General features: G+C 45.2%; 1 protein-coding gene and 1 long non-coding RNA gene across 3 annotated transcripts; one reads left to right on the top strand and one right to left on the bottom strand.

The window, feature by feature from the left end:
- Positions 1-64,748: 64,748 nt before the first annotated feature.
- LOC105921795 (zinc finger protein GLI2) lies at positions 64,749-139,482 on the top strand. Its single transcript, XM_036128270.1, has 14 exons — positions 64,749-65,021; positions 81,009-81,123; positions 105,750-105,858; positions 115,566-115,768; positions 117,354-117,548; positions 123,095-123,296; positions 124,096-124,288; positions 126,428-126,535; positions 128,282-128,422; positions 130,233-130,382; positions 131,660-131,824; positions 133,857-134,129; positions 136,702-137,065; positions 137,198-139,482. The coding sequence occupies exons 2-14, from the start codon at positions 81,024-81,026 to the stop codon at positions 139,009-139,011; spliced, it is 4,017 nt and encodes a 1,338-aa protein (XP_035984163.1). The 5' UTR covers positions 64,749-65,021; positions 81,009-81,023; the 3' UTR covers positions 139,012-139,482.
- LOC118557891 lies at positions 112,766-113,722 on the bottom strand. Of its 2 annotated transcripts, XR_004928085.1 has the most exons (4): positions 113,434-113,722; positions 113,169-113,234; positions 112,955-113,074; positions 112,766-112,858 (listed from the first exon to the last, which is right to left on the bottom strand). It is a non-coding gene; the product is annotated as an uncharacterized LOC118557891 (long non-coding RNA). The 2 variants fall into 2 exon arrangements; XR_004928084.1 differs by lacking the exon at positions 113,434-113,722 and having other exon boundaries at positions 113,169-113,418.
- Positions 139,483-144,179: the final 4,697 nt, after the last annotated feature.

Below are 144,179 nucleotides of genomic sequence, written 5' to 3'. Positions count from 1 at the left end.
GTTTGCTGTTAATATTAATTATTTGGCACCGCTAACGGGAACAATGCTAAATTATTAGCATCAACAACAATATTCAGTTTGCTGTTAATGTTAATTATTTGGCACCGCTAACGGGAACAATGCTAAATTATTAGCATAGACGACAATATTCAGTTTGATATTAATGCTGATGATTAAGCATCGCTAACGGGAACAATGCTAAATTATTACCATCAACGACAATATTCAGTTTGCTGTTAATATTAATTATTTGGCACCGCTAACGGGAACAATGCTAAATTATTAGCATCAACAACAATATTCAGTTTGCTGTTAATGTTAATTATTTGGCACCGCTAGGGAACAATGCTAAATTATTAGCATAGACGACAATATTCAGTTTGATATTAATGCTGATGATTAAGCATCGCTAACGGGAACAATGCTAAATTATTAGCATCAACAACAATATTCAGTTTGATATTAATGCTGATGATTAAGCATCGCTAACGGGAACAATGCTAAATTATTACCATCGACGACAATATTCAGTTTGCTGTTAATGTTAATTATTTGGCACTGCTAACGGGAACAATGCTAAATTATTAGCATCAACAACAATATTCAGTTTGCTGTTAATGCTAATTATTTGGCATCGCTAACGGGAACGATGTTAAATTAGCATTGACGACAATATTCAGTTTGCTGTTAATGCTAATTATTTGGCACCGCTAACGGGAACGATGCTAAATTATTAGCATCAACAGCAATATTCAGTTTGCTGTTAATGCTAATCATTTGGCATCGCTAACGGCAATGATGCTAAATTATTAGCATCAACAACAATATTCAGTTTGCTATTAATGCTAATCATTTGGCATCGCTAACGGGAACAATGCCAAATTATTAGCATTGACGACAATATTCAGTTTGCTGTTAATGCTAATTATTTGGCACCGCTAACGGGAACGATGCTAAATTATTAGCATCAACAACAATATTCAGTTTGCTGTTAATGCTGATCATTAATCGTTAATAATTTGAATGTGAGCATCAGTATTGCTAAATATCCCCCATTTAAACGCATGAGCCAGTGTGTGTCTGGTTTAAATAAAGTATACGGATAAAGAATCCTGGTGGGTGTCATCGCTCACGTTGTAGCGATATGGAGCAAAGAACTACCGCTGGTTCAGAACGAAATTAGCTGCAGATCCTGCAGATTGTAGGGTCAGCAGACTACGACACGATGCTTTCTGTTATTCCTCTGTCTGTGACGTTTATCTGTTTCAGCGCTTTGAATCGTCTTCTTACTGAAAAGTGTTTTATAGATAAACTTACCTTACCGTGAAGAGTGCTGAGAGCCAATAATGGCTCCAAGTTAGAAGATGATAACACATCAGGAACTCTGAACATATTAAAACACTTCATTGATTTTTTTTAATTGACAAAGGGCCAAATAACTGACCTAAAGACAAAAGACAAAAGATAGAAGACAAAGTGAAACGCTTTGTCAAACAAAGACCTAATTTAAAACTTGAATTAACCCGCCATTTCAGTCCTAACTAAATATATTTCAATGGTAAAGCAATAGGGTATGTACAGGTTTGCATTGGTTTGATTAGACTCATCCCAGGTCTCTTTGCCTGCTTAGAAGAACTTTAAGGATGAATCAATAGATTGAAAACGAAAATATCTGCTGACTTGACCAGATTTGACTTGATTCGAAATACAAAACTTTATTTGCAGGAAATCCATCACATAACACGTTGCTAACAGGGACATGTCCAAGCACAATGGAAACGTTTATTTTTTCTATTAAGCAAAACTGGAGACCTGACCTCCACTTATAAACCAATCTCTGGGAGAAAAATGTTTGAGCTATTCTTCAAAAGTTTACACAGGGTACCGGCTTCCTCTCTGCAAACAACCTTTTTCACATGTAGAAAATGCAGCAAATGCAACGGCTGACAGGGAAATTACAGCATTATTGACTTTAAAGAAGCCAGAGATCATGGAGTGCTGTTAACAGAGGTAACATATTAGCGCATTCCTGCTACCTTAACAGATAAATACGCTCAGGTAAACATCAAGGCTTTTTTTATATAATTATATATATATATTTATATATATACAGTGTAAAATTCAGTTTAATTAAAAACTGGAGGACAGCAGCTGTCTGTCTGTAAAGTCTGAGCTTCACCCCGTCGTGTTTTTCCTCAGATATCCGTATCCAGCCACGGACGCTGCCGTGAAAGGCGACGCCGCGTGACGAATCCTCTGTTGGGGTTTGCAGAGGCGGCCTCAGCGCAGACCAGGCTCCCGGATCAAACCGGCACCGCAGAGAAAACAGAGGTGTGAAATGAAAAACCCTGAAAAGATGAAGCCTGGGAGGCCATGGAGTCACACGGTTCATCCTGGGCCCGTCTTCTCCAGAAGCTCCCCAGAGTGTGAGGTTGACGGTTCGATCCCCAGATGGTCTTCTGTGGTTGTTGTTTGCTTCAGCAGCATCACAGAAGATCCTGGATTCATAATCTGACAGGTTTCTCTCATGTTTTGAATTAAGATACAGTTTGAAGAGATAAAACTTTAATTTCTGGTTTTCTTCGTCTCCAGGTTTTCATCCAGGAATTTCAGAGATAACTTTTCTGCCTTTTCTTCTCGTCTGAAACGGCTCATTTTCTGACGTTTCGAAGCGCATTCATGGCGCGAGGTGTTAAAACTGCAAACATTAACGGGTTTTTGTCTCATTTTATGTGACAAACCAACTCAAGATGGCACTGAATGGTGAAGAGGGAGGAAAATCACGGCTTTTATCTTCAAAATGTGAAGTCCTTTTGTGTTCGGCGCCCCCTAATTAAAGGAATGTGCCATTATAGAACCGGAAACAACACATTAAACGTAACTTAAGGTGGAAAACGAGCTCTTCACCCTGAACGGCCCCTGTGGTGAAGCATGGCAGTGGCAGCATCATGCTCTGTGGACAATCTGGAGAATCCTGGTGAAACCTCAGATTTAATGAAGCCGTCTGCAGAATCCATCAGGAGGACCAAACCGTTCTTTCTGGACGTTTTAACCTGCTGATAGTCGCTCACTTCCTTTATTATTACCATCCAGCTCTCGCCCCGTCGTGCTGCTGCGGCGCTGCACCAGCAGCTGCTCGGGTGGAAACAAAGCCAGGAAAACCGGTCGGGTCGCAGAGCTGGACTCTTGTTACAGCGGCGGGAAAAACGAGGCTCACAAAGAGCTTAGTTTAAACAGAATAAGGCTTTTTAACGATTAAAACAATAAAATATGTTTTAACGGTAGGGAAAAGACAAACAAAGACAAGTGGAAAATAAAATAAAAATGACAGAATAGATCATCAGCATAAAAACAGAGAAGAAGAGGCAGTAAAAATAAAAAAGAAGCAGAAAATGGGAGAAATGTATGGAAAGGAGAGAACATAATATCAGCTTATGACAAAACAGCAGCAAACAGGATTAAAAGAATAAAAAGTTGTTGGAGATTTTGTTTCAGGGGTTCAAACATAATTCAAGATTATTCTGTAAAGCGGGAGATAAAAGTACAAGAAATCCGCAGAACCTCATACAATCTGGTTAAACTAAGAGTTTTACATTTGTTCTTAATTAAAGAAAGAAAAAGGAAAAACCAGTGGAAAAGCAGACAAAACAGACGAGGTTAACGTTTAAGAAAACAAGTGAAAAGGAACAAAACAATTTAAAAACCAGGAACACAAACAACTGAAAACTCTTTTAGAAAACACAAAAGTTATTTTACAGAAAAATTAAACAAGTAAACAGAAAATACCTTTAATTGTCCTGAAAAACTGACAAATTTAAACCTATAAGAACAAAAAACAAAACATAAATAAAAAAATTTTTTACTGTAATTTCTTTTAATTCACATGTTCCTCCTTATATTTAGTTGTATACTTATGACATGGTTATTGGCATTTTTAAACTGAGCGTTTAAATATTAAGACACTTAGAAAAATGTGTTAATTTCGTGTGTTTTGGCCACGCTGACGGTTCACTGGGCAGACGGCGCTCTCTGCGGGTTTGCTCTGACTTCCAGCCTCTCCCCGAACAAAGCCTCGGCGTTTCCAGCTGCTTTAAGTCTCTTGATCCTGGGTAAGCACACCTGTCTGTGATGCAGGCATCACCTGGCCGCGTCGCTCCTCGCCGAGGCACCTGGGAGCCGCTGCAGCGCCTGCAGATCAAACCGGCGTATTATCCTGGGTCAGGGTGCAGAGCACTTTGGTTTTCACAGGACTTTTCTCTGCTCCTGTAGCTGTTGAGAGAGGAGGATTATTGATGTATGGGCTTTGAAATATCAAAGCGTTTGATGTGCAGTAAAAATAAAGTGATGCCTGCGTTCTTTTATGCCATCACTCATTAGGGAAGCGGCGCTGAAAGGCAGCTTTGTTCACAGAGTTGTTTTAACTTGGCTTTATAGTGGATCAATCTGAGCGCACAGAGATTTCAGGCCATGCAAATTCACGCATTTAGCTCTCCTTCTGTCTCCGGCTTAAAACCCTGCACTTGTTTCCATCCATTTGTCAGGGACGAATATTTGTCCAGGGACAGAAGAGTCAAAGGCTGCACATCTCACTGGAAACAAAAGCTATAGAGGATCTGACAAGCCGGAGCACGGAAGAGCCCGGCGACGCTTGGAAACCCTCTGCAGAAAGCCAGACAGACGGGGAAGGGAAGACGGCTGTAATCTGGGCTCTTTTTAAAAACCATCTCGGTCCGGCCGGCTCTTCTCACGCTGGAGCCCGGAGCCTTTTCAGACGGCTCGGCTTCTGCCACGGTGGCTGGCCACAACTATCTGATAGCCTTTCTCCGTTTACACGGTGGCCTTTATCGCCTGGCTGAATGGAGACAAAGTGTCTTACCTGACCTCACCTGTCCCCTCTGAACGGGACTGTCCTCAGGTCAACGAGCTCGGACTAAAGACCGGGGACGATCGGGTTGGCAGCAACCTGGAGGTGAGGGAAGAAACCTAAAAACGCCGCATGGAGACGAGAAACGCAAAAACAGAACCTGAAACAGAGCAAAAACCAGAAACATGACTAAAAGAACGACAACAGAAACACGATTAAAACCAGAAACTTGATTAAAGAACCCAGAAACTGACAACAAAACCAGAAACAAAAAACTGAAATCCAGCCACCCCATCCCTAACCCCAATAAACCGAAAACACAGAAACAGAGCAATAAAAATGAAATGAAGAAACAAAAACCACAAACATAGCAAAACCAAAAAACAAAACGACAACAGAAACACAATTAAAACCAGAAACTTGACTAAATAACACAGAAACGAAACAACAAAACCAGAAACACAACATAAAACTGAAATCCAGCAACCCCATCCCTAACCCCGATTAACCGAAAACACAGAAACACAGCAATAAAAAATTAAACACAATAAAAATGAAATGAAGTAACAAAAACCAGAAACAAAACGACAACAGAAACACGATTAAAACCAGAAACTTGACTAAAAAAGAACAAAACCAGAAACACAACAAAAAACTGAAATCCAGCAACCCCATCCCTAACCCCAATAAACCGAAAACCCAGAAACAGAGCAATAAAAAAATGAAACAAAGCAATAATAAATGAAATGAAGAAGCAGAACCTGAAACAGAGCAAAAACCAGAGACTTGACTAAAAAACCCAGAAATAAAACAAAAAACTGAAATCCAGCAACCCCATCCATAAACCCAATTAACCGAAAACACAGAAACACAGCAATAAAAAATTAAACACAATAAAAATGAAATGAAGAAACAAAAAACAGAAACATAGCAAAAAACAAAAAACAAAACGACAACAGAAACACGATTAAAACCAGAAACTTGACTAAAAAACCCAGAAACTGACAACAAAACCAGAAACACAACAAAAAACTGAAACAAAGCAATAAAAAATTTAATGAAAAAACTAAACCTGAAATGCAGCAAATAAACCAAAAACAACAGAAACAAATACCAGAAACAAAACAAAAATAGAGACAAGACTAAAACAGCTGAAACACGGTTAAAACCAGAAACTTGACTAAAAAACCAAGATACGAAACAACAAAACAGAGAAACACAGCAACAAAACAGAAACAAAGCAATAAAACAGTTAAACGAAGAAACGCCTGAAATGCAGCAAATAAACCAAAGACAACAGAAACAAAAACAAAAAAAACAAAAAACACAAAAAAACAGAAACACAATTAAAAACAGAAACATGACTAAAAAGACAGAAAAAAACAACTAAATCAGAATCACAACAAAAAACTGAAATCCAGCAATCATTATAAACCCAAAACTCAGAAACAAAAAGACGACAACAAAACACAGAAACACAGAAACATTTAAAAAGACATGAAGCACATCGATTAAACCCAGAAACAAAACAGAAACAAAGCAATAAAAAGTTAATCGCAGAAACAAAACCTGAAATGCAGCAAATAAACCAAAAACAGCAGCAAAAAAAAGAAAAACGTAAAGCATGTCAACAAACAAAGCAATAAAAGCAAGAACACGACAACAGAATTGTTTAAAAAGTCAGAAACAGCAATAAAACTAGAAAATGATCAACCAGACAACACAACTGAACAAAAAAAACTAAGTAATGAACATTGAACCCAGATGATCTGAGGACAGTAAAAGAAAGAGAAAACCCAACAAACAGGTAATGTTTTAATTCAGCACAACCAAAGAAAGAACAATAGATGACGTTAACTAGAAGAACACAGGAAGCACAGGGTCTCTAAGAAGGCCACCGCCTGGTTCTGGAAAGTACCTGAGAAAATCCAGCAGGGCTCCTGAAAGCAGCTGTGGGCGTCAGAGAGGCTACGGAAAGCCCCTTAAGGGTGCCTTAAAACGGACCCTAACCCGCCAAGGAACGACCACCGGCACCGAGAGCAGCGATCAGCGCCGCGTTGTGGTTGGAAACCAGGTCACTTTCCTTTCTGAAAGCAGCCGTGAACCAGAACCTTTGTGTGTCGACGCGTGGAGCCATTGCTGCGGTCTGCAGAGAAACGTCGCACTGAGAAGACCCGGCTCTCTGCTAGCTCCCCCGGCTCAACCGGAGACCAGCGGCGGCTCCGACCACCTGCGGCGCCACTTATCTGGCCCTGAACCGGCCTAATTGTGGTGTTAGCGCAGCGTACGGACTTATCTGGCCCTGAACCGGCCTAATTGTGGTGTTTGCACAGCGTACGGTGCACCCGGGCCCCCCAGAACAATGAGGCTAATAGCGGGTGCAGGGAGGTTCATGGGAAAATTAGGCCAATTAGGCCGGCGGTGCTGATGAACGCCGCGCGGGCCGCTCACCGCCGTTCCTCCAGCTCTGAAACGTGTGGTTGATGACACTCCTGCGTGAGGGCCACGAGGCGGGGCCCCCCTCCAGAGGCCGGGGGGCGCGGGGGGGGCGCAGTAAACCTCTACAGCCCTCGTTTGTCAAACGTCCCGTAAGGAAGACGGACGAGCCATTCAGCGGCTGCTTTACGGCCTCCTTTCATGTCCTGCCTGCCGTGCGACGCCTCATTACGGCTCCGGGACAGTCAGCAGCTCTCTGGACTTGTTGCCCAACATCTGCTTGTGTAAACACCCAGACCCCTGGGGGTGGGTGCGGGTTTGGGGGGGGGGGGGACGTCTGGAGCTCTGACGAACGTCGGCCTTTGTAGTGGCTTTTAGGGGAATGCTGTTTGTCCCGCTGTTAAAGCGACACCTGCAGCCGGCTAACAGCGCGTTAGGCTGTCTGGGCCGGTCACGGAGCGCTGCTGCTGCTGCTTGTTTATGCCACCGGGTGCAGAGCAGCTGGGCCACGGCCACATGTGCTGGAAACAGCTGGAAACAGCTGGATCCGTGGCTGCTAAATCAGGACAAGGTGCAGCGAACCCTCTGAAGAAGGTCGTCTGGAAAGCGTGCGGCCTTGAAGCCCACCGGGCCGCCGGCTGCAGGTTCTGTCCTTGACGCGCCGTCCCCCCCGGTTTGTAAACTAGCCGCTGTCAGCGGGGCGTTCCTGCGCTGTTATGACTCCCTGAGCTCAGCAGCAGCACCGTTCTCTAACTGAGTCTAAGCTCCTCTTCCTCCAAACACAGCCGTTCTTCCTCAGCTGTTGTCTTCAGATTTGTGTGTTTCTTTCCCTCCGGTTGAGGAGAGCAACCCTGAAACTTTAAAGCTTCAGGCTTTTTCTTGAGACGGTGTTCCGTCAGGTCAGCTTACCCATAGTCAATACGCTACCTTTAGCAGAAATTAGACGAAGTTTACTAGATTACTTTATTTATGCGTGACATGATAACCAAACAGTTGTAGTTACTTGACACCCTGACGTAGCAGCTATCATACAACGGTTAAGCTTATGCCGATCTGAAAAGTGACGCATCTGTGCAACCAAAGTTTATTGTCATATGGTTTAAAATAAATACCCAAATGCCAATGAAACTTATCTGGTTTATTAGAGATAACTCACAGTACAAAACCAACTCTACTGTATAACTATATAAAATGTATTTTGCTGACACTTTTTACATTTAAATATCTTAGAAAAGTGGGGGGCACATTTATTGTGCGTCCACCTTGGACAGAAGTCACACTGTGTCTGGGACGCGTTTTGAGATTTTACTCTTGTTCGCTCACTGCAAAAACAGAACTAAAATAAGTTAAAATCTTCTTGAAATGAGTGTATTTGTCCTTGATTTGAGCAGGTAAATAAGGTTATCTGCCAATGGAATAAGATTTTTGCACTTAAAATAGGAAGAACTCATCTCCATCATCTTATTACCAGTGCATTATATCTAATTATCTTATTTTAGGGGTCAAAATACTCATTCCACTGGCAGATAATCTTATTTACCAGCTCAAATAAAGGACAAATACACTCATTTCAAGAAAATTTTACTTATTTTTAGTTCTGTTTTTGCAGTGCTGCCTTTAATGAACGTTTTTAAACGAGCACACCCCTGTTAGCTCAACTTTAAGGTAGAGAATGTTGGACAGGACAGAATCCTGCCGTTCCTTTCAGACGTTTTTATCCCACGATTTGCTGTAAACGGCTCGTGGTTCTGTTGGGTTCTCAGAAGCTCACGATTCCACGTCTACAGGCTCAATGTCTCCTCTGTAGAAGAAAGACCGCCTGCAGAACATCTGTGGACATCCGCTCTCCACAGCTGGATTCGGGTCTGGACTTTGACTAGGCCGTTCTGACCCAGGGATCTGCTCACGCATGGCTAACGACGCAGGATATGAGAGGCATTCCCAGGCCGGTTACATTTAATCTGAAAGCGTTTAGCCGGGAGAAACAAAAGGCGGCGGTCACGGCCGTTAGCGGCTGATTTATTGGTGAAGCGGGGGAAGAAAGGAGCGCCGCAGCGAGGGCATGGGAGACGAAAAGCTGCACCCAGAAATCACTTCTCCCCCCCCTCCCTCGGAGGCCGGACCCAGCAGACCCAACGGCGCTGGCACGGTGCGCGCCTTTCACCCGCCGCAGCTCGTCTTTGTGCGGAGAAAATGAGCCAATTTCCATAAGCGATTGGCGGGACAAAGAGGGAAACAAGCGTGCACGCAGCGCCACAAAGAGGGAAGAACAAAAGCCGGGATCCATCCCTGACGTGGCATCCTCGCCCGCTAACGTCAGAAAAAGCTGCAGAAATGAAACAAACGTCTCTTTAATGCCACGTCCCAGTGGTCCTGTGCTGGAAAAGTTCCCCGTCGGACGCTTTGAGCACCAGGAGCGTCGTTTCAGACGAACAAAGCAGGAGAACAAACTGAGACGTCTTCAGGGAGGAACATGTTATACGGAAATGTGATATACATGATTCAGTGCAGCGTCAGGGAAATTCAGCAGAAACCAGGCTGAGGAAACCCTTTCATTCACCACCTCTCCAGGAAATGATGCTGCAGGAACTACCGGCTCTGCAATCTGCATACGAATTTACATGATTCCAAATATTCTCAGTGCTCTGCATGTGGATAGATCCGCCGCTTGTTGAGCACAAAGAAGGAACATCTCTAAATTAAAAGCCAATGCGTCATTCCCAAAGGAAAAGCTTCCTGATGAGCACAAAAGGACCTTTTCTGCATGCTTGTCATTACAGAGCGTATAACGCAGCAAACGGGTGTTTTTTCATGTGTGGAACGGATAAACTGGCTTTAGGTGGCGCTTCCCATGACCCTGCCACCTCCATGGTTCCCTGCTGGTTCTAGATTACATAACTCTGGAGACCAGACACTACGGACGCAACGGAAACCTTTAGAGTTTTCTCCCCAAAGGGCAACACGCTCACGCAGAAAGTCCAACTCAGTCGTAAAGCCTCCAACACGTATAGAACTGTGGTTCAGGTCTACCGACTGACGGACCTTAATCTGTTCTTCAGAACAAGAGTTACCGACAACACGGATCACTCCACCTCCTCTACACACCGAGGTCAGGCTTCTGTCTCCTTTCATTCCTTCAGCTGTTGGGTTTGTAATTATTCTGGACGGTCTTCTAAATGTGTTTTTATTGTTCTCTCGTCAGGGTGTTCCAGTGGACGTTGATGGGGTGTGTAGAGGTTCTGGACTCAAATGATTTGCCCCTCAGGGACAATAAAGTGCTTCAATTACAAGTACAAACCAATCCCAAACATAGATAGAGGAAGAAGGACAACAAGAACAGAGTAAAGAGAAAAAAAGTAAAGACAGAGATTTAAAAAAACAAAGGTTCAGAACCCGTCCTGCCGTTCAAAGACGACCATGAACACCTGCAAAGTGAAAAGTTACAATAAAACCCTCAGAAGAAGAACACCAGCAAGAGTACGGAGCACATTGATGCTAACGGAGAGAACTACAGCTGCTACAGCCAGAGGACACCAAGTCCCAAACCCAACAGTCAACCAGGTGGACTTACTCATTCAGACAAAGAGCTCCACAGAACTTCCCTTCACAACAAACAGCCGCCGTCTTCATCGGCCCTGAAGCAGAGGAAGACTCAACAAAGCAGGTTTAGCTCTAGAAACGGACGGAGAGGTCTTCAGTGGACGACCAGAGCCTACGCTTTACTTGGTACAGTGGTACAGTGATCATTGTCTGAGAACAGACTGTCCTCATCTTCACAGGAGCCTTTCTCACTTTCTCCAAACACACTGACATCTGAGAACTCTGGCCTCTCACTGCGGGACGGTGGACACTGGTGGACGGTGTCCATAGACAATGTCAACGGGGGAAGGTGGCTGGCATTGGACGGGAGGCCCTTAAAGACGAGCAACGCACTGGGGAACACAAGATGGTTGATGGACGGTCTTGTTTTACCCAACCTGATTGTTCACCGGTCTTTAGGTTAAAGCCAAAAGACATAACCCCCACCGGAGACCATGTCAGAACACACAAAGGAAAACTTCTTGAACCAGGATCTCTCCAAAGTCTTGAGTCAAAGGTTTTTTTCTTCTTCAAGGAAACTAGATGAACCATCTTAGAAAACCAGCCAGCAACAGAAAGGTAGAGTGACCATTGGAGAGGGAAAGTCCATGGAGAGGTGAGACCAGAGACGAGAAGGGACAGGAAGTGGTTGAGGAATCCACCTGGTGGTCAGTCAGATGGTCTGGACTGGGAACACTAACGTTCCTCGGTATAGCTAACGATGGTGGGCCTCCAGAACTGAGCCTGGACCAGCAACACCGTCTTATTAAGACCTGGATGAAAAAATAAGATAATTGTACCAAAAACTAAGCACCTGTGTTTACAGGAGGTCAAACCTTCCTCTGTCACGTCTTCGCCGCCAACCACCACCTAGATCTCTACTCCACCACCAGGCCTCCATTCAACCCTGAAATCTTAAGCCCAGTCTCATAAAACATACGTTCTGCTCAGAATCCCCTCAGTTCTTCTTAATCTTTGTCATTTTCTTTGTAAAGACGTTTCTGTATGATGTGGAAATCTCTCACGGTTCAACGCTGCGTCGCAGGTACTTTGGACAGATCGGGTAAATGTCTTGGATCTCTTCAGAGGACTTCATAGCAGCAGGTTTCCTGGTGATTTCCTTCAAACGTCTGGGCTCAGGATCATTATTGATGCGATGTAACAGGTTCCTGGTGGAAAGGTGAGGCAGATTTAAAGCCCCCCCGCCATGCTCCTCCTGCGGCACGACAACAGCCATTGTTCGCTGCGGCCCACCTATTCAGAGCAGGCCAACAGCTGTCCGCCACTTCCTGTTCCCAGACTAGTGACATCACCAAGAAGTCTGAGGAAGATCCCGTCCGGAGGCGCGGTTTGATGCGCAGGCGTCACGTAACCATCGCCACACTGAGACACATGTGTGCCAAACTCTGGGCTCCTCGGTCATTCAGAGAGAAACAGGAGGGGGAGGGGGGGGGAGCGGCCCCCCGCTGGGCCTCACACTGCCACTCAGCGACGCTGTGGGACGGGACGTTGCAGGACAACAATGCCTGTGTGTGTGTGTGTGTGTGTGTGTGTGTGTGTGTGTGTGTGTGTGTGTGTGTGTGTGTGTGTGTGTGTGTGTGTGTGTGTGTCTTAATGTACTCATGCCGGCTGGAGTGGCGCCCCGCTGGGCTCCTATCAGCGTCAGGAGTGAAGCGGCGCGCTCAGGCAGCAGCAACGCCTGCAGGACCTCGCCCTGCGGACCGTAGACCCACAATGCAACGCTTCCTAAACGCTGAGCAGCACGGGGTTAGGGCTCAGAGCAGCGTGTTGGCCCGTCTGGTTCCACTTATTCCCGGGGTTCTGCTCCGTTCCTCATTCCCTCTGTAAACAACAACAGCGCCGGGAACCACAGAGACGACACCTTCGTCCGTTTCTGAGCGCTGAGAGGCAGATTTGTTGCAGTCCTTCTGATTAGGAGCCTGTTTCAGTCCGGATGACGGAAAACAGACGAAATCAAACATATTTGGGTTTTATCCACCACAGCCCCGGCGCATTCTTCCACATATTTCAGCGGGATTTATGTGACAGGCCCACAGAAAGCAGGACGTTCCGTGTGAAGCAGGAGGAAAACGATCCATGATTAGTTTTCTTCTTCTATTAAACTAGAAATCAGAAGGAAAGGCGTCCAGCGACCCGTGGAGCGTCTCCTTCTGCACACCCAGAATCCAGCTTTAGGTTCACTGGACCGTCCTGGGCTCGGCTAGCTGAGGAGATTTCCACCTCATCGTCATAATTATAACGCCTGTTCTGAAACGTTAAGGTGTGAATTACACAGAGACGATCGGTGCGAAGCAGCCGGAGGAAAAAGGTCCAGATCACCTGGCAGGACGTGAAGGGAGTCAGAGGAGAAGCTGCCAGCTTATCTGGTGATGAGGCGGACCAGATGGACGGGCCTGCATCTGCATCTGGATCACATCTGCACTCAGACAGCAGCCAGGTGGAGCTGGGTACCGGTACTGGCCTTTTAGAACATGGACACTGGGTCCACTCTGGAACCTTTTTTTTAGGGCTGGATCCGTCTCTTCAGAATTTACTCCTAAAAATGTCATTTTCCACATTATTTCTGACATAAATGCGCCGTCCTCTCCCAGGTTCTGTGGTTGGACGTTCTCCAGCACGCAGCTCATCAACCAGACGGCGCTTTCAGGGGATTGGACTCCCTCAGGCTTAGCGTTCACCTTCAGGACCCGGTTCTATCGCCCGCCGGAGGAGTCACAAACTGGACCGGTTTGCGTCTTTCATCCCGGATGCTTATGAAACGCGATCCAGCGGAGCTCCGTCTGCTGCGGGTGTTTTGTCGTCCCTGACGTCTCTCCACCTGTGGGCTCACCGTGGGCCCTCCTGTCAGCAGCACCTGTCAGCGGGGCCCACGGCCCTTTGAAAGCCCCGCCATGCTCCTCCAGCGGCACGACAACAGCCATTGTTCGCTGCAGCCCACCTATTCAGAGCAGGCCATTAATAACGGCTGGCTGTCAGAGGGAGAGGCCTCCTCTGCTGGGGAGGACGGAGAAGGAGGCCGTATTTACGGACAGGAGGTCTCACTTTGGTTTGAGATACATACACCTGCACCTAGGCTTCAGTCAGGACCCCTGGATGTAGATTAATTCAATTAAAACTGTAATATAACCCTATCCAGCATCATCAGACCATCAGTAGCTGGGAAAAAGTCCAGCATTTTTCTCTTTATACAAGGTACACCTGGTCTGGTGTTCTGTTAGATGTGACATCATCAGGAGAGGCAGATCATCCTCTATTACCATCTAACATAGAAAGTACTCCTGGGTCAATGTGAGCTTCTGAGCTTTCTGTGTCTCTGCTCTGTCTTCTCTACCATAGAAAGTACTCCTGGGTCAATGTGAGCTTCTGTGCTCTCTGTGTCTCTGCTCTGTCTTCTCTACCATAGAAAGTACTCCTGGGTCAATGTGAGCTGCTGTGCTTTCTGTGTCTCTGCTCTGTCTTCTCTAACATAGAAAGTACTCCTGGGTCAACGTGAGCTTCTGAGCTTTCTGTGTCTCTGCTCTGTCTTTTCTACCATAGAAAGTACTCCTGGGTCAATGTGAGCTTCTGTGCTTTCTGTGTCTCTGCTCTGTCTTCTCTAACATAGAAAGTACTCCTGGGTCAATGTGAGCTTCTGTGCTTTCTGTGTCTCTGCTCTGTCTTCTCTAACATAGAAAGTACTCCTGGGTCAATGTGAGCTTCTGAGCTTTCTGTGTCTCTGCTCTGTCTTCTCTAACATAGAAAGTACTCCTGGGTCAATGTGAGCTTCTGAGCTTTCTGTGTCTCTGCTCTGTCTTCTCTAACATAGAAAGTACTCCTGGGTCAATGTGAGCTTCTGTGCTTTCTGTGTCTCTGCTCTGTCTTCTCTAAGCCCCAGTGGGTGGAGGCAGATGAGCGTTCACACTGAGCCTGGTTCTGGTTCTGCTGGAGGTTCTCCTCCCTGTTAAAGGGGAGTTTTCCTCTCCACTGTCGCTTCATGCATGCTCAGTATGAGGGATTGCTGCAAAGCCATCAACAATGCAGACGACTGTCCACTGTGGCTCTACGCTCTTTCAGGAGGAGTGAATGCTGCTTGGAGAGACTTGATGCAACCTGCTGGGGTTCCACCAACACGCCCCCCCCCCCCCCAAGGACCACATATGGGGCCCTCAAGCCTGTTTTAAAATGCTATTTTATTCAGTCGCTCCTCACTTGTATTTATGTAGTTATAAAAGTGAAAAAAAGCATCAAAACATTTATATTCCGTAAAGTTAAGGTCAGTACTGGTATGACATGATGAAGTAGCACTCAGTTCCAAAAAGCCTGGTGCCTCCTGCCTTAGAGAGGAAACCTTCTGACCAATCAGTCCGGAGGATTTGATTAAATCTGACTTTTCAAAGAGCCTTAAGATGACGTGTGCAGTGAGTTGCAGCTATTTAAATAAAAGTAAACTGAATTTAGTGAAACTGGGGTAGAAAGGACCTGGCGTAGACCCGCTGGTTGGAAACCTGCAAGCTTGAGGAGTTTTAGTTTCTCCATCTTGACAGGATCAGCTGGACGTACATGAAGGCATCCGGCCGGCTCTTATTTGCTTACTTTCCACTCTTTTTATAGTTTAAATTCCCCTCGTCCAGAACGGAAACCAACATAAAACAGCAGCGGTACATAAATCACCTTTTCTTCAAGGCTCTCTTTTCTTCATTAAAGCGTAAAATAACGTGTTGTGCAGCTCCTGGGAGCAGAGACCAGAGGGACCTTTGAGGTCTTGGCGACACGCTGCTGGTATATTCTCAGAGCACTGAGTCAGATCAGGTTCTGGGGGGAACAACGTGGAGCATTTTTGGGTTCCGTCGGTCGGGGCGTTCTGTTCCTGGACTCGGTGCTCGGTTTCATCTGGTCTTCTGTTCCTCTTCTAACCACTAACAGCACCATGAGGCCGGCCGGCATTCTTCTGCTCTGATAATTCAATAATTGGCTGCAGGAGGAGGAGGAGGATGAGGAAGAGGAGGGGGGGATTATGGGTAGGGGTGGAGGGGGGGACGCAGCACCCCAGCACGGCGAGTCCATCAGGCTAGAGATAATGGGCTTTGTTGTGGGGAGCCTCGTCAGTAAACACGGATAAAGCCAGCAGGAAACACTCGACCTGGAAACCTTTGCTTCCTGGACGGGCGGCGGGGATAACGCTATCGCCCGGCGCTACTGTCGGCACGCCGCGGCACGGTTCTGCTCCGTGCCGCTCACCGCGTTCCCCAGGAGGAAAGGCCTTCTAGGAATCACAGCCGTCACGTCGGGGATGAAGAGAGGCCTTATCTCCGGCTGCTCCAGCATCCACATCTGGTGGAAACGTGCCCAGTGTTGCAACAATCACATGTGGTTGCAATGTTCACGTCCATATTTCTGGCTATGGACGCATAAAGATTGTTCTGTATATCTCTGTGGTATCTGGCTCTTGTTTTGGGAAACAGATTTTAGTACTTGAGCGGTTTCTTCTGAGAGAAAACTGCACGTTTTTTCCTCCTGGACGGGAATAAACTGTGGATTTTAACACCGTTTGGCCCCTTTAACCTTTATTTGTCACCAATCAGGAGCTTTTGATCAAGACTTCAGATTTAGGTTGATTTCAGGAGGCCTCTCATCAGTTTTCCTGTAAACCGTCCATTAGTCGTGAAGCCGGGCGACTTGAATTGTGGGAAAGTCAAATTCCACCAAGTGGAAGGTTGAATTATCATAATTGGAGGCCCCTCTGGTTGGGGGTGGTGTGTTTGGGGGGGGGAGAGAGTTCAAAATGTGATATTATGAAGCTGGAGTGCACAAACAATAGAGGTGATTATGCATGACTGTCAGGCAGGCGAGGAAGAAGAGGCTGAATCTGCAAACGGCTTCCTCTCCTTTGTTGTCCATTGACTTTTTATTTGAGGAGATGAGGAACGACAGATGAGTCGCCCCACTTTCTCACCAATCCATGGCTTTTACAACTCAGTGACCATCAATCAAACGGGTTTCATCTGAGCCCCGATGTTTCTTTAACACTTCCTGGGCGACGGACTGCGTTATGAACCCAATCCGGTGTAGGTACCAGATCGTCTCGCTACCCGATGACGTCTATATATGGCAAATCAACTCAAACAAACTACATTATGCCCGCGGTCTCCATTTGTTAAAAATCAATTTTATTTTGTTAATTTACGGTTATTTTCCTGTAAATTAGTCGAGGCATGAAAACGTTTATCATCATTTTGGAATACTTGTGTGGTAGTTTGACAATTTAATCGGTAATTTTGCAGGATCAAAGAAGTTACAACCTTAGAGAAATTTAATTCCTCCACATTTTTTTTTAAGTTGTGAAGGGAAACTAAACCATAAACTCATTTCATTTTTAATAAAAGTCAGCAGCCAAATTTAATTTTATCACGGCATTCATCACTTTAAAATCAATAACGTTCATTCCTTCTTTTTGTACTGATGTTGTTCTTTCTGATCACATGTTTTTTTATTATTCCAGATGAAATTCTGATGAATTTGATTTTTTTTTTATTGTGGTATTTGGTACATTTAAGATATATGCTGGATAAATTAATCTGGCTAGCCCTTCCATTTTTGTTAACAATATTCCTCCAAACATTGAGCCAATTGTCAAATATTTGTTGATTTTTATTATTTATTTATTTATTTTTGGTAAAATGGCTTGAATATTTGTTCAAGCTTTTGAGAAAAAAGACACATCTAAATTAACTTAATAAAATTGATTCATTACAAATGCAGACGGCGGGCTCTATGTAGTCTGTTTGAGTGGCGTTGCCATAATGTGACGTCATCAGGAGGCGCAGGGACCATGGAGAATTTATTCGTAAAATTGTCCGTTTACAAACCGCAATCCCGCTCTAGAATAAAACCTACACCCCGCTATAATTACTTTAGTAAGTTGTCCAGACCAATCACAATATTTTGTATAATTGAGCAAACGTTAAACCAACCATGTATAGTGATGTCATCAGAAGGCGCCGGACCCTGAGCAGATCTGGTACCTACACCGGCACGGTCGCACAGAGATGTGGGGGGGGGGGGAACATCTCCTCCTCTGGGTGTTTTTAGGGCAGGATCACATGCGACACATGTTCAAGCCGGGAGGAAAGCGGGGGATTTGAGGAACCATCTGTTAAGCAAAGCTTTTGGGGAAGCACACTAAGATGATCTTAGGATATTGTTCTCCCCAGGTGGGGATGGCGGGGGCTCTGCGGGGCCCTGAGCAGAAACACAGGGAGGGAAATGGGGGGGGGGGGGGGCTTAGTGAGCTATAATCTCATTTTCATTCATAACGCTGGGGCACTTCAGGTTAGAGAGGGGGAGATAACCAAGCAGCCACAAAGAGCAGGCCTCATGACCTGAAACGTGTTCCTTAAAGTTCTTAAGAGACATGATAACATGGGAGGAGGTACGACGAGAAGACTTTGAAGCATTCATCCAGTCTTCTACAGAGCAGGGAGCTCCAGATGTACATGTGGAGGTCCAGACAAATATCTCCAGGTGTTTAGGATGCGTCAGCGTACGCAGGCTGCTACCAATTGTCAAATCTACAAGTTCAAAGGCGAAACAGTCATCTGGAAGTCGACCGTAGGAACGCCATGGACCTTCTCTGGGAGAACAGCCGGTGCATGTTGTGGTTCTGAGGTTTGATGTACTTCAGGCTTCGCACTTGAAAGGAAAAAGTCCCATCGGGACAACAAGCTTTGACTTTTGTGTCATATTTAGTCTGGGACTTTGAGTATAAATGATGAACTTCAGCGTCTCAAACACAAAGCAGGTGGAAAAGCAGGTCGTCAGTTCCCAGAAAACATGGAGCAAACATGAAATACATTCTTTAAAAGTCTTTCTGAGGCTGGACGACTCCCTGGATAGATAAATTAACAAGATAAACGCTAAATACAGGAGCTCTAAAACAAGGTTTTCCCTCCATAAAACAGATATTAAACCCTAAACCAGGGGTGTCAAACATACGGATCACCGAACAATTTAGTCCGGCCCGCTGGCTAAATGCAATATCATTATTCAAAAAAAAATTTATATATTTTTTTTATTTTTATTTTTTTTATTCATTGTCCTGTCTGGCAATGTGGCAATAAGAATTGTCGTCTTAATGCCAGAAAGAGCTCATCAGATTTGACTTTCACAAGTGGAGCAGTACTGCTTTTGCCATAGTGCTCCGTTTGATTTATGAATGTGAATAGTTTTATTATGATTCATGATAAATATCTCAAATTATATGGCACTATTGTGGGAAAGTAGGAGAGAAAAGGAAGAACAAGAAGAAAAAAAAGGAAAAGGTGAAAGAAAGAGGAGATAAAAGGAAGAGAATGATAAAACAATTATTGAATAAAAAACATGTACTTCGTTTAATTGAAAATATGCAGTTCCTATATTGTCCACGAGGGGCGCTGTGTTTTAATCAGCAGATGGTAGCCTTGAGGTACAGATGTGGAAAATTGATTTTAAATCATTTCTTAATTTTTATCTGTTTGATGTATTTTGTCATGCAGGACAGTGTTTTTAAGTACCAAAAAATGTGAATAAATGTTCTTCAACATTGTATAATCACTGTGATCAGTTCTTATGCATAATGCACTTAAGTAAATGTTTAACTGAGTAAAAGTATTGTTGAAATTGCACATACTTTTCTTAAAAACACTGAGGTTATTCATAATATATTGTGTAAATGTGAAATTAATTTAATATAAAAATCAACAACAAGTCCACATTTATTAGTTCTATTTAATCTTGCAATGAGTTTACTCGTGTGGCCCTCTTGAGTTTAGATTAAGCTGAATGCAGCTCCTAAACCAAAATGAGTTTGACACCCCTGACCTAAGCCATCCTTGTAAAGGAGAGAAATGAAACAACAATAAAAACACATCTTCTTACAAAGTCCTGCAACTGTCTAACATTAAGCATCCTACACCCCCACTAAGTTCAGCGCTGATCTCTGGCCTCACATTTTGGAGGTTGGATGTATTGGTGACACCAAAAAATATTCAGATTATATACAAGCTGACTCAGCGATTGTCTGGGACTGAGGTATAAAGCTGAAGGTCATCAGCAAAGCGTCAGTAAAAGGCGTTATGCAGTATTATTCTTAGCCGAGGGAGCTCATAGATATTTATTAAAAGGGGTCCGACAATGGAGCCCTGTGGAACTCCACCCTATGGTTTTGGTCATGAAGGTCTATAAAGTCATTATAATCTGCATGTGGAACCTGCCTGATTCTGGAGGATTCAGCTTTAGTTTGGTTCTGCCAGGAGAACCGTTAGCCTAACGATCCACATTTTATATTTTATAACTATATACTCTGTTTGTTTTTAAGATGCTGGATTTGATTGACAAATTGGAGTTTAGTTCTTCCTTTAAAGCTTAAACAGAGACAAAAGAGGAAACGTTTTAAATCATTCTAACTGGAAATATTTTAGATATTTGATTGAGACTTTGTGCTTGTTAGCAGCAGTTAGCAGAAATATCAAAGCTCAACAACCCCACATGCGTAAAAAAGTGTTAACCGTGGCTTTGTCTTGGAAAACGACTCCTGAATTGGGTCAACTTAGATTACATTTAATCTGGTTTAACTGGAGATTTATGAATTAGTTCTGAATTGCTCGGACAGTTCTACCCATGATGCCTGGATCCGATTGGCTTATATTGATTTAAAATAAAGCTAACCGGGCTGCGTCGGGTTTTAATTGGAGGTTACTGGACTGTATGCATGGATCTGACAGGTAGCAAATTGTGTTTAATTGGATTATAACCAGATTACCTAATGTGCCATCAGATTTAATTAGATGTTTCACCGCGGTGGTCCCTCGGGTCTCTCTCTGTGTTGGGTCAGGTTCTGGACGGGTTCGGTACTACGCGTTGTTTACATTTGAGCGGCATGCTAAGAGGGTTCGTTTTTCCTTCTGTCGCCGGAGTCAAACTCTTAAAGATTAGAGCCCAGCTTTTAAACCGGGCTGTGCTGTGGTGAAAGAGCTCCTAAAAAGCAGCTTGGAGCATTAGGGATTAGCAACAGTCTGTGGGCTGTAATAATTACCACAACAAACATGAGGTCTCCAGGCTGGACGCTTCTCTGCTTCCAGATCTTTCCAACCTGTAATTAGGATTTGAGTCCTCGCCTCCCCGCCTACTTCCACCGCATTTTTCAGCTGAAAACCATCTCCCTCCTTCCTCCTCCTCCTCCTCCTCCTCCTCCTCCTCCTCAGTCAGAGGTAACGAGAGGTTTAAGTGGAAGGAGGGCGAACAGATTGTCGGATGCCTGTTGACCTGTCAAAGCGAGCAGAATTGAGGCGCAGGATTGAAAATCTAAATCTGCATTAGAGGCTTTTGTTGGGCCTGAGGCGGGTGGCTCGGCACGAAGGGGTCTTTATCCGGAGAGGGGGGGACCAAACAAGCCCCCCCTGCTGCAGAGGAGCCGCCATCTTTCCTCTTAGAACCGTGTTTTCACGGGTTCTGAGTCCTCTGAGGAGTCTAAAGGGCTTTAAGCCAGGAACCCGGGGTTCAGATTCAGGAAATTTAGGAAAACAAAAGAAGACGATTTCTAGAAACTCTTCTAAATGAGTATTTGTGGACCACATTCAGAGCTAATATCTGATTTTATTGGTAGAAACCACATAAATCTGACCAGTTCTGACCCTAAAGTTAAAGATTTTCAGCTTTTATTCCCAAAATGCGTGAAGACGGATTTGAATTAAAAGTTAAAGGCGTTAGCTGAGCTCAGAGTTTTAATCTTTCCATTGATGTAAGGTGGTGTTCTGCTTTTATTTCTGAATGGGTCCCTCCTCGGATGCAGGCTTAATCTCGCGTATTTGCGTCGTTTGTTTGTTTGCCTGTGCTGCTTGTATGTGAAAGCATCGGCCTCACCTTATACGGATAATCCTTCCCGCATCTAATGCATCTAATGCATCTAATGCATCTAATGCATCTAATGCGTGGCCCAGATTGCTGCGCGCGTCTCTATACGCCAGATCCGCTCAGTTTCTGCAACTGTTGTTCTCTAAATGGGTTCCTACTGTTCTCACTAAACTAAGAGTCTCATTCCTACATCCATGACAGTTTAGATCCCAATAACTGAGCATCAAAGCTGATTTTATGCCACTTTTCTCCAGATCAATGCCCACACCGTTAGCTTTTGTTGCCCTGAGTTGTTTTAATTGTGTCTCGGGACACTGAGGATCTGGAGGGAGATTATTTAAAGGACCTTCCTGGCCCCTTGGGCCTGATTTGGTCCATATGTGATTAAGAGGATTGAGGTACTTCCAGGTCATTTCACCCAGTTTGGAGCCTTCATAAGCCAGAAAAAAGACTGCTTGACCAAATCCAGAGTCAGCGGTCTCTGGTCCGCTGGTGCAGACCTGCTGTTCATCTGGTCTGAAAACCCTTTGAAAAACTAATCTCTACCGGAGAACCGGGCCCACAACTTCAGCTCAGCTCCTTCTGGACCAACACTGAGGCTCTGATCCGCCTTTCCATCCCACCATTACTCAATCCTTCCCATAAACAGGTCTGGAGATGATGGTCGGTACCGATGGAGTCCAACCGGCACTAAAAACCGCTTAGCCCATGAAAAGGTCAACGAAACGTGAACCCAGAACCGTTTCAGGCGCCGACCCTTAAGCAGCTCCAGCCACAAAGTCTGCATCCGATTGGCTGATCAGCCCCTCGTCATTCAGCCAATCGTGATCAATTACGACGGCCCGATGGAGAAAACAGGAGCGGGAGGAAGTCAGAACCGAGTCCGATCAGCTTTCAGCTTTCAGCTTTGCACTGCAAAAACGGATCTAAAAATAAGTGAAATGTTCTTAAAGTTAGTGTATTTGTCCTTGATTTGAGCAGGTAAATAAGATTATCTGCCAATGGAATGAGTATTCTGACCCCTAAAATAAGATAATTAGACGTCCTGCACTTTAAATAAGATGACAGAGACGAGTTGTTCCTATTTTAAGGGCAAAAATCTTATTCCATTGGCAAATCATATTATTTACCTGCTCAAATCAACGACAAATACACAAACTTTAAGAACATTTTACTTTTTTTAGATCCGTTTTTGCAGTGTGCAACGTTCTGCTGTTTTTATTTGCTTGTTTCTCATAATTAGCAGAAAAAAAGACCTTATAGACTGAGCTAAAATCCTAAAATCCTGACGATTTATGTAGATTTAGATATTGAAGCCGGTGGTCCTTCTAAAGTTGGCAACCAGCACCGACGGTTGAGCCGCTAATCTTGCTTCTAACGTGGATCAGACGGCCGGGCGGACTGCAGATCCCTGGGAGCCGTTTTCACTCGCTTTAAACAGAAAGCTTCAGTAATAAAACCCGTTTCCTTCCAGCTCTGCTTCTCTTCCACGTCTTTAAAGTGTAGAAAAGCACCAACGATGGATGATTAAAGATCAATAGCCTGACGTTGGGCGTCATCATGTGACGCTCTAAACAACAATAAGACGTCACCAGCTGCTGTTTTAGCTCCAGACCTCTTTGTGAGATCTGATTAAGAACATTTAGTTTCTTTTCTTGAAGACAACTGGAACAATAATGATTTATGAGAGACCCACAGATCCCTCTGCAGAGTAAACAACGCCCGGCGTCCATTCTGGACTCGTTCTGGACTCTGACGTATCGTCCCCGCACGAACAACAACGGCCTCGGGGGATTAATTAAAGCGAGGCGTCCCAGAGGCTGGTCAAATCAGCGCAAAGATTACCAGATTAATGGCTGCAACATTAAGCCACTAAAAGCTGACCGCGGAGCAATCATCCAGCAAGGAGCGTCTTCCTTCAGCTAAGTCCTGATTAGCTCCAGCAGGAAGCCCGTCTGGAACATCAGGGATGTTTCAGGGTTAAATGCCGGCTAATATTAATCAATTTCTAGACTTAGTCCGTAAAATTACTAAAACATTGAGAAGTGAAACTAACTCCTGAAAGGTGGAGGACAAGAGATTAAAAGAGATTATTCAATTATTAATAATGTCATTTTAATGTCTTACTGTTGCACTACTATTATACATGTTATCATTTCACGAATGTTGCACTACTTTGGTCTTTGAGAGCCAAAAGTTTATTCAACTATTGTCACCCATTCCAGGTATGCAATAAAAAGTTCTACTACCCTAAGTAGTATGCAGTTCTTCATATATACACACACATCAATTTAAAACAGATGGTATCGGTATCGGCCAATACTGCACAGCCAGGTATCGGTTATCGGTATCGGGGCCAAAAAATGGCATCGGTGCAACACTACTGTTCATTGCTGCCTTAGTTGCCAATTGATTGCGGTTTATTTGGTTCCGCCCTGCATGACGGACCTCACCAAGAGTAGGAGCCATTGGGCTGGGAGAGAGGAAAGTGGTGTAATTTCATTAGCCGGTAAACGTGTCTCAGAGTGCTGGAAGCTGTGAGCTCAACGAGGCTAAAAAAGGGGCTTTATAGGACCAGATGGGACAACCGTAGAGATAAAGTTGGTCCGGATCAAAAGCCCAGGGGAGCCATGGTCAGTCTGATGTCTGGAGACGTGGCTACCATCTTCCATAAGCTAACGCTGCTAACGCCGCTAACGCCGCTAACGTTGATCTAAGCGAATGTTCTCTGAACGGAGAAGAAGAAACGCTGCTTTCCATCGAAGCAATGAGAAGTTTTCACTGAGAGGTAAAAGCTGACAGGACCTCCTTCTGAGGTTAAACATGGTTAAAAGGTGGATCAGACGGACTTAGCATAACGTCTTTGTTGGGGCTAAAAATGCGATGGACCACATGGGTGAAACAAAAAAATTTGATTTTAGTACGTTTTTCAGGAATAAATAACGTTAAACCTTAAACGTTTGTAAACGAAGATGTCCAGGGGCATCTAGTGTCCAGAGGGTTCACTTTGCTTGGCGGGATAAGGAACATTTTCAGGGCTGACGTTGAACAAACACATTAGAGCAGCTTTTACCAGGCAGGGATGGTCTGCCTAGCTTCGGTGCTTCCCCAACGGATAATCGTCCCCTAACGTCTCCACTCTTCAGCGTTGGACCAGAGATGACCTTCATCTACCTCCTTAGAAGATGTACACCTGGCTCTCTGAACAGAGTCTACAACCAGACGTCAAACCTTAGATTCACCAGGCAGTCTACGAGATCTTTAGCCAAGAATAGTTCCTGAATGGCAGTGTTGTAGTACTCGAGTCCGAGACTCGAACTCGAGTCCGAGTCATTAGCTAAATTTAGAGACTCGTGACTTGACTTGGACTCGACTCTGATTTTTTTTTAATGACTTGGACTTGACTCGGACTTGAACACTGATGACTCGAACCTGGACTCGGACTCATACATTCAGATCATTCTGACTCGGAAATTGAGAAAAAGACTCAACTTTTTTTTAATATCATTAGGCTATAATTTTAATATGTCATTAGAATATTATTTGGTGTATGATTTTAATATCAAAATTATTAGTGCAATGGAATGTTACTGCTTCATGTCATACATCACACGTCACGGCATGTTCCTACAACCAACGTTAATTTTCACTGCGGAACTTGGACTCGACTTGATCAATAGTGACTCGACTTGGACTTGACTCGGACTTGAACACTGGAGACTCGAACATAGACTCTGACTCGTACATTCAGATCATTCTGACTCGGAAATTGAGAAAAAGACTTGACTTTTTTTATATATATATCATTAGGCTATAATTTTAATATGTCATTAGAATATTATTTGGTGTATGATTTTAATATCTAAATTATTAGTGCAATGTGGTGGAGTGTGGATTTTTTTTAGTTTAAAAACATGTAGGCTATGCTTACTTTAGTGAGGAACTTGGACTCGACTTGATCAATAGTGACTTGACTCGGATGAGTAGTGGACTCGACTCGGACTCGACTCAGATTTTTTTCTAATGACTCGGACTTGAACCCTGGAGACTCAAACCTGGACTCGGACTCGAGGCATAGTGACTTGACTACAACACTGCTGAATGGGTCATGTTGCCGTCCTCTCCAGGCTACGACGGCGTCCCCAGGGTCAGTTTGGGCGTACTGGCTCCTGAGATTGATCTAATGCCATCTTTGCTCCCTAATCGAACCAAGATGTCTGGCTTGTGTCCGCCACGGATGGGGCCCTTTCACGGCTGCCTTTTGGGATGTTCACAGGAAGCTCTTGATATGTCCTCATGGCCTCGTGGAGATGATCCGTCACCTGGAACGGCCCGGGGGAGGGCGGTGCATCTAGTCAGGATCCCTCACCAACACCTTCGTCTGGAGGGTTTCAGGGAGTTTTTACTGGCAAACGACGCCCAGAGAGTCATGTCACCCCTGGATGGACTGCTTGACCCTCTGACCAGGGGATTCCCTAGGAGGAGGAGGAGGAGGAGGAGGAGGAGGAGGAGGTGGGAATAGCCCCGTTTTCTTCCTTTGACCCAAAGGCGTCTGGATGGAGAAGAAAATCAGCCTCTCTTGAGCATGCTAGTTGTTTTTTAGCATATTTTACCTGCTAACACGCTAACACCCGGTGTAGGTACCAGATCGTCTCAGGCGCTACCCGATGACGTCATCATATGGCAACTTAACTCAAACAAACTACATTACGCCCGCGGTCTCCATTTGTTAAAAATCAATTTTATTTTGTTAATTTACGGTTATTTTCCTGTAAATTAGTCGAGGCATGAAAACTTTTTACATTTTGGAATACTTGTGTGGTAGTCTGACAATTCAATCGGTAATTTTGCAGGATCAAAGTTACAACCTTAGAGAAATTTAATAAGTTGTGAAGGGAAACTAAACCATAAACTCATTTCATTTTTAATAAAAGTCAGCAGCCAAATTTAATTTTATCACGGCATTCATCACTTTAAAATCAATAACGTTCATTCCTCCTTTTTGTACTGATGTTGTTCTTTCTGATCACATGTTTTTTTATTATTCCAGATGAAATTGATTATTTTTTTATTGTGGTATTTGGTACATTTAAGATATATGCTGGATAAATTAGTCTGGCTAGCCATTCCATTTTTGTCAACAATATTCTTCCAAACATTGAGCCAATTGTCAAATATTTGTTGATTTTTTTTTTTTTTTGTAAAATGGCTTGAATATTTGTTCAAGCTTTTGAGAAAAAAGAAACCGCTAAATTAACTTAATAAAATTGATTCGTTACAAATGCAGACCGCGGGCTCTATGTAGTTTGTTTGAGTGGCGTTGCCATAATGTGACGTCATCAGGAGGCGCAGGGAACACGGAGAATTACTTTGTAAAATTGTCCGTTTACAAACCGCAATCCCGCTCCAGAATAAAACCTACACCCCGCTATAATTACTTTAGTATGTTGTCCAGACCAATCAGAATGTTTTGTGTAATTGAGCAAACGTTAAACTAATCATGTATAGTGACATCATCAGACGGCGCAGGACCCGAGTCAATCTGGTACCTACACTGGTGTCACCATAGACATAATATAAGAGTAGACGCGTCGTTGGGCGGGTTCTGCCTATGCTGCGATGCGTCAGAGCGTCCGCCATCTTAAATGTGGCAAATCTGCAGTTACTCAGTCACTTAAACAGTATCAGAGGGACTTTAATCTCTGAATATACTTTTTATTTGTAGTATTTCTTTTTTGTAATATTACAAGTTTATTTTCGTATCCCTTTAGCTTCATTCTCCTGAATTTATTCTCTTAAAGAATAAAAATATTTAAAATAATCTAACCTGGCCCTATTACTCCAGGAGTGAAATAATTCTGCAAACTGTGACTATTCTGGAAATGTTCCCCCTTAATTCTCATAATATGATGTTTTTCTCATAACATTATCACTTTTGTGTTTGTTTGTTTATTTTTACTTTATTGACCTAGGACTTTTTTCCCTCATATTATTAATTTTACCTCTTTATTACTCACCCAAAAAGTCTGTTCCTAAAGGTTCACATGTGACACGCTTTTATGAAATAATGAAGACCACAATGTTTAGATTTAACAAATTGATCCTTATATTCATAACACACACACACACAATTATATGTATATATATATATATATATATATGTATGTATATATATATATATATATATATATATATATATATATATATATATATATATGCGTGTGTGTGTGTATTTATTGCAGCACAGGAATGAGGCATCTTCTCTGATCCACGTTCACAATAACAGAACTTAACTTTTTTCTGCCACATACAATATGGCGGTGACGTTGACGTGCGAACCTCCGCCCTATGACGCGTCTACGTATATGATGTCTATGCCTACCTGCTAACATGCTAACACCGGGCCCTCCTCTTTGGTTCTGGAGCGTTTTCATATTCACGGAGACATTTTGAATCCTGCAGGCGTTACAAAAACAACAAAAGTGACTCAGCCGAAGCTCTTTCCCCTAAAAAAAACAAATATTTACCGGCTGCAGCTGATGTCCTCCTTAACGCCTGGAGAGGTCGGCCATGTCTGACCCATGAAGAACCCTCCAGTGTGTCCCACTTGGGCAGCGGGTAAAGTGGGTGGTGTTGATGTCTGGGGGCTGCCAGCTCCAATAAACACCCATTACCCCCTCCTGCCATTGTGTGTCTTCAGACACAGATAACTTTCTCTTGGAGAATGTGCAACAGCAATATCTGGCGGTGCATCTCCGCCGTCCCCTTCCGCTCCGCGCTCCACTGCGGCGGCCTTTGTCCGCCCCGGCGGGGCCCGCGTGAAACACAATAAAAACGTTGGCCGCGGCTCGGCAGATACGTCGTAACTCAATCTTTAAAGCGTATCTTAGCCGAGGTGGCTTTTGTAAACCGCCGGACAATGGAGGGCCCTGTTGAAGGCACCGAGGTTGATTTTCACCTTTTAAGTGAGGACACCGGATACCCGCCTTTTCTCCCTGTTTGGTTGGTTTGAGGACAAACTTTCTTTCTCGGGGTCTTTTTTTTGAACACGAGCATGCGGAGGAAACATGACACAGGGTCAGGCTGGGTGTTCTCCGGGGCACACAGCGCCGATACATCTGGATCCACCCCGGCCCGTAGTCCTGTTCTCTGGGAACGCCGTGAGGAGGCGGATTAAGGCCCTGTGGACGTAGGCTTCCAGCCGGGAAACCTGACGCCGCTAACACGGAGCAAAGTGTTGGCAGCGGGGTTCTGATGTGGTTAGGGCGCACCGAGGTCGCCTTAAACGATCTCAGATTCTAGTTTAGATAAAACGAGGCGCGTGAATGGAGGCTACATGTGAGGAGAACAATGTGCCGCTCTCTGGGTTCTCGTTTGACCCCCCAGAGACCGCTCCAAAAAAAGTATTAGTAATGCGTTTGGTAAACACCAGAGAAATCTTCAAAGGGCTCTTTTAGGTTCTGTCAGCCGGCGCCTCCTCCTCCTAATCCTTTGTAATAACAGCCGGAGTCCGGAGAACATCAGTCAGCCGGGCCGTTCTGCTCGCTGACGTTTGGAGCTCCACTAACGCCAGAGGAGCTTAAGAAAACACGCCGCTGTTTGTTTTAGCGCTGCTTAATGCTGCTGAGGAACCAGAACGTTCTGAGGAACCAGAACGTTCTGAGGTACCAGAACGTTCTGCTGAGGTATCAGAACGTTCTGCTGAGGTATCAGAACGTGCTGCTGAGGTATCAGAACGTGTTACTGAGGTACCAGAACGTTCTGAGGTACCAGAACGTTCTGCTGAGGTACTAGAACGTTCTACTGAGGTACCAGAACATTCTGCTGAGGTACCAGAACGTTCTGCTGAGGTATCAGAACGTGTTACTGAGGTACCAGAACGTTCTGAGGTACCAGAACGTTCTGCTGAGGTACTAGAACGTTCTACTGAGGTACCAGAACATTCTGCTGAGGTATCAGAACGTGCTGCTGAGGTACCAGAACGTTCTGAGGTATCAGAACGTGTTACTGAGGTACCAGAACGTTCTGAGGTACCAGAACGTTCTGCTGAGGAACCAGAACGCACTGCTGAGGTATCAAAACGTTCTGCTGAGGTACCAGAACGTTCTGCTGAGGTATCAGAACGTGTTACTGAGGTACCAGAACGTTCTGAGGTACCAGAACGTTCTGCTGAGGTATCAGAACGTGTTACTGAGGTACCAGAACGTTCTGCTGAGGTACTAGAACGTTCTACTGAGGTACCAGAACGTGGTGCTGAGGTATCAGAACGTTCTGCTGAGGTACCAGAACGTTCTGCTGAGGTATCAGAACGTGCTGCTGAGGTATCAGAACGTGCTGCTGAGGTATCAGAACGTGCTGCTGAGGTACCAGAACGTGCTGCTGAGGTATCAGAACGTGCTGCTGAGGTACTAGAACGTTCTGCTGAGGTACCAGAACGTTCTGCTGAGGTATCAGAACGTTCTGCTGAGGTATCAGAACGTGCTGCTGAGGTACCAGAACGTGCTGCTGAGGTATCAGAACGTGCTGCTGAGGTACCAGAACGTGCTGCTGAGGTATCAGAACGTGCTGCTGAGGTACTAGAACGTTCTGCTGAGGTACCAGAACGTTCTGCTGAGGTACCAGAACGTTCTGCTGAGGTATCAGAACGTGCTGCTGAGGTATCAGAACGTGCTGCTGAGGTACCAGAACGTGCTGCTGAGGTATCAGAACGTGCTGCTGAGGTATCAGAACGTGCTGCTGAGGTATCAGAACGTGCTGCTGAGGTACCAGAACGTGCTGCTGAGGTATCAGAACGTGCTGCTGAGGTATCAGAACGTGCTGCTGAGGTACCAGAACATGCTGCTGAGGTATCAGAACGTGCTGCTGAGGTACCAGAACGTGCTGCTGAGGTATCAGAACGTGCTGCTGAGGTATCAGAACGTGCTGCTGAGGTACCAGAACGTGCTGCTGAGGTATCAGAACGTGCTGCTGAGGTATCAGAACGTTCTGCTGAGGTACCAGAACGTGCTGCTGAGGTATCAGAACGTGCTGCTGAGGTATCAGAACGTGCTGCTGAGGTATCAGAACGTGCTGCTGAGGTACCAGAACATTCTGCTGAGGTATCAGAACGTTCTGCTGAGGTACTAGAACGTTCATCCATCCGTTCATCCATCTAATCATCTTCATGTTTTACCATCAGCAGTAAGCTTCATCCATCCGTTCATCATCCAACCTTTGAGGAGGCCATGTTAACTTCACACAGAGGCCCTGATCAGGAAATATGATTTGCAGGACCTTCCTGCAGCTCTAGCTGCTGGTTTGAGCTTTTTTCCATGAGATTTTTATTTTATTTTAGTCATTTATTCAAATTTTATTTCTTTCAGTCTGAAGAACGACTAGCTATTCTCAGGTGTTGCTAAGCTCATGTTTTTCTTAGCTCTGCTGTGATATTGGATGGTTTCGGTTTCACAATTGATTTTGTTTGATCTGTTTCCATTCTATTTAAATTTTTGTCCTGTTGTTTCTTTTTGTGTTTGTTGGTTTTTATTTGTATTTGGAAAACGACATTACCAAAAGAACAGTTCCGCTGCAGCTCAGCCCTGTGGGTCTCCATGAAACCCACAGGGCTGATTCCAGGGTAAATGGTAAATATTTGTTTATCTGACGTGTGATGAAGGCAGCGGCGTCTGACAGGTCAGACTTGCTGCTAATCAGCTTTATTTGATGGACTAAAACCCATCAGAGGGGATCAGACATGCCAGCTGTCTGCTCTAGAAGGATGATTATTGCTGGGTTTCATATCTGCTGCTCCGGACGGGCCGTTTCCAGATATTCCTCTCCCAACATTTCCAGCTGGTTCTGCAGGCACAGGAACCACGCCGAGGTTTGGAGGTTCTTCGTGACCCGATATGACGGATAACGGTCCGACCAGAGCTGAGAGAGTCATTAGCTCCATCAATCAGAGGAAATAACGGCGCGGACTGACTGACTGAGGCGGCTGTAATCTGCTGGTGGCTTAAACCATTCATTAGCTGATTAGCTTAAATCGATTAACAGCACAAATGAAAACAAAAGGGGGTCCTTAAGGGGTGGAGAGAAAAAAAACACACAAACAAGTTGAGTGGAGGCTTAACCTACATTATGCATTGTCAGCGAATAATTGAGATTAAAGGTGCAGTCTGACAGCTCTGGTTCTCGTTACAGCACAGCAGCCCACAGAAAAAAACCTGCAGAACCGATACATCTCCTGGTGATAAAGCGTGATCCAAACCGTCTGACACAGACGTCCAGTAAAATCCTTTAACAGACAGAAGCGTCTATCTGGGAAATCACTTCATCGTCTGCAAACGGGCGTACTTTTTTAAGGTATCAGAACGTGTTGCTGAGGTACTAGAACGTGCTGCTGAGGTATCAGAACATGCTGCTGAGGTATCAAAACGTGCTGCTGAGGTATCAGAACGTGCTGCTGAGGTACCAGAACGTTCTACTGAGGTACCAGAACGTTCTGCTGAGGTATCAGAACGTGCTGCTGAGGTACCAGAACGTGCTGTTGAGGTATCAGAACGTACTGCTGAGGTATCAGAACGTGCTGCTGAGGTACCAGAACGTGTTGCTGAGGTATCAGAACGTGCTGCTGAGGTATCAGAACGTGCTGCTGAGGTACCAGAACGTGTTGCTGAGGTATCAGAACGTGTTGCTGAGGTACCAGAACGTGCTGCTGAGGTACCAGAACGTGCTGCTGAGGTATCAGAATGTGCTGCTGAGGTATCAGAACATGCTGCTGAGGTACCAGAACGTGCTAACGTACTGCTGAGGTACCAGAACGTGCTGAGGTACCAGAACGTGCTGCTGAGGTATCAGAATGTGCTGCTGAGGTATCAGAATGTGCTGCTGAGGTATCAGAACGTGCTGCTGAGGTACCAGAACGTGCTAACGTACTGCTGAGGTACCAGAACGTGCTGAGGTACCAGAACGTGCTGCTGAGGTATCAGAATGTGCTGCTGAGGTATCAGAACGTGCTGCTGAGGTATCAGAACGTGTTGCTGAGGTACCAGAACGTGCTGCTGAGGTATCAGAACGTGCTGCTGAGGTATCAGAACGTTCTGAGGTATCAGAATGTGCTGCTGAGGTATCAGAACGTGCTGCTGAGGTACCAGAACGTGCTGCTGATGTACTAGAACATACTGAGGTATCAGAACGTGCTGCTGAGGTACCAGAACGTGCTGCTGAGGTACCAGAACGTGCTGTTGAGGTATCAGAACATGCTGAGGTATCAGAACGTGCTGCTGAGGTACCAGAACATACTGAGGTATCAGAACGTTCTGCTGAGGTATCAGAACGTGCTGCTGAGGTATCAGAACATGCTGAGGTATCAGAACATGCTGAGGTATCAGAACGTGCTGCTGAGGTATCAGAACGTGCTGCTGAGGTATCAGAACGTACTGCTGAGGTATCAGAACGTACTGCTGAGGTATCAGAACGTGCTGCTGAGGTATCAGAACGTGCTGCTGAGGTACCAGAACGTGCTGTTGAGGTATCAGAACATGCTGAGGTATCAGAACGTGCTGCTGAGGTACCAGAACATACTGAGGTATCAGAACGTTCTGCTGAGGTATCAGAACGTGCTGCTGAGGTATCAGAACATGCTGAGGTATCAGAACATGCTGAGGTATCAGAACGTGCTGCTGAGGTATCAGAACGTGCTGCTGAGGTATCAGAACGTACTGCTGAGGTATCAGAACGTACTGCTGAGGTATCAGAACGTGCTGCTGAGGTATCAGAACATGCTGAGGTATCAGAACATGCTGAGGTATCAGAACGTGCTGCTGAGGTATCAGAACGTGCTGCTGAGGTATCAGAACATGCTGAGGTATCAGAACATACTGAGGTATCAGAACGTTCTGCTGAGGTACCAGAACGTGCTGCTGAGGTATCAGAACATGCTGCTGAGGTATCAGAACGTACTGCTGAGGTATCAGAACGTGCTGCTGAGGTATCAGAACGTACTGCTGAGGTATCAGAACGTACTGCTGAGGTATCAGAACGTGCTGCTGAGGTATCAGAACGTGCTGCTGAGGTACTAGAACATACTGAGGTATCAGAACGTTCTGCTGAGGTACCAGAACGTGCTGCTGAGGTATCAGAACATGCTGCTGAGGTATCAGAACGTGCTGCTGAGGTATCAGAACGTACTGCTGAGGTATCAGAACGTACTGCTGAGGTATCAGAACGTACTGCTGAGGTATCAGAACGTGCTGCTGAGGTATCAGAACGTGCTGAGGTATCAGAACGTGCTGCTGAGGTACTAGAACATACTGAGGTATCAGAACGTTCTGCTGAGGTACCAGAACGTGCTGCTGAGGTATCAGAACATGCTGCTGAGGTATCAGAACGTGCTCCTGAGGTATCAGAACGTGCTGCTGAGGTATCAGAACGTGCTGAGGTATCAGAACGTGCTGCTGAGGTATCAGAACGTGCTGCTGAGGTATCAGAACGTGCTGCTGAGGTATCAGAACGTGCTGAGGTATCAGAACGTGCTGCTGAGGTATCACAACGTGCTGAGGTATCAGAACGTGCTGCTGAGGTATCAGAACGTGCTGCTGAGGTACCAGAACATGCTGCTGAGGTATCAGAACGTGCTGCTGAGGTATCAGAACGTGCTGCTGAGGTACTAGAACATACTGAGGTACCAGAACGTGCTGAGGTATTAGAACGTGCTGCTGAGGTACTAGAACATACTGAGGTACCAGAACATGCTGAGGTATCAGAACGTGCTGCTGAGGTACCAGAACGTTCTGCTGAGGTACCAGAACATACTGAGGTACCAGAACGTGCTGAGGTATTAGAACGTGCTGCTGAGGTACTAGAACATACTGAGGTACCAGAACGTGCTGAGGTATCAGAACGTGCTGCTGAGGTACCAGAACGTTCTGCTGAGGTACCAGAACATACTGAGGTATCAGAACGTTCTGCTGAGGTACCAGAACATACTGAGGTATCAGAACGTGCTGCTGAGGTATCAGAACGTGCTGCTGTGGTACCAGAACGTGCTGAGGTATCAGAACGTGCTGCTGAGGTATCAGAACGTGCTGCTGAGGTATCAGAACGTGCTGCTGAGGTACCAGAACATGCTGCTGAGGTACCATAACATGCTGCTGAGGTATCAGAACGTGCTGCTGAGGTACCAGAACGTGCTGCTGAGGTATCAGAACGTGCTGCTGAGGTATCAGAACGTACTGCTGAGGTATCAGAACGTTCTGCTGAGGTACCAGAACATACTGAGGTATCAGAACGTGCTGCTGAGGTATCAGAACGTGCTGCTGAGGTATCAGTACGTGCTGCTGTGGTACCAGAACATACTGAGGTATCAGAACGTGCTGCTGAGGTATCAGAACATGCTGCTGAGGTATCAGAACGTGCTGCTGAGGTATCAGAACGTGTTTAATGGGGATGGCATCAAGAAACCTTCAGGCAGCACCTCTTGGTTATTTATTTTTTTTTTTGGAGGTTTACGGTCCTTTCTGTCATTTAATTTGAAAGCTTCCTGCCTTCCGCCGTGTTTCCTGTCAATCAGCAGGTGCAACAGCTCGTAAAGCTCTGCCACTTCTCTCTGTCAGCTTGCAGAATCAGGCCTGGAGATGCTAACTATCCTCCCTCCACCTGAACGCCTACATCAGGGCACCAGGATCTGTTAGGTGAGCTGCTTCCACTGGGAGCTTCTCCTCTGTCACTCCTGTAAATGCACTGAAGCCTGCGCTACATTTGTGCAGGAAAGCAACGTGCATTTAATCGCCCGCTGCAGTAAGTGGAACCACATTGTCTGCCTAATGTCCACCATACTGTAGCGGCCTCATGCTAACCCTGACAGGACGCTCTGAGCAACCCAACGGCTGCTGAGAGCGTGAACCTGTGATCTTTGCTTTAAAGACGACAGGAATAAAACAAGAGGCCCTTTTTTCTGGATTCCTTAATTCAAAGGGATTCTTTTTTGTTTTGAAGTGGCTGCTACCGCGCGGCGGGGCCCAAGACGACACAACAAAAAAAAGTCACGACGGCTCGGGTGTCTTTGATCCGGCCCAAACCCTCATGTTCTCTCCTCATCCACACAGGACTTCAGTCAACGCGGCGGCTGCAGGAACATAAACACCCGCTCGCCGCCTCTGATCGCCGGCTAATGACTGCCATGCAGAGCCGCGGCGGCGAGGCGGGTTCAGGCCGAGTTCAAGCCGCTGGCCGGGCTCACATGTCTGAGGCATGGGGGCTTCCTGGTCCAAACGTGAACACAGAACTACAAGGACGTCATGTTTGTCACTTTACAGCCTCCATGTTGGTTCCACCTGAGGGTTTTTGGGCTTTGGGAGCTGCAGGATGGAAAATGTGAATAAATGCTCAAACAGCGGCCATGCTTTAAACACCTGGAGGACGGTTATTTGCCATCAGGCACTAACTGGGGCACCAGACTCCTCAGACTGCACTACCAGTACGGGATGGAGGTTAATACGGGTCAGGTGGGACGTTTCATGAAAGCAGCTGGTTGGCATGTGACAGATGTCCCAGCGGTTCAACACTGGAACCAACAGGAACAGGAAGGACCCCAAAAAGGCGCCAACATTAGTCGCCTGTAGCAAAATCAGCTCCCACGGTCGAGAAATCTTATGTTTAAAAAAGCAAAATACACAACTTTTAGGTAATTATGATGCCTCTCTTCTATGTGATTTGCCACAAAGGAGCTTCACAGAAACACAAACAGAGACCAGCACCGGAGCATGATGGGTAATAATTTAGTGCTTTTACAGACGTTAACGCGGTTAGAAACGGACGAATGTTGCAGAAAGGCTCTTTTTTTGACAAAAATTATAACTAGTGGCTCATGTTACTCTCAGCTACCTTTATAGTTTTACTGCTATAGGCTTAGGTTACTGGAGTATATCAGGATCTAATTTTCTCACTATATTGAGTTCTACTGTTCTTCAATTATGCATTATGTGTTGTCATTTCTGCTTTAACTTTCTGTTCTCTCTCTTTTCTCTTCATAGTAGGTACACCTGGTCTGGCGTTCTGTTAACTGTGACATCATCCAGAGAAGACGACTCACCTGCTACTACCATCTAATGTAGAACAGATTACTAGATCAATGTGTGCTTCTGTGCTTTTTTGTTTCTCTTGTTGTGTCTCTGCTCTGTCTTCTGTAACCCCAGTCGGTCGAGGCAGATGACCGTTCATACTGAGCCCGGTTCTGGTTCTGCCGGAGGTTTTTCCTTCCCGTTAATGGGTGGTTTTTCTTCCCACTGTCGCTTCATGCTTGCTCAGTATGAGGGATTGCAGCAAAGCCATGTACAATGCAGATGACTCTCCCTGTGGCTCTACGGTTCCCCAGGAGTGAATGCTGCTTGTCGGGACTTTGATGCAATCAACTGGTTTCCTTATATAGGAAATTTTTGACCAATCTGTATAATCTGACCCAATCTGTATAATATGATTGAACTTGACTTTGTAAAGTGCCTCGAGATGACATGTTTCATGAATTGGCACTATATAAATAAAATTGAATTGAATTGAATTGAATTTACTGAGGCCTCCGATTTGACGCAAAGGCAGGATGATTTCACTGTAAAACAAACATTTCAGAGCGTGGTCGCATCAGAACCAGCCGTGCAGAGACGCCGCACCTTGTGCCACGCCCAGAAGGCTCCTGTCAGAGCGCTTAGGATGCCGCCGTCCTGGGCTCAGCCTCCACACTGCAAAAACGGAACTAAAAATAACTAAAATGTTCTTAAAATGAGTGCATTTATCCTTGATTTGAGCACGTAAATAAGATGCTTTGCCAATGGAATAAGACTTTTCCACTTAATACAGGAGCAACTCGTCTCCATCGTCTTATTTCAAGTGCATTATATCTAATTATTTTATTTTAGGGGTAAAAATACTCATCCTATTGACAGATAATTTGATTTACCTGCTCAAATCAAGGACAAACAGACTTATTTTTAGTTCTGTTCTTGCAGTGCATCTTTAAAGTTCTGACCAAGCTAAGATCCTGCTGCTGACGCCGCCTTCAGCCGTCGAACCTAAATCAGCTCAGCTTTGTCGAGGAATAACGTTTTATAGTGACTTATTTATGGCTGCAGAGACTGAGAGATACTGACCCTAAGGAACCGTTTCTGATTAAGACGTTACAAACAGCGGAGAACCTGTCCCTTCTCCTTCAGAGCTGTGGAGAACTTCCCTGAGGCCGAGCGGCAGCACAGAGCGAGGGACCGGGGCTCCCAGAGTGATCTAGGAGACAAAGGGAGTGAATTTATCTGGATGTGTGTGGATGTGTGTGTGTGAACGGCGCAGCTGGAGCCTGTTAGCGCGGACGGCTCCAGCAGCGCCGCGGTTTTCTGCCCGCCACATGAAAGGCCACGCGTAAAGAGGAGCATGTGCACTCCGCCATCGCTCCTTTCTGCCTGTTTTCTCGCTCCGGCTGCTCTCAAGTGTTTGAAATGCCCCCCCCCCTACTGAACGATGAAAGTGCCGAAACAGCAACAATACACGCAAACAGGAGTAGATGGAGGTAACTGATGCACGGCGTCAGGCTTTCAGCTCAGATAGCTTCATTTATCACCCCCCCCCCCCCCCTAGGGCCTGATTGTGCAGATAAATGGGTCAGGAGTCACTTCCTGCACGCGTCCAACGCGTCCAACGCGTCCGTGGAGCCGGCGAGGTGGAGGGCAACTCTGAGACCAAGCTCCCAGATAAAACGTCCTCAGCTAGAGGCCTGAGCTCTGGTGGCCAGGTCTGAGGACGTCCAGCTGTGACGTCCAGCTGTGACGTCCAGCTGTGACGTCCAGCTGCGACGTCCAGCTGCGACGCCCAGCTGCGACGTCCAGCTGCGACGTCACAGCTGTGACGTCCAGATGTGACGCCAGGGGAAATAAGCGGAGGTGGAGAAGCTCTGCCAACAGGACAACGTCTCCCACACTGCAAAAACTGATCTAAAAATAAGTAAAATGTTCTTAAAGTTAGTGTATTTATCCTTGATTTGAGCAAGTAAATAAGATTATCTGCCAATGGAATGAGTATTTTGACCCCTTAAAATAAGATAATTAGACATCCTTCACTTGAAATAAGATGATTGAGATGAATTGTTCCTATTTTAAGTGCAAAATTCTTATTCCATTGGCAAATCATCTTATTTACCTGCTCAAATCAAGGGCAAATACACAAATTTTAAGAACATTTTACTTATTTCTAGTTCCGTTTTTGCAGTGCAGCGTCCACCGAGCCGCAAAACCTCATAAAACCTCATAAAAAAGGTAAAAAAAAAAAAACACAACAACTGGAGTTTTTTTCTGAAGTGTGAAGACGTTTCGCTTCCCATCCAGAAAGTTTTCTCAATTCAAAAATCTGGAGTAGTTTGGAGCTCCAACCTTTATATTAATGCCCAACAAAGGCCTTGTTCTGGATTAGATAACATGTACACTGCAAAAACAGAACTAAAAATAAGTTAAACTTTTCTTGAAATTACTGTATTTGTCCTTGATTTGAGCAGGTAAATAAGATTATCTGCCAATGGAATGAGTATTTTGACCCCTAAAATAAGATAATTAGATATAATGCACTTGAAATAAGTTGATGGAGATGAATTGTTCCTATTTTAAGTACAAACATCTTATTCCATTGGCAGATTATCTTACTTACCCGCTCAAATAAAGTAAAAATAAACTAATTTCAAGAAAAGTTTAACTTATTTTAGTTCTGTTTTTGCAGTGTAAATTGAACCTACAATGCAAAAAGAGAAGTAAAAATAAGTAAAATTTTCTTGAAATTAATGTATTTACCCTTGATTTGAGCAGGTAAATAATATTATTTGCCAATGTAATGAGTATTTTTACCCCTAAAATAAGATAATTAGATATGCTGCACTTGAAATAAGATGATGGAGATGAATTGTTCCTATTTTAAGTGCAAAAATCTTATTCCATTGGCAAATAGTCCTATTTATCTGCTCAAATCAAAGAAAAATACTTTAATTTCAAGAAAATGTTTCTTATTTTTAGGTCTATTTTTGCAGTGTAAACTGGTCCACCCTTAGTAGTGGGGAGTCGTTAGGGTCGTTAGTGGGCTGGCTTACAGGGAGATGTTGTGATCACCTGCATGGAGGAGAGGATTGAGGTGATAATTGGGAGGAATCAACCCTATTGCTGTGTTGTAAGTTTTTGAAAGTTGAAACCTGAGTCCTTGGTTGGTTTTTCTCTGTTTAACTTCTTTTTTTTTTGTGGAATGACTGAGAATCTTAACCCTAACATCCTGATAGCACGGTGTTCCTGTAGCTGACAACGTTTAGCTGGTCACGTAAACTTTGGCTGCAGCCTGAGAGTAAAACCTCTTTTCCTCCAGCTCCCTCCCTGCATACGGCTCACAGTCCTGGAGCGTCTCCGTTCAGGCTGCCACACTGCAAAAACAAAACTAAAAATTAGTCAAATCTTTATGAAATGAGTGTATTTGTCCTTAACTTAAGCAGTTAAATAAGATGATTTGCCAGTGGAATGAGATTTTTACACTTAGAATAGGAACAACTCATCTCCATCATCTCATTTAGAGTGCATTATATCTAATTATCTTATTTTAGGGGTGAAAATCCTCATTCCTTTGGCAGTTAATCTCATGTATGTGCTCAAACCAAGGACAAATGCACTAATTTCAAGAAAGTTTTACTTATTTTTACTTCTTTTTTTGCAGTGCATGACAGGCGGCTCTCCCAGGCCAGGATGAGCGTCAGAGCTCAGCGGTCTGACGAGCAAAGCTTTGCTCTCCAGAAGGTCCAGAAAATGAGTGAAAATGAGAAAACAAGCAGCCAGAGTCCAAAGGAACTGCTGACGCCTGCAGGCAGGAACGCAGGAGTCGGGTCCACGGTCCTCCTTTGCTTACTGTCGTTAACCTCGTTAGCTTCGTTAGCCTTGATAGCTTCGTTAGCTTCGTTAGCCTCGTTAGCTTCGTTAGCCTCGTTAGCCACGTTAGCTTTTTAGCCTCGTTAGCTTCGTTAGCCTCGTTAGCCACGTTAGCTTCGTTAGCCTCGTTAGCTTGGTTAGCTTCGTTAGCCTCGTTAGCCTCATTAGCCTCGTTAGCCTCGTTAGGACTCCACAGGTCTGGAGCAGCTCCACAAACTGCGATCAGGGGCCTAAAGCCTCTGAGGCTGCTGCGGTTTGTGAAATCCTCCTCTGAGCTCGGAGATCCAGACCAAAGGCACATCTGGGCCGTCTGTCCAAACCATCGCAGCCTCTTCCAGGACCGTGGGAGGAGGGGGGGGGAAATGTGCTCCTTTCTTCTTCCTAGAAACAATAATCCGGGTCTTTGGGTCGGGCAGAAAAAGAGAGATTTAAAGGTGGTTCTGAAGAAGCGGGACCGGTTCCTGGAAGAGATGCTTTCAGCTGAACTCAGACAGACGGAGGTGGAGGGAGGGAGGAGAAAGGAGCTCCTTCCTGCAGGAGGCCTGAGCCCACGCCACAGTTCTCAGCACTTCCTGTCCTGACACCGCCGTCCAGCGCCGCACCGAGGCTCCTGAAGCCTTTTAGCAGCATAAAGCTGGAACAACCAGCTGCAGGTACGCTGCAGACTTCATGATTCATTCAGTCTGAATCCTGAAGGCCGGGTTGTTCTCTGATCAGCCTTATTGCTTTTAACCATAGTGCTCTGTATGATTTATACATGCAAGAAGCTTTATTAGATTTTATTCTGGGACTATCTCATGTTCAATGGACACAGAAACAGGCAGAAGAGGAAAAAAGGAGAAAAAAATGCTAAAAGAGAGAAAAGGGGAAAAAGAAGGAGGAGAAATATAACTTTATACTTTAGTCAGTTCAAACAACTCAGCATGAATGTTTGTTAGAGTAAAGCGACTACTGCAATATGTTTGCAAAACAGCTTTTAGCTTCTGAAATAACAGAGATCAGTTCTACTAAAAATAAACGCCTGGATTAGTTTTTCCAGATCCTGCTGAGACATTAGTCCTTTAATCCTAGAAATGTTCTCCAGGTTCTAGAAGGTCCACTTTGTCTTTAGATGGAGGTTCAGGTCTGAGTCCATCACTACACCCAGGTTTCAGGCCTGATCAGTGGTTTTTAGCTGAAGCAGCTGGAGCTGTGTGCTAACTTTTGATCTCTCCTCTATTGGTCCAAATATTATTACTTCAGTTTTGTTTTTGTTCAATTAAAGAAAATTTTACGTATTTTTAGTACTCTTCTTGCAGTGCAGGAGGTCTGAGGTGGGCTGTGGTTGTGCATCAGTAGTTTGTCTAACTCAGCTCTGATAGCAGCTGGTCTTCAGCAGCTGGACGACAACGACTGCTTCAAAGTGGCCGTCCGGCATCAGGAGGAGAGTAAATCACGAGGAGTCTGCCATCAGCGTCCTCGCTGCGTCCTCGCTGCGTCCTCGCTGCGTCTCCCATAATCCCCTGCTTCAGATCAGTGCTGGCGGTCTGCAGGGCGCTCGTCGTTAAAGTGATCCATGGGGTGAGCGCTGCTACAAAGCGGCCCTCCCTGAGCCCAGGCGTGGCGCTTTCCATCGTCCTGTCTGCTTTTAGGAGGTGGCGGCTGACGGCTGGAGCGGGAGGAATGCTCCCCCCTCACTCCACCTCCTCCTCCTTCAGCAGACACCCGGCTCTTCACTTAATCCCCCTCCTCCTCCTCCTCCTCCTCCTCTTCAGACCCACAGACAAGTGGTCTTGACCTCAGTCTTTCCAGAAGCTTCTCATCACCTCCTGGCAGGAAGAGAAACCTTTGAGACGTCAGCGCTCCTGCTGCTCCGTCTGCGGCCTGCAGCTCCTCCAGGAGCCTAAGTCTCACTCCTCCAGGACCCTAGACCTCACTCCTCCAGGAGCCTAGACCTCACTCCTCCAGGACCCTAGACCTCACTCCTCCAGGAGCATAGACCTCACTCCTCCAGGAGCCTAGACCTCACTCCTCCAGGAGCCTAAACCTCACTCCTCCAGGAGCCTAGACCTCACTCCTCCAGGAGCCTAAGTCTCACTCCTCCAGGAGCCTAGACCTCACTCCTCCAGGAGCCTAAACCTCACTCCTCCAGGAGCCTAGGTCTCACTCCTCCAGGAGCCTAGACCTCACTCCTCCAGGAGCCTAGACTTCACTCCTCCAGGACCCTAGACCTCACTCCTCCAGGAGCCTAGACCTCACTCCTCCAGGAGCCTAGACCTCACTCCTCCAGGAGCCTAGATCTCACTCCTCCAGGAGCCTAAGTCTCACTCCTCCAGGAGCCTAAACCTCACTCCTCCAGGAGCCTAGGTCTCACTCCTCCAGGAGCCTAGACCTCACTCCTCCAGGAGCCTAGACCTCACTCCTCCAGGAGCCTAGACGTCACTCCTCCAGGACCCTAGACCTCACTCCTCCAGGAGCCTAGACCTCACTCCTCCAGGAGCCTAGACCTCACTCCTCCAGGAGCCTAGATCTCACTCCTCCAGGAGCCTAAGTCTCACTCCTCCAGGAGCCTAAGTCTCACTCCTCCAGGAGCCTAGAACTTACTCCTCCAGGAGCCTAGACCTCACTCCTCCAGGAGCCTAGATCTCACTCCTCCAGGAGCCTAGAACTTACTCCTCCAGGAGCCTAAGTCTCACTCCTCCAGGAGCCTAGACCTCACTCCTCCAGGAGCCTAGACCTCACTCCTCCAGGAGCCTAGATCTCACTCCTCCAGGAGCCTAGACCTCACTCCTCCAGGAGCCTAAACCTCACTCCTCCAGGAGCCTAGACCTCACTCCTCCAGGAGCCTAGATCTCACTCCTCCAGGAGCCTAGAACTTACTCCTCCAGGAGCATAGACCTCACTCCTCCAGGAGCCTAGACCTCACTCCTCCAGGAGCCTAGATCTCACTCCTCCAGGAGCCTAGAACTTACTCCTCCAGGAGCCTAAGTCTCACTCCTCCAGGAGCCTAGACCTCACTCCTCCAGGAGCCTAGACCTCACTCCTCCAGGAGCCTAGATCTCACTCCTCCAGGAGCCTAGATCTCACTCCTCCAGGAGCCTAGAACTCACTCCTCCAGGAGCCTAGAACTTACTCCTCCAGAAGCCTAGACCTCACTCCTCCAGGAGCCTAGATCTCACTCCTCCAGGAGCCTAGACCTCACTCCTCCAGGAGCCTAGAACTCACTCCTCCAGGAGCCTAGACCTCACTCCTCCAGGAGCCTAGATCTCACTCCTCCAGGAGCCTAGAACTTACTCCTCCAGGAGCCTAAGTCTCACTCCTCCAGGAGCCTAGACCTCACTCCTCCAGGAGCCTAGACCTCACTCCTCCAGGAGCCTAGATCTCACTCCTCCAGGAGCCTAGAACTCACTCCTCCAGGAGCCTAGAACTTACTCCTCCAGGAGCCTAGACCTCACTCCTCCAGGAGCCTAGATCTCACTCCTCCAGGAGCCTAGATCTCACTCCTCCAGGAGCCTAGATCTCACTCCTCCAGGATCCTAGACCTCACTCCTCCAGGAGCCTAGATCTCACTCCTCCAGGAGCCTAGACCTCACTCCTCCAGGAGCCTAAACCTCACTCCTCCAGGAGCCTAGACCTCACTCCTCCAGGAGCCTAGATCTCACTCCTCCAGGAGCCTAGAACTTACTCCTCCAGGAGCCTAGATCTCACTCCTCCAGGAGCCTAGAACTCACTCCTCCAGGAGCCTAAACCTCACTCCTCCAGGATCATAGATCTCACTCCTCCAGGAGCCTAGATCTCACTCCTCCAGGAGCCTAGAACTTACTCCTCCAGGAGCCTAGATCTCACTCCTCCAGGAGCCTAGAACTCACTCCTCCAGGAGCCTAAACCTCACTCCTCCAGGAGCATAGATCTTACTCCTCCAGGAGCCTAGACCTCACTCCTCCAGGAGCCTAGATCTCACTCCTCCAGGAGCCTAGATCTCACTCCTCCAGGAGCCTAGATCTCACTCCTCCAGGATCCTAGACCTCACTCCTCCAGGAGCCTAGATCTCACTCCTCCAGGAGCCTAGACCTCACTCCTCCAGGAGCCTAAACCTCACTCCTCCAGGAGCATAGATCTCACTCCTCCAGGAGCCTAGATCTCACTCCTCCAGGAGCCTAGAACTTACTCCTCCAGGAGCCTAGATCTCACTCCTCCAGGAGCCTAGAACTCACTCCTCCAGGAGCCTAGATCTCACTCCTCCAGGAGCCTAGAACTCACTCCTCCAGGAGCCTAGAACTCACTCCTCCAGGAGCCTAGAACTTACTCCTCCAGGAGCCTAGACCTCACTCCTCCAGGAGCCTAGATCTCACTCCTCCAGGAGCCTAGATCTCACTCCTCCAGGAGGCTAGACCTCACTCCTCCAGGAGCCTAGATCTCACTCCTCCAGGAGCCTAGACCTCACTCCTCCAGGAGCCTAGATCTCACTCCTCCAGGGGCCTAGACCTCACTCCTCCAGGAGCCTAGACCTCACTCCTCCAGGAGCCTAGATCTCACTCCTCCAGGAGCCTAGACCTCACTCCTCCAGGAGCCTAGATCTCACTCCTCCAGGAGCCTAGAACTTACTCCTCCAGGAGCCTAGATCTCACTCCTCCAGGAGCCTAGAACTCACTCCTCCAGGAGCCTAGACCTCACTCCTCCAGGAGCCTAGACCTCACTCCTCCAGGAGCCTAGATCTCACTCCTCCAGGAGCCTAGATCTCACTCCTCCAGGAGCCTAGACCTCACTCCTCCAGGAGCCTAGATCTCACTCCTCCAGGAGCCTAGACCTCACTCCTCCAGGAGCCTAGATCTCACTCCTCCAGGAGCCTAGACCTCACTCCTCCAGGAGCCTAGACCTCACTCCTCCAGGAGCCTAGACCTCACTCCTCCAGGAGCCTAGATCTCACTCCTCCAGGATCCTAGACCTCTCTCCTTCATCGATCCCAGCAGAGAATCCAGGATTGGAGCAAAAAGTAGAAGATTTAGTTTCTCAGGCTGAATCTTTCCATCAATCCCAGCTTTTTGCTTTCACTGCAAAAACAGAACTAAAAATAAGTAAAATCTTCTTTAAATGAGTGTATTTATCCTAGATTTGAACAGGTAAATAAGATGATTTCTATTTAAAATAGGAGGAATTCATCTCCATCATTTTATTTCAAGTGCAGTTTATCTAATTGTCTTATTTTAGGGGCAGAGATAGACTAACTTTAAGAACCTTTTACTTGTTTTTAGATGCGTTTTTGCAGAGCAGAGCTCCTAAACGGCGTCTGACTGCAGGGTGGAGGCTTGTGAATGAAAACTAACAACATGGAGGTCTAATCTGAGTCGATCATCTGAGCAGCAGCACTTTATCTCTGTTTGTTCTCCCAGCCTCTGCCTAACACAGCAGGACTCACGCACCTCTGACCTCAGAACGGTTTCTCTGGAGCAGAACCTGCTTCCTGGTTCAGGTGATGAACCCTCCCTGGTTTTTAGACAGAAGTACGCTGACATTAACGCCTACTTGTTCATTTTATGGTCCGTCGTGTGTTCTCTGGTGCCTGACTGTATGATTTATACTTTATGTTGTTCATACACACGTCTCTGAATGGATGTTCTGGTTTATAATTTAGCACGCATGTGACGGTGGACCCCAGGAAGAGTAAAGACTGACGAGGATCCACGTTACCAACAAACAGCGTGTTCATTTGAGTAGATAAATAATCTTTTCTGCCAGTGGAATGAGTATTTCTACCCCTAAAATAAGATAATTAGACATAATGCACTTGAAATAAGATGATGGAGATGAGTTTTTCCTATTTTAAGTGCAAAAATCTCATTCCATTGGCAGATTATCCTATTTACCTGCTCAAATCAAGGAAAAATACTTTAATTTCAAGAAAAAATTGTCTTATTTTTAGTTCTGTTTTTGCTCCAGGAGCCCACACTGCAAAAACAGAACTAAAGGGAACTAAAAATAAGTTAAACTTTTCTTGAAATAAGTGTGTTTGTACTTGATTTGAGCAAATAAATAAGATTATCTGCCAATGGAATGAGATTTTTGCACTTAAAATAGGAAAAACTCATCTCCATCATCTTTTATGAAGTGCATTATATGTAAATATCTTATTTTAGAGGTAAAATCACTCCTTCCAGTGGCAGATAATCTGATTTACCGGCTCAGATCAAGGACAAATACGCTCACACTGCAAAAACAGATCTAAAAATGAGTAAAATGTTCTTAAAGTTAGTGTATTTGTCCTAGATTTGAGCAGGTAAATGAGATTATCTGCCAATGGAAGGTGTAATTTTACCCCTAAAATAAGATATTTACATATAATGCACTTCAAAAAAGATGATGGAGATGAGCTATTTTAAGAGCAAAAATCTTATTCCATTGGCAGAGATAGTCATCCGCCGGGCGAGGAGGAGGCGGAAGGGAAAATAAGACGAACACTGTAAAAACAAAAGTAAAAATAAGTCAAATTTTCTTTAAATTAGTGTATTTGTCGTTAATCTGAGCCGGTAAATCAGATTATCTGCCAATTGAATGAGTCATTTTACCACTAAAATAAGATAATTAGATATAATGCACAATTTTAAGAGCAAAAATTATATTCCAGTGGCAGATTATCTTATTTACCCACTCAAATAAAGTTCAAATACACTCGTTTCAAGACAATTTTATTTATTTTTAGTTTAGTTTTTGCAGTGAGAGCTGGAAGCTGTGAGCTGAGCCCAGTTTGTCCAGGAGGAGAGCTTTGGTACCGACCGTTCATGCTGCTTTTTTTTACTAAATTTACATTTCTGATAAAGGATTTTAGTTTTATTCCTCACAGAAAATAACAAAATATTCATGAATTTTATGAATTTTCTGGGGGAAAAACACCAAAAGGAGATTTTCTTCTCCTCCTATTTTGTTAAAATTCCTGAAAAAGTCAAAGTGGCTTATATTGGAGCAGTTATGTCCACCTTAAAATACATAAATTATTACCAAACGCAGAGCAGTGACGCTTTAGGGTTTAAATTAAAGTAAATCTAAGACAAATAGGCGCGGCAGAGCCAGGACGGCTGATTTATCTCAGAAAGCTCTTAGGAGAAGCGGCGTAAATCCAGCGCAGGATAAACATCCCAGACAAACATTTGATGAGCAGAAAAAGATCCGAGCCGCTGGGCTGCAGCTCTGCAAAGAGGAGGCGCGCTCCTCACGCCTCCTCTTTGCAGTGAAGAGGTCAGAGGTCACAGCCAGGTAAAAGGTGCAGAGATCAGCAGCGATACGGCGCCCAGGTCAGCGGGATCGGGTTACTCGCCGTGTCTGAACCCCCCCCAGCACCCAGAACCCCCCCCCCAGCACCCAGCACCCCCCATTACCCCCCGCCCCCCCAAACACAAACACAGACAGCCGTGGACGTGGACTTGGTGAGGGGAGCAGCTGCTGAGGAACCTCCTGCTCTGCTCCTTCCTGCCTGCTGCAGACCTCTGACGTTAATAATCGGTTCTGTTTCAGTCCTGATGTGGAACCAGAACGACCCTCAGAGTCAGCTCAGCATCTCCTCCTCGTCTCCTCGTCTCCTCGTCTCCTTATCTGCTCTGCTGCAGAGGCAGAGCATTGTTCTCCTCTCTGGCAGCTCCTGCAGCCTGCGCCTCCTTCCTCCGGGCAGATAAGCCTCAGGCCTCCCTGGGGCTCCTCACAGAACCTGCCGAGGAGAACCTGCCGAGGAGAACCTGCAGAGGAGCCGAGGAGTCCACCAGAACCCGGCCTGACTGTGTGAGAACGAGCAGAGGAGGCGCACCGAGGGGCTGAGGCGCCCCCACACAGCCACCAGGGGGCAGCGGTGAAGAAGAGCAGAGAGAGGAGAACGCGTCAGACGGAGAACCCAACACCTGATGGGGGTCCGCAGGGATCAGATCTGGGTTCCGTCACGTTCTGATAGGAGCCGGCGGAACGTTTGGGTCAAAAAACCCGAGTCCGGATGTCTGGATGGTGGTAGCTACCGTGCTCCTCCAGGGAGATGGTTCTCCTGCAGGGGAACCAGAACCTGGTTCTGGTTCTGCTGGGTTAGACCCACTCTGTCCTGGACCAGTGAAGAGCTCCAGCTGGTTCTGTGGAGATGAGATGTTCAGAACGTTCACACAACGGACCAGAAAGCCCGATTAGGAACACCCAGGAACCGGGTTCTGGTTCCCCCGGTTCGGCTTAAAGAACCATTAGAAACAGCAGTAAGTGTGAAAACCTCTGAAGGAGCAAGAAAGGAGCAGAAAAGAACCCGGTTAGGAAACTGATCAAGTCTCCTGAAACAGAACAATAACCCCAGAACGGGTCATGGATCCGGTTCTAGAAGGTTCTAGAAAGAATCAACTCATTTTGGATCTGCTCCAGGTGCTTCCTCTAAAGATCAGGAACATTGTTTCCGCTCTTAGAACTTTTTATTAACTTAAATATCATTTGATGCTCTTTAGTTTTAATATTTTATATAAAACGACTTTCAGTTCTACCTGCTGGTTCTACCCGCTGGTTCTACCCGCTGGTTCTACCTGATGGTTCTATCTGCTGGTTCTACCCGCTGGTTCTACCCGCTGGTTCTACCCGCTGGTTCTACACGCTGGTTCTACCTAATGGTTCTACCCGCTGGTTCTACCTGATGGTTCCACCTTCTGGTTCCACCTTCTGGTTCTACCTGTTGGTTCTACCTGCTGGTTCTACACGCTGGTTCTACCTAATGGTTCTACCCGCTGGTTCTACCTGATGGTTCCACCTTCTGGTTCCACCTACTGGTTCTACCTGTTGGTTCTACCTGCTGGTTCCACCTTCTGGTTCTACCTTCTGGTTCTACCTGCTGGTTCTACCTGCTGGTTCTACCTTCTGGTTCTATCTGCTGGGCTGGTTCTACCTGCTGGTTCTACCTTCTGGTTCTATCTGCTGGGCTGGTTCTACCGGCTGGTTCTTCCTGATGGTTCTGGACAGACCAGATGTTTTATTCATCTCTGAGTTCTTCTACCTTTCCTCTCTCCATGGAGACGGAGGAATGGGAACCGTGGAAACCAGACACCAGATAGATAGATAGATAGATAGATAGATAGATAGATAGATAGATAGATAGATAGATAGATAGATAGATAGATAGATAGATAGATAGATAGATAGATAGATAGATAGATAAATGGTGGGACAGAGGAATGGAGGGATGAAAGGATGGAGGGAGACATTCCTGGGGTTCCTGCGTCTGGCAGCAGCTGCAGGTCAAGAGTCTCTGATGAGGATCCACGGCGAGACAAACAGAGAGGATCATGGGAAAGCTGTGTAAATAAAGCCTTTACTCGGAAAGCAGACGGCTTTACGGGAAGCACTTGAAGGAGGGAGAGGTGAGGAATTCATCCTGACCAATCAGCTGGGCCGGAGCCAATCGTCCAATCGGCTTCCTGCGCTCGTTAGGGAGCGTTTGAGGTCAGAGGAGGCCTTTCTCCTCCTCCGTCTCCTCTGAAGTCACTCAAAGTGCTTTTCTGGGGACGTTTCAGTGAAAAGCAGCATTTTTTATTTGCATCAAAGAAAAGCGGGTTGCTGGTTCCTCTGCTGCGTCCCTGAGCAGAGCGCCGTGTTCGCCCCTCAGGGCCTGGACTGGACGTCCCCCTCTCTGGGGGGGGGGGACACGTCGTTCTGAACCGTCTGAAGGCCCAAAACAGAGAAAAGAGCGGCAGAAACTCGTGTGGAGTCACAGGTTCTGGGTTGGAGCAGATGAGGGGGGTTCTGGTTCTGGCTCCGGCCCACCGAACAATTTAGTCCGGCCCGGTGGCTAAATGCATTATCATTACTAGAAAAAAAAAATAATAATAATAATAATTTATTTCCCAGTGTCCTGTCTGGCAATGTGGCAATAATAATTGTTGTCTTAATGCCAAAAAGAGCTCATCAGATTTGACTTTCACAAGTGGAGCAATACTACTATTGCCAAAGTGCTCCTTGATTTATGAATGTGAATAGTTTTATTATGATTCATGCGGGGAATATCTCAAATGATATGGACACTACAATGGGAAAGTAGGAGAGGAAAGGAAGAACAAGAAGAAAAAAGAAAAGGTGAAAGAAAGAGGAGATAAAAGGAAGAGAATGATAAAACAATTATTGAAAAAAACATGTACTTTGTTTAATTGAAAATATGCAGTTCCTATATTGTCCACGAGGGGCGCTGTGTTTTAATTAGCAGATGGTAGTACTGAGCTTCAGATGTGGAAATTTGATTTTAAATAATTTCTTAATTTTTATCTGTTTGATGTATTTTGTCATGCAGGACAGTGTTTTTAAGTACCAAAAAACGTGAATAAATGTTTTTCAGCATTGTATAATCACTGTGATCAGTTCTTATGCATAATGCACAAGTAAATGTTTAACTGAGTAAAAGTATTGTTCAAATACTTTTCTTAAAAATGCTGAGGTTATTCATAATATATTGTATAAAAGTGAAATTAATTTAATATAAAAATCAACAACAAGTCCACTTTTATTAGTTCTATTTAATCTTGCAATGAGTTTACTCGTGTGGCCCTCTTGAGATCAGATTAAGCTGAATGTGGCCCCTCAACCAAAATGAGTTTACACCCCTGCTCTACAGTTTGGTCTGACCCGGGATCAGGTGGGGTTTGATAATGAACGATCAGTCAGAGGTTCTGCTGAGGACAGATCTGCGGAGAACCGAGGAACGTCAATTAATTAATCACCCTCCTGAGGCACAGGCCGAGCTCTGCTCCTCTGCCTCCTGCATCATGGCCGCCGCTCAGCCCCTTCCATCCTGCACCTTACAGTAATATTTACGTGTCGGCGCAGCATCTTCCCCACAAACACAGCAGCAGATTCCTGGGCTCTTAAACTCAGAGGCGGCCCGCTCCATCACTCATGTTCTGCTGTCCGGGTGTCCTCGCCGTCCCCCGTCCAGATTCCCCTGTGTACAGAAAGCGGCGTCCCGGGGGCAGAAGTATGCATCTGTGTACACAAGGCACTGCGCTGCGGCGGGGAATGCACTTACGTTTTATGTCCTCGCTCTCTGCCAAATACCTCAAAGCGAGACGCTCGGCTCAGAACATCAGCACCGATTCATCAAGCCTTTTATTGGGGGCCGGGCAGACGTGGAACCGGGTTCTAGTCGGACAACGTCCCCCACGGGCCGGTCAGGAGGTTCTGGGTCTCCTGGCAGGACCTAGAACTGACTGTTTTACCGTCTGGTCTGAGGAAAACCACTAAACGGCGTTAGAACCGGGCTACGTTCTCTTCTGGTGCGGGTTCTGCTGGTTCAGAAGCTCAGAATGGCCTAGTCAAAGTCCAGGACCAGGTTCCTTAAGCTGCAGCTCAGCCTCTGCGTCAGAAACGTTGGTGGAAACCTGCGTGGAGGTGCACTGCAATAACGGAGCTAAAAATAAGTCAAATTTTCCTTAAATTACTGCATTTATCCTTGATTTGAGCAGGTCAATAAGATTATCTGCCAATGGAGTGAGTATTTTGACCCCTAAACTAAGATAATTAGATATACTGCACTTGAAATAAGATTATAGAGATGAGTTAATCCTATTTTAAGTGCAAAATATCTCATTCTATTGGCAAAGCATCTTATTTACGTGCTCAAATCAAGAACAAATACACTAAATTCAAGAAAAATTGACTTATTTTTAGTTTAGTTTTTGTAGTGTTGAGGCGGCTCCCAGCACATTGGGGCTTCTCCTGCCGTCGTGCTGCTGAGCAATGCTCGGCGTCGGGCTCTCAGGCTTCATGCTTTTCACTGTTAGAGGCATGAAAAACAAGCAGGTGTGAAATATTCTTCTTTAACTGGTTTAAACGTCAGAAAAACCCCTTAAATGTTTTCAGGTTTCTAGGTGCACTGCAAAAACAGAACTAAAAATAAGTAAAATTTTCTTTAAAATTAGTGCATTTGTCCTTGATTTGAGCAGGTAAATAAGACTATTTGCCAATGGAATAAGATTTTTGCACTTAAAATAGGAAAAATTCATCTCCATTATCTTATTTCAAGTGCATTATATCTAAGTATCTTATTTTAGGGGTCAAAATACTCATTCCATTGGCAGATAATCTTATTTACCTGCTCAAATCAAGGATAAATACACTAACTTTGAGAACATTTTACTTATTTTTAGATCGGTTTTTGCAGTGTGTTAGGAGCTTCCAGGAGCAGAACAGCGGTCAGTGGTGTTCCCCTGACTCATCCCCGCAGGTTATAGGTTTGAATCCCTTCTCCACCGAGGGACTTCCTGGATGTGATCAGACCAAAGTCCTCAGGACCAGCAGCTCCCCACTGCCCTCTAGTGGTGAAGCTCCGCCACCATCGCAGGGTTGACCTCGTCTGACTCTGGCCCGGCCTCGCCGCCTCCCAGAGGGCTGAGCTCTGCAGAACCCCCGACCCAGAAGAACCGCAGAACCCCGGACCCAGAAGAGCCGCAGAACCCCGGACCCAGAAGAGCCGCAGAACCAGGAGGAAACGGAGGCTCTGTCAGCTTTAAAGGCACCGTGGTGCAGCTTTGGAGCTCTGTGGAACCAGAACCGGACTGAATCACGGCCCAAAACCTTAGTTTAGCACATCATTTGTTCCCTTTTCACCCCTCAGGGCTGGAGGTTTGATCCTGGTGGGAATCCAACGGACTAGATCAGTGGAAACACGGTCGCCCAAAGATGGTCTGACTACCAGGGTGCAGTAAAACGGCCATGCAGGCTGAAAATTTTTTAAAATAAATGTGAAAAGGTGAGAAATTCTGACTCCTGGTTGCAAAAAAATTAATAAATTAACAAAAGGAACCAATAGGAAGCTGAATCTTAGAGAACTGTCAGTGATTGGTTGATTTATTCCTCAGAAAGGAAAAGAAAAACACTTTTTAATCTAAGAAAAGAGACAAAGTATGGCTGCAGTCTTTAGAACCAACTAAAGAAGATTTCTGGGTCTTAAAGCTCTGTGACATGTAGCTGATGCTTTTAACGACATGTAGATAACAAAAGAAAAGGTTTGTTGCACACTGCAGCCAAATGCAAACCAGGTTTTAACATCCAGAACTTCATCTGAACTCTGAAACCATCCGGGTTCCTGCTTCAGACATGGTCCAACATGGCCGCCTGCCTCACAGAACGCTGTAAAGCTGCAGAAACAAACGGCAGGTTTTCCCCCGGGTCACGCTAACGTGGGCGGAGCCTGGTGTCCGGACAACATGGCCGCTGTAACGTGGCTCCAGTTAAAGCGCAGTTAGAGTTATTCTCCCAGAGAACGTGCAGCAGGAGCCCATAGAGCCGGGACCTCCGCTCCGCTCTTGACACTCGTCTCCTCTGGGATCACTTGACCGTGACTCTTCCCTCGCCTCGGCCCAGCGTGGAGCCCGGGGGTCCTGGCCGGCGGCGCTGACATGCATTGTTGGCGTGTCAGCGCGTTCTGGAGAGGGCCGCGTGCGTCCAGTGGGCCGAATCAGGGGCCGCCATGCGCGGTGAGAAAAACACGCCGCCGTCTGCGGCGCCCACAAAGAGACTTATCTGGGAGTCAGATTAGAGGCCGGCGGAGGCTTTGTGCCCAGGATGACGTCTTGGTGTTCTCAGAGGAATTAACATTTCTTCCCCCCCCCCCCACGCTAAGTGCTGGGTGCTCTCACACAGAGCCCGGTTCTGCTCAAGGACCCTTGAGCAAGGAAAACACTGGAGGCTGAAGCATCTGCAGGATTATCCCTGAATGAGTTTAGCCGCTGCTCGGTTGATCTTCAGAAGATCTGCGGAGCAACCCCAGAAGTTACCAGCAGGCCCGTTAAGCCGTTCAGTAGGATAATTACAGAATTCAGCTATATAACTTTAGCTTCAGAGAGAATTAAAAAAAAAGCTCATAAAGTTTATATTTCTTCGTTGCTGGCGTTAGGGACGCCTTTACAGGCAATCCTTCCCTCTACAGCCAAAGTTAGAGCCGAGCTCTTAATGTCCAGTGAGACGTTTCCCAGTGAGGGTTGGACTCCTGCAGGACTGATCCTGTTTCAGGTCTACTTCTTGGTGCTGCCCTGCAGCTGAAGGTCCTAAAAACGGGTAAGTTTGGTCCGATAGCAGTGGAGAGCTTAAGCTCCGCCCATTTTCTTAACTCACCAAATATGGGAGGAGCCTAAAGGCTTTAGTTCTGGAGAGTCCACAGAGTCTTTTGTGTCTTTTTCAGCAACAAGAACAGGATTAATTTGGACTCGCTCTTGCTTTATTTTACAGATAAATACATTTGTAAATTTATTTTAAATAAATGGCTGCACCCAAGCCTGCCTTTTGGTAAAACGTTTGCGGTCTTATTTACAGTTAACTTAAATTAAAAGGGAAAATATGGCTGGGGAACGAGGACCGCTCAAAATCTTTCAGAGGGCCACAGATGGCCCCCGGGCCGCACTTTGGACAGACGGACGGTTACCGGCCTGAGAAGAAGTCCTTCATCATATCAGCGGTTCTTTCATCTAAAACAGATCCACCCAAGGTTCCCATACACAAACAAACCTCAAAGCAGAAGTTTCTGGTCTTTCTGGGATCAGGCCAAAGCAGGGATGGTCCACTTGGACCACACAGGTAGGCCTTGGCCTCCACATGGATTATTCCCGCTCTGAGGGGCCGTAAACAGGCCGGGCTCTGCTAATCGACCCGCAGTCAGACGGGCGGAGACAGCGTTCATTGTCCTGTCGACAGACGCTGATGGCCCTCTGAAAGACTGACAGATCTGCCTGGCCCCGAGCCAGAGGACGCACACATGAGCCGTACCCTACGCAGCATGGGAACCCCCATGAATGGCCGCTATTAGTGTCAGAATCCTGTCCCCCGCCAGCTAATGGAGCAGCACACAGCGCCATCATTTATTCCTCTTTGATGCTTTGAAGTGCTTTTATTGTGAAAAATGACAATCAGATCAGGACCGGACCGCAGAAGACGACCGTTCAGGCACCTGCCGAGGATCTGAGGGTGGAATTCACTCGTTTCCTTGAATTTTAATCTGTGGAAACCCAGAAAACTTCATTTTAACAACAAAAAGTAACTTTGTTTAAACCGGCAGCAGAACCACGATTTTAGATTAAAAAGTTCAGAAGCTCAAAGTGAAGAAGTTTGGCTGCACTGCAAAAACAGAACTAAATATAAGTAAAATTTTCGTGAAATGAGTGTATTTGTCCTTGATTTGAGCAGCTAAATAAGACTATTTGCCAATGGAATAAGACTTTTCCACTTAAAATAGGAACAATTTATCTCCATCATCTTATTTCAAGTGCAGGATGTCTAATTATCTTATTTTAGGGGTAAAGATACTCATTTCATTGGCAGATAATCTTATTTACCGGCTCAATTCAAGGACAAATAGACTAACTTTGAGAACGTTTTACTTGTTTTTAGATCCGTTTTTGCAGTGTGAAAAATCCTAAAGTTTCTGTTCAGAATCTGGAAACTTCCTACTGAGATCCAGAAAGCCTTAATGTTGCAAGATGAAGCAAATATATTGTTTAGAATATTCAAATTGGTGCAACTATAAGGTTTTTAAAATAAAAATCCAGGAACTTCCACAGAGATCTCATGAAATGTTTCCACCAGCAGGTCCTGCAACCTTTAGAGTCTAAAGAGCCATTTTTCCTCCAGTCCACATGAATTAAACTGGTTCAGAGCCACAAATGTTGCCCGGCCTTTTGAAAAGAGACAAGTTATAATTTTTGATAAAGAGCTACAGTAGGAAACATGTTGTCATCGTTAAAGAAACGCCCTTTTATGTCTATTTTGAGGTTTAAAAAAAGAGGATGGACGGGATGTTGTTGATATTTATGTTTCCAACATAATGAAAAAATATTGATTCAGAATTAAATATTATCGGCACCTTTAGCATCATTCTGTTGTGAAAATTAAAAGCAATTATTCAAAGCAAAAATAGCTAAAACCTGCATTTATTATCATTATTACAATTAAATACCATAACAAAAATATAGTTTGTAGCCAAAGTTATTCAGAGTTCATGTTTTTCTGGGAAAATCAAAGTTTTTTTTTTATCTAGTAAATGCAGAAACTTAAATTATAAAATCAAGTTTCACTTGGAGGGCTGGACCCCAGGTAAACAGAACCCTGCAGAACTTCGGTTCAACGCTCCAGCTCAGTCTGTCGTCTCAAACTATCGTTATGTCTGCGGTTAGTTAGCCTAAACGGGATTTGGTTGTAAAAAGTCACTTTGAGCTACAGCTAAGGATTAAAGCACTGACGTAGGACCAGATTCAGTCGCCTTCATTTGGCTCAGACACAGAAGAATCATGGCGTCTGAACATTGTTTCCTGACAGAAACAAGAACACTGCAAAAATAGAACTAAAAATAAGAAAATATTTCTTGAAATTAAAGCATTTTATTCTTTATTTGAACAGGTAAATGAGACTATTTGCCAATGGAATAAGATTTTTGCACTTAAAATAGGAACAATTCATCTCCATCGTCTTATTTCAAGTGCAGGATGTCTAATTATCTTATTTTATGGGTAACAAAACTCATTCCACTGGCAAATAGTCTTGTTTACCAGCTTAAATCAAGGACAAATGCATTCATTTCAGGAAAATTTTGCTTATTTTTATTTCTCTTTTTGCAGTGAAGAGCTGCTGGAGAACAAAGACTCTCCCTGTGTGATAAACCTGAGCTGTGGAGGCCTCGGTGGTCTGGCTGTTAACTCACAGGCCCAAACAGGAACCGTGTCGTGTCCTCCTGCATCAAGTCTGCGGTTTCCGTCTCCTTAAATCCGACATTTCAATCGCCTTAACATCCTCAGGCAAAGAAACAAACGTCTGGATGAGGAGAACTGGTTTACGTCCCAAACGCTCTCCCACATTTCCTGGATAGAGAATCTTCGTAGCGCGTATCAATCATTTCTTTCCAGTCAACACATTCCTCTCCTTTGTCTCCGCCCGTGTCCTACGTCCAACAACTGTCCACCTGCAGCCCAGATGACGCGTCATCGTCCATATATGGTACTCACTTCCTCGTTTTGTTGAAGCTTTGGCTTCAGAGGCTTTTTGTTGCCAAAGCAAAAGTTTGTATCTTCCTTAAAATACAACAGACTGGTTTATTTATCTTTTTTTATTTATAGGTTTTATGCAGATTCAGCCCTTTCAGACGTTGACGTCCTCATTTGATGAAAGGGCTGTAATATCTGAAGCATTTGGACCAAAGATACATTGATTAACCGTCACCCCGAACATTCATTCAGTTTCAAGGCGCTTAAAGCAACAGAGACCTCCCTGCTGTTGGTTTTTACAGACATGACCTCAAATTGTTTCCCCCGTTTTTCCACTCCTGTCTTAAACAAACGGCGACGGTCTGAGACGAGGGTCGGATAATGATCTGCTCCCCTGAATCGGATCCACAGAGCCACAGCAAAACACGGAGGAGAGCGGGGTCCAAATCAATTTACGGGGCAAAGCCGAGGTCACTGGGGGTTAAGTAGGGCGGTGTTGTTCATACGGTCGGCATATCTGATTTAATACGCATCAGGGCGGGGGGAACGGGGGGGGATCGGGGGGCCCGGCGTGCAGCAAATAAACCGAGCAGGATATTAAAGGCCAAAGGGTCATGGGACATGTGTTTCCCTGAGAGAGGCGAGCTGAGGAGTGAAGCAGCCGAAAGCAGAAACATGCGCGACTATTTTACCTCTAAGCACCAAAGAGTGTCTGAAAAATCCTAAACCTCTGCCCCAAAAATATAAAATTAACCAAAACATATTTTAGTCGTGTAGGAAATGTGTCGATATTGGACTATTTCAATCAGTCCTGATTTATAAACTAGATTTTTAGGTGAGAGTCAAATTAGTATGTTAAGTAACATAGGTCCTAGTTCGCCCAATAAAAACAAACAATGGATTATTAAATGTGTTTTTGTCCCGTCATGCCGCCCAGAAGAACCGTCTTCATATAAATGGTGGAAAGAAGAAGAAAGGAGGTTGTCTCATACACTTTTCTTTAGTTCTACGCCTCAGATTTAAAAGCCTCTTCCCTAAATGGCCGGTTCCGTCCCATTGGTCAGTTAAGCCCCGCCCATTTTCTTTCCCCTCCAAAACTGGGAGGAGCCTCGATTCGCAGGACGAGTTTAATCGTTTCAGGATATTAACTTGTGATGCACCATAATTATTTGGTTAGAAAAACTGAACTTGGTTGACGTCAGCGGTGTCCTGTGCTGAGCAAAAAACACCAATCAGATATTTTACTCTAGTGGTTAAAGTCAAATTATTGCAATAAAAGAACATTCTTATTATTCCCAAAGATTTGTTGTTGTATTTTCCATTGGAGAAACCTGAATTTTCATCTCCGTTTAAAAATAGAGTTTAATGAATGTTAGATGAATGATTGTTTGTAAACAAAATTTTGCGATTAAAAAAAATCAGGTTATCCTTAGGAGAGTCCTAATTAACAATCCATGTGCGTTAGAAAAAGGTTAACACGTCAATGAAAAATAGTACACTGCAAAAAGAGAACAAAAATAAGTTAAATTTTCTTGAAATTAATATATTTGCTCCTAATTTGAGCAGGTAAATAAGATTATCTCCCAATGGAATGAGTATTTTTACCCCTAAAGTAAGATAATTAGATCTACTACACTTGAAATAAGGTGATGGAGATGAGTTGTTCCAATTTTAAGTGCAAAAATCTTATACCACTGGCAAATAATGTTATTTAAATGCTCAAATCAAGGAAAAATACTCCAATTTCAAAAAGAATTTTCAAATTTTTAGTTGTATTTTTGCAATGTAAAAAGATCAGATTAGTTTACAGTTCTCTGTAAAAAAAATAACGTTGTTTCTGTTTAACCATTTCAGAGTTCCTGGGGTATGGTGGTTAGAAGGGAAACATGGGCTTTATGAGGCGCCCCTTACAGTCAGTTACAGATGAGAACCAGACCGTCAGAAACGTGACAATCATTCCTTCACCTTCAGACAGACTTATTGTCTTTGTCTGGGCTGAGGCAACTTTAACAGTCCAACGAGGGACTGAAGCGCTGAACTTTGCCTCTGACACGGCTGAATTTACACCCCGATGAGTCCGATTTCCCTCCTAGTCGCGGTTTAATGAGGGCCCACAGATCTGTGGAAGCCATCAGTATCAGATGGCGAGATGGGAAAAGCTTTCTCATGCAAAACTTTTAAAAGATACGCAGAATTATTGCTGCTGGAGGCCAAGATGGTATCCATATGGCAGCTGCACAACTTATTCCCCTAACTTTTCACTGTGGTCACTTATTTTCCCATCATTCAAGTCACCTCATTTATCAGAGCTGCTTTTTTAACAAGAAACAAGCAGGAAGTTGAAAAAAAGAAAAGACTTAAACTATACTAAGACTAAGACAAGATATATAAAACGAAGAATTATATATATATATATATATATATATATATATATATATATATAGTGTATACACTCACGCCACTTGTTGTATATATTAACGGGTTTGGATTATTCCTTCAGAATCCATCAATATCTATGATAGATATCAACAGAGTGATGGAAGATTCCTAGATGAGTACATATAAAGTGATGGCATCACACAGTATACGAGACACACACACACATAGAGTAATCTATATATAGTGTATATATACACGTATGTAGGCAGAGAGACACTATATAATATAGATACACACACACGAGATAGAGATAGAGACACACACACTATAGAGAGATAGAGAGATAGATATAGATAGAGATATATATAGAGAGATAGGAGAGATATTATATATATATATAGAATTAAACACCCTATATAATATATATAGAGAGATATATATATAGGATAGATATATATAGAGATAGACACCCACACACACACCACTATATAGATATATATATAGATATATATAGATATATATATATATATATATAGAGAGATATATATATATACATGCATACATATGAATATTATCAGGGTTTTTTATAATATGAAGAATATGAAGAATCTATCTATCTATCTAGAGATAGAGATCTATCTATAATATATATCTATATAGATAGGAGATAGATATAATATATATATATCTATATATATATAATATATATATAGATCTATATAGATCTATATATATATAAATCATAATCACATTTCTTATACGATGCTATTTGAAACTGATATATTCTCTTACGATAATGCTATATATACTGATTATTGGCATAAATTAATATTTAGTTCAGGTCTACTATTATATCTATCTATATATATATATATATATATATATATATATATATATATAATAGAAATAGTCTACAGTATCTCCTGCTATAAAATGACCACTTTCCATCCATCCCAAAGTAAACTGTTAAAATGCATAGAGGCAACGTTTATAAGGACAGTTTTCAGTCATAAATCTGTTAAATAACTCCAATTTTCTTAAACTTATAATAGAAAGTCTGGTGACATTCAGTGGTGGGACCGTTTTGAAGAACTATGTCTCCACCTAGTGGACCAATTTGATCTGTGAAACTTTATTTAACTTTACCTAGGGTCCGCTTCAAAACACTAGAACTAATGAAAGAAAAGGGATGTTGGGCCTTACCATCTCTTAGAGAATACTACTTTGCTGCCCAGACAAGAACAATATTATGCTGATGCAACCCATCATACCTTGCACAATGGAAAGACATTGAAAACAGGATGCTTCCCATCCCTATACAGGCAGTTTCTAAATTAAAACATTACATACACCAAACAGACAACCCATGGGTAAAATTTACTTTGGCAGTGTGGGAAAAAATGCTGAAAATTTATAAATTAGAGGGAGACTTGCTCCCCCTGAAATGGTGCTCCTATGATTCTGATTTTACACCAAATGCAATGGATAATAGATTCCAAATTTGGACCGCAAAAGGAATAACAGCTTTATGTACCATTATGAAGGATAACTCAATGTTCAGCCATGAGATGTTACAGGAAAAGCACTAATTAGATAAGCCAGACTTTTTCAGATACTTACAACTGCGACATTATGTTAGCACAAAGGTTAAAAATATGACAGAAATAAATCACAGTTTTGTTGAACTATTTAGAAGAGCATATCATTCAAAATTAAGTACTGGTATTATATCAGCCACATATAACTGCTTATCACAGAACAATACCCACTCCACAGCATATATTAAAGCAAAATGGGAAAAGTAAACAGGGAGTGAAATATCAGATGAAGAGTGGAAAAGAATATGGCAATATCAATGGAAATGCTCCAGTTCAATGACCTGGCGGGAATTTAACTGGAAGAACTTTATGGGATCTCCTTGCTCCAGCCAAGTGGCCTAACAGCCCGACCTTATTAATATCACTTTATAATGTAAATGTATCCTATTGTATGAATATGTATGTGACAAACTCCCTGTATGTATATAGTTCTGTTCTAAATGTGTGTTGCTCCCCACTTCCCCTTTCCCTGGAAAAACAATAAAATATAAATTAAAAAAAATAAAAAATTTAACTTTAAGAAGCTTTTCGGGCTATTTGTTCCACTTTAAACCGGGTTGGTTCTGCTGCAGATACACGTGTCACATGAGGACCAACAGGCTACGTGATTGGTCCGTGGGCGGGCCAATGAAATCCAGTTCTGATTCAAATGTGGGTTTATTTTTTTAACAAATTCAGACACTTAAAGCCTTCATGGTGTTCATGCACTAAGTTTCAGCTTCCTGTTACATCAGAGCATCAACAGAACCCCAGTTTAATGGCACCAAGACCAACATTCAGCATTTTATTCTCTCCTTTAGGCAGAAAACATTTCTGATAAATGCAGCTAGAATAAGCTTTACTGATCAGCAACGCATGACAGTTGTTGCCTATAGGAACTTACAGAGAACACGGAGGAACCTCAGGACCTGGGAACCAGGATGGGACCAGCAGCAGAACCCTGGTGGAAATAGGCAAACAGCATAATATCACCTCCTCTTGTTTTTTCCACCTGCAGCAGTCTAACAAGCAGGGGTTGGAAAGCTGTTAGTAAATTTAACCTGAATCTGCACTTATTTTAAGATTTGCATTTGCACATTTTGCATCATTGCATCTCCATCTAGCATTATAAATGCTGCCAAACACTTAGTTTTTAATTGTTTTACTTTTGAATCACTGCTGCACCTTATACTGTATTTTAAATCTACTATAAATTATAAGCTGTATTCTTGCACAAATTCCCTTTGCACAATAAAATTCTGTACATACAAATGTTTTTTTTTAAATACTTACCTGTACACTGTGACTTTCTCCTGCATTGTTTACATTTCAATTGTTTTACTTTTAAATCACTGCTGCACCTTATACCGTATTTTAAATCTACTGTAATTTACGAGCTGTATTTTTGCAAAAATGCCCTTGCACAATCAATTCTGCACATACAAATGTTTTTTTTAAATACTCACCTGTAAACTGTTCTCCTGCATTGTCTACATTTAAATTGTTTACTCTTAAATCACTGCTGCACCTTATAATGTAATTTGATTTTTACTGTGATTTTTCAAGCTGTATGCAACGAAATTTCATTCTGTACGCACTCTGTGCATACAAAATGACAAATAAAGTTGTCTAACTCTAAGTCTAAGATTCCAGCGTTAGAATGCTACAAGATAATGTTTTTTTTTTTGGTTTAAAACAACATTATTAGTTTGAAAAAAATGAAATTAAACACAAACATCCATTACCTCTTAAAGCTGATGAATTTTACAATGTGCAAACTCGTGTTTTGTTATAGTTACAATGAGTTTTATATATATATATATATATATATATATATATATATATATATATATATATATATATATATATATATATATATATAGAGAGAGAGAGAGAGAGAGAGAGAGAGAGAGAGAGAGAGATTTATATATATAAATAGATAGATAGATATAAAACACTAAAAGGTATTTTTTGATGAAGAATGTGTCTTATATCCTAAATGTTAGATTATATGTGTTCTAACTACATATAAGTATCAGATTTGGTGTAAAGGTCCTTCCTGCCTATTAAATATTAAAACAGCTTGCCGTAGAATGTGTTTTCCATCCGTCATCCTGGATCAGAACCACAGGAAGAGGTTCTGCTACCACTGACTCTCTGCTCCGTCTTCTCTAGGCCACCAGTGGGCCGAGGCAGACGACCGCTCACCCTCAGTCTGGTTCTGGTTCTGCTGGAGGTTTTCCTACCCACTGTCGCGATGTGCATGCTGAGCTGTAGGTTTTCATGTGGAAAGCTTCATCCTTTAGTTTACAGCCGCCTCATACATTCCTTCCTCCAGCTGTTTACTGATGATTTTTAGGATATCAGGTAAAGGTGGAAACTATTGGATCAGATTTTCTTTGCTCATTAAAAACTGAATCATATAAAAACTGAATCATATAAATCTTTCTCCCCTGGAGCTGTGCCGGGTATCTCTGCTGATTTTCATTTGTAAAAACAAATAAAACAGTGATTTTAGTTGTTTCAAAGCACAGATAATAAATCTTGTAGCTGTGAGAATAAACAGAGGCCAATAAATAAAATAATACCGGGGGGTGCAGGACCAGCGCGCCGCCGCTAGAGGTCAGGCTTGGACAGCGCTGAGGAAGTTTCATTGAGGGAATCAGCTCAGGTTTAGCGCTGGTTCCGTCCAGATGGCTTAAAGCGGGTCACCCGGTTCTGACCGCAGCTGTCCGAGCCTGACGAGGCGGTTTGATTTAAACGCTGCTTTACAGCCCTGGATGCGCGCAAGTTTGCGCCACAAATAAACTGCGGCAGTCTTCGATTTACATGCATCTTTTTTTTACCTTTATTAGTGAGAAAATTTAAAAAAAATGTAGTTAAATTTAGTTTAGCGGGAAATAGATGCGTTTGCGCCAAAAGACGCATTTGTTGAGTTGGGTTTTATTAAAAAAGGGACGCCTGGACCTCAGAGATCAGATGCGTGGATGGATCTGAGGAGGAGGAGGAGCGCAGAGGGGAAGCTGCGCATCCTGGAAGCTCCGCAGCATCCCGGTGAAACTTTCTCCTCCCCCTGGTGAACTTCTCCTCCTCCCTGCTCCTCTGGCTCCAAACTTTCCCTCCTCCTCCTCCTCCTCCTCTTCCTCCTCCTCTTCTTCCTCCTCCTCCTCCTCTTCCTCCCCAGGCTGGACGGAGCTGCGCCTCTCTCAACTTCTCCTCACTTTGCGTTCGTCTGCGCTGCCCGGAGGTGAAACTTTCCCCAGAGCCGCGCTCCACCGTGCCGTGCCGTGCCGTGCCGTGCCGTGCCGCGCTCCGACGCGCCGCGCCGTGCCGTGCCGCGCCGCGCCGCTGCAGATGGGATTCCACGTGTTTGGAGCCGCTTTTCCTCTCTGAGAACAAAGTTGAGGCGCTTTGGAGGAACCGAGGAGTGGAAGCGGAGAGGAGCGAGCCGGTGAGTCCGACCATGTGCTCCCAGCAGCGGTGCTCTCTCCTCCATCTGGCTCCTAACTTTTACTTTTAGCTTTTATTCCATATGTGGGAATTTAGAAACACGCATTTCCCTTTTTACCTGTTTTTTTTTTTACCTCTTCTGTTAGATTTAATCTGCTTTTAATTATTTAAAACATCTTCAATTTCTCCACAACATTCGTCTAATATTTTCCTTTCTATTTCCAAATGTCTTTTTTTTTATTTTTCCTATTTTAAAGAATCAGATTTCCGCCTGTTTTAGGTTTTCTGGACACATTTTTCAAGCCTCTGTGGGAATAATCCACGCATGGCCTCGTTCTTTATTCCTATTTTAAATTCTCCGGCGTTAAATGAAGCGATAATTCATATTTTTCTCCCATGAAGCAGCAGTTTTCTGCGGGTCCAGACGCAAAGAAAGGCCTCTTTCCTGATCTGATCAATAATTAAACCCAAACTGATGCAGATGCCTCTCCTTCCTGGCCTCAGTGCATTTCTTTTTTTTTTTTTTTTTTTTTTTGTGTGTGTGTTATTCCTGGTCCTGAAAGGCCGCGGCGGTGATTTGCATCAGAAGAAAAGTTTTAGTGCGTTTGCTTTTGTGTGGGATGAAGAGTTCCAGCAGTCAGGAGCAGAAAAGAGGAGGAGGAGGAGGAGGAGGGAGGTAATGGGGCCCTTCACATTATTCACCGTGACATTCCCAAACCTGGGACGGGATGGCGCTTTCATCCTGCCCCCCCCCCCCCAAACCCAGCGCCTGTCACTTTCACACATCCTGGCGGGAATTTCTGTGAAATCCGCGGAGAGTTTAATGAGAGCGAGCAGAAACGGACGTCTGGAGACGAAGAGGACTGGAAGTGAGTAGAACGTCCCGCTGTGACCACTCAGAAGTCTCTCATCCCACAAAACAACAAGTCGGCAGCAATTAGAGCCGCGTGGGCCCCTGAGACAAGGCCCCGGACCCGCTGGAACCAGAACTCAGGTCAGGTTCTCCAGAACCAGAACGGTTCTGCAGGCTCGGCCCAGCGGCTCCGGGTCTCCTGCTGCAGAACCTTTGACCTCTGTGGGGCAGAGACGGTTCCTCCGGCTGGGTTTGAGCTCAGAACCCTCAGAGCATCCAGGCTTCATCCAGAAAATGTCATGTAGAGTTGAATTAAAGCGGGAGAAGAACCAATCAGGTGGCTGCAGATCCGTTTCTTTATGCTTTAAAAACATCTGCAGCAGCGAGATGAGGCAGAACGGCTGCTTTGCTTTGTTTAACCGGATAAAACTTAGCGGTGATTGTGAGGATTATTTAGCTTTTTAGCATTTTCTGGTGGTCCGTCTCTGCAGACCTGAGTCTTCAGATTCAGCTCAATGATTTAAACTAAGTGTGTTTTTTTTAAACTTTGGAAATGCTTCAGATTTTACCTCCATCTCCTCCGATGAGACGTTTATTTTCTGGATATTTTAAAAATGTGGCCCTTGGAGCCGGCGGGTCGGCTGATCGTCGCTCCTCCTGCGGCGTCTCCCCCCCACCCGATCGCTCAGAGGGCCCCGCAGACGTTCGTTCCTGGGGTCCCTCTGAGGATCTCCTCCAGTGGATCTTTAAGATCCGCCGTCAGGCAGCAGCAATTACACACCATGAAAACTGATCTGAGTTCAGTGAAAGCCTCTGCAGACCCACAGACAGCAGCAATCAAAGGCTGCGTGGCTGCCGGGGGTCCACTGGGGGTCTGCCGGGGGTCCGCCGGGGGTCCGCCGGGGGTCCGCCGGGGGTCCGCCGGGTGCCTGTAGTTCCTCCTCTAAGCTGTGTTGGGATCAGCTTTGATGGGGCCGTTAATTAACTCCTGAAGGGACGGCGGGACCGCCACCGTCAGGCCCGACAGCCGCCCTGTGAGGGCGGGGGGGGGGGGGGGTTGCCAGGGGGCCCCACGCGGTGAGGAGCGCCGCCGGCCGTCATGCTCTGACACGTCAGGACGGCTGAACCCAGAGCGCCGGTGGATCGGACCATTGGAGGAAAACCTGACCGGACTCGTCTGATCCACCGGGGGCCGGTCCGTCCCTGTGGTGGGAACCCTTCACCCCCCCCCCCTCCCCCCACAGGGGGCTCCTGGTGACACCCTGTCAGGGACCTGTTCTCCTCCTGCAGAGAGCCTCTCCTGGGAATCCCACTCTGCTGTAACTGAGGATCTTCTGATGCGCTGCGACGGATTCCAGTAAATCGTGGAAATGAGGCCTTTTCAGGCGGCAGGCGTTCAGCTAGCGGGATAAAAAACCCGACTCAGCGCCGCATTTATCCAGAGAACTGAGCTGAAACATGAAGAAGGCCCCTAACTTGTTGTCGTGTCTTTGACTTTGAAACTGAAAAGCTTTTTTTCAGCCAAGCTAAACCCAAACAAACATGTGGACCTCCCTCATCGTTTCTACTACTTCCACCCAGAAACACGACTGCTTCAGCGCTGTCTGAGAAGACGGGCGACGTAAACAAGTCAAATATTCATCAGAGCCTCTCTGCTGACGGCGGTTTGCAGCTCTGATGCACTGAAGTTTAAAAGTGACGTGAAAAAAAGGGTCAGACACAGTTTGTCAGGCTGTAGAACCAACAGAACCAGAACCGGCCCAGACCAGCGTTGTTCCTGGTCTAAGCTTTACCATTTGGTGCCGACCCAACACTCATTATGTGTCTTTGAACGCACCGTTACACTGCAAAAACGGATCTAAAAACAAGTAAAATGTTCTTAAAGTTAGTCCATTTGTCCTGTAAATAAGATTATCTGCCAATGGAATAAGTATCTTTACCCCTAAAATAAGATAATTAGACATCCTGCACTTGAAATAAGATTATGGAGTTGAATTGTTCCTATTTTAAGAGGAAAAATCTTATTCCATTGGCAAATTGTTTTTTACCTGCTCAAATCAAGGACAAATACACTTATTTTAAGAAAATTTAACTTATTTTTAGTTTTGTTTTTGCAGTGTAGGGGTTTAATTTTCTGTTTTTGGATGAATTAAACAAAGATAAATACTAATTTCTCGATTACAATTTAGTTAAACTCCCTTTTTAATAAACGTTTTACATTAACCCTCATTACACAAGACCTAATTAAAGTTGTTGAACAAAATATGATAGATTATGGTCCCTGATCCAAGCAAAAATACTGAATAACTCAGTTTCCTTACAGTCAGCTATGTTGTCAAAGCTTCTTACTGTGAGTCCAAATAAAAAACTTCATGGTTGTAGAAGGTGAGCTGTGGCTAATTTAAACCATAAACAAGTCAGAGACAGAGAGAACCGAGCTGCAGGTTTGTGAATTATCTGAAGACCAACATAATCAGCGCCCTGAAGAAACACAAGGCAGGAACTGTGAGAGAACCAAAGGAGAACCCGTGGACGCTATCAACAGACCCATGTTGGGAGCAACAAGATGGAGAGAAGGAACAAAGCAACCGATGAAAGACTCAAACGGTGGAAAAAGACACTATATCAATAGATTGATAAAATAACAAAGAGAACATTAGAAGATCAGTGAAAAACACAAAAAGAACCCGAGACAGGCAACAAGAAGACACCATAGGTGAGGGTAAGGAGGTTCCAGGGTTGGTACAAAGACAAATGTGGCTAGGTTCCAGAGACTGGGGGCAGGTATAGACCCATCAAAGGAAAACAAACACCCCAAAGGAGCCACAAAGAGACTGAAGGCACAACAACACCAGTCTAAGTAAAATAAGACCCAGAGGCATGTGGGAAGAGAGACCATGGCGGGTACCAAGGAACCCACTGAAGGAAGGATGAGATCGTTAGAGAGATACATGAAGATTTAAAAGTGTAAATAGAGACTCATGGCTGGTATCATCAGTTCCACTGAAGGACGACGAGATCCAGGGATGTCTTAAAGGAGACCAAGCAGAGACCTTTGGTGTGTCTGAAAAGGCCTGTGAAGGAACATTAGAAAGTTCATAATGTTTTTTTTATTATTATTATTATTTTATTATTATTTCATATTTTGTTTTTATTTATTTATTTAATTAATAGCTTTTACATTTATATTTATATTTTTGTTTTTATTTTATTTATTATTTTCTTTGTTAAAAACAGTTCATAAAGTTATTTTGTTTTTTATTTGTATTATTTTTAATATTTTTTTTTTTTATTTATTTGTCATAATTTTTTATAATTTTTTAATCTTTATTATATTTTATTTTTTATATTTTTGTTTTTGTTTATTTATTTTTTTAGTTTAAAAAGAGGTCATAATGTAGTTTTTTATTAGTATTATGTTAACTAATTTTTATTTTTCATTAATTTATTTATCATTTTTATTATTTTTTGTTTTTATTTAATTTACTTTAGTATTTATTTTATATATTTTTTTTATTTTTTATTTATGTATTTATTTATTTAATTTTTTTAAAGTTCATAATATGAGTAGAAAATGTAGCCTGTTTAACCAGCAAATGTATACATTTATTAACTGTCAGCAGGATGTTGGTGGTAACATCACATCCTCCGTTTTCAGCCTGCAACAGTATCAAGGGTTGCTGATTTAGTTGAAAATAAGTAAAACTAAAGACTGGAGAATATTGAACTCCTACAGACATGATAAGACAACACCTGCTGGCCTTAACCCATCCCTGCTGGGTTATCAGCTACCGGACCAGCATTCATCTCACAAAGCTCTGGCTTACAGAAACTCTTCCTGAAAAAGCTTCCAAAAACGACTGGCATGCTGGTAAGGTGGGACAACGTTACCGCAAGACTTAAACCATTCTGCCTGACGGAGACGATTTATGGCTGTAGCTACCAGGTCCGACCAGGCGAAGGTGCAAAGGAAGTGATCAAGTCCACAAAGTGAGGCTGTAAAACAGGGCGGCTGGTGGTTCCTGGGTCATTTGGCTGAAGATCAGGGATCAAAGCAGCTGCTGGGCCTCCACACCTTCTTCATGGCCTCCACCAGTCCAGAGAACCGAAGCCCTTCAGCTCCTAATGAGAAACAGAGGCCGGAGTTTAGGTATTAAACGGGTGGATGAGGGGCTTAGCGTCCCCCATGGGGGGATTGGGACAACCTAGATCTGTAGGTGGGGGATCAATGAAAGTAAAGGGATCTCACAAACATCAAGCGTACATATCTGAGGTGCTTCCAATCAGGAAGACTGTATTTTCAGACGGGTTGAGCTTGAGGTTGAGAGTTTATAGTGTCTGGACTGCTTAGGTATTGGGGGTGGGGGTGGGGGGGTTTCTACGTGAGGAGGTATCTAATAATGACGAAGGAATGCCTGGAATGCCTTCCCGCAGCCGCGCAGGCCTCCAGGAAGCTCCCCGCTACCTCAAAGAGAGGTCAAGGTCTGCCGAGGCTCACAGGTGGGAGGCACTCAGTCATCTGGCCCCACGCGGGTCAGCAGGGGGGGGTCCTCCTCTGAACCCTGCCGCTGACATCTGTTGGCGGTTGTCCGGGCCGGGGAGGAGATCAGCCACAGGATATTGAACATCCAGGCTCATTCCTCTGAGGAGAATCACTCAGTGTGGAAATCAGCCGGCTGGACGGCGCTCCTCTGGGAACGCTTTTCCCCCTCTGTTCTGTTTTTAGCATCGGGGACTCTCATTTGCCTCCGCTGGAAGTTTAGGGGAACCGCTCGGTATAAATTCAGATGTCACCGTTAGCCTCTATCTGTGCCTTCTCGGCTCGCACAATAAACAACCGCAGTCTATTTTAGAGTCGCCACCGAGACCCGGGCTTCTTTTACGCCACGGCTATTATTCAAAGGGAGAATAGGTGCGAGGCCCCGGCCATAAATTCCAGCAAGTGGCCCTTGGTGAGGGGCGCCGCCGCCAGGAATTGACTGCGTGCTCCGTGATTTTACTCCGCTACGCGCTGACCTTTCGGGCGTCGACAGAGTCGTTTGTTTGCCTGACAGGAGCTGTTCTAAAAAATTCAGGCAGTCACCGGCTGCTGGTTGCTCTCGGTGATGAGCCGTGGTGTGGGTTTGCACACCTGAGAGGCGTTTGTTTTCCCGACGCGGGGGGAACGGGGCGTTCCGTCGCCGTGATACACGCTATCGCTTAACGTCTGTTGGTTTCTGATCAATGCGCCGTACGTTCTAGATTCTAGACCATTTTCTACCTCCTACAGCAGTACAAGTGCCAACATTGTTTCAACTTTGGAGGAAAGAACCGGAGACAGCCGACAAACTTAGGCTACGTTAACACTGCAGCCTGAACTGACCCAATTCAGATTTTTTTGCCCATATGTGACCTGGATCTGATCTTTTTATCCCAGTCTGAATGACACGGATCAGATTTTTTCAAATGCGACCTGTGTCTCTACGGCCGGGTCGCATTTATCCGACCTGTACGTCACGATACTCGATAAACGTCACTATTCTGTGTCCTGCTATGCAGAAGCTGGAAGAAAGACGACACCCATAGCGAACAACAATGAGGAGAGCAGTCAATGGAGGGAAAGCTCTGGTTAGAAAATAAATTAATGACCAAAAAATGCGTCCCAACATTATAATCCATGTCAGTCGCTTCAGCTAGGAACCACTGATCAGGCCCGAAATCTGGGTGTAGTGATGGACTCAGACCTGAATCTTCAAAAGCATCTAAAGACAATTACAAGGTCAGCTTTCTATCACCTGAGGAACATTTCTAGGATTAAAGGACTGATGTCTCAGCATGATCTAGAAAAACTAATCCATGCGTTTATTTTTAGTAGAATTGATTACTGCAACGGTGTTTTTACAGGTCTGCCTAAAAAGTGGATCAGAACGCTGCAGCTGATCCAGAACCTGCTGCCCGCATCCTCACTAAGACTAAGAACGTAGAGAACATGGACCCGGTTCTGAAGTCCTCACTAAGACTGAGAACGTAGAGAACATGGACCCGGTTCTGAAGTCCTCACTAAGACTGAGAACGTAGAGAACATGGACCCGGTTCTGAAGTCCTCACTAAGACTAAGAACTTAGAGAACATGGACCCGGTTCTGAAGTCCTCACTAAGACTAAGAACGTAGAGAACATGGACTCGGTTCTGAAGTCCTCACTAAGACTAAGAACGTAGAGAACATGGACCCGGTTCTGAAGTCCTCACTAAGACTAAGAACGTAGAGAACATGGACCCGGTTCTGAAGTCCTCACTATGACTAAGAACGTAGAGAACATGGACCCGGTTCTGAAGTCCTCACTATGACTAAGAACGTAGAGAACATGGACCCGGTTCTGAAGTCCTCACTAAGACTAAGAAAGTAGAGAACATGGACCCGGTTCTGAAGTCCTCACTAAGACTAAGAACGTAGAGAACATGGACCCGGTTCTGAAGTCCTTCCACTAAGACTAAGAACGTAGAGAACATGGACCCGGTTCTGAAGTCCTCACTAAGACTAAGAACGTAGAGAACATGGACCCGGTTCTGAAGTCCTTCCACTAAGACTAAGAACGTAGAGAACATGGACCCGGTTCTGAAGTCCTCACTAAGACTAAGAACGTAGAGAACATGGACCCGGTTCTGAAGTCCTCACTATGACTAAGAACGTAGAGAACATGGACCCGGTTCTGAAGTCCTCACTAAGACTAAGAAAGTAGAGAACATGGACCCGGTTCTGAAGTCCTTCCACTAAGACTAAGAACGTAGAGAACATGGACCCGGTTCTGAAGTCCTCACTAAGACTAAGAACGTAGAGAACATGGACCCGGTTCTGAAGTCCTCACTAAGACTAAGAACGTAGAGAACATGGACCCGATTCTGAAGTCCTCACTAAGACTAAGAACGTAGAGAACATGGACCCGGTTCTGAAGTCCTCCCTAAGACTAAGAACGTAGAGAACATGGACCCGGTTCTGAAGTCCTTCCACTAAGACTAAGAACGTAGAGAACATGGACTCGGTTCTGAAGTCCTCACTAAGACTAAGAACGTAGAGAACAGGGACCCAGTTCTGAAGTCCTCACTAAGACTAAGAACGTAGAGAACATGGACCCGGTTCTGAAGTCCTTCCACTAAGACTAAGAACGTAGAGAACATGGACCCGGTTCTGAAGTCCTCACTAAGACTAAGAACGTAGAGAACATGGACCCGGTTCTGAAGTCCTCACTAAGACTAAGAAAGTAGAGAACATGGACCCGGTTCTGAAGTCCTCACTATGACTAAGAACGTAGAGAACATGGACCCGGTTCTGAAGTCCTCACTAAGACTAAGAAAGTAGAGAACATGGACCCGGTTCTGAAGTCCTTCCACTAAGACTAAGAACGTAGAGAACATGGACCCGGTTCTGAAGTCCTCACTAAGACTAAGAACGTAGAGAACATGGACCCGGTTCTGAAGTCCTCACTAAGACTAAGAACGTAGAGAACATGGACCCGATTCTGAAGTCCTCACTAAGACTAAGAACGTAGAGAACATGGACCCGGTTCTGAAGTCCTCCCTAAGACTAAGAACGTAGAGAACATGGACCCGGTTCTGAAGTCCTTCCACTAAGACTAAGAACGTAGAGAACATGGACCCGGTTCTGAAGTCCTCACTAAGACTAAGAACGTAGAGAACATGGACCCGGTTCTAAAGTCCTTCCACTAAGACTAAGAACGTAGAGAACATGGACCCGGTTCTGAAGTCCTCACTAAGACTAAGAACGTAGAGAACATGGACCCGGTTCTAAAGTCCTTCCACTAAGACTAAGAACGTAGAGAACATGGACCCGGTTCTGAAGTCCTCACTAAGACTAAGAACGTAGAGAACATGGACCCGGTTCTAAAGTCCTTCCACTAAGACTAAGAACGTAGAGAACATGGACCCGGTTCTGAAGTCCTCACTAAGACTAAGAACGTAGAGAACATGGACCTGGTTCTGAAGTCCTTCCATGGCTCCCTGTATCTCAGAGAATAGACTTTAAAATCCTTCTGTTAGTCTATAAATCCCTGAATTAGCACCTAAATACATCACAGACTTGTTATCAGGGCATCAACCCTCCAGACCACTCAGGTCTTCTGGCTCCAGCCTGCTCTGCAGAACCAGAACCAGAACCAAACATGGAGAAGCAGCATTTAGTTCCTATGCTCCGCTTATCTGGAACAAACTTCCAGAAAATTGTAAAAGTGCTGAAAGCCTGAGTTCCTTTAGATCAAGATTAAAAACACATTTGTTTAGGATTGCCTTCAACTGTTCTAGTTAACTGAATCGACACCTTTTTGTTCATTTTTCTATCTACATTTTATTCCTACTTGCTTTTATTCTGTTTTACTTTGCTATATTTTAATCATGTAAAGCACTTTGCATTGTCCCTGTACTGAATTGTGCTATATAAATAAATTTGCCTTGCCTTGCCTTCTGCAAACACTGAGGACGCTTTGCTACGTGTGACGTCATGGCGTCCTCAACTGCGCATGCGGGACATTTAGGTTGAACGCGTTCAGTTCACACAGGAGATCACATACAAGTCGCATATATTAGGAAATGTTAACGGACACACAAAAAAAAATCCGATTTCACAAAAAAATCGGAATTGAGCATTAAGACCTGCTGTGTGAACGTAGCCTTAGATGTTGCATCAGCCAAAAGTCTTTGACCGTAAGGAGTCCGAGAACCTTTGAGTGTTGAGTAGTTTCACCCTCTGGCTGTAAAAAAGAAATTTTTAAGACTTTCCAGACAAAAAAGTTTATGATTGGAAATAACTGCTTGAAGAGAAATCAAACTGACCTGACGTGAAATTACTCAACATTACCGTGACGTTTGTTCGTCACATAAAAGGAAGAATGTTCTAGGAATGACCTTAAATCAATTAGATAAGCTGTTTGTCTCGTTATTTTACCTTCTATTTGTGCGTAAAGGTAAAACAGCTTCTGGTGTGGACTGCTCTACGACAACAGGACATAAGTTGGATGAATTTGGAGCATTATTTCCTGTGTTGGTGAAGATCCTCGGTCATCCAGGTCATGGTCATTCCAGAAAAGTAAAAAAAAAACAAAATAACGACTTTTTTACCAAAGTTTGAAGACGTTTCGCTTCCCATCCAGAAAGCTTTCTCAATTCAAAATGTCTGAAGTAATGAGGAGTATCAAGCTTCATAGTAATGCCCAAAAGGTCTTTTATGGCTTAGATAACATGTAAATTGAACTGAAACCGGTCCGTTCCTTAGTAATGGGGAGTCGTTACGGTCGTACCTTGACGTTTGTTGGGTAGTAACTGCGTGAAACTTGACGTTATTGGTGTTTGTTGGGTAGTAACTGCGTGAAACTTGACGTTATTGGCGTTTGTTGGGTAGTAACTGCGTGAAACTTGACGTTATTGGCGTTTGTTGGGTAGTAATGCGTGAAACTTGACGTTATTGACGTTTGTTGGGTAGTAACTGCGTGAAACTTGACGTTATTGGCGTTTGTTGGGTAGTAATGCGTGAAACTTGACGTTATTGACGTTTGTTGGGTAGTAACTGCGTGAAACTTGACGTTATTGGCGTTTGTTGGGTAGTAACTGCGTGAACTGCTTCAGAGTTCCCCGTGTGGTGAAGCACATTCATGCGTAGATATTAATGAACAGGAGTTCTTTTGAGACGGACTCAAAGGAGAGGAGAGGTGACTTAAGTGGAGGCAACAGAACAAACAGTCATTGACTTCATCACAATGAGGCAGCAGAAAGGGGGGGGGGTCCCTGTGAAGTTGTTAGTCCCTTAAATAACCTTATTGTGGGGCTCTCTTTGTCATGTTGCTCTGAAATGAATCCCTGTGAGTCTTTGTGAACGGAGTCCTCAGCAGTTAACTACTCCACTCGGTCAACTAGCGACTGGCTAACCTCGTGGTTAGCCACGCCCACCAGCCCAACATTACCTCTCAGCTCCAGCAGCTGCTAAACAAACCAGCGGTTCCAGGAGTCGGCGGAGCTCCAGGAGCTCCATGCGCCGGCAGCAAAACGTTAAGCCCGACTAATATTGATTTGCGAGGGGCAGATCAGAGAGCCGTGGGCGTGAAAGCCTCCCATTATGCGCCTCGTATATCACCTTTTGAACGCGTCTGCGTGTGGTGAGGGGCTTCCCAGGAGGCCGCGGGGCCGTCCTCTCACACCTGTTACGCCGATTCATCCACAGCCAGAGAGACAACCCCAGACGGAGCTGTCAGTCACAGTAACAGTGACACCTTCATGCTCGGTGGAGTCAGCCCAGAAGTTCTGACTGCATTAGAGGTTCTCCTCATCGTTTGACAGGTTGATGGTTTCCAACTCTTACAGATTGGTGTCTTATTTAATTTATGGCTCTTAAATGTTTCAGGTAATCAAATAAATGCAAAAGGTTGCAGGGGCGACGCCTTTAACTCCACTGTGGAGGAACTTTGTATAGTTCTATTTCAGCCTGTTTGAGCTGATGTCACAGCATCTCAGCCTGATTTAAGTCTTGACTTTGACTAGGCCACTTCTAAACCATCATTTGATGTTTGAGTGATCCAGAGGCAGAGCTTTGGGTCGTCCCGTACCGTCACGCTGCCACCTCCATGTCTGACTGTAGGCTTCATGCTCCGTTTCTGAAGTTCTTGGTCCTACTCTCGGTGTAACGGGACCCAGACCTTCCTGAGAGGTCCAGCTTTGTCTCTTCAGTCCACAGAACACTTTCTTTAATGTCTTGTGGATCATCTGGATCAGGGGTCTTCAGTTCCGGTCCTTGAGGTCCGGCGTCCTGCAGCTTTTAGACGTGTCCCCGGATCAAAAGGCTGAATTAGCTCCTCACCCTGCAGTCAGGGTCTCCAGAGTCCTGCTGAGGACCCGATTATCTGACTCAGGGGTGTTGGACCATCTTAAAGAACCCTGATCTAGAGAGTTTGTGGTAAATGTGAGACTGGGTTTGTGTTCTTCTGGGTCAGCCGTGGTTCTGGCTCTTTCTCTTATTGTAGACCTGTGATCTCTGATCTAAGCTGAGGCAGTGAGGCCTGCAGAGCTTCAGATGTGGTTCTGGGTTCTTCTGGGACCTCCTGGGCGAGTCGTTGACGAGCTCCTGGAGTGATTCTTTTGGGCCAGCCTCTCCTGGGAAGGTTCTGCTCTGTTCTACATGTCTGGATAATTGGTTCTGACCGTGGTTCTGTAGCCCTTCCCACATTGATAGATGTCATCTGTTCTTGAATTTCTGTAGATCAGGGGCATAATGAGCTGTTCTGTGAGATCATTGGGTCTGCTTCATGTTGTCCGGCAGGTTCTGTTTAGCTTTCTTTTTTACTCAGATCTTCATTTCATTTGTTTATTCATATAGCCTCTTATAACATCCAAACAGACAAAAGGCTTTACGAGAAAATCCAATAAATCGCTCAAAACCACAAAAGAATAAATCCAAGTTAGAAATCTGGAATAAAACCAAAACCTTCCTCTATAAAAACGGTTGAATTGTAGCGACTGAGGCACCAATTAAATCAAAGCAGGCAGGTTACAGGCTACGGATCTGATCAGGTCAGGCTGGTTTGGAGAACCGTTGTTCTCCTGATTTTAATCTGAATCCAAAACAGGAGAAAAAGCTTTTGAAATATATTATTATTGTTGTTGTTATTATTAAAATAAAGGGACGTGATGTTTCCATGAATACCTGCAATGATTTCAAACTGCTCCATTCCAAAAATGGTTTGGGGTAAAATTTGACTTTTTTTTGGGAACGTAAACTGGCTGCTTGGATGATTTTCCCGGTTCAAACGGTCCGTTTTAAGAGAAGATGCCTGCTTTGTTAAATCAGGACGGCAGAGATGTAACTTTGAAGAAGCAAAGCGGTTGAAGAGTCTTCATTTCCATGCCGGCTTTGAAGATAAAGTGGTATTGTTCTAACTGTTCAGCCCCAGAGCCTCTCTGAATAGCAGTGTGGAGAGGTCAACAGCCAAATAAACATTGATGACATGCAGCCAGGACCCCCACCTCCTTATCCTCCATCCCCTTTGACCCCCGGCAGCCCCCCCACCCCCACCCCCCGGGTCCTCCCTGTGCCAGAGCGCAGATTGAGCTGTGAGAGGCGGGAGCTTGCAGGAAGAGAGCAAACTGCACAACAAGGTTGTGGTTTATTAGCAAATCCTCCGACATGTTTGCTCAGCCCTCCAGGATAATCTCCCAGATTCCCGGAGGGTGGAGCGGTGCCAGCGGGCCGCACGCCAACCGGGAACCCCGCGGGGGCCGTGATTTACACGGAGCTCTGAGGCTTCACGCTGCAGTTCACACCGAGTTTAGGTCAATACGGCGCTCCGTGTTTTAAAAGTGTCGGATTACACAGACGGCCGCTGGTTGTCGGAGGGAACCAAAATAAAAAGACTGGTCCGCAGGGTCTGCGTCTTTTAGTTGATAGAAACTATTACTTAGGATGTTTCAGCCATTTATAAATTATTATTTATGGTGTTTTAGCCATTTATAAACTATTATTTAGGGTGTTTATCCATTAATAAACTATTATTTAGGGTGTTTCAGCCATTTATAAACTATTATTTAGGGTGTTTCAGCCATTTATAAACTATTATTTAGGGTGTTTCAGCCATTTATAAACTATTATTTATGGTGTTTATCCATTAATAAACTATTATTTAGGGTGTTTCAGCCATTTATAAACTATTATTTAGGGTGTTTCAGCCATTTATAAACTGTTATTTAGGGTGTTTCAGCCATTAATAAAGTATTATTTAGGGTGTTTCAGCCATTTATAAACTATGATTTATGGTGTTTATCCATTAATAAACTATTATTTAGGGTGTTTCAGCCATTTATAAACTATTATTTAGGGTGTTTCAGCCATTTATAAACTATTATTTATGGTGTTTATCCATTAATAAACTATTATTTAGAGTGTTTCAGCCATTTATAAACTATTATTTAGGGTGTTTCAGCCATTAATAAAGTATTATTTAGGGTGTTTCAGCCATTAATAAACTATTATTTAGGGTGTTTCAGCCATTTATAAACTATGATTTATGGTGTTTATCCATTAATAAACTATTATTTAGGGTGTTTCAGCCATTTATAAACTATTATTTAGGGTGTTTCAGCCATTTATAAACTATTATTTATGGTGTTTATCCATTAATAAACTATTATTTAGGGTGTTTCAGCCATTAATAAACTATTATTTAGGGTGTTTCAGCCATTAATAAACTATTATTTAGGGTGTGTCAGCCATTTATAAACTATTATTTATGGTGTTTCAGCCATTTATAAACTATTATTTATGGTGTTTATCCATTAATAAACTATTATTTAGGGTGTTTCAGCCATTTATAAACTATTATTTAGGGTGTTTCAGCCATTAATAAAGTATTATTTAGGGTGTTTCAGCCATTAATAAAGTATTATTTAGGGTGTTTCAGCCATTTATAAACTATTATTTATGGTGTTTCAGCCACTAATAAAGTATTATTTAGGGTGTTTCAGCCATTAATAAACTATTATTTAGGGTGTTTCAGCCATTAATAAACTATTATTTAGGGTGTTTCAGCCATTAATAAACTATTATTTAGGGTGTTTCAGCCATTTATAAACTATTATTTAGGGTGTTTCAGCCATATATAAACTATTATTTATGGTGTTTCAGCCACTAATAAAGTATTATTTAGGGTGTTTCAGCCATTAATAAACTATTATTTAGGGTGTTTCAGCCATTAATAAACTATTATTTAGGGTGTTTCAGCCACATATAAACTATTATTTAGGGTGTTTCAGCCATTTATAAACTATTATTTAGAGTGTTTCAGCCATATATAAATTATTATTTAGGGTGTTTCAGCCATATATAAACTATTATTTAGCGTGTTTCAGCCATTAATAAACTATTATTTAGGGTGTTTCAGCCATTTATAAACTGTTATTTAGGGTGTTTCAGCCATTTATAAACTATTATTTAGGGTGTTTCAGCCATTTATAAACTATTATTTAGGGTGTTTCAGCCATTTATAAACTATTATTTAGGATGTTTCATTAACATTTTTACATAACCTTGAAGGGGGTTTAGAAGCTAAAATTGTCACTGGGCTCTCAGGGCAATGACAAACATCCCATGACTGCAGGCGTCGGCCGACTTCTTCCCCAGCCGTAAAAAACAAACTGGCTGCTTTCCTCTGCAGGGTCACCACTTTGTTACCACTTCCACATGTCGGGTGTCTTTCTTTACGCAACCGGGAGTCAAACCCGCAACCCCCGTAACACAGGCGCTGACTTAGAGTGTCTGAACTCTTTCACGGCCTGAGACCTGAGAATTTAAGCCGTGTTTGATAACTCGGTGAAAAACAGGAGAGAAACTTTATTTGTTAGGAAATAACCCAAAGAATGGAAGAAGAAGTAATTATGCTAGCTGCACAGCGGCTGAGTGGAACCAGCCAATCACACGCAGCCAGAGCAACATTGTGGGCGTGGCTTCACCCGCAGAGCTGCAAGCACAGCAGAGAGGGACGTTGTTTTAATCTTTAATGGTATTTACACCATTTTGTTGCTTTTTTTTTAGACGTTTTCCAGACGCGATCAAAATATTTCATCAGACTTTTTTCATCATGTGTTTGTTTCCTGTATAAACCTGTGAAGAAAAATGCATCCACGATGTGTCATAACGGGGATGTGGCCGCATGAGACGGCCTAAATGTACTGTAACCTTCATCCTTGCTCCTCTACCTCTGAGGACGCAGTCACTTTGGTATACTGCCCCCTTTTGGCAACCATAGGCGCTTCTTCTTCTTTGTAAATCTGTTGTTTCCTGGCCTAAAGTACACCACTTATTGTCACGATGACCTAAAACCTGCTGGCCCTTTCTGCGCCAACACAGTAAAAGCTCTTTAGAGATTAGAACGTTTTGATTGGTCGTTAAGTAGCTCTTTAAACGCTTTAACTTTACACAGGCCTAATGAGTGAAATAGGCTCTGGTCTAATTGGTAAAGGCCTCACTAAGATCACAGCGCCGCCATCGAGTCCCTTTCAGGACGGCTTAGGAGCTTCTAAGTGCCTCCTGAGAGCGTCCTCATCTCGTCCCAAATCAAAGCCCTGAGAGTCCTCAGCGTTAACCGCCTGTTTTCTCTTCCCTCACAGCGCTCCCTACCAGCCATGGAGACCTCGTCACCGAGAGCCACCGAGAAAAAGGACAAAATGGACGGCGGCGGCTTCGGCGACCTGCCGAAGAAACCCTCCCCCGCGGAGAGCAGAGGTAAGGCGCTGCTTAAAAGTTTCTGGGCGTGAACTCGCCGTCCGGCTGTCCGTCAGTCCGTGGTTTGCCTGAGAACGAGCCGAGGTCTCACAGGCGCTGCGCCGGGTGGGGGCGAACAGAACCGATAAAATATACATTTCAAAGAAGAAGTGCCATCTAGGGAGCGGCTCTCCTCGGGCCTGATAAGGTACCCTCAGCAGTCAGAGGTGACTTACTGTAGATGTCTGACAGGAATCTTAATGGGCTCTGACCTATGAAAGAATCATGAAGCCAGGTGTGGGCAGCACCGAGGCTCCGGGTGTGCAGGCGAGGACCGCGGTATCCCCGGCGCCAGTAAACGGCGACGAGAGGCAAACACGGCGTGACGGGAGAGCTGGGGGGTCGGAGCAGGTGAGGTTCAGCGTTGTTGAACCAAATGAAGAGTAGCAGCCATCCTCATTGGCTGGCAGAGGGAGAGAACCCATGTTTAAAAGATGTCAGCCGGCGCGTGATGAAAGCCGGGTATAATGAGGCTGAAAGACCTTGTTCTTACCTCCAGAGTATAAAGAAGAGACAACATTAAAAAGTGGCTGAGGCTGACGGAGCCGAGGAGGACACGCGGCTTCAAAAACTGACAGAGATGCAAGCTGATGGGCCCCTTTGACATGCAAATTAAACGTGTGATTTAGTGACATTTTTACTCATTCATGGAGGACTCGGTGGCCTGCCATCACAAAGAGGCGCTCATTAATTGATAAAGAGGAGACAAAGCTGGAAACGGGCCTGAGCCCAGGCACAGCGCCAGATTACAAAGCGTCGTCAGAGTTTAGCGCAACTAGGACTCTCTGCCGTCAACTTTTATTACACAGGAAAAAGACTCCAGGAAAAGTAGAAGCATGTTAGCCTTCAGCGTTTCCATGTTTTCATCACAGCTGTGGAGGTCTGCCTCCAGAAAGAAGTGTTTCAGGTCAAAGTTTCAGCAGAGTGCTAACAGAACGTTGTTCTCACATCGTTATGGGATTCACCAAGAGAGAAACAACATATCCAAACCAACCAGGAAAAGGCTAGTGAATCATGACTTAACTCAGACTGATCATGGTCTGACCTGTAGAACCGAGAAAACACCTGAACAGAACCTGAAGCCGGCTAAAAGAACTCCACATCCGACCCATCTAGCTCTAAATTACAGATAAAACAGGAATAGATGACATCTATATGTCTGGAAAGCGTTAAAGAAGGCATTTCTAAAGCTTTGGAACGCCAGAGAACCAGAGGGAGAACCTTCGCCCACCATGAGCTCATCCAGGAGGTCAGAGAAGAACCCAGAGCAACATGTGGATGACCTGCAAAACATCTGGGAACGTGTGCTGGAGTCGGACCTTTTCTCCGAGGCGTGGTTCCGGCGCCCTCTGGCATAAAACTAAAACGGCATCTCAGCAAAGAAACGTCACATGGTGGAAGCATTGCTGGTCCTGGACCTAAACGACTTCCTGTAAGTGATGGGATCAGGAATTCTGAAGAAGAAGGTCCAGTTTGTGATCTTCACCTCAAGTCCACCAGCAAATGTCTCGCATAAAACCAAATAAGGGGTTCTGGAGATGTGGACATCGGTTCTGCCAAATCCTCCAGACATGCATGAAGCGACAGTGGAGAGGAAAGCTCCCATTTAACAGTTAGAAACCCCCAGCAGAACCAGAACCAGGCTCAGTGTGAGCAGCCATCTGCCACGACCCACTGGTGGGTTAGGGTCAGGACGACCAGATTTCCTGTAGAGACGGCATAAAGACGCAACAATTGACCGGACTTAGTGAGTGTGACGCTGATGGACCGGTTCAAGTGTTCCTCTCTGCCGACACCTGAGTACCTTTGATCCTTTTAGCTACGATCAGTACATGGCTTCAAAGGCCTAACGAGTCAGTTATAACATTAACTAAAACGTTGTTTTCTGCCAGTTTGGTAAAATCGTCCAGGTACCGGTCTTTCCATACAATCATTTCTGGCCTCAGACTTTAGGTACTTAACGAATCGGTGCCAAATGCAGCATTTTTGACACGTACTCACCAGTTAAAACCATTCAGAACCCAGATTAATCTTTAATAAACTGATTTTTCTTTCATAATCGTGAGTTGAGGCTGGTCATTTTGGTCATTTGAAGGAGTCGTGGTTGAGACGTCCGGCTCTGGGTTCGGCGGTTCTGAGGCGGCACCACCCGGGTCGCCGGCCCGCCGTGGGAGCATCCCGGCGGGGGCTGTGCCAACGCTGAACGTCCCTGGAAGTGGAAGCGAGGATGACACGGGAGGGAGGACGCGTGTTTCATAGATGTCAGCGAGCGTGTGATGAAAGCCGGGTTTAATGAGGTTAAAAGAGCTTGTTCTCACCTCCAGAGTATAAAAGCGGATGAATTACTGGAAAGCGAACAGAGAGGAGGCTGCTGGAGAGGACGACACAGCGGTAAAGAGTGCTGACATGGATGCAGAGTGACAGGCCACTTTTGAAATGTAAATAGAGCCAGTGGCGCAGTGGCAGTCCTCCTCTTTAATGAAAAACTTGGTGGCCTGCCACGATGAAGAAACCCAACATTAATTGTTCATATGAGAATATCAATGTAGGACACTTCTTTACATTTGAAGCCGCCGCTTGTGTTGCTCCAATTCTTCACGCGGCGCTCTTCAATATTTGAACAAAGCCGAACTCTTTCCCCGCACCGGATAATAATTCCCGCAGAGCCTCCGCGGTCCGACCCGGCTGTCTGATTGGGTCCCGTTTCCAGATGTTCTGGCTCGCGCACGCGTTAAATCTTAGATTAATGGTACAAAAACTAGCCGCTAACTTTTACTGTGTCCGCCTACTGTCACCATGTGCTCCACCTGTGCATCCAGCCGGTCCTGGAAGACCAAAGCTTTGAGATAAACTCTGACCATCACCGTTGTTGAAGCTCAGACAGGAAACATCTGTCCTGTGATGAACTGGCCATCATTACGTTGATTGGATGGTTTAGCCATTTAAGCCCATGGGGCCCGGCTTCAGATCAGAGCCACGCCTGTTTTATCAGCCTTTAAGAGTGGGTCAGAACGGTCACGGTTTTTTCTTTCCTAAATACCTCCATAGAGTCATGATTCATGGGTTTTCTCTTCATTTCATTGATTTATGCTGCACACAGTGGTACGTGTTGATGAAACAGGCGGTAAATCTTTTTACCAAAGACCTATTTATGTGCAGAAGGGGTCCTACTATTACTATTACTATTACTACTATTACTATTACTACTATTACTACTATTACTATTACTAATATAACTATTACTATTACTATTATTACTATTACTAATATTACTATTACTACTATTGCTACTATTACTATTACTACTATTACTATTACTATTATTACTATTACTACTATTACTATTACTACTATTACTACTATTACTATTACAATTATTACTATTACTATTATTACTATTACTACTATTACTATTACTATTATTACTATTACTACTATTACTATTACTACTATTGCTACTATTACTATTACTACTATTACTATTATTACTATTACTACTATTACTATTACTACTATTACTATTACTACTATTACTACTATTACTATTACTACTATTACTATTACTATTATTACTACTATTACTATTACTACTATTACTATTACTACTATTACTATTACTATTATTACTACTATTACTATTACTACTATTACTATTACTACTATTACTATTACTACTATTACTATTACTACTATTACTATTACTACTATTACTATTACTACTATTACTATTACTACTATGTAAAGCAGCACTTTTATTTGACCTGCTGCTCTTTTCTAAAGTTAAAAACAAATTTTTGGCACATTTGGATAAATTGTGCCAAAATCAAAGGTTCGTCTGTCACACTGCCTGTTAAAACCTTTGTGGAATAAATACTTCAGTTGATTTAGTCCTGATTTGCTGCAGCTATAGACAAGATATATATACAAAGTCTGAGGCTTCTTCTATATTTTCGAAAGGGTTTTCATGTAGTTTTTTCAAAGTTTATTGTGAAAACATTTTAGGCGAGGCTAGAATTTAATTTTTTTTTTCTTCGTTTAATCATCTATGAATTATACATAGTCACAATTATAATAGTGGTTCCACTTGAAAAATATTCTTTGATGCCTTAGTATCTCACAAATATTAACATTTACACTTTATAACTTTGGAGCTGTTCCGATATCATGTAGGATATGTAAACCCTTAAGGGGCTTAAGGGGTTATTGAGGTTCTGGGAGGGCTCCCATGTTGGACAAGCGGCGCTGAACTTCTCGGGTAATCAGAGGTTTCATCAAGGGTTCTGTCGCTGGACCTGTGGACAGCTCAGTTACAGTTTGCCCAGTGTCTCAGTTCACGCTGAGGGTTGTATAACCAGAGGAGACGTCTGGGGTGATTGCTTGGTTACCCCTGGAGAGGCAACCAAGAGGCAACCAATGGGAGTGGTCCAGTAGACCAGATTTCCTGTAGAGATGGCATAAAGATGCAACAATTGACCGGACTTAGTGAGTGTGACGCTGATGGACCGGTTCAAGTGTTCCTCTCCGCCGGCACCTGAGTACCTTTGATCCTTTTAGCTACGATCATTACATGACTTCAAAGGCCTAATGAGTCAGTTATAACATTAACTAAAACGTTGTTTTCTGCCAGTTTGATAAAATCGTCCAGGTACCGGTCTTTCCAAACAATCGTTTCTGGCCTCAGACTTTAAGAACTTAACGAATCGGTGCCAAATGCATCGTTTTTGACATGCACTCTCCAGTTAAAACCATTCAGAACCCAGATTAAACTTTAATAAATTTTTCTTTCATAATCGTGAGTTGAGGCTGGTCATTTTGGTCATTTGGCCCCTGGAGAGGCAACCAAGAGGCAACCAAGCAACCACTTGGGTCTCCCCTTATCCAGCCAGGCCCACAGAGACTGTCTTCTAATGCCCGGTGGGTCGTTGTCGGACATGAAGCTTGTTCTTCACTCATCATCAGCCACCAGGGAGGTTTTACCACCAGGTCTGGGCTCTGATACCCACCAAAGGACTTCCCCATGGCCTTCAATGGCGTCCTTCCTCCACAGCACGCTGTCCTGGAGGGACGGAGTGACGGTATGCTAGGAAAGTACCTCCACCAGAAACCTCGCCACACCAGCTCATTATTCACCTTGTCGGGGATTTTGACACATTATTTCCTTTAGTGTTGACGTGGTGCTGGGAGGCTAAACGTCTAAACCACCTTTGCAGGAGCAGAAAGGGCTTGTTGAAGACTAACGTTGACGACGAAGGCGTAAAAACTGGCTAATTACGCGTAATTACCGCCATAACTAGAGGGAAAGGGTCATAAACAGCAAACGAAACGGCAAAAGTCGGAAAATTTGGTGACTCCTTGGTAGCGTCAGGCTATGAACCACTTCACTATTTAGACAAGAAAAGTGCTAATTTGTCGTGCTGTTCTTATCCGGTATTTATTGTTACCTCTTTATGAAACTGTTGCACCACTGCCACCGTTTATGTAACAACTTTAAAGGTTTTTATGAACCGTATCGCCTCCGTCTGAGATAGGAGCTCCATTCCCCGTTACCGCAGAAAACCACTCGCCTCGCGTTTTGTCGACGTCTGACCCTAACTTCACTAAGCTCTAATAAAGCTGCAGATACTGTATATTTATACCTCCAATATCAGCAGCTGGGGGTTTTTAATCTTCCCACAGCTAAAATCCAGAGCCCCTCCATAACTCTTCCTCCCTATCAGCGGCGCGTAAACGCCTCGTGTTTTCCTCTTAAATAAACACGCCGCCCCCGCTGTCCCGCCCAATCAGATACCAGCGACGCCCCGGCGCTTAAACCCGCGAGCGTCTGCCACTGCGTTGAGACAACGCAATTACTTATCCCGGTAATACGCATTATTATTCCAGTTGCCTGCTCCTGATAAGTCAACGCGCAGGGCGAGAGCGGGGTCCTTGAACCTGAAGGCTTATTCCAGGGAAAAGGCCTCAGTTCTGATATACGGCTGCGGCTGCGGTTGCGTGGCCCGTTTTTATTGTCCGGGTTTGGTTTACTGTTGGCTGCAGGATTCCTGTCACCTAAGTCATGCCCACCTCTGAGCCCCGACAGCAGCTGTATAACAGCCCGCCCCGTTTTATATCCCCCGTCCGGCTTTATTTATTCCCAACAATTTCCGCTCTATCAAAGGACACGGCTAATGCGGAGTTTTAATATGTTATTTACACGTAAAAAAAAAAACACCAACCAACAAGCTATTTGCAGCGGCGTCTGCGTGCAGAAGGGGAGGGAAATGAATGGGCTCCGATCTGTTCTATCGCAGTTTAACAATCTGGATTGCTAATAGAACCATTTATCATGGCGCGGTCATTTATTTCACCCAGGTCCCGTTCCCAGAGGCCTATGGAAATGGGCCGCGCATATAATGAAGCTCAAGTGAGAGTTGTTTAAAACGTGGATACGACGCTCTCCCAGTCAATTAGAAGGGACTCAGGTGTTCCCGACGCTCCTATCTATCCGATCCTCCCCCCTCCCCCGCCTGTTCCCGGCCAGCTTACAACCGTACGGTGGCACGGTGTGTTTTTTTTGGACGCAGGATCGGTGTCATTTAGCAGGAAATCAACCCCCGCGGCAGCAGCTTTTCACCAACTCAAGTCCTCCATCCTCCCCTGACCGAGCCCGGGGCTCTGCTGCTCTGCTAATAGATTCAAATGAGCGCTTGTATTTCCTCTGACAGCTCGCATCTGTCTGCTTATGCCACAGTGCGCTGATTTACGCCAAGCCCGGGACCTTTATGATTCGAAGGCCCGTTGGCAATAACTGGGGGTATTTAGATGGAAAATATTATTGAGAAAAGCAGGAAAATGACAAAGAATCCACCGACCCTTATTGATGTGTGTGTCAGCCTGCAGACGTCGGCCGTGGAGGAATGATGTCGCTCTGAATCAGGGATAAGAGTTTCCCTCTGATTTATACACATATGCGTTCAGAGGATTGATTCAAATCCGGTTTATTTTGGATTAGTTAAATTCAGAGTTATTGCCTTTTTAAAATAACCTCTCTTTGTTCACGTACACCAGGAAACACATCACAGGTGATCCTTAAAGGCAGCAGAAAGTAGAAAGTAAAGTTAGGTTAACAAACTGTAAACTCAACTACGCTGGAACTTATTGGACTTCTGGGTTATCTACTGCTGCGTAATCTCAAAATAAAGAAGGGCAACATAATTTTATCAACAGTTTTGATGGGTTTTGCTTCAAGCTTAGCAGCTTAATTATTAACCATCAAATCTTAAACTCAGTTTATAAAATTAAGGGTGTTTCACCACAACACACAATAAAAAGATTAACAGCTGCAGAAGCCTAACAATTTAGCTTTGACTCAGCAATACGCATTGTGTAGATTATGCAATAATCAGATTAAACAATAATCTTATATTATTTAGACAGTTTCCTTTAAGATGTTTACTTTTAGGTAGCTTAAAATTATAGAATTGCTTCACAATTATTCAATAAATGGATGAAAAGTAACAGAAAATAAATACTAAGCTAATGCAACGTAGCTTTTATAATTTTCAGCGGCTCCTAATCACTCTTGCATCAATTTAATATTTTTATTTGAAATTATTTTGTATCATTTTAGTACTTAAATCTACATTACCAGTTTGTTCAACAGCTTTTGATTATAAAACAGGCTGGCAGCCCAACAGATAAAAACGGCAAAAAAACTAATCAAAGCTAGCTAGCTTGAGGGATTTTAGCGCTTTTTTAGGCCCTAAAATCTAATTGTAGTTTAAAATAAATTTTCGATGATTTTGGTTATTGTATTCAATTCCTTGTACAAGGGGTATTTAGTGACTATTATGGATTTCTGAAATTCTTTAAATAAAGCCATGAAAAAAGGCCTAAAAAATTTTAACGCTAACTAGTTAGCTGGTTAGCTTTGGCGGTTGTCAGCAGTCACAGTGAACAGTCAAATAAACGCTAGGTTCTTGTTTCAATTAAATGTTGATAAATTCAGTGTTTAGATACGCATTTTCATAAGTTCATTTAGTATTTTTTGTAGAGTTACTAATAATTAAAAAGGCTCATAATCAGTCAAACCAGTGAAAAGATGCAACAAGTGTGGGTTTTCTTTAGACATTTTATGCTGACAATTTTAGAATTCATAATAACTTCTCAGAATTATTTCACAAATAGCCACAAAAACTAAAAGCTTGCTACTTAATGTTGGCAGTTTTTAGCAGTCACTGTACACTTACACATAATTATTTTGTTTCAATTAAATGTTGATAAATTCAGTGCATTCTCATGCATTCATTTAGTAGCTTTGTGGAGTTATCAATAATTAAACAGGCTGATAATCAGTCAAAAGCAAAAACTAAAGGCTACATTTCATGATTTTCACTAGTCAATGTAGTTTTATTTAGACATTTTATGTTTAAAACAAATGTTGATCATTTTATAATTAATATTTATTCAGAATTTCCAATGTTCTGTCACTGAGAAAATAAACAGGAACAAAACAAAAAGCAAGCCTTTGTGTTCTACTTTAAAATAAATGATTTATGTTCCTCTACAAAGTGAATTTTTTAACCTTTTTTAGGGCTTGATCAGAAATTAAGCCTCACAGAATAGAGCCGAGAACACATTTTGATTTAACTCCAGAATTTCTGACTGGATTAAAACCTTCCAAATGAATATAAACGAGTTCAGGTTTTGTTTTCGGTGGGGATTGGCCTTTGGAAGATATTTGACAATTAACCTGGCTCGGATGGAGATGATCTCGTCATAAAAATGTGACAGGAAGTTAATTTCTTTCTGTCGGGCTGAGCTCTGGGCTCGCCGCGTGCTTCTCTCCGCTCTCCGTCTGTGTCTGTAAACTAGGCCAGAGGAGGCTGCAGCTAATGATTTGATTAACTGGCTTTGGTGGCTCTTGACATACATCTTGCTGAGAGTGAGTTTGTCGTTGGAGAGGGAGATTGATGAGAGCGGCGCTCCCCCGACCCGCCGTTCCTCCCTCCTCGCCTCCCGGGCCTTTCTGCTGAGTCTCGCTGGTTCGCAGGGGAGGACCCAAAGTACTTAGCACCTCCTAGGCTGTCCCCGGACACAATAAGTGGGGGGTTGAGACCTAAACAGGCTCGGCATTCCCATATATATCAAAAGAAAGAAAAAAAGCACGTCTGATCTGAGAGGAAAATGCTTCAAACTTCTCTTCTGGATGGAAGGATTTTAAGCAAATGAGGCTTTTATAAATGTACCAATGCTACACTGCAAAAACGGATCTAAAAATAAGTACAAATTTTCTTAAAATTTGTGTTTTTGTCCTTGATTTGAGCAGGTAAATAAAGTTATCTGCCAATGGAATGAGTATTTTGACCCCTAAAATAAGATAATTAGATATAATGCACTTGAAATAAGGTGATGGAGATGAGTTCTTCTTATTTTAAGTGCAAAAATCTCATTCCGTTGGCAGATCGTCTTATTTTCCTGCTCAAATCAAGGACAGATATGCTTATTTTAAGAACATTTTTCTTATTTTTAGTTCCGTTTTTGCAGTGTAATCGACGAGCTCGTTTCCTCTCCTCCGCAGTAACGAGGAACAGCGGGCAGTTGTTCTACACTACAAAAACGGAACTTTAAATAAGTAAAATGGTCTTAAAATTAGTGTATTTGTCCTTGATTTGAGCAGGAAAATAAGATGATTAGCCAATGGAATAAGATTTTTGCACTTAAAATAGGAACAACTCATCTCAATCATCTTATTTCAAGTGCAGGATGTCTAATTATCTTATTCTAGGGGTCAAAATACTCATTCCATTGGCAGATAATATAATTTACCTGCTCAAATCAAGGACAAATACACTAACTTTAAGAACATTTTACCTATTTTTAGATCCGTTTCTGCAGTGTAAGACGGACGGGGGTCTGCCTCTGTAAATGGTATTTTAGGCGCGGTGGACGGGCGATAAGGACGGATTTCTTTATCACGCAGGTGGACAGTGAGTAATTGATGGGGGCCGGGTGCGCAGGGCCCTCTCTGCGAGCTAGCGAGCTGCGCAGGGTGTGCTGTGGGGGTCAGGCCCCCGTGGCAGAGAAAAATGCAGCCACAAATGGCTCAGCGTCCACCTCCCAGCTCCAAAAGGATGGCCACTAATCTTCCTGAGAAGGAGAGGATGAAGAAGAAGGGGGGGGTGGCGCTGGTTCTTTTCTCTTTTCCTGCCTCTAAATGAGGCCCTGCCCGGGGAGGCCTCAGAGGGGCAGCAGCAGAAAAATACCCCCCCAACACCCAACCCCCCCTCACATGCATTGAACACAAGCTTTCCTGGACTTTAATACCAGTATTTTAACAGAAAGGAAGAATGAGCTGCTGAAATAAAAACGACTCTGAGTTAAGAAAAGAAAGCAATAACTCACGCCTTCTGGGTTTAAAACCGTTCCCAGAGTAAAAACCAGACTTAAGATTATCATTTGGAAAATAAACAGACTTTTTAGAGTTGCTCTATTTGTAAAATAGCAGCAATAACCAAGAAGAAAAGCTGTTAAAACTCTTGGATTATAAAACAAAGGGAGCCCAACGGGGGCTTTCAGCACCCGCCACCGGCGCTGGGGGATCAAAGCGTGATGTCACCGGCCACGCCCACTCCTTCTGATAAACTTCGGACTAATTTCAGCGTCTTCAGAGAATAACAACGCTTAAAGCCGCAACCTCAAAATCCCTGAGACCCGTTTATGGAAATATAATTGATTAAACGTTAAAACGGCAGCTTTGACCCAAAATGGGGTTCTAGGGTCTAGGGGGCGCTGCTGGATGGTTATGGTGCATTTTTCTCAACAAAAAAAACAAACAAATACAAATTTAGTTTTACTGAATTTTGGTGAGAATGAGAAAATCAGAGACTCTTAAAATTTGTGCCTCCTAAAAATATATACAGCTCAAAAAAATAAAGGGAACACTTGGAGTTACATTGTGTATTTTAAGTGTTCCCCTCATTTCTTGAGCAGTATATATATATATATATATATATATATATATATATATATATATATATATATATATATATATATAATGTAAGAAACGACATTTCCTTATTAGAAAGAACTTGGATCCAGGATGTTTTTCAGATTTAAATACTTCTCTGTGGCTTCCTGTCATTTAGGCAAACCTTCCCTGGTTTTTGTGGAAGCAGAGCCCTGATGCTCGATTTAGCTCAGTTTGTGTTGCCCCCCCCCCCCCACTGATGGTTTATTATCTTTGCATTTAGTCCGTTTGATAAGTTGTGTTCAGCACAACACTTCTGCAAAGTTTGCAAAAAGCTGCCTTGTGTGTTGAGAGGACTAGAAAGAGGAATGTTGTCCCAAAGTGGGGAGAATTCAGACGTACCTGCAGCCTGAATACGTTTCACAAATACCCCGCAGTTTGTTCGCATCTCTTTATTTCCTTTTGTGGGTTTAAATTGCTTTGCTTTGTGAAGGAGGGTTTTGAAACGTGGCCCCCGTGCGCGGCCCCTCCACAGCCCCCCCCCACAGCCCCCCCGTTATCGCAGCGTCTCTCTGTAGGAGCACGGACCATATGTGAGGCACAATCATCCGGGATAATGGGCTCTCTGCACACACAGGCTTTTCTGCTGCGCTTTGTAAACATTTAGCTTGATGACTTTCCAAGATGCCCTCATCCTCATTTATCTGAAGCCCCCCCCCCCCTTCCCCCCCATCCTGAGATTAGACGGACTAAGTGAAAACAGAAACGCTGGTTTTCTTACATTTGCTCTATTTATAGCGGCCTGCTAGATGAGAGGAGTCTGAGCCCTCGGATTCCTCGGCCTTGTTAGTTGTTTTCAGGCCTGAGTCATTAGAGGAGCTCGTGCAAACATGGCCTACATATTTCAGATGAATCACACAAACAAAGATGAAATGGGGGACCGGGTTCTGCAGGAACACCAGGACCGGCTCTCCTCGCCGCCGGCCCAGGCTCAGCCGGCGTCTGCTAACATCCGTCTCTTAATGACATTAAAGTTTGCGGCGCTGAATCCAAAAACAACATTCCTGGAGATTTACAGCCCAGCAGCCGGGGAGCCATAAACGCATGTTTCTGAGGATTAGGCCAAGAACTCCCCCTCCTCATCCTCCTCTTCTTCTCCTGCATCCTATCTCTCCTTCGCTGGCCGCTAATTGGTCCTCCGCCCCCAGAGAGGTGGCCCCTGAGGTTCTGGGGGGGGGGTCCCTGCTTTTTACCAGAAAAAGAAGGTTTAACAACAGCTACGTCTCAGGTTCCCCTCTCTGACACGTTCTCACCTGGACTAACGCACAGATCGTTCTGCCTAGAACTCCTGGTCTGGAGTTAAGAACCGTCTCTATATGCAGCTTTAAGCCCGCCGGGTCGGTTCTGCCGGCCGCCGTCTCTCAGGAGGTTAAACGCTGCTGGAAGTCTGACGGGAAGCAGAGCACACGGTGACGGCGGCTGCTGGAGTGTGTGTTGGTTTGACTTGTGACCCGCTGAGCAAACAGAGCAGCTGCTGGCTGCGCAGGCCGGGCTGCAGGGACAGGCCTCCACCGCGGATCTGCACTGCAAAAACGGAACTATAAATAAGTAAAATGTTCTTAAAATCAGCAGTGGTGTCAAAAGTACACACATTTGTTACTTAAGTAGAGGTATAGATACTGCAGTTTAAAAACTCTCTGGTAAAAGTTGAAGTATCAACTTGACCTCTTTACTCAAGTAAAAGTGAAAAAGTATGTGCTCCAAAAACTACTTAAAGTATAAAAGTATAAAGTAACGTTTTAAAAAATGCCACTATATGAATTGAAAGCTTAATTTAAAAATTAGATTAGTTCTACATGTGGCCCAAGACACAACATAATCACTAACCCATTAGTCAAAGACAAAGTCACTCATTGAGCATGTTCTCTCTCAAACTTTATAGGAATTCAATTCCAAACAGAGGAAGTATTCAAGCCTGCAGAACTGCCAGAACATAACTGTGACCATAACTGTAATAATGTGTAATAAGTAATAATTAATGTGCAATAACCAAGGTGCAATAATCCTGATGTAGTGACTTCTGCTGCTATCAACACTTGAACATAAGTCAGTACACATGTATGTATGTACAAATGTATACAATATGCACATATATACGCGTAGGTACTTATGTATGTAGGTGTATAGATATATGTATATATATATGTATATAGATATGTTTTTATATATATATATATATATATATATATATATATATATATATATATATATATATATATATATATATATATATATATATATATATATATATATATATATAGACCACTAAGAATGTAAATGAGACATTTCCATTCCTATTTCCTTTTTTGTATTTTTATTTTTTTGGTATTCTTTTTGACCCATTGTATATATAAAGACTCACTGTATATAACTGAATGCACCTTCCCTACTCTGCACCTTCTTGTATGAGCCGATGTGACGAGTGAATTTCTCCATCGTGAGATCAATAAAAACTATCTTATCTTATCTTATCTTAAATGTGTGAGTTCCATCAAATACCTAAGGTAAACTATACCCTTTGGTGCAAAAACATTTGCGTCAGCACAAATTTGACGAATAGTTTTGCGTTATATGACTCATCCAATTACACTAGTTCTCACTAGGTGTGGATGGCGCCAATGATCTGCATTGGATGGCGCACATTACGTGAAATAAATATTTATAAATATTAAACTGAAGCCAAGACTAACGAGTAACGTTTGTTTTAAAAATGTAAGGAATAGAAAGTACAGATACTTGTGTGAAAATGTAATGAGTAGAAGTCAGAAGTAGGAAGAAAAATAAGTAATGGAGTAAAGTATAGATACCTAAAAAGTGTACTTAAGTACAGTAACAAAGTATTTGTACTTCGTTACTTGACACCTCAGAAAATCAGTGTATTTGTCCTTGATTTGAGCAAGTTATAAGATGATTAGCCAATAGAATAAGATTTTTGCACTTGAAATAGGAACAACTCATCTCCATCATCTTATTTCAAGTGCAGGAGGTCTAATTATCTTATTTTAGGGGTAAAAATACTCATTCCATTGGCAGATAATCTTATTTACCTACTTAAATCAAGGATAAATACACTAACTTTAAGAACATTTTACTTATTTTTAGATCCGTTTTTGCAGTGTGTTGCTCATGGGCCAAATGTTAGCTGACAGCAGAACCCCCAACCTCACCGATCCTGGTTCATACCAGCTAAGTGGGCGCAGATAAACGACGAGGCGACAGAGAGCTCCGGTAACTCAAAGGTAGTGGAAGCAAAGGGACTCCTCACATCAGTTCTAGGCAGGGTGGATCTCCTGAAGCGCCTCTAAAGTCGCCTCTAAAGTCGTCTCTTACCAAGTCTCCCACATGTGGAGGCGGCCATTTTCCAGGCTGAGCTACTGCAGTGAGACCAGGTGGCTGCGTTTATTTTAAGGCTTTATTTTACCCGCCGCTGATGGTCGAGGATGAACAAACTCTGCCGTTAGCCCTCGGGTCCTTCGTCATAACAAGTTTGGGTCGGTGGCGTCTTTGGGCCCGTCCTGCTGCCTCCTCACCTGGTGCCGCAGCTCCAGCTGCCGCCTGAGAGCCTCTCTACAAAGTTACGGTGAAATTAGACGAGGCACGCTAATTGCCTTGTAAGCGTCGCGGAAAGCAGCTGGAGATTAGCAATAAGGGCTAATTAGCCGCTCAGCGAGAGGAAACCAAAGCTCCCACGTGAGGATAAACACGGTCCGCCGCCTGTCAGCCGGTAATAAACGCTAACAGAGCTCCGTCACATCCGTGGATTTTAAAAGCTCCGGCCTGAAAGCCAGCGCCACGTGTTGTGTTTCACACACATTGCCTCCAAAGCGTCCGGCGGCGTCGTGCCGGCGCGGTCCGAGGCGCGGCGAGAACCATTTTCCCTCGTAAACACTCTGCAGCCAGCGGTCCCCCCACCAGCCAACCCTCTGCAGGCCGGTGGAGGTGATTAGAGCCTCGTTAGAGTCGCTTTGCTGCAGCTAGAAAACATTTCTACCACAATTCTTTGGAGCTTGGTGTGTCCAAACGCCTCCATCCCGGTTAGCACCGCCGTGTCGAGGCTAGCGCTGTAAAATAGCTACGGCTAATGCAAAACATAACGCACAGACTCAGAGACACTTCACAGCTTCTGTTGTTGCTTTCATTCAACTTTTGCTCCAAATAGAAGATATTTTTTAAAGTTATTAACGGTTTTTACCAGAAGCAAAGGAAACAAACTCTGTTCTTTAGCTTTTAACTGTGAGGAAAAACAAAATCCATGACAAACGCTGCATCTGCTAATGCGAGTTTCTTTCTGCTCCAAATCCCTCCTTGATGGAAAACATCTGAAACTAAAGACTTTTTGGTTTTTCCCGTGAGTCTTTTGGTCTCATCCAAACGTTTAGAGAACAAACTTAGAACAGGTTGGGAAGAACCAGCAGCTCGCTGCGGTATGTGCCTCCTTTGCCTCCTCTCTCGGTTTCTTAAGTATGGACACATTACTGGACTTCCAGCATGAAAAGCTAATATCGGTCGGGTCGATGCTGCTGAACAGAACCGGTCCAGAGAGGACCAGTCGACTCTAGAACCTAGAATGTGAGACACGGACAGAAAAACATTCCTAGATTTAAGTTTAGCCACAAAGGGCAGCCTGGCTAAAATAAGACGGCCCCTGAATGGTAGGGGGGGGGGGGGGGTCTATGGAGCAGGTGGGAGTTAAATAACAGGAGTTTATAATTGTGAAATAATAGTATAAAATGGTAAATGTGATGTATCTGTCGGCTTTAAAAACCCTGAAAACCAGCACGCAGTCATCATTTAAAACCCTTATAGGCTTATAAGAAAATAACTAAAACTGTTTGATAATGATAAAATAAAGTTATATACACCACTTTTCCATCCTGATAATGTCTTGATGGTCCTTTTTGTGGATAAAAACGACCCCAGCACCAGAAGGAAGTTACGTTGTACCTTAAAGCTTTTGAATAACTGCGCATACGCAAGACCGGCTTACCTCGCTCGTCAGCTCTTCACGTGAAAAAAATCTCCTAAATCCACCCTGGTCTCATTTCTTTCTACTGAGGTCTTCCTCTTTTACTCATAAGCATGAACGTGGTTTACTTGTTGAGATTCTCAGCCGTGTTCAAAGTCTACGATGAGAGCAGCGGAGCTACCATGATACGCTAACCGCTAAGCTAACCGCTAAGCTAACTGCTAAGCTAACTTTTAAGCTAACTTTTAAACTAACTGCTAAGCTAACTGCTAAGCTAACTGGATACATAAACACTAGAAGTGCGCAGCCAGCAAGCAGAAACTAACAACGTTCCCACACACTGGCGTTACGTGAGTACATCAGAACGATTAGCATGTGGGACGACCAATAGATAAGGAGATTCTCCTGTTTTTACAGGCCTGCGGCTCCCACAGAGGTCTGTTTTCATTCTAATTTTTCTGAATACATAATGTATTGATTACTTTCAGGATGAACGGACCGTTTCGCCCAGTATTACAGTTTATAAAAGAGTTTCTGATCAGCGTTACCAACTACATCTTTAATTTGTTGAACATTAACTGCAGCAGGACCAGAGCTTCTCTGGATCTGCATGTATTCCTCAGATGTTGATGAATGGAAAAAGGGATGTCCGTGTTTTCCTCAGCAACTGTCCTGCAGCTGCGTCACGTGGAGAAACAGCCGCTTAAAGGGGAAGCGGAGAGCGCGGCGGCGCCCCGGCAGGTGTTCTGGCAGCACACTCGGCCTCCTGGAGTGTCGGCATAATCTGTGTAAACTGTCAGGATGTGGGCGTAATGACAGGCCCGCAGCGCCCCGCTCTGAAAGCGCCGCCGGCCCCGGCTGTAACGTGAGCCTAAGTGACGACGGGCGCCGACACGCATCCTCGGCAGGCGGCGGCTCCCCCCCGCTCCACGGCGCCCCGGCGGAGGGGGAAGGCTGTCAACAAAGCCCCTTCAGCAGAGCTCCTGTTTCCTCATCAGGGCTCGCCCGGCTGGAGCGAGGGGGTCTGCCCCGGTCTGGTGAAACTAGACCACTGTCCTCCCCGAGAACCTGCGCCCCGCCGCAGGAAGAGGCGGCGCTGATGGAGTCCTGAGGAAAAAGGTTTATTTCTGCCCTCCTGCAGCTGCTCCACTCCTGCTAATCGCTCCCAGAGACTAATTGTTGCTCCGCCGCGCTCCATCCTGCACCCATCCGTGCCGTTTGCTCAACTTAATGAGCCGCCGCGGCAGAGCGAGTACCGACCGCAATAAGGTCACGTCGGCCTGCTCTCATTTATTCCCCTGGCTGGACTCTTCTTCAGGTCCCACGGGGGTGGAATGGAGCAGAGGCTCCATCTGATGCGGGCGCAGGTAGAAAATAAAGTCCTGCAGATGTTTTTTGGCCCCTGCAGACATGTTTCCCAGCAGCCTCATGGTGAGAGGGGGCCTCCTCTCCTCCTAGCAGGAACCGGGCCTTCGGTCCGCTCCGTCTGTCAAATCTATTTGCTCTGAGAGGACTTAAAGTTTGAGGAAACCTGCTGGTTTCAGAGGCTTCTGCCTTAAAGACGTTCTCAGCATTGACTGTCAGCCAGAGGCCTAGAACCACAGCGGAGCGGCCATCTTGGGTCTGTGATGACGCAATCTGCCGAGAAGCAGCTGAATATGGTTTAAATTCAAGTTACATACAAAAGAACAATATTTCACTGCATTTATATTTATTATTGTTGTAGACGCTGCGTTTTGGAGAGAATTTAATGATTTGTTCTAATTTTCATGTTATTTTTGATCGTTTTCATACATGTAGGATTTCTAAAAAAATAATTTAAATACAGTCTAAATTATATTAGGACTTTAAATACTAATTTTTAGTTGTGAATACTTTAATATCATTTAAACACACACACACACATGTTTTTTTTTTTTTTTTTCTGTGGCTAAGATTTAAATCATGTTTTTATTCCAGATTTCTTAAGGTTCTTAGAAACATTTTCTGCCTGTAAATATATATTTAAAAAAAATGAAGAATACATGATTTAAGTAATATTTCTGGCAGAAGATGATTCAATTTTATTTTTAATCTGTGTTTTAGCATCTTGTTGCTGTTTTATGTACAGGCAGCTGACTTAGACGCCCTTTAAATTGGCTCTCCCGTACGCATCGTGGCTTTGCTGTAAAGTAAAAAAACTTCATCTCAGACAGAATCAAAGGCAAATCTAGAAACAATCTACAGGTTTCAGAAATATGTTGTTAATCATAACTAAACGATGAGCATCAGATGTGTCGATCAGAGCAAAACTAAATTTTAAAGTGTGATTATTTAATGGCTTTCCTCACATTTATTTCAAAGATAACCGGCTCATCTGTTTTACAGGTTTTAAACCTTTTTCTCATCTGTCTGTGCTCAGGTTTGATTTCCCAGCCTGCTGAGGACCTCCACGTGTTTTCCCTTCAGGACGATTTGTCCAACTGTCCCCGTCTCTGGTAGATCGGGTCAGATGTGGAGGTCCGGGTCCCCTAAGCGGCTCCTCCACCCCCCCCCCCTCATTAGGACCGAGGCGGCGCGGGAACCTCTTCACCTCCGCGTCTATTCTTAGCCCGTCGTTTCAGCAGGAAAACCGGCTCTGGGTTTAATTTACAGACGGCGGCGTTTTCCCGCGCAGCGTCTGCGGCGCTCGGGGCCCCGGCTGAAGTCCCCGAAGCCCTCGTGGCGGCGGGTAATATGGATGTTAGCCGGGGAGCGCGGCGACAGCCCCAGAAGCGGCTCTTTAATCCACCGGCGTGTTAATTATGGCTGCGCTCGCCTCTCCTTCATCACCGGCCCGTTGGCTGATAATGAACCTCGGCGTTGAGGTAATCACTTAATCTGGACGAGCCGGGTGTTAAGCAGCGCTATTAGGAGACGGGCCGATAAATCAGCGGGGATCGCTCCACGTCTGTGGACCCTGGCAGTCCTTTACGGCGCTAATTTACACAAACGGCACGCTAACAAGGCGACGCGACGACACGCAGAGGCCCTGAGCTGCTGCTGCACGGAGGTGGCCCCGACGAGGCCCTGATCCGAAAAGTGGCTCCTCAGGTAGACGCTTCTCTGACTGGATGATAGACACGTTTGAGGCTACCACCGCACGTTTGAGGCTACCACCGGGTGAGACGGAGCCGTTCTGCGCCGCTCCGTCCTCCGGTTCCCGCCTCAGACAGAGGAGCTCAGCCGGGAACACGCTGCTGCAGTTAGTGAGGATCTGCTGACATGGAAGGTCAGCGCATCTCCCAGCAATGAGAGAAGCACGGGGGGGGGGGGGGGGGTGCAGGTTTGAGGCAGATCAAAGCTGCAGAAACGGGAGAGACGTGCCAGCCTGCGTTTCCGTCCTGAAAATGGAAACACGGCCCCTACAACCAGCTGCGTTTGAAGTGTCTCCGCGCCATAAAAACAGCCGCGGAGCCTGAGAAAATGTGATCGAGCAAAGACTAATAGATGGCCGGGGCCTCGGGGGGGCCCGCAGAGAGGGGGGGGGGATGATTCAGGTGAACGCGGCTCCTGAACTCTCCTGAGCGCTCGCCTTTTGTTCTCCGCGTGGCGCCGGAACAATGGAGCTGTCCCGGTGATGGAATAAGCCTCGCCGGCCGGCGGGGCCGTACCAGGGGCCCGGGGCCCTCAGAGGGAGGCGCGGCCCGGATCACTTTATCCAGGCGGGAGGCGGCGCTGCTCCTCGGCATCCTCCGCTTCATAAGCCTGGATTTGCTGCTCTGCTTCCCCGCTTCTTCCCCCCCCAAAGAGGATTTCTAGTTGTTTTTGTCCCGTTTTCCACGTTAAACAAGCAGAACAGCTCGTCCCGCTTTACTCCACCAATCAGGAGTCGACCGCTGGCTGAAGGTGGTCCCTGATAGGACAGCAGCTAAAACGACGTTTGACGGCCCGGTGAAGCTGTCTGGGTTAAAAGTCTGGACAGACGAGGGTTTGGTGTTTCAGGGCAGCAGCCCGCCGTCTTAGAAGTTACTAAACAAACGTAGTTCGGACGTTTTAGAGGGTCTGTCCTCTCTTGTTCTCAGGGGCCACGTCCAGCACAAGGAGCCCCTCTCGTCTCCCCACTTCACCGCTGACGACCATGAATGGTGCATTAACTCGGGCTGCTCTCTCAATGGGGCCCTTCAAGTACCGCGTGCGTCCGGGGGGGCAGGAGGGGGGGTGTAATAGAGAGCCCTGACAGCGCAGGACATCATGAGTGTCATGGAGCAACGAGGAGGACCAGAGGGGCACGGAGCGGGAAGTCTGGATCAGAACCTCGCCTCCATCACTCACTAGCAGCACGCCGAGATACTTCAGCCTTTAAAGGAGGAGTCGGTGTTTTCTCAGGTCCAGACCCCCGGCCTCAGACCGCCGGGTTCCCTCCTCCTCCCTCAGGAGTCGAACCAACGCTCTGCTGCCCTTTCTTCTCAGGTTCAAATCCTGCCGGGTTGAAAAGAACCGGTCCGTTAAATGCAAACGACCTCCAACGACTGTGAGAGTGCAGTAAAGTTGTTATAGTCTAAACTTTATCCTGCGAACAGAAACAATCTAAAGCAGGGCTGGCAAACTCATTTCTATATGCACTACAAAAAGGGAACTAAAAGTAAAATACACTAATTTCAAGAAAATCTGACTTACTTTTGCTTCCCTTTTTGCAGTGTGGGGCCACTTTGGCGTCATGAAGTCATTACAAGGGCTGGTTGCACATATATGGATGAGACTTTTGATGACATGATTTCATTCCAGTTCACATAGAAATATAAAAAATGCACCTTAGGTCCAGTTCATACAGTTTATCTGCAAAAAAAGTTGATATTGGAGTGAGTTACACTTACAGGAGGCAGTTTTAGTCACTTTATACACTTTACACTGCAAAAACAGAACTAAAAATGAGTAACATTTTCTTTTTTTTTATTTTCAATGTTTATTGAATCCTTCAACAATTAAACATACTGTAAAACCGATGTTGAAAACATCAGTAATACATCAGTGATACAACATTGAGTAGTTATGTAAAGAAGGGCTTTAGACATTTCTCCCCTACGAGTAACATTTTCTTCAACTTAGTGTATTTGTCCTTGATTTGAGCAGGCAAATAAGATGGTCTGCCAATGGAATAAGTATTTTGACCCCTAAAATAAGATAATTAGATATACTACACTTGAAATAAGATGATGGAGATCAATTGTTCCTATTTTAAGTGCAGAAATCTTATCTCAAATCAAGAACAAATACACTCATTTTAAGAAAATTCTACTTATTTTTAGTTTGGTTTTTGCAGTGTAAAAGAATATATGCCTCTACTTTATGACATGATATGCCTTTTTTTTGGCTCTTGAGGGCCGGATAATTGACTTTGTAAAGTGCCTTGACATGACATGTTTCATGAATTGGCACTATATAAATAAAATTGAATTGAATTGAATTCCCGATACGTGCTGCCGATAGAATAATCAGTAATCGGCCTTAAAAACTCTGTAGGGGACTCCTGATTGTTGGCTAAACCTCGTCTTTGTTGGTTCCTGCTACTCCTACTACTCCTGCTACTCCTGTTCCTGCTACTCCTGTTCCTGCTACTCCTGCTACTCCTGTTCCTGCTACTCCTGTTACTCCTGTTCCTGCTACTCCTGTTCCTGCTACTTGTCACGGTCTCAGGACCTTCTAAAGTCCAGTGAAAATGCAAAGCTTGGGAAGTAAAATAATTTTTCCTCAACAATAACCTGCCTAATGTTCTAATAAACTACGCTAGTGCAATGCTAGCGCAGTGTAGGGCCGAATAATTTACCATGATGGTCCAGATTCGGCCCACAGGCCTTGAGTTTGACACCTGTGATCTAAAGAGACCAGAGGTGACGGGTTTTCCACACCAGTATCACAGAACCATGAACACTGCAAAAACGGATCCAAAAAGAAGTAAAATGTTCTTAAAGTTAGTGTATTTGTCCTTGATTTGAGCAGGTAAATAAGATGATCTGCCAGTGGAATAAGATTTTTGCACTTAAAATAAGAACAATTCATCTCCATCATCTTATTTCAAGTGCAGGAGGTCTAATTGTCTTATTTTAGGGGTCAAAATACTCATTCCATTGGCAGATAATCTTATTTACCTGCTCAAATCAAGGACAAATACACTAACTTTAAGAACATTTTACTTCTTTTTAGATCCGTTTTTGCAGTGAAGAAGTCCCCATTTCTGGGCATCGGTCCACACAGGATGTTCCCTGTCTGAAACATAAAAAACTAACCGATGCACTTCTGGGAAAGGACCATTTTTCCAGCGGAGAAGCAGCAGCCCGTGGGCTGAAGTCGGTCCAAACGTGCAGGTACTGGCGACACGGCCCATGATTCATGCCGAGCGCCGCCCAGACGTGGCTAGCTAAATAAAAAAACGGCGTTGGGTCATGGTGAAACCAAGCAGAGCGATTCCCGCCGCCGTCTGGGAGCGGTCCTGTCCGTCACGTTGTCAGGGTGCAGAGTGAGAGGAATGGACCTGGAATGCTGACTCACTGGGGTCTGGGGTCCCGGAGCGACCCGGGAGGCCCCCGTTATCCCCGTCCCCTCCCTGGAAGGAGCGCAGATAATGATCCGTGGCCCTGACCCCTCTGCTCCTAAATCTCGGGTCACCCTGAAGCGATTCCCACCGGAGGGAATCGGTGTGGCGCTGGAGGAATTTTAATTCAGTCCAGAAATCAGCCGGCTCTCCTCCTCCTCCTCCTCCTCCTCCTCCTCCTCCTCTCCGTCTGCAGCAATCAGGCGGCTGGAGGATGAGACGCGCCAGGTTACAATAAAAAGATCTGAACACTGTGGGCGAAGACGGCCGCGTAGGACTACACCCTGGTGGAGCTTTTCCAGATTAAAAAGCTGAGAAAACACGTTAACAAGAAACACAACTCCATAAAGTCCATTAAAGACTCGCTCCGCGCGGCGGGGAAAAGGGAAGACGGGACATCTTCGGCGGCTGCGTGCCACAGCCAGGCCTAATTAGTCCTGATGCTTTGGGTAAGCTTCCCAGATCCGCGAAGAATCCCTGAGAGGAAAAAAAAAAAAAAGGGGCTGCAGTAAAAAATAAAAAGGGCCGTTAAATGGATGCACAAAGATCCACACAACAGCAGTAAAACAGCGCTAGATTAAAAGCAGAGCGGCACCTTTGGGCTTTGGCCTCAGCTCGGATGTCTCCTTTTGGTGCCAAAGAGAAAGTCTGCTAGCACCAAACTCCTCGCATGACGAACCTTCACAAAGCAGCTAGCCATGTTATCAGACATGCTAACAACAACACGCGTTTAAATTTATCTGGCCTTAGAAAGTCTGTCTCTGTGACGCTGTGTGTTTGTACGTGAAAATAAGTACCCATCAGTGCTTTGTCTCCTCTTCCCCCATTCGCTGTGAGACGTTCGTTAAGGCGCCGCCGTAAGAGTTGTGACGCCCGTTTCTTCTGCGTCCCTTTCAAACTGCGCTCTGAAGCCGATATTAACTGGTTTAAAAGACTGATTATGTCATTTTTTATGATGTAAAAGCAATATTGGCTTCAAACATGTCGGCAGCACGTATCGGGTATTGGGTATCGGTTAGCATGTCGCTTAATGCATGCTCAGTATGAGGGATTGCTGCAAAGCAATCTGTATAATATGATTGAACTTGACTTTGTAAAGTGCCTCGAGATGACATGTTTCATGAATTGGCGCTATATAAATAAAATAAAATTGAATTGAATACCCGATTCGCGCTGCCGATATTCAGAATAATCAGTAATCAGCCGTAAAAACCCTGTATGGGACTCCTGGCTAAACCTCGTCTTTGTTGGTTCCTGCTACTCCTGCTACTCCTGTTCCTGCTACTCCTGTTCCTGCTACTCCTACTACTCCTGTTCCTGCTACTCCTGCTACTCCTGTTCCTGCTACTCCTCCTACTCCTGTTCCTCCTACTCCTGTTCCTGCTACTCCTACTACTCCTGTTCCTGCTACTCCTACTACTCCTGTTCCTGCTACTCCTGCTACTCCTGTTCCTGTTACTCGTCACGGTCTCAGGACCTTCTAAAGTCCAGTGAAAATGCAAAGATTGTGAAGTAAAATCATTTTTTCTCAACAATAACCTGCCTAATGTTCTAATAAACTACGCTAGTGCGATGCTAGCGCAGTTTAGCGCTCCAGAGGTTAGCGCCGCGGCGCTGCGCTCGGTCTGACCTCGCCTCTGAACGTTTCTCCGTCAGCGTGGAGCTTTCAGCCCGGCGCTGCTTCTCCGGAGCAGACTTGTTTGGGTAGAGAAGCAGAAGAAAGCTTTTTTCCCAGAGCTGTCAGGCCCGGTTTGAGTCGGGCTGCAGCCTCCCTTCACACGCTCCATCATCCTGTCTAGTTCAAAGGCCCTTCTAGCTGCAGGTCTTTGTCAAAAGCCTGGTTGGAGATCTTTTATGTCCAAGATGTAGGGTTTCTTAACATGACTTTGATTATTTATTTATTCCACTTCTCTTGTGTGATAGTGCCAATACTTTACACGAAAGTGCTCAGCTTGCTCTGAAATCCGCGCTGCTTTATTGTAGCCTCTCGCCTTTGAAACTCCTCTTTTAAAGCCTCTCCATCTTCCCCTCAACTCTCCTGCTCTTCCTGTTTGTGCTTGCAGCGCCCCAGCACCTCTTCCCCGCCTTCCACACGCCGATCCCCATCGACGTCCGCCACCACGAAGGACGGTACCACTACGAGCCGCACGCTCTGCATCACGCCATGCACAGGTACGGCACCTCCTCCAACGTCTCTCAGCGTCTCCACAGCCTCCTCAGCCCAATCTATATTTCATCTCTACTGTACACAACGCAGCTTGTTTGCTCTCTCTTAACTCCGGAGGCCGACGCTGATTGGAGTTGAGCGTTTTGCCAGCTCCAGTATCAAAAGCGGACGACACGCGCCGACTTCCAAAGTGAATAAGCAATGCCGGCTCTGAATTCCTCCTCCGCGGCTCTTGTTTCCGACGCGGGAGCTGCGCTGCGGGCTCCATCCGTCAGGGGTTCAAACGCTGCCGCGCTTTGATGAGTCTGGCTCAAGGGATCCCAGTCTGAGGGCAGAGAACTCAAGAAATCGCGCCTTGTTCTGTCGTCGAGGTGCCCAAGAACCGGAAAAAAAAAACACTTAAATGTTTCAAATCAGCAGAAAACTAAATATATCAGACAAAGATCACTGGAAGTAAATACAAAATACAGTTTTTTAAGTGATGATTTCACGTCATAAGGGGAAAAGCTGCATGCTATTTAAGAGAAACAACCATCAATCAATGCTAATAAGTGGCTAAATGAGTCTTTACATCACCTGGGAAGAATATTTAGCCACTTTTCTTTGAAAAACGGCTTAATTCAGCAACAGCACTGCAAAAATGGAACTAAAAATAAGTCATATTTTCTTGAAATTAGTGTATTTGTCCTTGATTTGAGCAGGTAAATAAGATTATCTGCCAATGGAATGAGTATTTCGACCCCTAATATCGGATATTTAGATATTCTGCCCTCTAAATAAGACTATGGAGATGAGTTGTTCCTATTGTAAGTGCAAAAATCTCATTCTATTGGCAAATCATCTTATTTACCTGCCTAAATCAAGGACAAATACCCTCATTTCAAGAAAATTTGACTTATTTTTAGTTCCGTTTTTGCAGTGAGTACAGCGTAAAAGTTATGCCACTGCACCTCATAGGGCTTTAATTCCAGACTTTGAGTTGGCCACGGCAAATCCTTCAGTGCTTTGGGTTGTGTGGCCCATTCAGAGGTGGAGCTGGCGCCGTGCTTTGGACCCTTATCCTGCTGCAGAACCCAACCGGGTCACCAACCGCGGGTCCTCCATGCTGTCCAGAGGCTGAAGCAGCAAGGCAGCTCCACACCGTCATGCCACCGCCGCCATCTTTGACTGTAGGACCGGAGCAGCTAATTCACTCAGGCTATGTCTGATAGTTAAAGTTTCTGGATGGTCTGAGACTTTAAACTTTATAAAACAAGAAAAACAGAACAGATCAGTCAGGGGGGGGGGGTACTTTTTCAACTTAGCCTAGATTACAGACGTAAGCTTCAGACATAACCAGCGACGGCTGTTTGGGTCACCTTTGGTCTCTTTCAGAGGGGTTGTTAGAGAGGTTTTTTTGTTAAACACACGGTTAGACTCGGCGTGATGGCAGATCAGCCCAGTCTCTCATTACGATGCGCTTCACTTTAATCGCTTCGCAACACAAAGAGTGAAGGCCGTGTAATTTCAGAGCGTCCCTGGACCAGAACGTCACGGTAAACAGACTGGAAATAACAAAAACATTAGATTTTCCTAAATGGCATATATGAGTGTGACCCAGGTCAGCTGCAGCTGGAGTCACAAATTCACCAGCTTCTTTCTCCAAAACCCTCCTAACACGATAAAAACGATGCGGCAACGCGGCGTTCTGACTTCATGCGGCACAGGAAGTAGATTCTGAGGCGGCTCCACCTGCTAATTCCCTCTGAGTCAAAAACTAAAGCAGCTATGGCGTTCTGTGGCAGACACCAAGCAGAACATCTGGGGTTGGATGAAGTAAAACGGATAAAAGTAGAACCAATAAGAGCAGAATTAGATAAGTTAACAGAGAAGACGTAAAGTGCCTTGACATAACGCCACACATTTTCTAAATGTGTGGCGTTAAGTTTAAGCTATAGCTGGTAATCCTCAGAAACTCTTTTTGTTATGCTGGGTGAAACGGACCTTCCATCCTGACAGTAGTTAATAAATTATGTATTCAGAAAAGGGAGGTTAAAAAAAATAGAACTCTGTGGGTGCTGTAGCCACAAATGGACTCTGTACCACATTTGTATATTGCACATTTTTTAATAATACTCACCTGTACACTGTGAATCGCACACTGTCTATTTCCCCCTGCATTGTTTACAGTTCAATTGTTTACATAAATCACTGCTGCACCTTATCCTGTAATTTAGTGCAATTTACTGTGATTTTTCAAGTTCAATGCAAACGAAATTTCGTTCTTTACGCACTTTGTGCATACAAAATGACAAATAAAGCTGTCTAAGTATAACCCTAAGTCTTATTTATCCAGTTAGCCTAGCGGTTAGTTTAGCAGTTAGCTTAGCCTAGCGGTTAGCTTAGCGGTGAGCCTAGCAGTTAGCTTAGCGGTAAGCCGTTCATTGTAGCTCCGCTGCTCTCTCCCTAAACTTTGAACATGGCTGAGAGTCTCAAGAAATGAATCTCATTCATGTTTATGAGAAACAGAGAAAGATCTCAGTAGAAAGAAATAACACCAGAGAGGATTTGGGAGATTATTTTTCACATAATCCCCCGAGGAGCAGAAGAGTTACGCAGTTATTCAGAAAAGGGAAACTTCTGGAAGAATTGCAGACTCTTCCTGTAACTTCTATCCTGTAAATTTTACATATCCACATAAGTTTATTAAAATAGTTTAATATCCAAATAAGCCTTCCTCTTCCTAGAAACAGCTGATATTTGTGGTAACAACGCCTCCTTTTTTAAACGTCTGTGATGAAGGATTCAGGGCCAGAGCTGCCACACGTTTCCTCATAAAGCGTCTCCAGAGAGCCAGGACGTGTCACGCCTTTACGCAGAACGTGAAACAGAGCGTTAGGGTGTTGGATTCATTTGCAGCAACAATATAAATCTGCTTTATTAATAAAACAACGAAGGCATTCTGTGGGAGTCTAAGCTCACAGATATTAATGCTGCACCTTTGATGAAGACCGGCCGTGATTCCTCTGCGATGATGTTAACCATCTGATCCAGACTCAACATTAATACAGAGAATAACTTCTCTCTGCTGGATCATATAAACCTGCAGCGATCGACGGCTCTGGATCCATCACTGGTGGCGTAACGCCCCCCCCCCCCCCTGCCTCTGAGCATTAATTAACAGGCTGGAGCTAATCTGTGTGGTGCAGGCGTTGCTGCCCCCGGGCGAACGCCATAATTAAACTCCCAGAGGGCAGAGGTCCAGCACCTTTTACCTCACGCTTCAGCTTCACTCATGGCGTCTGGTTTTAGCTCCAAACGCTGCAGCTGAACGCTCATTCAGAACTTTTTTTTGTTGTGGTTCTAAGACAGTATGATTTTTGAATTTTGGGGGGGGAAAGAAAGCGTGAAAGTGGGAAGCAGGGGTCCGGTGCGCTAACAGACCTGAGCGCCGCTGAGCTCGTGGCACACTTTTGAGAGCAGGGCTCCCGCGCCGGGTCCAAAGTTACTTTATCACAGAAGAAAAACTGGCGCCGCGACGTAAAAGTCAATAGATTCCTGCGAGTGGTGCTCTTACATTTAAATTCACAGATTTGATGGTGATGCATACTTCGCGCCTGGCGGCAGCAGGGGCTATTCATCACCCCGACTGAGGAAGAGGAGGGCGGGGGGAGGCTGTCCGTGGACTCGGCCACCTTGATTAATGTGATTTGATCTTGACAGTGGACCCCTAATTCATCAAGACCTTGATCTGGCTGTCGCTCCCCCCTGCCTGTGCCAAATTCACCTAATTACAGGAACATTGCGCAGCAAATTAAGTGCGGTGTCATTTGTCGCCTGGCGCGGCACTTTATTATCCACTCGTGGCGGCGTGTCAGAGGTCCCCTCCTTGATTGTCTAACATGACATCCCGGCACCGTCCCCTTTATCATTGTTTGCATATACTGTAATGAGAGGGCTGCTTGTTTTGTCAGGCCTGTCATAAAAAGCCGCCGGAGGGACGCCTCTTTGTTTCTCTGACAGGGGAGAGGGAAACTTGGAGGGGGAACGTTCTCCTCTTCCACTGTGGCAGCTTCCCTTTGGACCAAAGGAGGCTGGAAAGAATGCGGCCGAGCAGATGAAGGTCTGAACGTAGGACTCACCTGAAGGATAACAACAGGTTCCTGCTGAGGAACGTCTGGTTATCAGCGTAGCATTTGGTGGAGAGGACGTTTGCCGACGTGAAAACATATTTAAGGACCCCCTTTTTAAAAGTTAGGACCAATCTGCAAGCGGGAATGTCTCCAAGAATAACGGCGGTCAGAGCTCACGAGTCGCAGATTAAAGGCCCATTCATACCTCACGTAAAAGACGGATACGGATACGTGTGGAGTGTTTCATACGTTCTAACCGTTGATTTCGTCCGTATTTTGACATGAAAACGATTACGATTACGGACGAAACGGAGCAATACTACCGGAAACGGTGGGGGCGCTATTGAGTTTGTTGTACAAAATGTCAACAAAATCACGAAGAAGGTTGTAATTCTGGGCTTTAAACAATGGCGGGATTCGAAGAATGACTTGCGGAGCTTGTCCGCAACTACCCACATATATAATGTGTTGTGTCGTGTCACAGGGACAAACAAAAAGTTTACTTACGGAGCAAATACAACAAAATCACGCATTGGACCGTCGCCATGTTTGATCAGTGACGAATCATTGGTGCCCAGCACTGCCACCTAGAGGACATATTGGTTATTGCGCACCTCAACGGACGGAGGTATGAAGGAGTCAACGGACAGAACGTACGGACAGAAATACGGACGTGTTGGCCAAACGTAGGGTATGAATGGGCCTTAAGTCATCTCCACCATTTTAAGACCCGGTTTCCATCATGTCGGACAGTAGGAAAAATCTTGGACACTTGCACTGTTGTTAAAACAGTAACAATGACAGTAACACTGTTGTAGGGCTGGATGATAATTCAATAACAATATATATCAATCGATTGGTAGATCCATGGTTCAACAAAAAAAAAAAAACGATCAATAAGTTCAATAGAATAACAGTTTTACTTCCTTTAGCATTCCAGCCAATCATGTAGGTTAATATTACAGTCATTACATCCTCCCAACCAATCACAACGCAGACCCAATGAGGCTCCATCACCAAGCTACAAAGAGTTCAGAAGTCACGCGTTCTTACAGTTTTGGTAAAAAGTTGGTTGACTAAAGGGTCGAGTTTGAATTCAGTGTTCTTTATTTAAACATAGATCGTTAAGCAACAGCATAAAATGGCCAGGGCTGCACTTATTATTTGATGATTATCCATATCGATCACTCTGATTTCTATTTTATCCATATGCTTTTTGTCTGTGTCGTCCAGATAAAAACAGATAAAAACATCCATTCTGATGAACACTGAAAGGCAGCACCGGTACCAGTAAACGCTACATAAGCTGCTGGAAACAAAATAAGAGGTTTAACTCAACGCCGCCATCGTGAATGTTGGGTACCATTGAGTTTCCGACTCGTAATACTGACTTTAGGGGCCGTTCCAGTTAAACTTTCTGAGCCGGAAGTTGAGAATCCTGACTGCGACGGACAGATGGACGGTTTCCTGTTGGTTGTAGTTCTTAGTTTGAGCCACTAGATGTAGTCGCTTGTTTTAGCTGATATTTCAGACACTGTATCTGTTTTATTGTTTAGGTTCTGATGAAACGAGTTGATTTTGGAGCTCACCGTGAGGAACTCTCTCTGCAAACATCCACAGCACCAAAAAAAAAATTCTTTTTTTAACGTACCTTTCATTGGATCAGTACGAAAAGAAGATTCATGAGAAGAAAATCCCCACTTTTTGGGCAGAGTGGGGATGATTTGCAGCTCTGCGTGGTGTTTGTTTGTATCTGGGTCATTTTTCAGACTGCGGGGGGGGCTTCAGGGAAGGGGTTGAGAGATCTGCTTCACGCGGCAGACCTGGAAGCCTACGGTGGGAGTTCATTCAGCTGCGTGCCGGATGCGTGATTTATCTAAATCAGAGCGCTCCCCGAGCCCGACGCCAGAGACGGGAGAGACGGGAGTCACTGTCACGCTGTAATTCATCTTGAGTGTCAACAAGAACACAGCACGCTCACAAATATGGACAAAAATACTCACCGGTGCGCACAGGTTCCTGAAGATAGCACTGTGGAATATTGTTTATTGAAGCGATAGAGCGGCTACATCCAGGGTCAGTTTCAGGCCTCAGTTTTAACTATCTAAACCTATTAATACATTAAAGAAGGGCGTAAACCCACCTCCCCATGTGACGAGCAGATGATCTACCCGGACTCGCGTCTTTAGACACCTTCCAAATGATCTTCGGTCCCTCTGCTGAATGGATCGCTGTAGAAAAGTTAAACCCCTCATGAACTGTGTATACATCCCTTTAGCAGCAGGAGGGTAAGGCAACAGACGCCACTTAACTCATTTAGCCCCAATCATGAGAAGGAAAACGGGTTTTAGTCCCGACATCCAACACGACTCAGGATGTGCGCAGAGGTGATTCTGGAGTCTGTGGGGGCCCCAAGCAAAAAATCCTAGGGGGCCCTACCGACCAGTGTTCATCACCATTATGCTAGGCTATAAATAATCTGACACCAACGAAAAATGTATTAAATAAAACCTTTTTTTTTTATTCCAAATGTTCTAAACATGAACAACCTTGTTACTTTGGAAAATATAAAAGAATAAAAGTAAAGAATAAATTAATAAATTAAAATTAATGTATAATAAAATAAAAAAACAGTAATTCCTGTCCTGTTGGTGGTGGACGTTGCCGGAACTGATAACAAAAACAAAAACAGGGTATACTTTGTGATAAAGAATTTACAGGGCATGCTATATGTTATCAATTAAAGTAAAATGTATTGAATTATTAAACTCACAGTTATCAGTGTTATAACATGGAATGGGTGCTCGATATGCCTCTGGTGTCTCTTCCTGCTCATCATGACAACCAACAGGGTGAGTGGCCACTATCCCACTGTAGGTGGATGTTGCTGGAACTGATATGACAAAAAAACAACAGGGTATATTATCCTAAATAATCTTTTCAGAGCATGTCACATGTTATCGATTGAAGTAAAATATATTGAACTCACAGTCATCAGTATCATAACTTGGAATGGGTGCTCGATGTGCTTCTGGTGTCTCTTCCTGCTCTTCATGACAACCAACAGGTTGAGTGGCCACTATCCCACTGGATGTGGATGTTGCTGGAACTATAATATGACAAAGAAATTGTGTCATAAATAATCTTTACAATTAGCAATTAAACAGTTACAGTTAACAATTCAAGTGGAACACTGGACTTACGGTTTTCATCAGCATTTGGTAGGGGCACTTTATCCGTCTGTTTTGTTAGAAATTTAAGCAATGATCCTGAGGAGAGATATGAAAGATTTTGTTAAAAATGTTTAATTGTTCTCCTTGGGCATAGCTTTCGTTATTCATTGCTATCATAGCATTCACTTAACACTATAGCTGCTGTCTCCCCGTTAGAAGACAAAGTAGCATCATTTCAATGACAGCAGTCATTTACTATTAATGTTATGCTTAAATCATTATCTGCTCCACTTACCACTGTCTTTCTTTCTTTTTGCTTCTTCTTCTTTTTTCTTCTTCTTCTCGCTACCAGATGGATAGCTCCTCTTCATTTTCCTTCAGCTTAGTTACTTAATTGCTTTCAAATTTACTGAACGATAGGCCTAAAACGTCACCCGTTCGCTAGGCTACGTTCATTTTCATTAAGGGAAGTTATCCACCTGGGCTGGGCTGGGCTGGATTTTGACTGGGCAAAGCCAATGTCAATCAACATTCCATCCAATCGGAATTTTCATATGCAGTTGTGCATCTCCTCAGTTGCCACTTCATGCTCGCCTACCGGGTGTACAGTAGCTGGCTCTCGGGGGCCCCCCAGTGGCTCGGGGCTCCAAGCAGTTGCTTGGTTTGCCTGTTGACAAGGTGCGCCTCTGGATGTGCGCTCCACTTTTCAACAAAGAACGTTTGAGAAAACCCTAAAAATAATTGAAGTTGAACCCTCTCTCCAGGAGCCATTCATTCCTGTCTTCTCGCGCTACGAGGAAGGTTTTTATCCGGGTTGTGGACGGAGAGGAAGAGTGTTTTAGTGACGTAGGGGGGAAACTGTGAAGAAAGTTGTCCGTTACTTAGTTACAAACCTTTTGCTTTTGAAATAGTGACCTTTGATGATGTCTCCTTTAGAAATAAAGACAGTTTTCTATCCTTGGACTTATAAACAGCCCAGAACACTAGATATTTGTTCCTATCTCCAAATAATGTTGCCGTAGCTAACTTCAGAATGCTTTAGGGTTCAACTAATACCTTCAAAAACAGCAAAAACAACCTTAACTTTAACTTTTATTGATTCTAGACATGGAAGACACATAAAACTTCCAGGCTGGATGTAAAGAAGGACATATTCGTTCTGCTGTCATGACGGTAAACAACCCTTTGTGAACTGGGTTCAAAGCGGGACGGGGTTGACCTGCAGGCCGTTACACGGTGAGAGCATGAATAATTCCCACAGACCAGGGGGGATCGTTACGTTTCTGGGTGCAGACGCCAGATCTTTATCTGCTGCACGGAGAGAAAAACATTGCCTCATCCGCCACGCAATCCAACAGCCTGCTTTCAGGTTAATGGAGCCGCTCTTGGATAGTAGATGACTGCGGATGTGCATTTTTAATCTGGCGGTGAGGTAACAGAGAAGTAATTTGTTAAACCAAGACATTCAGGACAAAGATTTGGCCTCAGAAAGTCAGCTGCATCATCCACCATCTGCTGGGTTTGATTGTTCTTTAACCAAGTCTGCGAGCAAGAACAAGACAGATTCCTACATTAAAGGCAGCTATAAACAGGTTCCGACCGTAGAAAACCACCAGAACCAAACACTTGTTCTTCTGGGACGAGGCAGCGTACCAATAAAGTCCAAATCAGAGCAAAATGACGGCAGAGAGTTGTAGAAGAGTCCTGACCCAAAGCAGAGCTGTGATTATGCAGAACTCAACAGAGTTTTGTCTGAACAGCACAGGTACAGGTCCAAAACCAGTACAGAGACAAAACTGGCTCTCAAACCAAGCTAAACTCAGTTTGAATGGTAAAAAACGGTTCTTACTGGTCCAAAACCAATGCCAACTGGGCCAAAAATTTATAAAAAAAATACAATACCAAACCAGACTAGATTTAGAACAAGAACCATCTCTGGTTCTGCATGAGAAACCTGGACAAAGCAGGAAAAACTGGGCCTGAAATGAGAATAAAAGGCTGGTTCTGATTAAACCAGCCCATAAAGAGCCGCATCCAGCAGAAACACTTTCAAAGTCCAATTTCTAGGAATGAGAAACAAGTCTAACCCAGTCCAAAGCGGTCTAGACCATAAAACCCAACATTAAACCAAGAACAAATGCAACCAAGACTGGGGTACCACAAAATGTTCTTCAAGAAGCTACAAACCCAGTCAAGATCTAAAGGTCCAACAACCCAACAAGCGCCCAAACAGAGCAAAACAAAGTCCAACAGAGTGGACAAAAGAAGACCATCCAGAACGGTCAAGTGATTTGTTGAGGGTTAACTGAGCGCAGTACCGGGCTGAGCTCTGGCAAGTGTCATATACCCCGTTTACACTACCCTTTTTTAACCGTGCCGAGACTGGTCCGAGCTCGGTAACTGATGGTGCTAATCTTTATCTTCCAGTCCTGCAGGACTGACGGCCAGCCCCGTCATCTCAGACATCTCCCTGATCCGCCTTTCGCCCGCTGGCATGGCGACCAGCGAGTCTCCCTTCAGCCCTCCTCACCCCTACGTCACGCCCCACATGGAGCACTACCTGCGCTCGGTGCACGGCAGCCCCACCCTGTCCATGATCTCAGCGGCCAGAGGACTGAGCCCAGCAGACTGTAAGTCCCCTAGCTAGACCAGTTCAACCAGGTAGACCCATTAGACCAGGTAGACCCATTAGACCAGGTAGACCAAGTAGACCCATTAGACCAGGTAGACATTTTAGACCAGGTAGACCCATTAGACCAGGTAGACCCATTAGACCAGGTAGACCCATTAGACCAGGTAGACAATTTAGACCAGGTTGACCCATTAGACCAGGTAGACCCATTAGACCAGGTAGACCAAGTAGACCCATTAGACCAGGTAGACAATTTAGACCAGGTAGACCCATTAGACCAGGTAGACCCATTAGACCAGGTAGACCCATTAGACCAGGTAGACAATTTAGACCAGGTAGACCCATTAGACCAGGTAGACCCATTAGACCAGGTAGACCAAGTAGACCCATTAGACCAGGTAGACAATTTAGACCAGGTAGACCAAGTAGACCCATTAGACCAGGTAGACAATTTAGACCAGGTAGACCCATTAGACCAGGTAGACAATTTAGACCAGGTTGACCCATTAGACCAGGTAGACCCATTTGACCAGGTAAACACATTTAGACCAGGTAAACATTTTAGACTAGGTAGACCCATTAGACCCGGTAGACACGTTAGACCCAGTAGAGACTTTAGACCAGGTAGACAAGTTAGACCAGGTAAACACATTGGACCAGGTAGACATTTTAGACCCAGTAGAGACTTTAGACCAGGACGAGTTAAACCAGGTGGATCCATTAGACCAGGTAGACAATTTAGACCAGTTAAACCCTGTTAGAAACATCAGAGCTTTACCAGACTTTTAACTTTAACCAACCTTAATGTCTGTGTTTTTGTCCAACTGCATGAAGTTATTTATCTGAATGTTAGAAGTTTACTACCTACTTACCCAATATCCAATAAATAAATTAGGTTTTCATAATTAAACTCATTTATTTTTGGCAGTGGAGCAGGGTTTTAATGTTTTTATTCATTTCCATTTGAAGATGTTTATTTTTTTGTCTTCTAACAGCTTTTATTGGTGGGGTTCACGTGTTTTTAAGCAGCATGATAGATGAATGATGACGCTGCAGAGAGGTTCACTAAGACGTCTCTGCAGACGTCTGTGGACCTGAACACGGCTGGACTACAGCAGCAGATAGGAGCGCAGCAGCAGGATGAGCTACACATCTTGTCCTCCGTGATATGTAGTCGTGATGTAGCGATACTTGGAGACTTTAAGCATCTGCAGCTCAGATCAGAGCGTTATCTGGCAGGGAGGACGTCAGAGCGGGATGGAGAGAAAGAATCGGTCCCTGCAGCAGCGCAGGCTGACCTTATGTAGGGGAACGTTATCTTTACGATACATAGCAGAGCGAGGCATCCAGTCATTTAGGATCTCTGACTGGACGATACATCAGGAAGGGAACCACGGTTATCCCACCAACATGTAAGAGTTTGAGTCCGGTTTTAGGAGGGTCTGAGGGACTGAACCTGCATTTCAGACGGTTCCAGACGGCCCGTCTCATGGAGAACCACCACTGCTATGTTTACTAATGCTTCCTTTCCTCCTTCCTTTCCTCCTTCCTTTCCTCCTTCCTTTCCTCGTCTCCTCTCACAGTGGCTCATGAACATTTGAAAGAGCGGGGCCTGTTTGGTCTTCCTCCCCCTCCTCCTCCTCCTCCGCCTCCAGGGGCCGCCGCGGCTGAGTACTACCACCTGATGGCCAGCCACCGGAGCCCCTACGGCGAGCTGCTGATGCAGGGGGCCGGCGTGCCCGGGGCCCCCCTGGCCGACTACATCACCCCCATTGACGGTGAGCCACAGACCCAACAGGCGTGAGCTGCAGCTTTCAGGCTGGTGAATGAAAGGCGTCCAGAATGAGGGGGAGGTCAGGTTTACATTCCTCCCTCACCAACGACTTCACACGGCGGGCTCAGAGCAGTATCCCTCCCCCCTCCGGCACCTTTCCATAAACATCAGGGACTTATTGCGACACTTCCAGCTCGGGTCGCAGCATGTATGCTCCGTCTTCTGACGGCCCGCTTTGATCCGCCGCTCTGCTCGGCACCGTAAAAGGCTACAGACGTCTGGGAGGGAGACGGATGGTGGACGGAGCTCCGGCTGATGAACGCCAGATCGCTGCTTCGCCGTTTCCTCTCTGTGACGCGTCACAGCCCCAGAACGAAGACCAGGGTCCAGATCAGACGTTCCGAGTCCGTCCTGAACGCCGTGAATGAGCCGGTCGTGTCGCGGGAACCCGGCCAGCCAGAGCCTGTGAGGCTGCCAGAGCCCGGTTGGCTCCTGCCAAAACAAACCGTGTCAACAGGAAGTTACTGAGGGGAGGTGCAGCAGAGAGAGCCGCGGTCCTCGTGTTTAACGCTGAAGAGCAGAGAAAGATCAGATTTTCTCAGCTTTTACGGTCATTTTAGAGGATCGTGTGTAGAGTCTAAACCTTCGTCATCCTGGAAAAGCTTCCCTGATGATGGAAACAGAGAAACTCGCTCAGTTTGGCTTCTGATATGAACGAGCTGCACCTCTGGGTGTAAAACGTCAAACCAGATCATTTAGGCAGGTATTACAAGCTCTTAAAATGTTTTTTTAAGGCAGAACATTATGTTAAATACTTTTCTTCATATTCATGCCACTAATTGTTTCATTTTTATTAGTGGAAATGGCAGGTTGACGTAATAAAAAAAGTTATTTCTCTACTTTCCTCCCTCAGAGCTGATGTAAAACTTTTTCTCAGCACCAAAATGTTGTTTTCTTTAATAATAATTATCATTGAATCCATGATCATTCAGTCAGTCCCAGGCTGACAGAATTATTTCCGCTTTTCTGTGAATTATTATTAATATCAGTAACATCTCAGTGTTTCATTAAACCAATATTTTAATACCAGACCCAGATAACCAGAGTGAATCTTAGCTATCCAACCTGGCGGCGTGTGAAAAGCTAATTACTGAACCGTTCCATCAGCCTACAGGTCGTTACTGGAGGAGTTTGTTTCAGTTAAGTCCAAACTTAGACTAGGCCACTTTAAAACTTTAATTTTCTTGCAGAATTGGACCTCCTGGTTCCGCTCTGGCTCTTTGTTCTGCAGCAGAACCCGACAGAACAAATACTTTTTTATTGACTGACAATGTGAAAATATCACTAGATTCAGAAACAACTTTGAACATTAGAATGTCAGAATTAATTTCATGGTTTTAGAAATCATTCTTCCTATATATCTGTTTATTGTTTTAGTAGGAAATAGAAATAGATGATATTTTCACTGCATTTAGCTTGCCATGACAACAGTAAAGCTTCATTTCCTTTCATAAATAAAGTTCGTGTACTCCCCCCAACCAGTGGAAACCATTAATAAAGCACACATCAGGGGTTCTCTGTGAGTGTGAAAGCTCTGCACACTGCAAAAAGAAACTAAAAATAAATCAAATCTTCTAGAAATAAGTGTATTTGCCCTTGGTTTGAGCAGATAAATAAGATTATCTGCCAATGGAATAAGATTTTTGCACTTAAAATAGGAACAACTCATGTCCATCATGATAATTAGTCTATCTAATTATCTAATTTTATTTACCTGCTCAGATCATTACACTGCAAAAAGAGAACTCAATGTAAGTAAAATTTTCTTGAAATGTTTGTATTTTTCCTTGATTTGAGCAGGTAAATAAGACTTTTTGCCAATTGAATAAGATTGTTGCACTTAAAATAGGAACAATTCATCTTCATCATCTTATTTCAAGTACAGAGTAGCTAATAATCTTATTTTAGGGGTAAAAATACTCATCCCATTGGCAAATAGTCTTATTTAGCTGTTCAAATCAAGGACAAATACACTCATTTCATGAAAATTGTACTTACTGTTATTTCCCTTTTTGCAATGTAGTATTTTTAGTTCCCTTACTGCAGTGCAGAATTGAACCGTCAACCCTTGATGAGGGCTTACTGATGCAATAATTAAAAACAAAGATGGCTGCTGACCTTTAAACCGACGTTTCTGACCAATCAGGTTAAGACTGACTTCCAGGATGAAGTGGGCGGAGCTAGAAGTCTGGGTTTCAGGTTAAAAGCTGTAAAAATATAAAAAGTACAGCAGATAGGCACGTCTAAAAGCTCCTCCGTGACCTGGTGGGCTTCCTGTTCCCACTTCCTTCAAACCAACACAAACACATTGACTGACTGAATATCCCCCCCGCCGCCCCCGTCCAGCCCCCGTCCAGCCCCCCCAGCGGGGGCTGCTGATATAAATCACGACGGACGAGTGGGGGAGCGGGGCGAGCGGCGGTCTTCCATCGCTCCATTTATCAGTGGAAGTGGCGCATTAATAAACACATCTCCCAGCGGTGAGAGGAAGCAACAGAGATGAATACGGCTGCCAGCGCTGAGCGGCGGCCGGGCAGCTGCCACGGCAGACTCCTGATCTCCTCTACCCGTGCCCGCTGGCGCCGGCGCCCCAAACTCAGCGTCGGCTGCTTAAACGAGCAATTAGCGTCCCACGACGCTCGCCAACAAACGCGGTAACGTCTTTAGTAAAAAGCCTGGCGCACGGAGGCGTCCCTGGAGAAACTGGCTGATGTTCTCCTCGTCTGTGGGTTTGTTGCATCATCATTTAACTCCAAGCGGCCCATCATGAAAAACCCCCCTTTGGGTCTCAGAGCGGCAGCTTCCAAACAGATAACACGTGTAGATGATTAGCAGGATGTTCCTACGGACAGCCATCATTAGGACGCCGTTTCAAAGCAAACAGAGCGTCTCTGCTACGGCCGCCAGGTTTTAGGCTCCCACAGGCAGCAAGTTAAGATTTGATTTACCTTTTAGTTTGAGCGTTTGATTTCTGTTCAGTGAACTTTATTTCTAGTGACTCCTTACAGATTTCATGCCTTTTTCAGTTCAAAGCAACCCGACTTGTAAAAACATCCTTTTCATGCGCCTTGAACCACGAATCAACTTAGATTAGCGTTCCCAGGAGAGGCCGACTCATCCAGGAGGTCCCAGAAGAACCCAGGACACTTAAAGCTCAGCAGGCCTCAGTCAAGGTCAGTGGTCATGATCCCACCTTCAGAAAAAGAGGCTGGGTTCCTGGACCACTGCTGACCCGTCTCACAGTCACCAAAGAACATTTCTATGATCCCGATCAGAGGGTACTGTGGACTGATGAGATGCGAGGGAACCTTTTCTGGAAGCTGTGCGTCTTGTTACAACATTTCAGGTGAATATCATAATCCCTACAGCCAAACACGGAGCAGAAACTCCTGAAGGTGAATGCACAGCAGGAAGTGAGCTTTGGGTTTGTAGCGGTCCAGTCAACGTCCTGACCTAAACGCCTACGTTGGCCGTTAACGCAGAGAAACCTCCTAATGTGGCTGAAATAAACCAATTCTGCAAAGCGGAGCGGGTCAAACTTCCCCCACTGTGACGTTACAGATGCACCCTCTGATCAAGTAACAGTTTTTCTGCTTCACATGGTCCCATTTTTTACAGAAAACGGTCATATCTGCAGCAAGTACATAAGTTCAGTTTGTTTTAAAGACCCAAAGTCGGCTGAAAGTCGCTGTTTTTTTGGGGCGTGTCCCCACAAACTCCCCGATAAAGTGCATTCCCCCCCGATGCTCGGCGGGGGAATTAGTATTTCCGCTCAAACTGCTTGTCTGAATTTACATTTTAGAGCTGAAATCGATCCCATCGCTCTGAATACATTTCCATGCGGTACGAAATCAATCCCCAGTAAATTGCCCTCATTTAGCATGGTGAAGTGCGGCCCGGGCCGGCTGATGCTTATCGCAGGTGATTAGCGGGATTATGGTGGAGGGATTGATTAGTTATGCCTGAACCTTAATGGGGTCAGAACACGTGGGCAGGTGCCATCACCGCGCCGCTCCGCCGCCTCGCTGGACGCCGGTTTGACTAAAGATCAAATCCTCTACATGTGCTCCTTCATTCAATCAGAAATCAGAGAATTAGAAAGTCTCAACGTGGCCCGATTTAAAAGCAAACCCAACACTGAAAACATCCTCCACATCAGGACTGGGGAGAGGCAGGATGGATCCTTCCAAATTCTGACCCGACCGTCTGAATCTAAACCAGGTAGCATTATCGGCTACAGTCCGGTTTACATGAACCGAACTGTAGCCTCGGTTCTTAGCTGACAGGAGCGCCTTTCACTAGTTCAGGATTATACAGGACTGTCTCAGAAACTTAGAATATTGTGATAAAGTTCTTTATTTTCTGTAATGCAATTAAAAAACATGAAATGTCATACATTCTGGATTCATTACAAATCAACTGAAATATCGCAAGCCTTTTATTGTTTTAATATCGCTGATTATGGCGTACAGCTGAAGAAAACTCAAAAATCCTACTTCAAAATATTAGAATATTTCCTCAGACCAAGTAAAAAATAAATTATAGCAGCAAAACAAAATCAAACATTTGAAAATGTCCATTAATGCTCTCAGTACTTGGTTGGGAATCCTTTTGCACAGATTAGTGCATCAATGCGGCGTGGCATGGAGGCAATCAGCCTGTGGCATTGCTGAGGTGTTATGGATGCCCAGGATGCTTCAATAGCGGCCTTTAGCTCATTTGCATTGTTGGCTCTGGTGTCTTTCAGCTTCTTCTTCACAATAGCCCACAAATTCTCTATGGGGTTCAGGTCAGGGGAATTGGCAGGCCAATCAAGGACAGTAATGCCATGGTCAGTACACCAGTTACTGGGAGAATCTTATGTCGTCTCTTAACCACTACCATACTTGTGATTTAGTTTACTGAACCAAGCTGAGTGTTTTTCAAGGCTCAGGAAACCCTGCAGTGTTTCCAGTTAATTAGACGATTCAAGTGATTAGTTGAATAGCCTACTAGTATACTTTTTCCACGATATTCAAATATTTTGAGATAGGATATTTGGGTTTCTTAAGCTGTAAGCCATAATCAGCGATATTAAAACAATAAAAGGCTTGCAATATTTCAGTTGATTTGTAATGAATCCAGAATGTATGACATTTCATGTTTTTGTAATTGCATTACAGAAAATAAAGAACTTTATCACAATATTCTAATTTTCGGAGACAGTCCTGTATTCTGCACGTCCTGGTTGCACCGACAGGTTCTCTGCGCTTTCCTCTGACGTCTTCAAAGACATTTTCATCCAGGAAGCTGCAGCTCACTGGAGATTTTCCCCGTTTTCAGACCGTCGTCCATAAAGCCCAGTTGGTTTTGGGAAGATTCGGGTAGATCATTAGTTTCTGAAATACACAACAACCCGCCAACGTTCAAAATCACCTCTGACGCCCGGTTAGAACTGTAGATCTATTGGTTGTTGGTTGAAAACCTCCTGCCTGCTCTATGTGTCCGCAGTGTCTCGGTTCTCCAGCCCCAGGCTGACGCCCAGACTCAGCAGGAAGCGGGCCTTGTCCATCTCGCCCCTGTCTGACGCCAGCATCGACCTGCAGACCATGATCCGGACCTCGCCCAACTCCCTGGTGGCCTACATCAACAACTCCCGCTCCAGCTCGGCCGCCAGCAGCTCTTACGGACACCTGTCGGTCGGGGGACTCAGGTAGGCCAGCGGACACTGACGGGAATGTTTCCGTCTTTATCTTCCACCTCTATGGTCTTCTGCTTTGTTTCTTGGTGTTCTGTCGTCCTGACTTAATTCCTTCATGGTTTTATTTCCTCTCCCACTTCCTTGGCTTCCCTTGTTCTGCTGTCTTATCGTTCTTTTCATGAACTCATTTACTTCTTAACCTCCATCCCTTATTCCAGACCCTTGACATTCTTTCGTCATTGTGTCAATGTCTTCCATATCTCCTTCCATACCTCCGTCTCCTTCATCATTGTTGGGCTTCTTGGTTTTCACCCAGGCAGTTTGTGGTCTTCCAGACCTACCTCTGTTCCTAATCCCCTCATTTTGTCCCATTACTTCATTGGGTTTCAAACCCTCACCTCCACACTGCAAAAACAGAACGAAAAGTAAGTGAAATTTTCTTGAAATCATTGTAATTTTTCCTTGATTAGAGCAGGTAAATAAGACTATTTGCCAATGAAATAAGATTTTTGCACTTAAAATAAGAACAATTCATCTCCATCACTTTATTTCGAGTGCAGGATGTCTAATTATGTTATTTTAGAGATGAACTGTTGCTATTTTCAGTAAAAAAAAATCTCATTCTATTGGCAAATAGTCTTATCTACCTGGTCAAAGAAAGAAAAATATACTCATTTCAAGAATTCTTTACTTATTTTTAATTCCCTTTTTGCAGTGCAGCTTAGCCAAGGCCCTTCATATGTCCATGATTTTGCTGTGAAGACGTGTCTCTGCTGTTGTTGAATCTCATCCATGGCGTTTCCTCCTGCAGCCCGTCGTTCCCCTTCCCCCACCCCATCAACTCCATGGCCTACCAGCAGCTCCTGTCCCAGCAGCGGGGGCTCAGCGCCTTCGGCCACAACCCGCCCCTCATACACCCTCCGCCCACCTTCTCCGGTCGCCAGGCCGGCCTCGGCCTCGCCTCCCTCTCCGCCTCCACCCACAACAGCGACGCCTCGGCCAAGGTAACGCATGAAACGCACATTCCCTTTTGACTTTGAGGAATCTGGGGACTTGGGTTTAATTTCGGTTTGTGTACAGTAACCTCTCTGATTACTGCGTGAACCCCCCCCCCGGTCAGTAGCGCTGCCAGATCCTAAAACAACCGTTTATCCAAGCCCTGACTCTGGCAGCTCCAGTTACCAAATGTTTGTTCTTGCTGCAGATTTTGTTTGTCATCGTCCGTTTTGATCTCTGTGCCATCTCCCCCCCCCCCCTCACCATCCCACCTCGGAGGCAAACTCTCAGTGGGGGAGACCCGTGATTTCTTTGCTCCCACACAGTTGGTTTTCATATTGGAACCGGTGATTGGGTCTGAATGTAATGTGAGGGCTGAGCGAGGGAATGAGCGCCTACAGACGGGTGCGCTTCCAGTCCGTCAGGGTTCTCTACCAAAGCAGGGACAAACACTGGGAGATAGAAACCAGAGCATAAAACTATAAAATAACGCCCGTGTCCCTACATGTAGAGTATTAATGAGCAACGGGGCTGTTTTAGGCTGATTTTCATCCCTTCCTTCTAACACGCTGGAACCACAGTGGAGGACTTTAACTCGCTTTGTAGTTCAGGAGTTTGGAAACAAATGGTCCAAAAAGCTCAAATCTCAACAGAGTTTAATATAAATGACGATATGACCTGCATATGGGACCATAGTTGAGTTCTGATCTTCATTTGGACCGGTTTACGTTGCTAAAATGTGAAATTACGTGGCCCCTGCTGGGGGACACTGACCCTGGAGCTGGACAACCAAAAGAAAAAAAAAAGAAAAAAGAGGGAAAAAAAGAGAAAAAAAAAAGAAAAAAAGAGAAAAAAAGGAGAAAAAAGGGAAAAAAAGAAGGAAAAAAAGAAAGGAAAAAAAGAAAAAAAAGGTGAAAAAAAAGAAAAAAGAGAAAAAAAGGAGAAAAAAAGAAAAGAAAAAAAAGAAGGAAAACAAAGAAAAAAGAAAAAAAAGAGAAAAAAAATGACCTGCATATAGGACCATAGTTGGGTTCCGATCTTCATTTGGACCGGTTGACGTTGCTAAAATGTGAAATTACGTGGCCCCTGCTGGGGGACACTGACCCTGGAGCTGGACAACCACATTTCCTGACTGTAAATCACAAAGTGGAACCAAACACAGGTAGAACCCGACGTGTGGCCAGTACCGAACATCCCACCTGATAAACCTGGTACCGAATGATCAACCGTGCAACGGCGGGACATCAGAGAGGAGCACACTGGAGGTCTGGACTTTGACTAGACCGCTCCAGGACCTTTAGTTTGAGTAATTCAGAGGTGGATCAACGCAACACGGCGGCTGGATGTTCTGCTAGAACAGAACCGATCCATAGCTCGTTACTGCCGGGCCCAGTTTGGTCGGCAGAGCGTCAGATGGTCCGGGTTCTTCTGGGACGTTGGTTCTTTTACATTTTCTCACTTTACAAACACAAACCTTAACGGATTTTATTGGGATTTTTGTGCAGAACATTGTAAATAACCATGAAAAAGACGGAGAACAAACGATTTTCTTTACGTTACGGAATGAAGTGCTGCTTGTTGTTGGTCCAGATAGAGAAGCAGTGAAGTTTTAGCCGATTACAGCTCGAAATGTGAAATGCTGGACGGCGCCGGGTCTAGGAAAGCATTGGGTCAGACTATAACCTTTGCCACATAGTAATTAAACAGTTTTGGTCAATAATGACCCAGATGTTTATGGGTCGTTCTGGACCTTCATCTACAATGACTTAATGTCGTCCATGTATGAAAATGGTTGCCGTTATAACAAAAAGACGCGCCTAGTGCTTTAATAAAATGCACCATATCTGCTAGTTTACAGGGCGGATTACGGTGGATTAGAAGATGCTCTACGTCAGAAAGAAATGAGATGATCAGTGGATTCCAGTAGATTAGCTGAGTCAGCAAATTAGCAGTCTGCAGAAGCTGAGTCATGATGCTGGGGCGGGGGGTGGGGGGGGGCTACGTGGGAGGCTGATCGTGCAAAGGAGCATTTTCTCCTTTCTAAACACTGGACTGAGGCTCCAGTCGTTGTCGTGTCAGCGTTGACTCACTGCCGCCTTTAGAGACCTTCGTTTTAACGTCTATCGGCGTTTCTGCTCCTCTTCCAGAACCACGGAGGAGACCCGGCCGTCAGCAGCACCGTGGACCCCACCAGCAAGCGCTCCAAGGTGAAGACGGAGCTGGACGGACTGAAGCCCGGGTCGCCGCTGTCGCCGGTACGAAGGAGACTGACACGTTGGGTCAGCTAGGCAGCAGCGACGGGGGCGGACCTGATGGACCCGGGGGGGGGGGGGGGGAATTAATGCTGGACTCAGTTGAGCTTTGATGAAGTTAAAACGAGCCACTGGAGGCTGTTGGGGCCTGAGATCCTCCAGAACTGGGCCCCCGGGGGCCTCTGGTGACCTGTGTGTAAAACTGGTCTCTGATAAAGAAAAACTCCACATGATAAGAGCTTTGCACCCATTTGTCTGCGCCCCCCCGTCCCCCCGCCCCCCCGGCCACAGTAAACTGTGCCAGAGCACTTCATTTTCATGAAATATTGGCCCGGCTTTATTGTCATCTGAGGAGCCTTTTTCCTCTTCTTTTGACAAATCTGCGGCTGCTCTCCGGCAGCGGGGCGGCTCTGCCGGTGATGCATGGGGACGGCGCCGGGCGCCGGCGTCTTGGGGCCCCCAGAATTGATGAAGGGCGCGCGCGCGCGGGGCAGAAACAAACGCGCTGCCGTCAGCAGATTGTGCTGCCGTGTGTAGCTGAGCCGTACGGCAGCCCGGGCGGGACACGCCGCACGGCGTGGAGATGTTTTTTTTTTTTACCCCGCGTCAAAATAAAGACACCAAGAGGCAAGAAAACAAAGAACAAAGGAAAGTTTATTTTCAAGAACTGAAAAAGGAAACTAAAAGTATAATTTTCTTATAATTAGTGTATTTGTACTTTATTTGAGCAGATAAATACGATTATCTGCCAATGGAATATGATTTTTGCACTTAAAATCCGATTAATTCATCTCCATCATCTTATGCATTATATCTAATTATCTTATTTTAGGGATAAAAATACTCATTCCATTGGCAGATAGTCTTATTTACCTGCTCATATTAAGGGCAAACACACTCATTTAAAGTCTATTTTACTTACCTTTGGTTCCCTTTTGCAGTGCTGACAATAAAATGATTACACACTGCAAAAAGAGAACTAAAAGTAAGTAAAACGTTCTTGAAATGAGTGTATATTTCCTTGATTTGAGCAGCAAAATAAGATTATTTGCCAGTGAAATACGTTTTTTCTACCCCTATAATAAGACAATTAGATATCCTGCACTTGAAATAAGATGATGGAGATGAATTGTTCCTATTTTAAGTGCAAAAATCTTATTTCATTGGCAAATAATCTTAATTACCTGCTCAAATCAAGGACAAATACACTAATTTCAAGAACATTTTACTCACTTTTAGTTCCTTTTTTGCAGTGCAGAGAGAAAAATTGCTTATGAACTGTATTTATTTTCAACTTTTGCACAGCTGGAAATGATTTAAAGCGATTTAGAGAGTTTTGCTTTCTTTCTTTATGAGGATTACTCAGAGTTTTTAAACATTTTGGCGTATTAAATCCTTATTTTCAGGTAACTTGTAGAAATAGATCACAGCGTGTTTATCGGAATAAGGAGAAAGTTTTAATGGGTTTTATCGGTAAGTGCGGCTGCTGCTGAAATCTTTTCCAGGCTAGGAACCCTCTGAACACCTACAGCCTCTTAATTGGCCTGTTTTTGTTGGTAAAACCCTAGAAATGTTTGCTAGCTGAAGGAAAGGCCCGGTTTTTCTTGCTGATTTACGGGGAGCTCGTCTGTTTTTGGGTCTAAACGCGTTCCTGCGGCCGGATGGAGACGTTCCCGCAGACTCTGGGAGACCATACTGATGGTTTCTTGTTTTGTTTTTGTTTTTTTTACACGCTGGTTCTTTCTGCAGAACCCTTACGGCGGCGTCGCCGACCCGAAGGAGGACACGGACCGGGACGAGTGCAAGCAGGAACCCGAGGCCGTCTACGAGACAAACTGCCACTGGGAGGGCTGCAGCAGGGAGTACGACGCCCAGGAGCAGCTGGTCCATGTGCGTAAGCCCGCTGCGCCGCTAACGAGGCGGCGAGCGTGAACCTCAGCTTTTAGGCGTTCAGTGTGAGGCAGGAGGACCTTTGTACCTTCAGGAGCACGCCCTCCTCTGAATGGGCTTTCCCATCGCAGCCAGCCGCTCGGCCTGAAAGGCTCTGAAGCATTCCTCAGCTTCAGTGAAGCAGAGAGAGAAAAGAAGCGGCAGAGAGAGGAGGATTATGGGGGTGCTGGGGGGGGGGGTGTCCATCAGTCAGTGAAAAAGCAGCTATGAGGCTCCAGAGAAGACGGGCTTTCTCTCTGTTTAACCGTCGGTTTTATCGTGTAAGTTAAAGCAAGCTGTCCTCATATATTAGCGTTTCTTCTCTCCAGTTTTTTGTAACATCAGGATATTTAATCTGGGTTTTATCTGTTCTTGAAAGTTAAACTGCAGTTAAAGAGTCCAAACTTTGAAGGTTTTTGTTGTGGCTGAAAAGTTCTCTGTCAGCTCTCTGGGCTCAGGTGGCTCTTAAAGGGACAGGACCCCCTTAAAGAGGGATTCCTGGGCAGCACTAACACTGAACTCTCTGATATCAAACGTCTAGTTCCTACGATGTAAAATGTTAAAAATGAGGCATTATTCTAACAATGACTTCAGATAATTAGTTCTGAAGTGGAAGACGATTCATGGGTTTTTAGTTAAATAGAAATCATATTGACAAACATATATTTTAAGTGCAGCCCTGGACAATTTATGCTGTTGTTTAGTAAACTATGTTTAGATAAAGACACAAACACTGAATTCAAACTAAACCAACTTTTTACCAAACTACAAGTTTAAAAAAAAAAAAAAACGTGTGCTCTGCGTTGTGATTGGTTGGGAGGATTTAATGACTGTTATATTAACCTACATGATAGAATGAAAAAGGAAGGAAAACCTTTATTCTATTGAACTTTTTATTGACCCTCCTGTCGTCAATATACGTCTATCAATCAATATATAATGTTATTGAATTGTCGTCCAGCCTTACCCTGAACGCAGCATTTAGACAGTGAGACACGGTGGTGGCAGCATCATGCTGTGGGGAGATAAACCAGGAGCATCCTGGAGGAGACCCTGCTAGACGTGGAGGTTCCTCTTCCAGCAGGAGAACCTCCCTGAACAAAAAGAGATACTATTAGATGGTTCAGATCAAAGCAGGTTCCTGGGTCAGAATGGCCTAGTCAAAGTCCAGACCTGAGAATCCACCTGTTCCTAGATGGTCTCCACCCAGCCCGGCTGAGCTGGAGACGTTCTTAAGAAAAGAAACTGGACAAAATGTTCAAATGTTCAACGGTGGAGGCCTTAATAAAGTCATTTTATGTTGGAAATTAGCTCATTTATTTCAAGCTTTGTAGTTTTTATCTTTTTTAAAATCAGACTTTTCTCCTAACTTTTAGCTAAAAGCTGACATTCATCTAAAATATTTAGTTTCTATGCGTCATACTGACCATCCTATCAGCGACCGCAGCTCCTCATGGCTCCGCCCACTGCTCTGATTGGTCAGCAGCCCCTGCTTTAATGTCGCTGCTCTAACTTTGATATTAAAGCTGAAATAACAGCCCAGATGTTTGCAGTGAAGGCACCACTCCCCGCTACGCTGTCAGGTCGTTTCTCTCATTTGGTGAAAACCAGAGCGTCCGCGCTCAAATTCCTTCAGAATCTCATAATTAGCGCCGTGTGCCGCGGCGCTCCCGCGGGATTCCTCCCCCCCCGCTGAGATTGATCTGCACAGAAACAGGCTGCTAGTGGAAACCCCCTCACTCCTCTCTCCCCCCCCCTGTGTCCCCCCCAGCACATCAATAACGACCACATCCACGGCGAGAAGAAGGAGTTCGTGTGCCGCTGGGACGACTGTTCGCGGGAGCAGAAGCCCTTCAAGGCCCAGTACATGCTGGTGGTTCACATGCGCCGACACACCGGGGAGAAGCCACACAAGTGCACGGTGGGTAACGGATCGCCCCGGACGGGCACCCGGCAGCCCCCTGGGGGGCGGGGGGGGCGGCACCTCTGAACAGCCAGCACTCACCGGGGGTTTGGAGCTGATAAACAGCTAAAAGGCGCGGTTAGCCGCCCCGCCAAGGAGGCTCCTAAATCACCGCTAGTGCTGCTGGCGCCTCGCCGTTTATCAGGATCCATCAGATTATGAACCGGAGCCGAGTTCAGGCGGGTCGGCAGGAAGCCATCTGTAAAATCTACCCAACTCTCATTGGTTATTAAGACCCAGCCAAGCCCAAACTCCTCCACCGGACGGGTTCTGGACGACCTGGAGGGCCAAAGGTGACGGAAACGAGGACCTAGGACCCGACTAGCTAATAATCAGCGGCCCGTCCCGTTTTATCTGAATTATTTATGTATTTATGGTGGTTGCCTCATTAACTGAAACCAAAAATGAGTCGAGACGTTTGAGGCGTTGGCACCACACTGCAAAAATAGGCCTAAAAATAAGACATTTTTTCTTGAAATTAAAGTATTTTTCCTTGATTTGAGCAGGTAAATAGGACTATTTGCCAATGGAATAAGATTTTTGCACTTAAAATAGGAACAATTGATCACTATTGTCTTATTTCAAGTGCAGTTTATCTAATTATCTTATTTCAGGGGTAAAAATACTCATTTCATTGGCAAATAGTCTTATTTACCTGCTCAAATCAAGGGCAAATACATTCATTTCAAGAAAATGTTACTTATTTTTAGTTCTCTTTTTGCAGTGCAGAACCTGTCAGTGTTGAAGCTTCTCACTAATCCTGCTTTATTATTCCTCATCTGGGCTTTTCTGCCTGTCCTTCACCAAATTAAACCCAGCACTCTGGAGCTAATCTAAAGCTGCGGCGGGTGTTGAGGTGCCTCATCGGTCCAGGAGTCGGACAGATAAACGGACGTCAGTTTGACAAGAAGCAGATTCTTTCAGACTGTAGCGAAGACTGCCGTTTGTTTTTCCATCTTTTTTCCGCCTCTGAAGCTCTTTAAAAAGAGGGAAAGCGGTAAAAACTAAAAGTCCAGGAGAAAGCGGGCTCCAGAGTCCTTGGCTGGCCTCCTAACGAGGTAAACAAAGGCCCGTTTTCCCCCGTGCACAGCTGGAAAACAGAATATTTAATGGTTCTGCTGGAAGAATAATCTGAATTATTTAAAAAGTAGTTGTTGGGGGATTTTTCTGAAGATTGGTTTGCTCTGGTCCGGCTTTAACGCTTTAATCACCTCCTTCTTCTTCTTCTCCTGCAGTTTGAGGGCTGCTCCAAGGCCTACTCCCGTCTGGAGAACCTGAAGACCCATCTGCGCTCTCACACCGGGGAGAAACCGTACGTCTGCGAGCACGAGGGCTGCAACAAGGCCTTCTCCAACGCCTCGGACCGGGCCAAGCACCAGAACCGGACCCACTCCAACGAGGTACGAGAGGCCGGCGCTTCACACAGAATACCTGAAGGGCTCCCATCAGAAATTCTCTCAGAGCGCGGGAACCCATTGAAGTGCTTGAAAAGCTGACGGGTCTGTGATGACTTGTACGTTCGGATCGGAACCGCCGCCGGCGCCGACACCGGTCCGGCTGTCAGATGTGTGAATAATGAGGGAGCAGGATGTAACCAGCACAATGTCCCATGATGCATCGGGGCTGCTGGAGGGAAACCCAGTCCAGTCCAGAACCGAGCCCGTTTTCTTCCTGTTGGTCACATTTTGGTGTCGGTGAGAAGAAATATCGGACATTTCTGATGTCTGTGTTCGTTACGGACCTCGGCGGACGTTCTGGACTCGGCGCTGTAGCTAGAAACGGGATCAGGAGATCAGGCTTTGGTTCTGTTTGGATCTCTGAAGGTCCCACCACAGCAGATCAGTTTGACTCAGGTCTGGGCTTTGACTAGGCCACGGCTCTGCAACCTGTGGCTCTTTACACCTTCAGCTTTGGCTCTTTAAAAAATGGTTAATGTTTCTAAATGTAAAGGTAATTTAAAACTGCTCGCTTTAGGATGCATTTAGTTCTGCAACATATGCATAACATTTCCAGAAAGATAGAAAACTAATGGTGTATAGAATATTCCAAAAAAAAAGTAAAAAACAAAGCAACTGGACTTGTTTTTCATAGCTGAAGACGTTTCACTTCCTCTCCAGGAAGCTTTCTCAATTCAAAAAGTCTGGAATAATGTGGAGTACCAAGCTTTATACTACTGCCTAACAAAGGCCTTGTAATCGCTTAGATAACATGCAGATTGGACCGAAACCGGTCCACTCCTCTGTAAAGAGGAGTCGTTAGGGTCGTTATTGGCTTGGCTTGTTTTGGTTTTTAACTTTTTTTGGAATGACCATGACCTGGATGACTGAGAATCTTCACCAGCAGGTGTATAGAATATTTTACTGTAGATAAATGAAGCATCTTTTTGTCAATAGGTTGCTTTTTTCATCATTTTGATGCCATTTGCTGTAAAAATCAAAAGTCCAATTGAAGAAAATGTATTAAACCTAAACATAAAAATACTGTTGGTTAAATAATAAAAACTGTTGATCTTTAATTAAATAAATATAAACAAATTTCCTGCAGTATACCATAAAAAAAGCAATTTTTTCAAAGAAATGTATAACTTTTGCAGCTCTAAACAAAATTAGTTTAGCAGGACCTATGGCAGAAATGGCTCTGCGGGTTGGAAAGGTTGCTGAGCTCTGGACTAGGCAATTGAAGCAACTTAATTATTTTCGTAGCTCAGCCGCTTTGTTTGGAGTCACTGATCTGTTCAGAACCCGGTTTGGGTCCAGCTGCAGCTAAGGGCGCAACAGGTGGCGTAGCGGCACACTGCAAAAAGGGAACTAAAAATAAGTAAAATTTTCTTGAAAATAATGTATTTGCCCTTGATTTGAGCAGCTAAATAAGATTCTTTGCCAATGGAGTGAGTATTTCTACCCCTAAAATAAGACAATTAGATATGCTGCACTTGAAATAAGGTGATGGAGATGAATTGTTCCTCTTTTAAGTGCAAAAAATCTTATTCCATTGGCAAATAGTCTTATTTACCTGCTCAAATCAAGGAAAAATACTTAAATTTCAAGAAAAAAATTCTTATTTTTAGCTCTATTTTTGCAGTGTGTTGGTTCTGGACGGAGACGCCTGGGGTTGGATTCCTGACCTTTTGACGTCCCTTCTTCTCTCTCTGCCCATTTCCCGTTTGATGGTTACAGATGAAGGCCACTAGTGCCACTCAGTTGTTGGTTTAGGTGCCCAAATCATCACACCTCCACCACCGTGCCAAAAGGACCAAAGGTTAAAAGGTTAATGTTTGAAACGTGTGAATTTTCTGATGTCTCATCAAGAAGACTCTGACCCGACTGAAGCTGCTATATATATATATATATATATATATATATATATATATATATATATATATAATTAATTACAATGGTGCATAACTGTCTCTCTTTCCATCTGCACCTGCAGAAACCTTACGTCTGCAAGATCCCCGGCTGCACCAAGCGCTACACGGACCCCAGCTCCCTCAGGAAGCACGTGAAAACGGTTCACGGCCCCGAGGCCCACGTCACCAAGAAGCAGCGCGGCGACCTGCCGCCCAGGCCGCCGGCGCCCCGCGAGAACGGCGAGAACGAGAAGGGCGGCAGGCTGGCCAGGGAGGACAAGCTGTCGGAGAACGGCTCCCCCAGAGTCCCGGAGGACTACCTGCACGTAAAGTCCATCAAGACGGAGAACTCTGTGGTGAGGACAACACGCAGCCTGAGACGTGTCTGTGTTACTCTGATTTCACCACGAACCGCGCCCCGACGGAGTAGACTAAGCCCACGTTTGTTTCTCCTGCTCAGTGCTTGATGCTTTCCGTCTCTTTCTCCTTTCATCCTTTCCTAACGGACAGACTTTACTAAGGTGAGCTAACCCAGAGATCTTTGTCGCCATTCACCATTTCGTCCCATGTTTCAACTGCATCCGGCATTTAACACTCAACCCACGGGTTAAGGTCCATTCATACCTCACATAAAAGACGGATACGGATACATGTGGAGTGTTTAATACGTTCTAACCGTCGATTTCGTCCGTATTTTGACACGAAAATTGGGAGCTTACGATTACGGACGAAACGGATCAATACGGAGCAATACTACCGGAAACGGTGGGGGCGCTATTGAGTTTGTAGTACAAAATGTCAACAAAATCACGAAGAAGGTTGTAATTCTGGGCTTTAAACAACAGCGGGATTCGAGTAACGACTTGGGGAGCTCGTCCGCAACTACCCACACATATGATGTGTCGTGTCCGGGGCACAGGGACAAACAAAAAGTTTACTTACGTAGCAAATACAACAAAATCACGTCTTGGACCGTCGCCATGACGAATCATTGGCGCCCAGCACTGCCACCTAGAGGAAATATTGGTTATTGCGCACCTCAACGGACGGAGGTATGAAGGACTCAACGGATAGAACGTACGGACAGAAATACGGACGTGTAGGCCAAACGTAGGGTATGAATGGACCTTTAAACGGTCACCTGGTCACCTGAGTCTGGGTCAGTGGGACGGCGGGTCCGGGTGGGACATCCAGATGTTCCTTTCTCCCCAGTGACACCACCCGACTTATTCTGGTGGATGTCTAACCGATCCAAGGCCAGAGGGCCAGTACAGACCCTCTAGAAAGTTCTAGGAGTGCCCGGGGTTCTACCCGGAAAACATTTAACGGTCAGAACCACCTGGACCCGGTTTGCCAGTCCGTCACCATGGGGATGTAGATTTGTCTCCAGCATCTACTTCTTTTGGTCCTGCTCCACGTCTTAGGGTGAAGGTCAGGACTGTGGCACAGTAGACGGGAACCCAGTTTGTCCAGTCATCTTCTGCTCCGTCCTGCCATCACTCATGAGCAAGGCATTGGGAGCAGCCAACCATTTTCTCATCCATTTGACACATTTTTGGCAAATCTTCAGTCCTTGGATTGGGGAGCACTGGCTAAAAACACCAGATAAGTAGTCATCAAACTCACGTCCATCTCTAATTGTTGTGCCCATCACGGGTTTCTGGCCCAGGGCAACCAGACGGTTCTTAGAACTATTACAGATTATTTCCAGGTCCTTCTTTAGTTTTTCTGGCATAAGGACAACAGTCTGCACTTTGCTGACTGGCGCTAGTTATGCAAACAGGTAAATAGACCTGATTTCTAGATGGTAAATGGGCTGAACTTAAATAGTCTTAACTAGACAGAACTTTACTAGTCATCAAACTCACGTCCATTTCTAAATGTTGTGTCCATCTTAGACCTATTACAGATTATTTCTAGGTCTTTCTTTAGTTTTTTCGGCATAAGGACGACTGTCTGCACTTTGCTGACTGGCGCTACTTATGCAAACAGGTAAATAGACCTGAGTTCTAGACATCCGAACTGCGATATGCTGCCTGGTCACGAACTTTCGGACCTTTCAGACCTGGTCTGAGTTCTCTAGAGGTGAGACCTCTGCCTCCAGATGCATCCCCAGGAGAAAACTCGTCTCTGACTCCACACAGACGTTATAAAACGGCAGCAACAAGCGCTCTGATAGCAGGATGAGAGTTACTGTAAATATGTAGAGAGCAAATTAAAGAACAAATAGATTTAGGAATCACGGCTTCCCTTTGAGGTCTTTACTCCCAGCTGATCAAAGTCTTTGTTTCGCTCAGAAATTCTATTTAAATAAAGCTTTTTTTTTTCCTCCTTTGTAAAGAACTTTAAATGTGCTGTAAGGCAGCAGGAGGCCTTCTCGCTGATTTCCACAACACTTCATTAACTTTATGTATTTTTCATACAGTTTCCACCCCTCGTCTCCTTCGTCTCGCTCCGTCTAACCTCCGGGCTTTGAACGGGGAACCAGACAGACACGGCAACGGCTCTGCTTCCGGTTTAACCACCACAGAAACGGAGGGAATTTGCAGATAAAAATGCAGAGATGGTGTTTAGACACAAGCGAGCGGCTGAAAGGAAAAGCTGTGAAGTGAGAGCAGAGGCTGGAGCAGGCACCTTTGAGCCTGGCGGCGGAGGCTTGGGTTAAACCGTCTCCACTCAGCCTTTCATCCTGGCCATTTTTAATTCACAGACAGACTCAGGGAGCCTGTAATCTGCGGAGCCCCCACCACTGCCACCCCAGAAAACACTCATTATTTACAATTAAGCCGGGGGAGGATAAAAGACGCTCAACATGCCGTCTTCCCCACTGTTCCGCTTTTGTTTTGCAGAAGGCAAACAGTTTGGAGGACAAGATGTTTCTGTTTACCGCCGCCTCTCTAACTCTGCGCTCCCGCTTCTCCCCCGTAGATGTATCAGTCCAGTCCTGGCGGTCAGTCGTCATGTAGCAGCGAGCCATCGCCACTTGGCACCAACAATGACAGTGGAGTAGAAACGGCGGCGCACAGCGGGGGGAGCCTGGGGGACCTCAGCGCCCTGGACGACCTGCCGTTCGTGGACTCCGTGGGCTTCGAGGACTCCTCCTCCTCCTCCGGCGGCGGCGGCGGCGTAGCAGCGGTCGGCCTCCACCTCAGAAAGCAGCTGGGCACCAGTCAGTGCCTGGAGAACCTCAAGAAGGAGAAGCTGAAGACAGTTAGGGACTCGTGTCGGTGGGCCAACCATCCAACTCCCCCCGGTCATCAAGGCGTCACGCTGCCGCCCATACCGACAACTGGTGAGTCTGGGGTCCGCCTCGGAGCCAGACGGCCATGTTTAAGCTGCTAAATGCCGCCTTAGCATGTGCTTTATCACCCAATCAGGTAACCAACCATATAAAATAGGCACTAATGTCTGTCTTCGTCCACAGGGTCCCTCCTGGAAAACTCCAGCCTGTGTGGGGATCCGGCCTCCTTCCCCGGCTCTGGCTGGGGTCAGCTCACCTCTGGCAAAGTGACTCTGCTGGCGAGCCTTTCTGAGCGCCGTGACAGCACGTCCAGCACCTTGAGCTCGGCGTACACCCTCAGCCGCCGCTCCTCGGGCATCTCCCCCGGTTTCTCCAGCCGCCGCTCCAGCCAGGCCTCTCAGTTTGGTGCCGACCGCCCGACCAACATCAGCTCGGCCGACTCCTACGACCCCATCTCCGCCGATCTCTCTCGGCGCTCCAGTCAGGCCAGTCAGTTCGGGGGGAATAACGGCGGGCTTGGCGTTCCCGGCCCCCTCAGCCTGACCCCAGCCCAGCACTACAGACTGAAGGCGACATACGCCGCCGCCACTGGTGGCGCGCCTCCGACCCCTCTCCCGTACTTGGATCAGCCGTGTCCGAAGGATTTCAACGAATGCTCCACAAACAGCCTGCGACCGTTGCAGCTCGGCCGCGAGCGGAGCCTGATGCCCCATGAGGTTCCCCTCCACGTTCCCCGTCGAGCCAGCGACCCTGTGAGGCCTTTAGACCCTCTCAGCCAGCCGCACATGCAGCGCTACAGCAGCATGGTGGCCCTCAACCGACGGCTCTCCCTGCAGCCCCGTCCTCCTCCTGCAGCAGATCGCAGATTCTCAGCCCAGCAAGGGTGCGTGCAACCCAGTGCTGGCCCCCCCTGTTACCCTCACGGCCTACGGCCCCCAAGCATATCGGAGAACGTCGCCGCGGACACAAGAAGCCGCAGTGGAAACCCAAATAGCCAGGAGGATTTCCAGGGAGCTCCCAGCATGCAGCAGCAGCTGTACCTCCAGAGGAGGCTGGATGGGGGGAACCCGTCCTCGCCCCACAGCAGCGCTGCTAAGGCCCAGTGGGACACAGTGTCCTCAGGACTCACCAGCACCCAGCAGTACTCCAGACTAGAAGGAAATGGGAACCTGGCTGTGGTCCAGCAGAACCACAACGCTGGACCTTTCAGCGCGTCCTCCAACCAGCAGCTGGTCCAACACTTCAGCAACAGGAGCATGCAGCTCTTCCAGCAGCCCCCTGCTGGGCCTCACTTCGGGTTCAGTGACAGGAAGGGGAACAGCCCGCACCCCCCCTGTGGGCCCACGCCCCGCTGTAAGGAGGAGCCCCTCGACGTGGACTTTGCTCAGTTCCAGCCTGTGCAGATAAAAACTGAGAGTAGTGACGCGTCGGTTCTGATTTCAGACCAGAACTGTAACATGGCTCTCCAGAGTGGTTTCCAAACGGGGAACCGGACCCACCTTCAGCTAGGAGCACCCACAGAACCTGGATCTCCAAAGCGCTCCAACCCAAAGCTGCTGCAGCAGTCGGATGACGCCCAGCTGGCCTCCAGCACAGGTCCAGGACTTCCCTACGTCCCGGACGACACCGCTCTGTACTACACGGGCCGGATTCAGGTCCTGGAGCCGATCGGGGACCTGGACTGTCTGGTGGGGTCCCTGCCTGCTGCTCCAAACCCAGCGGACGACTCGGGGACCAGGACCGGTGCCGTGGAGCACGCGCAGATAGACTTTGACAGTATGCTTGACGACGGGGACCAGTCCAGCCTGGTGTCAGGAAACCTGAGCCCAGGCCTGCTCCAGGGTTTTTCCCCGTCCTCGTCTCGCCTCACCACGCCCAGGAACTCGGTGACGCTGCCGGCGGTGCCGGCGGGGACGGGGAACATGGCCATCGGGGACATGAGCTCTCTGCTGACCGCCCTGGCCGAGGAGAACAAGTTCCTCAACTTGATGACTTAACCTTTCTCCTCCTTTAAACTGAGCTTTGAACTCAACAGCAGCATCTTGTATCCTCGTCAGAACAGCTGTAAATTATTTCCTGTTTGTCTCTGAAAGCCATACTCCTGTTTCCTGCCTTAGGATGTGAATACAATGTAAAACTGAGCTGCTGAGCGGTCGGGGAGTCGGATCTAACTAAGTGCCTGTTGGCGGAGCCCGGCGTTTGTGGGCTCGGGCCGGTTCCGAGGAGAACCCGGTTCCGTGGTGAGGCTGCAGCAGCCAGGCGGGGTTTCATTGCTGCAGGACAACTGTGACGAGTCGGAGGCCTGATCCGGGACTGGAACCAGGAACCCCTCGCAGCAGAAAGACTTTGCCGCCTGGATCTGAACGTTGTGTCACCAGGTCCGGCTCCTGTTCTTGTATATTGTTCTGGTTCTCCTGTGTAAATAGAATTTGTACATTTTTAATAAACAAGAATTATGGATTTTTTAAGACCTGTGCGCCTCTCTGTATTCTGGCACCGACATGCAGCGCTGCTGGTCCAAGACCAGATGTTCTCCGGTTGCAGATCCTTACCAAAAACGTTTCCGCTGCGTCCCTTTACATCAGGGAACTGCAAGGGGAAAACGTAATCACACCCCATGATGCCGGGACTCGTGAAGCAGTTTCTGGCAGTTTCTCTTCCTCCAGAGTTGCTTCAGCTCGTTCAGGTTTGCAGACGTTTGGTTCTGCTCAGCTCTCTGAAGGTCCCACCGCAGCTTTTCAGTATGAGGGAAGTCTGCCCTCCCTGTTACGCTACCGTTAGTTTGTGGACAGTTGAGCGTAAAGCAGGGGTGTCAAACTCATTTTGGTTTAGGGGCCGCATTCAGCTTAATCTGATTTCAAGAGGGCCACACGAGTAAACTCATTGCAAGATTAAATAGAACTAATAAATGTGGACTTGTTGTTGATTTTTATATTAAGTTAATTTCACTTTTACACAATATATTATGAATAACCTCAGCGTTTTTAAGAAAAGTATGTGCAATTTCAACAATACTTTTACTCAGTTAAACATTTACTTGTGCATTATGCATAAGAACTGATCACAGTGATTATACAATGTTGAAAAACATTTATTCACATTTTTTGGAACTTAAAAACACTGTCCTGCATGACAAAATACATCAAACAGATAAAAATTAAGAAATTATTTAAATTTTTCCACACCTGAAGCTTAATCTGCTGATTAAAACACAGCGCCCCTCGTGGACAATATAGGAACTGCATATTTTCAATTAAACGAAGTACATGTTTTTTTCAATAATTGTTTTATCATTCTCTTCCTTTTATCTTGTCCACTTGTGAAAGTCACTCTTTGTGGCATCTTATTGCCACATTGCCAGACAGGACATTGGGAAAAAAACAGCATTATAATTTTTTTTATAATGATAATGCATTTAGCCACAGGGCCGGACTAAATTGTTCGGCGGGCCGGATGCGGCCCGCGGGCCGTATGTTTGACACCCCTGGCGTAAAGGTTTCATGTCTTTAGCTTCTTTTCTGAACCGTTTAATTACAACAACAGCATTAAAGTCGCTGCAGCTGCAAACCAAGCCCACATCCTCATACTGCCACCAACGTGCTTGACAAACACTGAGCTGTAGGGTTTGGTTTCTCTGGGCTTCCCGCTCTGACATTGACCTGAATCTGCTGGGACGTTCTCCTCTCTGCAGGATGGTGGACTTCAGATGGTCTGGAGTTGCTCCAGATCAGCAGACTGCTTCCACCGAGGCGATCAGGAGCAGCTGGCTGCTGTTTTTCCTGTTTAAGCCTTTAAAGGTTTAAATGTCAGAGCCTGATAAAAATCAATGTCGTATCGTCTCATCGGGGGAAGCCCTGGAAGTGAACGCCAGTATCCCATCAGGAAGTCGCCTCTCTAACCCGTCTAAAGCCAGCAGGCGTGAAGCTCGGCTCTGATGAGGCTGCGTCCTCCGATTGTTTCCTGTGGAGACAAAAGTGTTGATGGCTTCAATAATTCAGGGGGAAAACTTTGGTCTTTGAAGCCACGCTGCTCTCTCCTCTCTTGTCCAACATCAGCGCGCGACCTCTTTGAACAAGCCTCCCCTGACCTCGCCTTACCTCTGCTGTAGGAGCAGCTCGGCATACTGCAGGCGCTGCCCCCCCCCCCCCCCGGCTGATGAAAAAGGAGGCTAACAGGAGAGGAGAGGCCTCGACGTGAGCAGAGCTGCGCTCAGCCTCACTGTTGTCCAATATTAGCCCTGACAGAGCGGCCCAGAGGACGCCGCTGCTGAAACCACATAAAACAAACCAGCTGAGAGGAGGGAGGGGGGTCGGGTGGGGGTCGGGTGGAGGTAGGGGGGCGGGGGGGGGACGCGGTGCTGAGCGCTCACAGGAACAAATGATTTTACTCTGTCAGGGAATTCAGCCGAGGATACGTTTGATGTGCAGGCTGTGATTGCTCCTGCCACTGGATTTCCTTATTCTCTCAGAGATGAGGAGTGGGAGGGAAAATAGCCCCGGGCTGCGAAACCCGAGCTAGAAGAAGGAGAGAGAGCTGGCAGAGATCGGCCGTTAGATTATGGGGCGGATAACTGAGTGAGCGCCATGTAAGACAGGGCTCCAATGCCTCAGGAAGACTCCACGTCTGCTTGGGCTACAGGAAACAGGGTGCATCCACACTTCCTCTGACCTGCAGGTACCCGGCAGGGAGCACCTGAGCGCTTTAAATGGTTTAATTAGCATAAAACAAGCCCAACCTGAACAGGTTAACCTCACCTTACCACCGTCAGACCTCTACGTTAGACTCTGTGTTTTAGTCACAAACTGGTCAACAGCTCTGAGAGTCTCATGAAACCCTGAGAATTAATCAGACCGGCATCAACCAGCTTTACTGCTGGTGCTGGTTTATTTCCATGCGTCACGGCGTCTGGAACCAACCAACCCGCTCTGACTGTGGTCCCTGTTTGGTGTTTCTGGGTTAGGGTTACATGGTTCAGATAACCGCGGTGCAGGATGCCCCCATGCACCTAAACCACTGCCTACTGCCGGTTCTATGCTAAATTTAGCAGTGTTTATTCATGGGGGCTCAGAACAAAAGATTGGGGGGATAAAATAAATATTTCATGGTTTAATATATTAAGGGAGCCAAGTAACTGTGGCTCTGGAACTGCAGGTTGCAGACCTATGATCCTATCTCAATACGGCTGGAGCTAAACGTCAAACAGCTTAATTTATAAATTATTGCGAGAGTAAAAATGGTAAAAAAAAATACATATGGTCCCAGTGACCAATCAGTTACGGTATCTTTTTCAGCATGTATCATTGTAAAAAATGTATTTAATACAGGGCTTTGAACCGGTTCAAGGAACGAAAACGAAAACCGGGAACTTTTTGTATTTTACAGGGAACAGAGACGAAACCGGGAACTTTTTGTATTTTACAGGGAACAGAGACGAAACCGGGAACTGGAACACTTATTTAAAAATAATGGTAACCAGTTAATACCGGTTTTATTTCGTTCCTCAAAGTTTTCGTTGCCTAATTTACTAAAAAAAAAAAAAATTATTATTTTCCTGCGCACGTTACCATGACGGCTGAGGTTCACTTCCTGTGTGACATTACATCACACATTCGCTGACTGAATGGAGAGAGAGCGGTGTCTCCACTAGAGCTACACATCTTAAATAAGAGGTAAATTACGATCCATCGTTAAGTAAAACACTCATTCCAAACACAATATCAATAGCTGGTTTAAGCTGGATGAGAAAGATGTGACATAATTATAGCATTAAACAGCTGACAGGAACGAAATTAACCGTTCCGGGAACAGTATTCTTTTGTTCTAACCGGTTCGGGAACGTCAATTTATTGGAAACGTTATAATTCCATTTCTGTTCGGAACGAACCGATTGGGAAAAAAAATCGGTTCAAAGCCCTGATTTAATATCATGTCTTTAATATGGGGGCCATAGGATCAGTACTGGCCCCTGTTGGCCCCTGTCTAGAACCGCCCCTGCTAGTACCAGAGCTGGGTGGCAGGGTCCCCTGTATCCCTCGGCATGCTGGGTAAATCCATGCTCCGACCACCCAGCAGCCCTCAAGCTGCTGCCCTTTGCTCCCTTCTCTGACTGACTGTCAGCAGGTCCAGGCGCTGCCTGATAGCGCCTCCTCTCTGCTGCTGGTGGCCCCTGGGGTCCTTCTAGGCATATTGGCTCGTTCCAGATTAAATAGCTCAGAGTCCCATCAATATGCACCGGATTAGGTCTAAATCACTGAAACGGTAACGAACATAAACAGACAGAACCAGACCAGCCCTTGCTCCTCTGGTACGAGCAAGTTTGACACGGAGAGTCTCCTCCTCCTCCTCAGCTCTGCCTTATTGCCTTATTATCACACATGTGACAGTCTAACGAGGCCGCGCGCCTCCTCCTGCTGCCGGTGTCAGCGCTGATGATGGATAACGCTCGCCGCTCACTGATGTCTCATTCATTTCTATTAGACTCGTATGTAAATTCCCCCACAGCCCCCAGAAGCTGCGAGAACACATTAATCTGGGAATCAATTTCAGAGGCCTGTGGTCAAACTGGCAGCTGAGGAGTCTGTCCGTCTCCATTTGGCTCTGCTGCTGGACGGTGGCTTGTCAGGGGGCCTGGCAGAGCGTCCCGCTGCAGAGCTGTTAGCGATGACGGGGGGGGGGGGGGGGGGCACGCTGCCGCACGACCCCATCATCACCCAGATCACTTCGTCTAACGCTGTAACACCAGCCACCTCCGCACTACGACATGGAGGCGACTGTTTAAGGTTAGTCAATTCAAGGTGGTTAGAGCTGAAGGAACGCTCAGGTTTCCTCCACCTAGCAGCTCCATAAATGACTGCATCGAAACTGTTGGGTAAGGACTCTTCAGCCAGCATCAGCAGTCAGCATGATCAGTGCTCTCTGAATAGTGAAGTCAGTAAGGAAGGAGGCAGGAAAAGTAGCCTGCATGCTTCCTCTTGCAGCTAATTTAGCATAGAGACATCCCTTACCAGTGATAAGGAACTATAAGAAAAAGTAGCCTGGTAGCTTCCTCTTGCGGCTAGTTTAGCAGAGCAACGCCCCTAACCAGCGTTAAAATGCTGTAAGGAAAAGTAGCCTGCATGCTTCCTCTTGCAGCTAATTTAGCATAGCGACATTCCTTACCAGCGCT

Source organism: Fundulus heteroclitus, chromosome 24 (genome assembly GCF_011125445.2).
Source record: "Fundulus heteroclitus isolate FHET01 chromosome 24, MU-UCD_Fhet_4.1, whole genome shotgun sequence".
Lineage (NCBI taxonomy): Eukaryota > Metazoa > Chordata > Actinopteri > Cyprinodontiformes > Fundulidae > Fundulus > Fundulus heteroclitus.
Note: the sequence above shows the minus strand (reverse complement) of the source record. Positions and strands in the feature narration are given on the sequence as shown.

Bases quoted from the DNA above. Each gene is read 5' to 3' on its own strand.
- LOC105921795 (XM_036128270.1), top strand. From the start codon at position 81,024: ATGGAGACCTCGTCACCGAGAGCCACCGAGAAAAAGGACAAAATGGAC. The intron at 105,859-115,565 runs GTACGGCACCTC...TTTATCTTCCAG, and splicing joins CTGCATCACGCCATGCACAG to TCCTGCAGGACTGACGGCCA. The intron at 115,769-117,353 runs GTAAGTCCCCTA...CTCCTCTCACAG, and splicing joins AGGACTGAGCCCAGCAGACT to TGGCTCATGAACATTTGAAA.